Source organism: Centroberyx affinis, unplaced genomic scaffold (assembly GCF_046629955.1).
Source record: "Centroberyx affinis isolate AG114_WGS23_722 - 3 ecotype Tasmania unplaced genomic scaffold, CSIRO-AGI_Caff_v1 ptg004273l_1, whole genome shotgun sequence".
In the NCBI taxonomy this organism is placed as follows: Eukaryota; Metazoa; Chordata; class Actinopteri; order Beryciformes; family Berycidae; genus Centroberyx; species Centroberyx affinis.
Window position 1 is genome coordinate 78,925 of NW_027281996.1, and position 142,436 is coordinate 221,360.

The 142,436-nt window shown below is 41.2% G+C and overlaps 12 protein-coding genes across 18 annotated transcripts in view; 3 read left to right on the forward strand and 9 right to left on the reverse strand.

The window, feature by feature from the left end:
* Positions 1-3,476: 3,476 nt before the first annotated feature.
* sost (sclerostin) lies at positions 3,477-9,059 on the reverse strand. The gene is made up of 2 exons (XM_071543221.1): positions 8,738-9,059; positions 3,477-5,703 (listed from the first exon to the last, which is right to left on the reverse strand). Exons 1-2 carry the CDS (start codon positions 8,997-8,999, stop codon positions 5,294-5,296), a joined length of 672 nt encoding a protein of 223 aa, XP_071399322.1. The 5' UTR covers positions 9,000-9,059; the 3' UTR covers positions 3,477-5,293.
* Positions 9,060-24,203: 15,144 nt separating this feature from the next.
* dusp3a (dual specificity phosphatase 3a) lies at positions 24,204-40,617 on the reverse strand. Of its 2 annotated transcripts, none has more exons than XM_071543219.1 (3): positions 40,306-40,617; positions 31,165-31,391; positions 24,204-27,030 (listed from the first exon to the last, which is right to left on the reverse strand). In XM_071543219.1, exons 1-3 carry the CDS (start codon positions 40,488-40,490, stop codon positions 26,801-26,803), a joined length of 642 nt encoding a protein of 213 aa, XP_071399320.1. In that variant the 5' UTR covers positions 40,491-40,617; the 3' UTR covers positions 24,204-26,800. The 2 variants fall into 2 exon arrangements, with proteins under 2 accessions (XP_071399320.1, XP_071399319.1); XM_071543218.1 differs by having other exon boundaries at positions 31,159-31,391.
* A 25,195-nt stretch (positions 40,618-65,812) lies between these two features.
* arl4d (ADP-ribosylation factor-like 4D) lies at positions 65,813-67,241 on the reverse strand. The gene is given in 4 exon segments (XM_071543222.1): positions 65,813-66,435; positions 67,045-67,104; positions 67,107-67,200; positions 67,203-67,241. Coding segments are annotated over 4 exon segments (816 nt in total).
* A 1,518-nt stretch (positions 67,242-68,759) lies between these two features.
* tmem106a (transmembrane protein 106A) lies at positions 68,760-76,158 on the reverse strand. The gene is made up of 8 exons (XM_071543223.1): positions 76,031-76,158; positions 73,706-73,897; positions 73,240-73,303; positions 72,491-72,644; positions 71,542-71,682; positions 71,402-71,445; positions 71,110-71,163; positions 68,760-69,654 (listed from the first exon to the last, which is right to left on the reverse strand). Exons 2-8 carry the CDS (start codon positions 73,875-73,877, stop codon positions 69,546-69,548), a joined length of 738 nt encoding a protein of 245 aa, XP_071399324.1. The 5' UTR covers positions 73,878-73,897; positions 76,031-76,158; the 3' UTR covers positions 68,760-69,545.
* Positions 76,159-76,616: 458 nt separating this feature from the next.
* Positions 76,617-89,962, reverse strand: nbr1a (NBR1 autophagy cargo receptor a). Its single transcript, XM_071543215.1, is given in 25 exon segments — positions 76,617-78,456; positions 78,801-78,900; positions 79,292-79,379; positions 80,088-80,173; positions 80,322-80,444; positions 80,535-80,740; positions 81,507-81,667; positions 82,092-82,268; positions 82,484-82,663; positions 82,853-82,904; positions 82,906-82,964; positions 83,200-83,275; positions 83,526-83,598; positions 83,630-83,676; positions 84,313-84,561; positions 84,934-85,093; positions 85,433-85,732; positions 86,583-86,702; positions 87,186-87,409; positions 87,601-87,678; positions 88,053-88,235; positions 88,869-88,891; positions 89,121-89,139; positions 89,323-89,385; positions 89,753-89,962. Coding segments are annotated over 25 exon segments (3,138 nt in total). The 5' UTR covers positions 89,855-89,962; the 3' UTR covers positions 76,617-78,267.
* A 77-nt stretch (positions 89,963-90,039) lies between these two features.
* On the forward strand, positions 90,040-94,712 carry psme3 (proteasome activator subunit 3). Its single transcript, XM_071543220.1, has 10 exons — positions 90,040-90,189; positions 90,756-90,788; positions 90,897-90,959; positions 91,109-91,213; positions 91,320-91,368; positions 91,979-92,097; positions 92,340-92,476; positions 92,692-92,746; positions 93,689-93,775; positions 93,919-94,712. Exons 1-10 carry the CDS (start codon positions 90,148-90,150, stop codon positions 93,997-93,999), a joined length of 771 nt encoding a protein of 256 aa, XP_071399321.1. The 5' UTR covers positions 90,040-90,147; the 3' UTR covers positions 94,000-94,712.
* A 3,343-nt stretch (positions 94,713-98,055) lies between these two features.
* g6pc1a.1 (glucose-6-phosphatase catalytic subunit 1a, tandem duplicate 1) lies at positions 98,056-101,404 on the reverse strand. Its single transcript, XM_071543217.1, has 5 exons — positions 101,187-101,404; positions 100,891-101,000; positions 99,945-100,050; positions 98,957-99,072; positions 98,056-98,561 (listed from the first exon to the last, which is right to left on the reverse strand). The coding sequence occupies exons 1-5, from the start codon at positions 101,402-101,404 to the stop codon at positions 98,056-98,058; spliced, it is 1,056 nt and encodes a 351-aa protein (XP_071399318.1).
* A 1,350-nt stretch (positions 101,405-102,754) lies between these two features.
* On the forward strand, positions 102,755-109,550 carry g6pc1a.2 (glucose-6-phosphatase catalytic subunit 1a, tandem duplicate 2). 5 transcript variants are annotated; one of them, XM_071543211.1, is made up of 6 exons: positions 102,755-102,987; positions 103,245-103,354; positions 103,794-103,914; positions 104,362-104,477; positions 104,682-105,142; positions 109,521-109,550. In XM_071543211.1, exons 1-6 carry the CDS (start codon positions 102,755-102,757, stop codon positions 109,548-109,550), a joined length of 1,071 nt encoding a protein of 356 aa, XP_071399312.1. The 5 variants fall into 5 exon arrangements, with proteins under 5 accessions (XP_071399312.1, XP_071399309.1, XP_071399311.1 ...); XM_071543213.1 differs by lacking the exon at positions 109,521-109,550 and adding an exon at positions 104,249-104,265 and having other exon boundaries at positions 102,770-102,987; positions 103,794-103,864; positions 104,338-104,477; positions 104,682-105,184; XM_071543208.1 differs by lacking the exon at positions 109,521-109,550 and having other exon boundaries at positions 104,682-105,184.
* Positions 109,551-111,966: 2,416 nt separating this feature from the next.
* On the forward strand, positions 111,967-114,483 carry LOC139664400 (gastrula zinc finger protein XlCGF57.1-like). Its single transcript, XM_071543214.1, has 2 exons — positions 111,967-112,630; positions 112,730-114,483. Exons 1-2 carry the CDS (start codon positions 112,009-112,011, stop codon positions 113,479-113,481), a joined length of 1,374 nt encoding a protein of 457 aa, XP_071399315.1. The 5' UTR covers positions 111,967-112,008; the 3' UTR covers positions 113,482-114,483.
* Positions 114,484-117,124: 2,641 nt separating this feature from the next.
* LOC139664397 (zinc finger protein OZF-like) lies at positions 117,125-119,375 on the reverse strand. The gene is made up of 2 exons (XM_071543207.1): positions 119,183-119,375; positions 117,125-118,856 (listed from the first exon to the last, which is right to left on the reverse strand). The coding sequence occupies exons 1-2, from the start codon at positions 119,373-119,375 to the stop codon at positions 117,655-117,657; spliced, it is 1,395 nt and encodes a 464-aa protein (XP_071399308.1). The 3' UTR covers positions 117,125-117,654.
* Positions 119,376-122,649: 3,274 nt separating this feature from the next.
* Positions 122,650-126,591, reverse strand: LOC139664410 (zinc finger protein 239-like). 2 transcript variants are annotated; one of them, XM_071543225.1, is made up of 3 exons: positions 126,317-126,591; positions 125,708-125,893; positions 122,650-125,139 (listed from the first exon to the last, which is right to left on the reverse strand). In XM_071543225.1, the coding sequence occupies exons 1-3, from the start codon at positions 126,483-126,485 to the stop codon at positions 123,830-123,832; spliced, it is 1,665 nt and encodes a 554-aa protein (XP_071399326.1). In that variant the 5' UTR covers positions 126,486-126,591; the 3' UTR covers positions 122,650-123,829. The 2 variants fall into 2 exon arrangements, with proteins under 2 accessions (XP_071399326.1, XP_071399327.1); XM_071543226.1 differs by having other exon boundaries at positions 125,708-125,876; positions 126,317-126,508.
* A 1,558-nt stretch (positions 126,592-128,149) lies between these two features.
* The window catches only part of LOC139664402 (ankyrin-3-like), a gene marked incomplete at its 5' end in the record, with an annotated part of 25,622 nt that continues 11,335 nt past the window's right edge, over positions 128,150-142,436 (reverse strand). The window contains 8 exon segments of the mRNA XM_071543216.1: positions 128,150-129,780; positions 130,244-130,318; positions 131,635-131,919; positions 132,189-132,272; positions 134,994-135,171; positions 135,885-136,659; positions 141,461-141,604; positions 141,992-142,123. Of these exon segments, the coding sequence (XP_071399317.1) occupies positions 130,268-130,318; positions 131,635-131,919; positions 132,189-132,272; positions 134,994-135,171; positions 135,885-136,659; positions 141,461-141,604; positions 141,992-142,123 (1,649 nt within the window).

Consider the following 142,436-nt stretch of genomic DNA (forward strand, 5'->3'; position numbering starts at 1 on the left):
GATGGCAGGAGGGAATATCTCTGCTGTACATTACTTTACGGAGATTAGCTGTTTCACTGTTATACATGTGTGAAACAAGAGTTTACAGCATGTCAAGTATGTACAGACAGCTTTAATTGCTTGTGTGTGTAGAGTAATTGACCTTGCCTATTTCAACCTCTCTGAGTCCTCAAGTTCACTGACCTCAAGCAAACTGTTGAATGACATGGCAAGTTGTGAAAAGTCATGTAGCTGTGATACCACACATGCTAGGTTGGCCTTATACCTGCTCCCCTCACACACACACACACACACACACACACACACACACACACACACACATACACACACACCATAGAGTCCTTCAGTGGTTACACCAGACAAATCTCTTTCTCTTGTCTGTTAGAGTTGGACACATTGTATCTTTTGCTCTAATCGGGCGCCAAAACCAAAGCTAACACCCAGCTGATGTGGTCTTTGTATGGCAATGACTGTTACCTCAAAAATCCACACAAACAACACTCAGACTGCTCAGTACCTCTGCCATCTCTGAATGGAGTTAAGTTATTTGTTAAAACAGGCGAGCGAATTAATATTTTCATTTGATGTTTCTCCATGATGCAATGTGCATACGGTGACAATTAAGCAGAGAAAATGCATTCTACCCGCTGAACTTTTGGTTTTGCTGTGGTTGTTTAGAATTGTTTGTTGACAGTCCTGTTTCCTATCCACCGCACCTCCTGTTGTCCTGTGCACATATGGTTGGCTCCCCTCCCTACATGCCTGGCCTCGGCTGAGAGACTGAGGCTTACATGGCTCAGTGGAGGTCCTTGACCCGTATGCCGCTACCGTCCATCTCTGGAAAAGTGTCACACACTTCTAAATCTTCTTACTCACGTGGAGATTGCCTGCGCTATCATGTACCCACTTAGCCCAACGTAGCACAGTTGCTAACAACGCAAATCACTTACTAGCATGCGTTCTGGATGCTGAAGTTAACATGGGAGGACATCTTTGGTCTCGCCTCTGTCCTGACCCCGGCTTATCCTTTCCCTGTTGAGAATTACTCTCTCAGCCTGCAGGAAACACTATCCACCTCCCATTGCCTGCATCCGTGAAAAGAACACAAAATTAGTTAAACTTGTGCTTTCCACGTTCCTCATTCTTCTAGGCGGCCAGACGTCTCTTCTGGTTTCCATTTGTTTTAAGCTATTAGTGCTTATGACCTGATAAGGGAGTGGCTGGTGGAGCACAAACATCCGTCTCCGAATACATCCGTCATAGTCCATATGTGTTTGACTGGAGCAATAATATCCGCTCCTGGAAAACTTTGACTGGGGGACCGGGAGGTGAAACTACTGGGGTGTATAGCAGCATCTTGACTTTATGTAATCCTTGACCAGGGTCTGAATATTATGTGTTGCATTAACAGTCTTCTAGTGCTCAGTAAATATATTCCCTCTCAATAAATGTCTTGGATAGCCAGCAAGGTTGTTAAGCAATTGCACAGGCAGCTGACCAGAAACGTAATACATTAAAACTGTTATAGAGGTTTGTTTCTTGGCCGATTTGTTTGAGCAAAAGTGCTTCACATGCTATGACTGTCTCCTCAAGTTAATTTCCACTGGTGCATTTGTGGTCAACAGAAGAGACTTGCTTGCTTTTGTAACATGGAGATCACTGGCAGAAATGTGTATCAGTCGAGAATCTCTTTATTTGCAGATGATACACAATCTATTTTATTTGACTGTTTCATTTGCATCTGGCAAGACATCAGTTAAGTCTGTGTTGACAGTGCCTAAGCTATTCAAGTGGTTGCCTTCTAGAAAACTTTCTGGCAGGGGGGCTAGACAATAAGCCTGTGCTGCACAAAGCTGAAATGGGATATTTTGCTATTCCATTATGTGAGTTCAAAGGAAGAAACAAGACCTAAACACACATTTGTGAGCACAGTGTCTTAACATTTATGTGCATCTTCTTCAGTCAGGATTTAAAGTGAAGAAGTGGCGAGATGGAAACGGGGGTCAAGGTGATTAGCGCAGTGCGCTGAGAGCCTGAGTCAAGAGAGTACTTTGTTGGGAAACAGATTAGCTTAAGAAATTGACAGTTGAAAGATCAGCTTAATGCAGAGTCTACAGAGAACTCAGAGTCCATTCAACCAGATGAGCACAATATACATCTTTCACTACAGTGCAAACATATCGTTCTCCCACATTTGGACAAAGGAAGTCAGCCATCATTTATAGTGGTTACAAAGCCACGTCAGTTCTATAAATATTCCATATAGCGGCCATGAGTCAAGCAGGAACTGTTCGTGAACTCTCTGCATTGTGTGTACCTAATCGGAGCCTGTCTCATACACTTGTAATAGAGTGGGCACCCTCAGGGACTTCTGCACCTGGTGTTAAAAACCTCATTGATGGCACTCACATGGGAGCCAGGTTGAAGTGTCGTCGACTTGTTACATTGTTGAGAATGGATCACGTCTGACTTCTTGTGCACCTTATAGTACTCCCCGAGCCCGTGAGGGTCACCGGCAGGTCGCTGTGGAGTAATGACCTGTACGCACACAGTAACGCAGGGCAGATGCTTTGTCAGCATCAATATATTTAGGTACTGCTCATGTACTGCACTTAAGGATGTGTTCTTGAATTACTTGGGAAACTTGTTCCACGCAAGTTGCTTGAGTAAAAGCATGGCATGTCTGTTCTCTCTTGGAAAACACGGCTTGAAAATGACTTAATGATTGAACATTATGGATGATGTAGTGAAACTTAATACCAATTGTTAGCCATTGGCACAGCTAAAGACAGGCTCCCAGTCACAGGAGTGCAGTTGCCACAGGGCTTTTCTGTTTTGTGTTTACACTAAGTTTATTTAGCTCTCTGAGGAGCTCTCGTCAGTGCAGTATGCCCCAGTTGTGGTGATTAAAAATTGCGTTTGCCGATAAAACTCATCATAAACACCTCATTTAGCTGGGTACATTTTCAGTGTCTGGCTTGCATAACTCGTATTTGTCTGCAAGTCCAAAGTTTCAGTGAGTACTGGTAGTACTGTAGGCAAGTGCGCTCCAGATATAAGCACCCACAGAGCTATGAGATAAAGCGAGGAGGGATGCGTTTTGAACTCTAAAACTCTCTATAAGTATGTAGCTGAAAGCCTTGAGGGAAGAGAGGCAGATAGGAATGATGTCAAATGATGGCTGTGGCTCACATCCACCCCCGCGAACAAAGAAATGTTAGTGTTGTGACTGAGCAGAGAAGATCTCAAGAGTGAATTCCTTTGTGCAAATTCCTCTTCCTTTCCATTTGTGAAGCTATAGACAGACATTCCAAAGTGCAGCAAAAACCTCAACTTCCTAATTGCTTGTGTTTGTTTTCACAGACACATTAAGAGATTTGCCAAGTGTACAGGTACAGACGGGAAAGGCCTAAGTCAAAGCAACACATTCAAAGAAGAATGATAACAAATAAGCCAGTCCTTTCAAATATATCTGCCTTTACTTTATTCATGTACTGTACAGTATTTCATTTCCAAAGTCTCTATCATACTATATGACAATAATGGCTATCATTTACTACAAAAGGTTGCATAAATAATTTAAATGTTGAAATAAAAAATAAATATGCAGTTCATTCTTTGTAACAGTTCCTCTTTGTGTCTGTAGGAAATCCCTCTTTTTAATACCCTGTCATGAGAGGGTACCACTGCAAAAGACCACACAGGTACGATATGTACAATCAGGCTATACATGGCAACTCTCTGCTTACATGACAAAATCCCTTCCAGTTGCTATTTCAAACATACAATTGAAAAAGAAGCAAACATTGTCAGTACAGTTTAGAAAACCGAAATCAGGAAGCAATATGAGCGAAAACAACGGAATGCTGACAATATGCGGAAACGTTCTGAGTATTCTTCATGAAGCGCAGGCCCGTCTGCGGCAATGCTGAGAGAGAGGAGGCTGTGTTGTTGTCAGCACTGAAAGACTGGGTATCGCAACTACCTCTTCCAGCCTGCATCCTGCCGGATTTCAGCAGTAAATACAATGATTCAAATTTAAATAATGATTTAATTTTGTTATTTTTATTCCTATCTTTCCTGTCTGAGCTATTCCGAGAACAGGGGCAGAGAGGAGTGGAGGCGTCATCAAATACCGTAAGCTAACACAACCGATGGATTTTGGCTATGGCTAGTTGATCGCTGTTCTATTTTGCTTGTTACAAATGATTTCCAGTGTGGGTGTGCTGGAGAATGCTTTGCCCCCAGGTAACGAAGCAGCCAGGCACAATTCTCTGAAGCCTCCTACACACATGTGGACTGTTTTTTGTGTGTGATTCCAGCAAACAGGAACTGGCTATGTCGAGAGGAAATGGCTTTTTATGACTCAAATCCTAAACACAGGAATGGGCTCATTTAGCAATTAAGAGGAGTCACAGGAATGCCCAGTGCCCCCTTGGTGTTGGAGTGCTGACACAACTGTTCGCTCTCCCTTTCCCTCTCTCTTTCTCTCTCTCTCTCTCTCTCCACCTCTTTCTCTCTCCTCACTCTCTCCATCAGGCCATGGGAAAAGCCCTACTCTAACGGACAGGCCTGGTTGGGGCTGCTGCAGCTTGGAGAGCGCCGGGGGGGGGCTGTCCTGATGAGTGAGGCCTTCGCTGGGCTGTCAGAGGGCTGCCTGGACCGGGGCAGGGGCCAGGGCCTCTCAGAGCCTGTCAGCATCCCACCTCCAGAGCCCACAGAGCTGCCACCATCTCCTCTACACACAGCCGGAGGGAGATGGATTACAACCAGTTTGGAGCAAAGATACACCTTTTCACCTTTAAACAGAGCTGCGGTGTGGTGCGGTGCGCTTGTGCATCCGCCGGATGTTTGAACAGGTGGGTTTGAAGCCTTGGAGGACTTTCTTATTGTGCTCAAATGAAATCTGTTGAGACAGAGCCAAGCCCAGGGAGGTTCTGAGCTGTCGGGCGATCATATACTCACGTCATATTATCCAAGAGCTACTTCTCCTGACCAGTCACATGGCAAGCCCTGGCATAGTCGGTCCACTCATTTGGTCATGCAAATAAACAAAGTTCACAAATATGCTGACAACTGGCTGAAAAACAAACAAGGATAGTGCCTGTATGGTGATCACGACTTAAAATCAGCCCAACAATTAGCTTATGAATTCGCTCTCTTTGAAATTTCTCTTGCATCTCCTCCCCATTTGAAGGAGACATGTTGGTTGGTATGTTGTGTAACATGTGCGTGTGTATGAGCGAGTGTGCTTTGGTCTCTGTCCTTGTGTGGAGGAAACTGTCGAGTGGCCTCAGTACGAGTTGCCCATGAGCGTCGTGTTGTTCTTGTTCCGGCCCTGGGACAAGCGGCCGTGCTTCTTGTTGCGCCGCGGCCTCGGCACCTCCTTGGCCTCTGACTGGTTGTGGTGGCGGCTGTAGCGCTTGCACTTGCAGGAGGTGACCACACGGATTTTGTAAGTCCGATTGTTGCCGCTAGGACACTGCAGCTGGACCCTCTGCGTCCGGGAGTGGGCCGGGATGCAGCGGTAGTCCGAGGCGCTGCTCCTCCACCATTTGCCGCGGACGATTGAGTTTGGCAGGAGGTGCGCGGGCATGCACTGGCCCGAGCACACCAGCTCCTTGACGGGCTTGGCGCTGCGGCAGGATCCGTCGGTGATGTAACGGGTGGAACGCAGCTCCCTGCAGCTCAGCTCAGAGGCACCTGGGTTGAAGAGCAGGATATCACAGTTACACTCATGGCTTCGGCCCAAAACAAACACTTTGAAGTCCTGCAAACTGGAACGGACCATCTTCAGTTTAACTTCTTTAGAACAGCTGCATCTAATTTTGTTATCTGCTAATTTCTCTAAGTCTGTGTTCGTGTCGACACGGCCTCACGTACGCATTGTGCATGCTGTTATTCGATTAAATGATATTAGATATTCAGAGTCGGTGGAAAACATGACACAAGCCAGATTCAAAATGTACCATGACGCAGTGGCATCTTGATTCTGACACACACTATAGCATAAGCAGACTAAAATGCATTTTTATAAATTCAACATAATTTCAATATTTGTACATGCAGTTAAGTTTTAAGCCTGTGAGACCAGATCAGATTTACTGAATTTGATTCATGGTCTGATCATTAGCTGACGATGGGGCTTGACAAAGAATTCCAGCTGGCAGTAATCAGCTGATAGCAAATCCAGACCAGAGGGCCATTAAACAGCTCAATCAAACCTAATGGAGGTTTGAGTCGGAACAAAAGTTGGCATACAGAGTTGGCCCTCAGGAAATGTATGTGGCGATGGAAGAGTAAATAGCTGTCTGGTTATTTTAAGGCAGTAATGCAAGTGTACAATTTTGAACAAACTGGACATATGCCAAACTGGTTTTCGAGAGACCTTATTCAGCATGTAATCCTATATTTTAGCCACAGCTTTTTAACAGTCATATGCATGAGTTATTGTCCCATTTTTACAAGCAGTGTGTAAAAAGGGGCAAAGGAACTGTCGGTTAAGAAATGATACACTCAGAGAGGGATCTGTTTTCCTCTGTGGCTTTCTTTGCAAAAAGGGCTGAACAAAGGATTTATGTGAGATGACTTCCTTTTTTTTTCTCTCCATGAGAACCTGATCTAGTGTTATTCTGTGGCCACGGCAGAGGGGCTGGACCACAGTATACAATGTCTACAGCGCGTATTCGGCAGCGGTTTTCATCAATTACCGCAGTACCCTAAGAAGTCAGGTTGCCTTGTTCTCTGAGCCGTTAACATGAATGCCTTGGTGCGCGCTTGTGATCCTACATATAAGGCTTGAATCCAGTCACACTCTCTCTTCTCCCCTACATCGACTGTTCTTCTCTGCACTGTCAGCCTGAAAAAAAACTCTAAAAAAAAAAAAAGGATCTCACTGCACTGTAGTTCCGTGAGCTGTGCCTTCCTTCTCCCGCTGCACTGGGAGACGAGCCTTGGGAGAGGGCTGGAAGGAGGCCAGGTAGTGGTCAAAGCCTCTGCCCTGACCCCACAGGGACCATGAGAAGCCATCGCCACAACACACTTATCCAAGAAAATAATCCAGGAGATTTCTGTGTGAAACTCGGTGGATATTGCTGCTTATCCGCTATGAGAGATGAAGAGATGTGTTTTTCCAACCCCATTTTGGAGACTTAGCGCTGTTTGTGAAGACTGGAAATTGTTATGTAAAGCTTGCTCCTATTTAATGTGTAGATTTGTTGCTTTATGTATGATTTCCCACTCCCAGCACCTGCAGAGGTAACCTCCCCAATATACAGGGGGGAAAAAATCACTCACAGTAACCCATCTTGACTTGCTAACTGCCCTAGTCAACTGTTGTTATCCTAATCTAATCAATCATTTTGTTGTCTGATCTCTGATTTGAGCGGTCATGATTAAATGAAGGCTGTGAAAACTGTGGGAATATCGCACCACCCATCTTGAATTCATGAAGCAAGCAGGGGATTATTCTTCGAGCACGGGCCAATCAGAATATACTGTTCAACCTTTACTAGCCACAGGTGGGAATCATTCTCAAAGCCAGTGTTGCATTTAAAAAGCAATTTCCAAAACCCCCGAAGACATCCCCTGAAGAACAAACTGTGGGGTTTTCTATTTGGGAGACATGTTGTTGCAATCAAATAGTTATGGCGTAAGTAGAGCTTGACTAATAGTATAAAGAGAGAAGGAAATAACCTGGAAGACAATGTGAAAAAGCCCTGATCTCTCTCTAAATGCTCCACTTCAAATTGTGTAGGGAAGAAACCACAAGTATGTGCGTCTGTGCTGCTCTCATCTCAACTTTGGCGTTGCATAAAGCTACAAGAAAACACCCTTCCCACACAGTAGAGCTGTTCTTTATCTGAACATCAATGTAAGGATGAAGTGAAATGAAAACGCCTTCTCTTCTCGCTGCTGATGTGGGTGTTTTAGTCAGATCCACATACTCTTCAATCAATCTGTACAAACTAATAAAATACTTAGGCCTAAATTATGAAAACAAAAATTCTGGGCGAAAAGTAGTCAAATTAAACCAACTGAAACACACAACGAAGGCAAAGCTTGATGCATCATTTACGGTATACATTTCTCAAGTCTCACACAATTAGGCTATGAAGTATTGAATGAAAGGTTATTCTTTTTCTCAGACACACACAGTCAGTAAGACTATCTGAGCGCACGAGCCAACGCCGCAGAAATTCCTCAAACACTGTAATCAGCCTATTTAATCTAAAAAGCGAGAGAAAAAATATATAGGTAGCTACAAATTAATTAAGTTGATAATTTTCAATATTAACCAATGCGCTTATTGATAAATGTCTGTCTGGATTTTTGTCTGGATTTTACTATTATGTCCCACGCACTTGTTCTCTACGTGGTTGCTTGCGATCACGATTCACTGATAGACCGTTTGGACTAAAGTGTCTAAATAGCCTACATCACTTGTAATTAACTGTAATTGTTGGCCTACATTAATATCTACCTCCGGTGATAGTTCCTTCAATTGTGTGCATTTTTGGTTCATTGCAAATTACAAATTACAAAGCCTTCTTCAGGTAGGATTGGCCTGGACAATAATTCAATCAGAATCCATTATGTTCCAAGGGTTGAAAATTGCTCCTGATTTCTACTGTCTACCTATTTCTTTCCAAACACTTACTTAACTTTTAAAAAAATCCATATTTAAAAAGAAGATTTAGCATTTCTTTTTAACCAACTTCAAAACGTGAATACTCACTATAGGTGACTGTGTTTGCTGTTCTCCTTCCACCGTTTTTCGCCCTGTTATTCATTGTGTTGTTATGGTTGTTGTTGTTGTTGTTATTGTTGCCGTTCGACGCCTGCACTGCCTCCTGGGGTGTCCGGGTGTCTTCTGTGTACTCCGGTACGATCTCCGTAGCATCATTTTTTAGTACCTTCCATCCCTTCACAGCGGTGCAGCATCCCTGGAGCAGCAGGAGCACCGAGCTGGAGACGAGGAGCGCCAGAGACACCTGCATGCTTATCGGTCGGCGGCAAAAAAAAAAAACTCTGACAATGATGCCCGCTTGGACAAGTTGGTCAATTCCACCCTTATGCAAGAGGCGCACACTGTATTTAAGCCGACGCAAGTTTCGTCAAGGCTGACAATTAAGCGTTTACGCCAAGTGGGAGGGGTTGAACCTGAGCGCAAAATTTCATTGAGAAACTATAGGGGAAAGGTTTGGATGCGTGCGCAAGGGGGAGAGCGGAGGCGAGGAGAGGAGAGGAGAGGAGAGGAGAGGAGAGGAGAGGAGAGGAGAGCAGAGCAGAGGAGAGGAGAGGAGAGGAGAGCAGAGGAGAGCGCGCCGTGTTAGGAGTGTGTTGAGTGAGACATCGGATCCGGACATCTCACCGTGTTGTTGTTGGAATTAAGTGTGCAATTGCAACTTTCTCCCCCCTCACTGATTCCCGCAGCATTACGTGTCTCAAAAGTATCCAGGCGTTTTTGAAGTAGTTTATTTTGGACTGCTTCTCAGGGCGCAGTGAAGAGATAAAGTTGTTCCACTGCTACATGCGCGCCATACACTCCTCCTAAGAGGTTTAGTTACCCTGCGTGTTTGATATACCGCTGTACACAAGTTAATCATTCATTTCTCTTATTAATTACCCAGCTGTGTAACTCTCAACAGAAACAACGAGTTCATTCATCAAGTAATGAGATGTGCAATTCTAAAGATCCCAGGGCCTCGCTTCTCCCAAACTTAAATTCATTGCACAACCAAAAGAAATTCACTGATTTGGTAATTTCTTTTCTCCCGCAATACGTTCTACTACAGCACCATGTGGTGTGTGTATGTTATGAACCCATTTTTCTATATTCATGTTTGCCATGGGAATCCAATATTCTATATCCCTGTATCTGGTTTGAATAAAATAATTTGGACTGACTGGATGTATACTCCAAATTCTTGGCATCATTCATATCCCAGTGATTTGATGAGTGCTGAAAGATAGAGCCTCCTTCATTCAAACACTGCCCTCTTGAGGGAAAGTAAACAAGTCAAGTCTTGTGAGAGAAAAAAATAGGATTAGGATTAGGGCCCATTATGATCAAACTGCTCTCTGACTCCTTTGGTGGGCACAGACGTGCCAGAAGAATAGCTTGAAAGGTTAAAAAAAAAAAAATAAAGTCGGAGATCTAAGGGGGAATAACTCACTCATACACACACTCATATTCGTGGTCAATATCACTGTTTTGACACATTCTTGTACCCATTCATTTGAGGGGCAGAGATGCTTCCATAATCATACATGTAGGCCCTGAGGTCCATCTAGTTTTATCCAAGCCCTAAATCAGGGTTTGTAGAGCTGTGGCCAACTGGTCATTGGTCACAATTCACAATGGTGGACATAATTGGGGGTAACACCAAATTAAAATAATGATATTGTATGTTGAGTCTTAAATATAATGTTTGTCAGTCAGCAACATCAGTCTTCTGGTGTCTCTTTTTTTCCCATGGACCAGTCATTCAGCACCGACAATGCAGCCTTTCATCATGTGTGATCGAAGTCCCATTGATTTAAACATCGCTATTCAAATCTGGATTAACGGTTTAAAGTAAACCCTATTTTCTTATGTGTAGAGTCACCAAAGTAATTCTTGTCACCCACTTTGGATGCCAACCCATAGTTTAAAGGGGACACCATCCAATTTAAAAATTGCTACACTTTATTCCACAACAACTCTCTCCCAAAGCCAAACTTGTCATGTTGTCAGGTGTAAAGTCTGAAGCTGCTCCATAGACAATTAATTGAAAAAGATAAAAGAAGGAAAAAGGTAACTTGGAGAGCACACCCGGGGGAAACTTATGGGAATCCGGGTACATTATCAGAACAGGTAACATTTTTACAGGATAAAGCTCCTTTGCGATAAACATTGTGTGTCCAGAGAATGATTCACTCACTTGTTGTCCATGAAGAAACTCCAGACTTTACATATTGATGAGTTCAAGTCTTAGTTCTCTGGTTTCTGGCTTTGGGGGAGAGTTGTTCATGTTCACAAGTAATGAATGGAATAACATATGAATTTTCAAGTTCAGCATGATTCCCTTTTCATAAGCCAGGTTCTAAAGTAACCAGAGTCGACAGCTATGTCCTCCTAGTGTGTGTAACCCTACAGCTCTGAGGTTCTGCCAGAATTTTTTTTAGTGAGCGATGGACGGTCCCACTGTCTGCCACATAGCCAGCTCTGATTACAGCCTTGTCTCCGTCGCTGCGACGGATGTCAGTCACAGTCTCAATTTAGACCTCTCTGGGTTTCTTTACAGAGCCCTTGGGCCCCAGCACAGTGTTTTTTATCATGATAACAGTAGAGAGAGGCCTAAATAACAATCAGATGCTCACCAGATTGCAAGAAGGCCTGCGGCACTGAGAGAGGACGGGGGAGAGTATTTTTTATGGCATAGGAGAAAAACACAGTGTTTGAGGTCCATAAACAAAGCATTCAAATCCTCGTGGCTAGTGTTGGGAAAGTGAGTGATTCATCGGACAAGTTTGTTAACTACTTGATCACACAGGTTAGAAATAAATTTCCGGTTTCCTTTTGCAACATAATTACAGGGCTATGAAAGTAAATAAGGAGATATTGTTACTATGTTGTGTATTCAAAATTCTGCAATGTTTAACTCCTAGGGTGGAAGGGTAAATTATTCATAATATGTCCACAGCAATTATGCAAAGGAGCTTCAAGTTGCAGCTTTCTGGCTTACCAAATCAATCCCTGGGAAGATATTACGGCCAGAACCTCATGAATCTCACTTGCATTGCAGTCATGTAGAATTTTTAGAAATGTCTAGAGTCTAGAAGGAGAGTGAAAGTGCAGAGGTTTCAATTTTTTTTCTGAAGCAAAAAATGGGCGACCCTTTGCATGAAGTGAATTGTGAGCCTGCCAGCCACATTAAGTGTATTACAAGCATAAATATACTATGCTCACATTATAATAAATATTACAATACTTGTCTGCACATGCATTATGGCATGCATTGTAAAACATGATGAATTTGGTATGGTTGTATTATATTTTGTAGCCATGCAGTTGAACCATCATAATTCCTTATGAGGCCTAACACCTCAGGTTACAAATATTCTACCACAATATGTTGTTGATATTGTCAGGACAGATCAAACACATGGAGAGGTTTCTAAAATACTGCTCCAGTGCATGGTGCACATGGGGACGCCCCAGGGGAGAGCACTGTCACCTTTCTTTTTTATTCTGTTCACCTCAGGTTTCAGATTCAACTCTGCGGGAGTCTGGGGGAAAGTTTAGTCATGTGGTGCAAGGAGAACCATCTACAGCTCAGTGTCAGTAAGCTGAAGGAGCTCATAGTGGACTTCTGATGGGGAAAGAAGCTATTAACACCTGTTGCCTGTCTCCAGAGGCTGTGGAGGTGGGACGGGATTAACATGATGTATCTTCAGTATGTTATTCTGTTGTGTTATCTTGAATATGTTCTATTTGTTCTCTTGATATCTAATTTATATCCTATTATTTGCTGCTCCAATGACACAATTTCCCCACAGGAATCATTAAAGTTTCATCTTGTCTTGGGTTGTTACACTATTCCTGCTGGAGATGGGAGGAAATAGTACTAAAGCTGTCCAAGTCATCATTTCAAAGTCATAAATGGCTTACTTGGACATTGACAAAACAAAGAAAATATGTTGGATTCTGACTCGACTACAACATCGTGTTGGCCATGGCACAGCTGTATTGTCTTACCGAGCTTGAACTCATGGTATAGAACTCATTGCATAGATCTGTATGAAAAACATGAAACCTGGCGTGAGATTCACCAGCAAAGCAAGCAAGCTAGATTGTGTACTGCACGCATACAGGCAAGTAGGGTGAGGAGAACTGCATAAAACATCGCTTCTGGCTCAAGAGGTCACAAGTACAAGCCCCACAGTGAAGCAGTTGTTTTCTACAGCCAAATGTCTAATCATGAGTGGCGTTGTCTCACAGCAGCCAAATGTCTCATCATGATCCAACTTTTAACCCTAATATTGTTTTTCTCTCCTAAACCTGCACTGGTTCCAACTAAAGTGATACTTTCCCAAATCCTAACTTTGAATTTAATTTAGTTGTGGATGCTAAAGTCAAAACTGTGTTGCTGCAGTCTTGAAATTATCAGAAACAAATGCATTCTTGTCCATACATTTTAGTAGTAGTCCCTGTATGGGTGCAATCAAGATTTGTACATGTGTAAAGAATATAAAAATCGGCATTGACTACAAAGAGGGCCGTAATGTTGATCAATTGCTGTGCATAGTCCCTGGACATATTTGAAAGTTTTTCATTATTGACAGTGGCCCTGCTCTGTATCACTTTGTATATCTCACAGCTCTGAGATTTCCAGAGCTACTTTTGTCTTTGCTTTGCACCGGCTCAGACAATTGATTTATCAACTGTTCATATACACACAGTTCCTTCTAAACCATATCTGTGAATTGTCACAAAATAAAAATAATTTATCACTGTACAGTTGTGCAGCATTGCATGGACATAAAGTAACACCCTGCCTTGAACAAGGCATTCCAAATCCAGCAAAACTTTTTAATGGACTGACTTACACCCCATTGCTTCTCTATGTGTAGAGAAACCGTATATGAACAGGCTCTGATTCATAAAATGAAGCCAAAGCAAATGAGAAAGAGGGGGATGACATGCAACAATAAATGGTAAAACGGATTAAAACTCATGACGTTGTAAAGTATTTGTTATTTGTCTTAGCCTGCCGAGACTTCCTAGGTACAATCACTGTTTGCCTGTTGGCAGTTATAGCATGGATTTCTGAGTGGAAGAGGAGGTCACTGGGAGGTGAATTCTCCAGAGCATTTCTGGCTGAGGCATGATAAGCCTGGAAGTCCAAAGTGAGATTCTTCCTTAGTTCTGCTATTTCATGTGGTTTCCACACAGGAAAACAGGAGTTTGAGTCTTGGCTGTTATAAATCAGACCCTAGCCATTTCCATTGTTTGTCTTAGAGCTTTTCAGAGAGCAATCATTGAAATAGAAAGTATGCCCATTGATACAGCCTTGCAGCCAAGTAGTGGGAACTGTGGGAACTGGAGCTGTGGTTGGCTTGGACAGCCTGGCTGGACCTCACAGACCACACCAGGCGGCGTGCTGACCGCCCTGGGCCTCCCAGCACACCGCTCACCACCACCACACAGCCTGCCAGCCCGCCGCAGGTGCTATTCTTAGATGTAAGAAAAATCACCCAGCAAATTATTCACGACACAAAGTAGAGCTTTCTTTTTTCTCTCTCTCTCTCTCTCTCTCTCTCTCTCTCTCTCACTCTCTCTCTCTCTCTCTCTCACTCTCTCTCTCTCTCTCTCTCTCTCTGTCTCTCTCTCTCTCTCTCTCTCTCTCTCTCTCTCTCTCTCTCTCTCTCTCTCTCTCTCTCTCTCTCTCTCTCTCTCCCTCCCTCCCTCCCTCACATACACACACAATAACCCAGTGGATCTCAATCCTGCTCCATGGGGCCTGGACTACTGCTCATTTTCTATCCCATAAGGTAGTTCATTGCAGTTAATTGCATTCACCATGGCGTCCCAGGTGTAAATCAGTCTGTGATTAGATCACTAGAATGAAAACCAGCAGGGCTCTGGGTGCTGAGGACCAGGATTGAACCACTGCAATAGCCTAATTTACATGATACCCCACTCTCTCTAACACAGTGGCTGGTTGTGACGTAATTAAATATGACTCTAGAATTACCTGTTACCAAATACATACAGTACTGAGGCCTACACAAGATGTTTGGAGGCAAGTTTGTGTCAAGCCCAGCCAGAGCAGCCTGGTCATACTTGTCGAAATATTCTTGAGCAGGTTAGGCCTACTTAACCTGTACCTGCTCCAGGTGCCACAACCCAGCTGACCCTGCACCACAAACAGAGAACAAAAACAGAATCTCCCCTTTGGGCCATGTATAAAATATATCAAACACAATTATGAAAACCAAACTCGACTGATTTTTCAAAAAAATCAATGACATGTTTTTGGTCACTGCTTGGCTTTTGTTACAGTCCACGTTGCTACTTTGAAGTACTTTGAAGCACTTTTACCAAATGGAGGCTTTAATTGGCAACTGAGATACAACAGAACAACAGAACAACACCACGCTTTGAAATTTCCCATCTTAATTGGTTTGGCATTGTCAGTCCTTATGATCTATGTTACCATTTGATTTCACTGCCAATGTTCTTCATTAGATGGAATATGTCAGTTGTACGTTTACAAGACTGTATTATACATCAACCATAAATTATGTGCACGCAGTGTTTATTTAACCCCACTGCAGGGAGAGGGAAGCTCTGTCGCCCGTTGCATGTGCAGGCCGGCTGGGCCCCATGTGAAGTCAAATAAGGCTCTGCTGGTGGGGGTGCATCCATATGGTTTTATTAATGGATTAGCTGTACTTGACAGTCTTTCTATGGGTGTATTATAGTGGGTAGATGAGGTGCGTAGTGGTGGTGATAGTAAAGATGCAATGGCATCCTGGTGGCTCAGGATCTGACTCACTACTTATGTTGCAAATCATCCCCACTGTCCCACATCTGTCCTGTCACTGTATTCTATCTAGTCTCACTCAGAAGTGCCATAAAAATTTCTAAATAGAAGTTGGTAGCTGGAAGGAGGTAGCTTGGAAAGAGGGTAATTAAGACTGCGGCTGAGGCCAGGCAGAGGGAGGAGTCTTTGTCTCTGCTCCCTTTTTACAAGGACTGTACAGGCTTAATATAATGAAGCCTTCATAAACTCTTAGGGCCTACATGTTAGGCTACCCCTCCCAGGCCTACAATGCACTTTATATATGTACCGTATAATTATTATATACAGTATAGCTATTGTGAGCCACTGTATTTGTTTATACATAGAGTCTCACTAAGTTGGGGGACAGATTGAGACGATTTTGAGGGTTTCAAGCTGGCAGCATCCCAAAACACATTTCATAGGGTTTTCCTATATTCCTCGGGTCCTCTGTGCCTCCTATGGTTTGTGTCCAGTGTAACATCTGATCATCAGCAACAGAGCACAGAACCATGGTTTCATGATTATTTAATTAGACTTTCGCTGCACTAATTATATTAAAATATATATTGCGCATAAGATATATCACTTTATAAAAAGCCAGTCAGCTTCCTTTCACTGTTTGACTTCACTTTACACAGCCCTCAGGCCTTGTCTATGTGTAATGTATATTATGGCTTTTTCAGTGTTACAGTATCAGGTGCCAAATATTCACTGACGAGCATTTTTGCAAGGTGGAAAAAATTCTCACCAAACTTGTGAAAATATCAGAAGAAGGGTGCTGTGATATATGGAGGTGGTGAATGAAAAATCTGGTGCTGCTTCAGTGCGAGGGTTGCACACTCTTCTTGAATGTCAAAATCTCCCAGAATACTTTGCAAGGTGTGCTAATTAAGCATGAAAGTACAAACAGGCACAGATGCTGCGCCGGCAAGAATTCACACCGGCTCCCTGTGCATAGCGATGGTTATTTTCAGGCCTCGAAGAATCGCTCACAACTTTGCTTTTTTACAAGATTAATAAAACAAGATAACAAGCATGTGAAAATAATCCACAGCTTTTGTATCTAATCCAATAAAGGCTAATTATAAGCAGAGGTATTAAAAGAGGTCATGCCTCAGCTTGTCATGTAAAGGTGTTGTAGCTAGCTGTCGATTCAAAGCCCACCCACTGTGCAGCTTCCTGAGCAAGCCCAGCCTTTCTTAACCGGTGCACAAGTAGGTAGCTTGAAAACAAAATTCTTTCTTTCCATCTTTTCATGAAACGTGGCCTCTCATGGCTTAGTTGTGACAGCAGACATTGATGCATTGTAGAGATGGTCACAGTCATGGTACAGTAGAGAGCATATTGCAACAAACCCTTCATTGGTCATGCTTTTATGTTATATATGGTATTAGGACTGCTTCCTACAAAAACAGGGTGGACTGTTTCCACGCACAAAAGCCCAGTCACAATGTGCTAATCTAAGAAACCATTGCATATGCATATATTTTGAATAAATTAATTCATGTTTTTAAGACGCCTGTATGATTTATCATGAACAGGATGTACTTTCAGAAAAAATTTAGATGTTTACATTAGTTAACAAGTGCTTTCTGGATGGACTGAAAAGCCTCATTATTCAGAGATGAGCTTCTTAAAAACCTAAACTAGCCCTTCATTATTTAAATGGACGCTACTGTACAGCTTGAATAGTTACAGTGAATAGGAGCCAGTTAACTTTGAATCCAGGTGATGCTATTTGGGTGGTACTGCCTACATAGTAATGTGGAGCTGATGAGAGAAACAGTATCATGCCATACAATTCCTATTAAAGGACAGCCATAATAGCAAGGATGCATAACCCATACATAGAGTCCAGAGCCACACAAACTTTTTATGGCATTTGCAAATGTTTTGAATAAACAGATCATTTTAGGGTTAGGGGAATACTTCATATTGCTACTGATATTGAACTTGCATCCCACTGTTTCACAGTGCTGTGTTTCTGATGGCAAGAGCTATGCTCCTTCTGGTGATAAAATGGGTTGATAATGTACAGTCTTCTGCAACCACTGCGGCTGCAAAATCTGTTTTTAAGCTGAAAACAAGGCCTGTGTATCAACAATGTCACTCTGCTACTTTCACAACTACTAAATGCTCTATACAGCCACAGCGCAGGCAGTTTTCAGGATGTTTTTGTTTGTGGGAAAGTTTAGTACATCATTATTCTCCCACAATAATCAAGTGGTTCCTAAGAAGTGTTTTCCATCATTATTACTGGGTATATGTCTGCGCGTATTTCCCAACACAAATCAAGCAACACCCAAACTAAATCTGGAGGTGAACAGAGCAGAGAAATAAATATACCCATCCCTCTCTCTGTTTCAAAAGAAGCAGGGAGGTGGTCTCACAACGCTTGCTAACTATCTTGTGTCAGGTCTGTCACAGCAGCATTTTATTAAATGAGTGTGTGTGTGTGTGTGTGTGTGTATGTATGCATGTATAGACACTCAGCAAGGACCCGCAGGATCCACATACAGCACAGCAAGCGCAGTAAAACAACAGAGCAGAAGGAGATGAAACGAGCAACACCACCACGGGCGCAGGCACTTGGAAGAGGATCTGAGAACCATCCCATTCCAAAGCCCATTCTCTCTCTCTCCCTCTCCCTTGTTCTCAATATTTCCTAATAATTAGTGCTGCGCCACAGATGTGCATTTCTCCCTCTTCACCCTCCTGCCTCTCCACCCTCTCAATCCTCTGTGTTTGTGATGTGAATGTGGGATATTAGGATGAGGATTTAAAGAGAGCATCATATGCTTTCTATTTGATTAAGCCATTAAAAAGAGGACAAAGATGAAAGCTGAAAGGGCCATACACAAAAAAGCTGTAAAGAATTACATGTGAGCGTATTTAAGGACTGTAATCATATTTTTAAGCAGTTTGATGAACCCAAACATGTGGGCAAAATGAAAAATGCAACTGAGTTTTGAACTGAAAATCAACTCTCTGGTATTTTGACTGTATAAACCCCAAGGGAAAGGGGATACATGAGTCAACTAGCAATAAAAGTTTCAAAGGCAACTGATAACTTTATTTGGTGAAATTATGGGGGGAGAAATTCTGGTCCTGGGCTCACTTATCAAGGCCAAAAATATCTTCACCCTGCACAACTGATTGGATATCCTGTTTCTCACCATTGAATCATTTCCCCTATAAACAAGTATCAAACATAAGTTTCCACCCATACCATTCAAAAGTGATGAGTGACTCTGAGGTCATATGAAATCTGGTACGAACAAGACAATGATTCAGTGGACACTCTTTCATCCTTGAGCAAGCCTTCTGAAAAAAATAATTTGTGCTCTGCTTTTGCTTTCCACAATTGTAATGCAGAAGTTATTTTAATTTTCTCCTTCTTTCTATTTGAAATGTGATATTTTATACACACGTGAACTATGGCTTTGGATACACAAATCTTGAATTTATCCTTCTTTAGTGTCACAAATGAAAGTGTCACTTCACCTAAACAGGGAACAATGTGCACATTCCCTTCGCAGGAACCTGTCTGCTTTGATTCCTGCCTTTTGCTATAAACATTTCCACACAGATACACAGCAAGAACCACCGCTGCATAGCTGAAATAAATGACACTTCATCACACTGAGCCCAGCTCCGTTATTGATGAGATCGTGGAAACAAGCATCCTGGATTTCTTCAAATAAGCTGCAGAGAGGGACCCATAACCTGCTCCAACACGTAATCCTTTCATTTTACTCAAGCTACTTCCTGACCCTGGGTTCTACCTCCTGGATGCGGTCCCTGGGCTATTTCTCCATCAGACACCCTGGATATGGACTTATGGATGTAGGCTAAGGGTATCAAACAATTTGTATTAACACGTTTTTTTTTTTACACCTATGTAGCAGAGATCCTTTCATTGCTATTGTAGATAACAAAAATCTAATTCTGTCGGCCTTTTCTGTGCTTCAACAGCAATGAAATGATCACATCCATGCCACATAGGTTAAAAAATTCAACTTTGAGCTATACCGTGAATTCATCCAGAGTAGGGAGGAGGTCCCTGGTTCACCGGGGCCCCTAAGGGACCACACAGCTGGCCTGCAGTAATTGCTGTGCAAGGGGCCGTGGAGACAGAAGACCGTGTAGAAAGCAGGAAGAGTAACTCAGGCAGAATCGCGGCAATTGACTTGAGCCTTTTCAATCGCTCTGCTGGACGTCATGCTGTCTGAACGGTCCGTCAGGCCCAGGTGTGTCTGTACAGTCTTGTGAAACGTAAAATAGCATTTGCATCAAAACGTGGAGACTTGGAAAGCTTTCTCTTCCTCTCTGTCATTTCACTTTCCTTCTTGATGTCATTCCTTCTCTGACTCTCTTTCCCTTGCTCTATTTTTCTCATTTGTTCCCATCACTCATCCTCAGTTCAGCTGGAGACCTTAAACAGGAGTTTGCCTCCACCTAGTGGTCACAAGCTGCACTACTTACAGAGACAGGCCAGTACTGTACTGTGTGTTGGACTGGTTCAGTGTCTCTGGCAAGAAGTCTGACAAGTCCAAGATGACCAGCCTAACCCTAACCCTACAAAATGTTTGATGAGCACAAATGATGGTACATTTTTAAGATGAATAGGTAACCTATGTGCCTATTTATCACAATGATAACACTTTTACATACTGGATCTATTATAGAGATACTGATTAACTTTTTTCTGAACAGAATTCCTCAAATTATCATACTAATCCTTTTCCAATCTTTCCTGTGGGCGGTTTATTCAGGTCATGTTGAAGCATTTAACCACAAGGATTCTCTTTACTCATTTTTCAGCAATTATGTGTTCTGTATTTTTTTTCCCAAGTGCATTCCCCTACTTTGTAATAATCAAGGCCCATTAAGACAAATTTGAAGGGATGGCTTGCATCATATGATATAAAACTGCTTGGGAAAAAAGATTATTGTCATGCAAAGTAGACCATTGCACAAAAATGAGCCATTCTCATACTCCTGTCCAGCTGACCAGGAAATGAAAAACATATTATTGTATTTTGCAAAGATGACTATTCTCGAATCGTAATGGATGGATAGATATTAAAGAGACATCAATGATCTCCAAATATGTTCCTATTTAATTTTCATTCTTGTGGAGTAAACATGCATCATGCTCATTTCATCAAAGTAAAAAAAAATTGCCGCTCATCACATGAGGTTAATATCTTAGCCATTTATTCTTAAACATAAGAAAGAAAGGACTTCTTCAAGGTAAGAAAAATAACATTGCAATTTAAAATCAAGTGCACTTCAACAAACAGTGTCTCCATCTGCAAGGGAGCTGTCCCTTCCTACTGTGTGAAGTGAGATACACAAAATCAAAAATAGATCCAAAGAATCAATCTTCACTGTAAGGCTTTGGGTGGGATGGTGTGTCGTTACTGTTATGATGCGTTTCTTTGACCTTTTTCGCTGGCGGTGACAAATATATACTTGGAAAAAACCATAAACAGCCAATCCACAACCCGACAATATCACAACAATGTCCTCAGTGACATCTGTACATGAACATCAATGCAACTATGTGACAAGGTGAGAGGTTGACTGTGATGTGGAGTCCAAGAGGAATCAGGCAGTGGGCTCATTTGTGCTACAACTCCTGCTATAAGCCAAGTGTCTGCATGGGAACAGGATGAAGACGAAAGCTCTGGGGTCGGTACCTGACCTAGGACAAATACTATCTGTAAATAACGTGTTTGTGTGAACCTTCTTGGAATACCAGACGGGTGGGATTTACTGCATCAGTTCAGCTAAGTCCAGTCAGCCATGGAAGTTGCCATGATGTCAAATGTCAGTTGTCAGTCACAGAAGGGTCAAATAGTGCTGTTGCAAATACTTATTGTGGTTTGCCTTTGCCTACTTCAGTGCAGATGGTTGGATTTTGCCACATAGGACAGCGAATGAGTGGAAATAATCCCAGGAAATAATTTGTGGGTGAATTTAATGTACTTTTCTGTGATTAAACACGTATGTGGCACTTTCTGAATTATCAGATAATCCCCCTCCCAATCTGGTAATCCATGCAGTTTTACAAAAACACTATGAATTATTTGCTGTTACTGTTTGACCCAGCTCTGACTATCATTGTAGGTGACTCATCTAAAAACAACATGGATGATGACTTAGCTGGCTAAATGGTAAAGAGGGAGAAGTAGGTCACAGTCACACTTTCGTGGGGACACTTCAGAGTTTCCTACTTTACAAAAAAAAAAAAGACCATTCTTTAATAATATAGCAAAATAATCAACCTATAAACAAATCATACATTTTAAGTCTTTGTAACAGGACAAATCTAAATGAAAGTTAACCAAACAATACTTGGAGAAAAGAAATTAAAAGGAATGTTTCATTTGCAATTTCAACACTCTAGATCTAGCTATAGATCTGATATCAGACAATACCCTATCTATATAGTAGGCTAGTTATGACAGTAAAATGCAGCAATTCACAATAGCCTTAGTGCGTGTTACATACTCAGTATATATAACAATATACATTAATGGCAGGTCACATTTGACATTCTCGACAATACATCATGTACTGTACCATAAGCATAACCCACAAAATGATGCTTGTACCATGTTAATAAAAAAAAATAATAATAATAAATAAATAAGTAATAATTGGTTTGGTATTGACATTACAGGGTTTCACATTCTAGACAAAAGACAAAAAAAGTTCTCATGGGACCTTAATAATTAATTAATTTTAGTGGCCTTAGACAGAAAATGCAAATTTTCGGTTTCATTTTTTACTATGATGTTGTGACTTATAATCATCATAAATAATGATAATTAGCAATTAAAAAAGAGCTTGTGCAAACCACTAGAATAATTCAACAGCAGGTGGCAGTGTTTCTCTGTTACTCAATGCATAAAAGGGTGTTGAGCCAACTGATATACAGGTGTAGCCATCGCACAAGTTCACTTTTTATACTTGCTTTGCTGTACCGTTGCTCTACTCCCAAAAGGAATTGTTTGGGAAAATTTAAACTTCTTAAACAGAAGACTTCTACCATGGCTACCACTGAATGAACTAGTTTCATCTGTTTTTCAGCCCCTATCATGGGAGTAGTTATGTCAACCTTGTGGAGCATGAGCAAAGACCATCAATAATCTAATCAATAAGCAGGTTGGTGTAGGCAGTTGATGCTTTAAAGTACATACCCTCATCCTGAACCATTTTAAGGAATTCCCCCTTTGAAAAACTGTTCCTTTCAGTAGCAAATTTCATACTGAGGTGTGATTAAAGACATATCATCCAGACAAATACTGAACAGTTGTTGCTTTTTGTGTACTCAGAGGGAGGACACTCTTGCGGAGCAGACGCAAGTATTTGAATGAGAAAAACTCCAGTACATTTGTGTGACTACAAAGCCAATCATTAACATTTGTAAACGGCTTTTGTACAATAGGTCACTTGGCACAGACAATCTTGGTGAATGGTTTATTTGTGTGAGGGCACGAAGGTTTTATCGCTCTCTCTCTCTCTCTGTATCTACACTACAGTATATTCTTAGGGTTGTATATAAAGTATTTGTAGGCGCCTTGATTATACAGGAATGTTATATGGCGTTCTTGGATATACCTTTTTGTTTGTTATACAATTTATTTTATTGGGTGAACTCCATTGTTGTGCAGTTAGGTGTGGTTTTGGTTCATGATGAGGTGGTGTGAACAAACTATAGTATGATACATGAGCAAACCTATACCAAATGTGAAAATGGTCTCAAATATTTAAACTACTGCACTTGATTTATCTTGCCAAACACTTTAGCAATCCCAAAAGGGGAAGCACTGCTTGCAAGATGCATAAAATCAAGTGTGTTTTCTATATATATTTGAAACATATTCAAGTGCATGTTTTACCTACTTTCAGTTGCATGAGATGACCAAAGCACAGAGAGTGGATAAGAACAACCTGCATATAAACTAGGCCTGAGACCATCACTGGGACCCAGAATCAGCGGTATGTCACTTACACAGTGCAAGTTTGCAACGTCTCCCATGAGAGCCATCTCAACTGCACTCCTGTTCTCACTCAACAACAGTTTACGATGCATTACCCTCGATTCTAACTCCCTGTGATAATATTACCTTCTCTGACTTTTCCTCCTTGCCAATAATGAGTCAGAGGCTACAGCACCACTTGGCATTTCAATGCAATTTTTGAGATCCTATACTAAAGATCAGACTTTATGAGATCCGATTGCTGTGTTAACTCATGACCTGAAAATGGCTGTTATGCGTCTGTGGCTGTATTTACTTAAGTCTGTCCGTGTCACTTTTTCCCACTCGCCCTCTCCAACTCTTTACATTGCTTGTATGCGCGCTCCATATATGTAGAATTCCATATCTGGTGCTGAAGATCTGATAGCAATGTGAGCTTTTTTTTTTCTGCACCCAGACCTTTGACTTGGTATGTCTGGGTATGATTACATGATAAAAGTTGCATTGAAATGACAAGTGCAACTATAGCCAGAGAATCACTTCATTCTAATACAAACAAGCTGTTGATCTCAGTAGAAAAAATCTTACTCCTGTCAAGAAAGAAAGGAAGAAAGAAATGTTTTGAAGCACCAAATGAAGAGGTGATGAAGTGATTGTAACCCTGAATGTGTTGACATGCACGCAGTATTCCAGATGCTGGCTCATATCCCAGCTAAGATCATATGCAGGAAAATCTATATGCATCTTCATATGCTGTTCCTGAATCTTGCTGTATATATGAATAAATAGAATATTCTAAGTATTACAATGGAAAATGAACTTACAGACTGTAAAAACCAACAGTAAACAGGATAAGATGTTTACATGCCTCAGTATCCCAGCTAATATTGGCATATTCTTGCTATTGTAATCAGGTTTCTCATAATTGGGACATGAAATAATCCAGGCTATTGTAAACAGAACATGGCATTTTACATGCGTCTCATACTTGAGTATCACAAATAATAATAGAATATGAATGTACATGTAAATGCACTATGGAACAGAAAAGTGGAGGAGTGTGATGACATAAGAGCCTGTGAAAGTTGATTATCCTATAATGTCATATACAAATATAATATGGTTGATATATAAGGACTAAGACATGTACTAACGATACCTACACATTATAAACACATTGCTCATACATTCATATATGTCAACACTTAAATATGTATATATACATGTATATATTCATATGTATAGATATATCAAAGGAGGAATAAATAGTGCCATTAATGAGGTGAGACAACCTAGTTCAACTGTTCATTTTCTCGGCTAGTGAGACAACTATCCCCTTCTATTCATGCGAATACGCCCCAGGCCGTTTATTCGTGAGCATTATGCAATTTGACGTGTGGGACATAGTGGCTGAACTACCGACGCTCTATACTGTGTGCAGTGTGCAAATTGAAGTGATGCTGGTGGTCGTCCAGCTAAACAATTCTGACTTTCCATCTCCCTCTCTTTCTCTGTCGCTCTGTCTCCCCACTCTCTCCCGTTCTCACAGTCCATGGGAGTTTGTCTCCAGAAACAAATCTGTCTCTGTCTCTCTCTCTCTCTCTCTCTCTCTCTCTCTCTCTTGAGGAGTGACCTTGTACGGGTTTTAAAAACACTCCAACAATGCCCTCTCTGGCACTAAATATAGTATACAGTATTATGCCCAGTAATAAATACAATGTTTTTCCAGAAAGTATTGTTGATGATCTACCATTGCCTATATGTAACAACTAGAGTCTTATGGTATATTATGGGAAATACAACATTGTCATATTTAAATGTGATTACATTCTATAGGGCTGATGGGGTATTGACATATATTGCAATGTACTAATACAGACAAACAAAAAGGCTTTGTGGTTGGATCCTGTGTGTGCATTAAGCCAGGCATAGTACATTACTGTAGGACACACACTTGGGACTGTAGGACACACACTTGGGACTGAGACAAGTGGCATGTTGTGTATGGGCCTCGGACAAATTGTGTTGATGAAACAGTGGTATTGGATACTGGCTGAAAGGCTGTGTCAGGGAATTGGCAGTGGACAACTCTCTGGCATGATGACTGTACCTTTCTTTGTACTGAAAATGGGCGGCATCTATCCCTGGTGATGTATTCAGCTGCAAAAATCAGGTGTGAGTCAAGGGTGGCAATGGAAATGCTACATAGAGCTAGCTTGTATTTGGACGCAATAGAGTGTGAACAAGTCATGGCTTGTTTGTGCATATAATATCTCATCCTACAACTAGGAGATAAAGGAATCTAAGGATATGAGTGGGCTAACAAAACTCTGGGAGCCATCTTTCCTATTTTCATGGAATGTTTGACTTTTTTCTCCATCCACTCACTTTTCACAGGACCTCCTGTTATCTTTTTGCCTTCTGTTTGATGTCACTTCTGTGTGATGTCATATCCAACCTATTTTGTCCTCATGTTTGTTTCTGTGTTGCATTATATAAAGTGAGCCAAGTGGCCATATAAGTCTTTCAATATTTGGGACTTAATCATAGCATATCATGCTATTCTTGGAATTTTGGGAGACTCCTGCTGGCGGTGACATCACTGTTACCTCATGACATTTCCGGCAGTGGAAAACTATGGAATGATTGTGCTATAATCTACTATTTTGTACCACTGTTTAGGACTTGCATGCTCTGAAATTGGAGCGCAGCATTCACCTTCTCAACTTCTGGGAATTGAGGAAATGCTTTGTAAGTAGCTCATGTCAAAAACGATACTGATGGTAATTTGGAGCATTTGGGGTACTAGCAGTGTGATGTCTGTGTGGAATGGAGTTAGAAAAGGGGAGGAGGCTTTCGTTTTGAGCCATAGAGATCACGCTCTCATCTTGTCTTTGTAGTAGGAGCAGGCAGAGGGCTGACAGATGTACCCTTACAGAGCAGCAGTGAGAGAGGGGGATTGGAGATTAGAAAAAAGACGGGCAGTATGGTACATGAGCAGTGTGTGTGTATGCATGTATGCAAGCGTGTGTGTGAGATTGTGTGTGTGTGTGGGAAAGAAATACCTATGTAGATAAATGTACTGTATGTGTACGTTTGCGTTTCAGAATACCCCTGGTGTGTAGTGGTGTGTCAGATGAGTGCTGGTTTGGTCGGGGTGGGGTCAGTCTCAGAGAGCAGCTGAAACCTGTGAAAGGCATGATGGGAGGAGAAAGGGTACAGGGTCTCTTAATCTCTATGCCTCTCCTATTTTCATTTGGTCTTTAGTTTGCCCACCTCCCCATTCAGCTTGCCCTCCTTTGCCAGCTTCTCATTAAGTTGGCACAGTTGGCGAAGGAAGCCGTCGTTAGGGCCGATCTCCCTCTTATGCCTCACAGTGGCCACTGCCACTCGGGCGTCCATTTTGTGGCGCAGCATGAGGTAAGCAACAACCATGGTGGGCGAGCGGCTGTAGCCTTCTCTGCAGTGTACGTACACCTTCCCTGGGGGCCAGAAGCAAGACAATAAGATGAGTACGACCACACATGGTATTAAGTGACACATTTGCAAGCATCTCAAATCATATATTTATCTAATCTTCGGCCATGTGAGTTGTGCCTGGATAGTCAGATCTGACATTCCAGTATCAATCAGACTTTCTCCTTTTGTGTTGATGTCATGTGACCATCCATGAGTACAGATAGATTATGTAGCTATAAAAAGGATAAAAAATAACTAAATTGGTATGCATATTCTTTCTTGTATTGTGTTTCACATCATTACATACAGTAACAAATCTTGAAACTTCTCAAAAATACAGCTATTAACAATTCCTACCAGTTTAAGGCATCTCCTGAGCTCCTCTATATTCCATAGATATATAAGGAATATTAGTAATGTTAATAACTTCATTTTATTCATATGTTTAAAAGCAGAGCAAAATGTTTCACTTTTCTGAAATTACTTCCTGAATGACCTACTGGAGTTTAAGGCAATTATGATAAATCTCATGACCAGACCAGTTGTCATTCAATGTGCATGTGCGATCTTTCAACATGACTCTGATACCAGACACACAAGTCCAAGATAATAATTTGCATGTTAATTCTGTTATCATGCGTAGTTCAATTAATGATGACATTACACATTAGAGGCGTGGCTTTCTTGTTTCTAGTTATAGGAGCGGCTTGTTCACGTACACAAATCTTTAATGTCCAGAATGTTATGAAAAATAAATAGGATTTCTGCTCTATCGTGGCTTTTGCATTTTAAGGCTGTGGCTGAAGAACAAAGGCGGAGGGAAGGAAGGAGGAAAGAAACGAAGGAAGAAAGAAACAAAGAAAGAAACAAAGGAGAGAGGGAAGGGTTGGGGGGAACATCTGCTGTGACCAAATTTGCCTAGCGAAGCATCTCCTCTGCCAGGAGATGCAAATACAAGACCTGACCTCTGCCGCAGACTAGGCAAAGTCAATCATCTTCACTGCACCGAACCCACACCCTGCTCATTCCCCAGAATCTGTGCTCTTTGTGTACAGTATGTGTGTGTGTGTGTGTGTATGTACAGTATGTGTGGGTGTGTGTGTATGTACAGTATGTGTGGGTGTTAAAAAAAGAGAGACAAAGATGCATGTGTGGGATGCTTTAGCATTATGAAGAACACATTATTTTCTTTGTGTTTTCATGTCTGTGTGCTTATCTTATCAGAGTGTGTGTGTGTGTGTGTGTGTGTGTGTGTATGTGTGTGTGTGTGTGTAAATCAGAGTTTGAGTGTGTGTCTTCTCACACCTGCCTTTATCCAACTCACACTTTCATTACCGACTAGCTGAAGCCCCGGGAGGAATTCACCTTGCCAACTTCCACAGAGCAGCCGATGTGCCGGGCTCAGGTCAGATCTGCGGATTCTGCAGCACATTTGAAACCCAACGCTTGCCCCTCCCTCTCTCCTCTCCTGTCCTCCTCTCCTCTCCTCTCTTACCCTCTGCTTATGTCTCCTCACCCTCTACTCCATCCTTCTCTCCCTTCTTCTCTCCTTTTCACTCTTTCCTCTCCTTCCCTCCTCCTCATTCATCCCCCCTTCCCTCTTCTCCCTCCTCTCTTCTCTCCCCATCTATACTGTTTTTCAATACCCAATCACCCTGCCTGCCACTGATCAATGCTGATTCTACTGTATCCCCTTGTTAGATAAGCCAGATCTGTGGCTCATCACTTCACTCATTCACTCACCTCACTTGTTTGCTCTTTCCCTCATTTTCTCACTCCCTCATAATTTCACTCACTCTTTCAGTTGCTAGTTCTGTCATTCGCTTCCTTGCTCACTCACTCGCTCTCTCACTTGGTCACGCTTAGGTCCCCTCCCATCGCATGCTTGTCCACTCACTCATTCACTCACTCTTACCCACTTCTTACTTCTTACTCACACACAAAATCACTTAGACTGTCCCAATTGTGTGCAGTACCTGCTGATCTGCCAGGCTGTTTCAATATGCTGAATTCAAACGAGTTTAGTAGGAAATTACTTATTCAACATCAGTAGGCCAACACCAAAATGAAAAAAAAAATACCCATGATGCTGTGCGATGACATGATGGTAAAATTAGCCATTCGCAGAAAACAATGTGACACTAGACATGTGCCATCCTTCAGGTTTCACTATGGTAGGTGTGAAATAACCACAGAAACTGTCTACAAATTCATGCTGCATATTATTTAGAAGGTATTTGGAATATTGTAGCTTTACATAATTTGTAGTTTTATCAGGAAAAGTTATTTAAAAAATTAACCAATTACATAACAGTCAGACATAACTACAAATACTTTTTTACTTTCAATACTGTTCTTAATATCTATGTAAGATGTGTTGTCCACTTCTGTGTAAAATCTACATTTATTTGATTTGTTTAATGTGCTGATAGTTGGTTTAGATGGCAGTATGCAGTATGAGCTTGTGGACATAACCACACTTACATAACCTCCCATCTTCAATTTGATAGATTCATAGGAACAATGCAACGATGCAATTCCTCATTAAGGCCCTGACCTATGACCTTTTCAGAGCTTGGAGCTAGGGGTCACAAAATGTCACAGATAATGTTACAGATTGCACAATGTCAGGCAGGAAGACAGTGCAGCATGCAGGGGCAGCGCTGCGGCATAAGGTTTCTTATTACAAAGATCCTCCTTCTCTCTTCTTCTCTCCTCTCCTCTCCTGTCCTTTTCATGCTCTCTCCTCTTTCTTGTCCTCCCCCTCCCCCTCCTTTCCTCTCCCCCTTCCTCTCCTCTCCACTGCTCTCCTCTCCTCTCCTCTCCTCTCCTCTCCTCTCCTCTCCTCGTTACAGTAGCCCTTCACTCCTGATTTACCACTGTGTTGGGGCGCCTTTGCCAAATTGCCTGGGAATTAAGATGCTTTATAATTGCTCCTCTGTGTCAAAGCTGACAATAAATCCATGCCATAAAACACAGGGTTCAGGACACCAATTAAACGCATCCCTCAGGTGTGTCAACACATGGAGTAAATTTGGTTGCAGCTTTGGGAGAGATGGAGAAAGATTTTGGGTGGGGGGAGGGATGGAGTCGGGGTGGGCTGGGTTCTCTTTACTTTCAGTGTAAATTTACAAATGTTGCACTATGTGTGTGCACTGTTAAAATACAGTACATCTGACCTACTCAGTAAATCAAAAAGGCAATGTAAGACTTAACATCCTATTAATTTCTGCATATTGACTGTTTCTCATACATCTTGTCATTGTAGATGAGGATTATTCTTAGGGCTTTTTTTCCTCTTATTGGATAGTGGACCGTGACAGAAAAGATGGGAAACAGAGGGTACATGGTCATATAAGCCATAACCAGCTGAGTCACATGCACTACTACTACTGTTATGTTCTGTTACCTGCTGCAAACCTGATAAGTAAAAAGTGTCACAGCACCTGTTTAACGTAACTAACTTGGTGAAAACGTGGTGAATCGGGCTTTGGTGCTACAGGTGTATTATACATGGAGCGTCTTGACAGTATTGACGGCCAGGGACATGATCTGATAATGGAATGTGGAACAGGGCTCAGGAGTGTGTCAGATTTAGCCTGAGACGCCCAGGGCCCTCGTATTCAGGATTATCTCCCTGCTGTCTTGTCTTTAAGATTCACAGCAAGGAAACAATATCGAGATTGCATCATTAAATGATGCCTTGCATCCTGTGCCCTAAAGGAATCCTATAGTTTTCTTTTCATGCTGTCTTCTTAAGATGAGCAACAAGAGGAGCTTGTTTTCATGTCTCGACTGGTGGGAACAAATTACTTTGAAAGAGGGAGCTACTGAAGTGAGACAGACACCGTGTTCCCCTTTGATCTCCTCTACCTTTGAGGGGGTTTGAAAATTGTATAGACACAGATTCTTAACTCTCTTTTGGTCCTCAGGTACATTTTTACGTATGCATAATAAGATGGGATAGAATAGAATAGAATAGAATAGAATAGAATAGAATAGAATAGAATAGAATAGAATAGAATAGAATAGAATGTGGCCAGAAGACGGGAAGAAAACTCTTCAATGCAGTACAACCACATAAATCCTCCACAGTTCATATCAGCAGCACATTTCTGAACTGGATCCACAAACTGGCAAAAAAGGCTCACCTTTGCCATTATTGTGCGCCAGGGCCTTGTCGATAAAATCAGCCCCCTCCTCGAAGTAGGCACTGAGGTTGAACTGCTCGGTGTCGTTGGCCTGGATACCATGGTATGTGATGCCCGTGCCAGTGTAGAACTCTGCGTTGGTGTTGACGTGCATGAAGGAGTTGCCCTCCGCTGCATTGAGGATGTGCGTCACTCCAAGTTTCTGCAGACGCATCACATTCTGGGCTACGAACCTAGGAAGGGGAGATGAGATTCAGATCAGAGTGGAAAGAGATGAGGTGCAGGATCAGGCTGGAAACATCAACCACCACCAAATGATAAACTGGTTAGTTTTGGCAGGTGGCTGATAAATTTGTTAATTCCTTCAGCCACTTGGCAGGTTTTTGAAGTCTGTAGAAAGTCTACTGTATTGAAACACAGCATCTAGGCTAGTAAAGGCTAGCCTGGCTATAATTGTGGCAGATACAACAAAAATGTACTCTCCCACCCTGTAAAGGATGTATATAGAGCATCAGAACCTGAGACCTCTAAGACTAATAAAAGCACTAGCAGATCATTGGGGCTACAGTTTGTTATGGGGGCAGAGGCTTTTTCTGTTAACGAAGGAATGTGTCACCACAATTTATTTCACAGTGATATTTTGGCAATATCTCTATATGTTGCATCTTTCATGACAACTTCACAGTACATGCATTTTAGTGTATTAGCAAGCATTGTGCTCACAGTATCACAGCATCTCTAAATATACATCTGAATCTATTGGGATATGTAAAAACAATTCTCAAACTGAAATGTCTCTTTTCATTAAGTTTATCCTGAGTTGTTGAGTTCAGCAGTTGTTACTTGGAGTCAATGCTCACTGAAATTCTGCAATGATGAGTTCCACACTCAACTTGACTCATGTGCAATGTGTTTTCATGCATGTCAGTTATTGAATTAGCAAACCTCAAAATGCCAGCATTCCACACAGCTTATGCCAGTTGGTGGACACTACATTTATTTATACCTTAACATACATTTGTAGTATAGGTTAGCCCCAGTTGGAATCAAACCAGTCACCCAGGGAGTGTCACAGGTGCCCCTCACCTCTATAACTGCCCCTGGCTAACATAACTGTCTGGCCAACCAGGCTCATGGCTGGCAGGAACTAGATGGGAATAAATGGTGCTGTTGTCTGACCATGTGAGCGGGTTCCACAGCAGAACAACGCAGCTTTCTAAGCTGGAGCAGACACACCATGGAGAAGCTGGCTGCCGCCCAGCCACTGGACCACAGAGCCACAATGACTAGAATGGATGCTTCCTGGTGTGGCATGATAATGGGAAAGCTCATTCTACATATCCTATTTCTAAGAGCTGCGCACAAAGAACAGCATGGTGCTCTGAAACAGAGTACCAACAGTATACTCAGACAGAGGGAATGAAAACAGGAAGGGGAGTTAGGCATGGGACAAAGGAGAGGAAAGAGTAAAGTTTAAAGAGAGGCAGAGAACAAGGCAATAAAAATGTAAAAGAGAAAACAATAACATGCAACCCTGCACATAATTGATGGCATTTGAATACAACATGGAATTGTTCAGTTTTTGCATCTAACTCATTTCAAGCGGGACCAGAGAGAGAAATAGGTGGCTAAAGAGCTCCATCTTAATCTCTCGATACTCAGCCAGCTCCACTCCAGTGGCTTCACCTCCGTCTTCATCTACTCAACTTCCCAGAAACAATAAATCTCTTGCTGCTCTCCTCCTGTTCTACTGTACCCCTTTATCTCTCTCCTGCTTATTAGAGTCAAAACAAGCCCACACAGAACACAGCTGACAAACAACAACCGAGGAACATACACACGTTTGCCTTGTGTCCACTGGCCCGGGTTTAGCTGCTCTTGCCTGCCTGGCTCAATGCCAGTGTCTCCACTGTTTTCAGACTCTGGCCAAACCCGGCCCGACCCAGCCAAAGGTATCCACAAGTTCTGTTAAAGGATTCAAGGCTATTGATTCTAAATAAAAAGTTTCTTGTATATTGTAGAAAAGTTTTGCACAGCATTCAGTCACAATAATTAACTGTACTGACTTTACCTGTTTCACAATATACAAAAAAACAAAAAAACAAACCACACCATATCACTGACCATATGGCTAGACAGAGCTAATTGAGACAAGGTTTTACTCTACACCTTTTCCTATGCAGAAAAATTAACTTCAGATACATCAGAAGAAACCTATTATGGGTGCTTATGTTCTTGCAACATTTTTCAAAATGTTTTGCATGTCACCCCCCACTTCACTCCCATGTCTCATGTCTTAAATGATCAAATACGGCAAAAGATTCTTATGCACAAATTTGGAACTTACAACTAAACCTATGCCAAAGTTATGATTTATAAAATAACATGGATGCCAAAATGAGCTATTGTTTAAAATTTTATATGATATATTAAAGGCTAAAAGTATCAATATCCAAGGTATGAATGCCAAAGAGATCATTCAATCAAATTTATTTATTCTTTGAAATGGTCACATGATGGAATCTAAGATAAAGTCAAACATTTAAATGAGGCCCAAGAGCCATAAATCTTTGTGTAAAATGCTCACAGGCGCTCTGCACTCCCAGCTGTGTGTGTGTGTGTGTGTGTGTGTGTGTGTGTGTGTGTGTTTTTATTGCAATATCCGCCAGTGTGCTTACAGTCCATACGAGGCTGGTGAGGCGAGGCTAGGTGACCCTGGACAGGTCCCACACCGGGCCCGCGCTGCAAGAGCTAATAAAGATCAACTCTGCCACCATTTTGCTTTACGGCTGTAGGAGGGACGAAGCAGCCCATCTGTCTCTGTGTCAGCTGCAGGGGCACAGACTCCTTCAAAGGTGATGGAGCGATGCAGGGCTCCATGTGGACTCAGATCAGCTACACAAGACACTCATAATTATCTCCCTCTGACTCAGTATATGTGCGTCTGTTTTGACTGAGTGCAAGCATGTCGCTATAAGCTTGTGTGCATAAATGATTGAATAAGTGCTTGAGTATGCAGTATGAGCACTTACTATGCAACACGAGTGCAACATTCAGAATACTTGATTTCCAGGTGTGTGTGTGTGTGTGTGTATGTGTGAGGACAACTGTGTGTGTTATCTAGTGTGTGTATCTGCACAAGCTTGGGGAATGTGACTTTATTGAAGTGTTTGTGTGTGGAGTTGTACGCATGCGGTACTGTTCACATTTACTGTACATACACAACAGTATGCAGAGGCACACTGGGTTGAACTGAGTGCACAGCTAATGGCTCCCTTCCCATTCACCTGGCCTGTCCCAGCCTCCTCACCCTGGTATCCGCAGTCCCACGACATCCATTATTAAATACCAGCTTCACAAAGAGCCAAAGTGTTCCTCAAACCAAACAACCACAATTTAAGTCTGCCCCTAAGCCGTAGGCAGTGCTTTCACTACACTGATTGCAACTGATTTGAGGACCGATTTGAGGGTTAGGAAAATACTTTCATCTATTTGGCATATGAATGGTGTCCCACAGCAATGCTTGACAAACTTGTATATTCTGTAACTCTAACTATAAACCTGTATGTATAAATTAAGAACAGGAAATCCATACTCACTGGTCAGATCACATGAGCATACTGAGCTTCACCACTAGTTAAGAAGTAAACTGGTCTGCTTTGGTGTACCGTGAAAAACTGAAATAGCAAACCATAGGCCAACATGAAAATTTTCATCATGAAGATAATAGCAAAAATATTATTTTCTCATATTAGATCAACACGTTGTTTACAAGTCAAAATTAGGCCTAATCTTCTTCCAGCATGTTGATGGTCTGTTGCAAAGCAAAAGTTGAAACAGGACAACAGTGAACATGCCGCACCACAATAACCTACCAATCATCCTCCACTCAAATTATAGGTGCAATAAACAATTTTGTTGACCACTAGAGGGCGACAGCAACCGCAACACATTTGTAAATAACACACAACAAAACCACTGAACTACAGAGGCCTATGAAGGACAAATGGAAGGATAAATACTAATAGCTAACCTAAACGTGCCTGCTGATAAGTCTCGCCGGTTACCAGTCTCGCTTTGCCAGAACTTTCTCCCGCTGAAGGTTACATGTCCCACAATGACAAGTGAAAAGGTAGGTAGCAAGTTTACTAGTTTGAATTACACTAAGCGATTTTCCGACCACTAGAGGGTGACAGAAACCACAACACATTTTGTAAACACACACAGCAAAACTACTGGGTGATGGAAGCCCTTAAGGACAAAGGCTAATGGCTAAAATAAACGTACCTACAGAGAAATGTCGCCGGTTACCAGTCTCGCTTTGCCAGATTTTTCTCCCGCTAAAGGTTACATGTACCACAATGACAAGTGAAGAGGTAGGTAGCAAGTTTACTAGTTGAACAAGTTTACTCACTCGCTTCATTGATTCCGCCATTACCAGAATTTTTTTCAGGGATGGGAGGGGGAAAGTGCCGCTTTCAAACAGCAAGGGAGGAGACAAGCTAGTTTTAAAAAAAAGGAAAAGCTAATGAATGGGTCGGGAGGAGCTACAACTCGGGCTGAACGTGACAACAAGCTTTAGAAAAAAGGAGAAAACAGCAACACAGCTGGCCTGCGTGTGTGGCTATTTGTTTATATCATGACATCTCACGGAAATCTCCACGAAGCACACGTTAGTTTAAGGATTGGTTAAAAGGTCTGAAATGCTTATTGCAGGTTTAAATGTCCCATATCGTATAAAGCAGGATTTCCCCTCTTGATTATAAAGGTGTTGCATGTGTTATATAAACATCGTAAAAGTATCAAAACACACGGTAGCCAACTAAATCCACACAATCCATATTAGAAAACAGAGCCTCTAAATGAGCCGTTTGGACTTCTGTAACTTTGTGGCGTCACAAAGGTTCGCTCATTATCACTTTTGTAAGAAATAATAGACTAACAAAGTGATTTTTTTCAAAGCTGTTGAGCGGTTGTCATTGTTTATTACTGTTTTTTCTTACCTCTCGCTAGTGTCTGTGGTGTCTCATGTTTCACTCTGAACAGATCAGCCAACAACAGAGGGGTCATTAATATCAATGAGCCTTAAAGACACAGCAACAGAAACAGCCTGTTCTTGGCAAGGCTCAGAGAGATGCTGGAAAATTAACGTGTAAAAATGGATTGACAGTGTTTTTGGTACATGACACCAAACAAGCTGCTTTGAATGGACCTCAAGACATAAAATAAAACACTGGAAAGTGTAGAATATGGGACCTTTAATGATTCGGTTCTCTGTATACCTCATGATGCATAAAGACTGGAACAAGGTGTAAGTTCAGCATTCCTATTCTTGAAACTTATGACTACAGGCCCTGTCCGTCCAGCGCTTAGCAAAACACTCTTCTGTTTTATTTGACTGGTTGAATAAACCCTGACTAATGACTGGAGTAAGCAAATGGCACAGTAGGCAAATGGTACCATGGAAGAGCACTTGCATAAAGCCCTGAGTTAGCTCTGATAAAAGCATCTCAGTTGGTGCAGACTCACATCACGCATTTCATCAATATTCAATTGTAGGTACTGAAGGTGGTTGATTTTGCAAGGATTTTTTTTGCTTGGATCTTCAATGGAGGCTCTGTAAAGGGCAAGAATGTTTTTGTGTTCTCCATTCAGTAGATCGCAACTGGAGAAATTGTTTGTTTATCAAATGTTTCTTCACCACATATCTATACCAGTAATTGAAAATGATATTTCAGGAACCATGATGGGTTATGAGACTTTCATAGACCTTCATAGAACGAACATCAGTATAGTTTCCATGAGCCGGAGTCCCAGCTGAACAACTCTATATTTAACTGATATGAGTCCTGGACTGAAAAAGTTAAACTATCAGTGCTCTATTACTCTACATCCTGGTTAGTTAAACTATGGGTAGTGGCCCAAATTGGGTCATGGGCCCTATTCCTGTGGGACCCCCACATGACAAGAGAGGCTAATGAACATTTTCAAGGACAAGGCTACCTTCTTCTCATTTGAGTCATGAACGGTAACTGTTAAAGAGCCTGTGGTCTGCACCGTAAACATAATTATGGTATATTGAGTGAATTAACACATTTGTTTTGAATTTTGCCAGTCAGCCACAAAATGTATGTTGTAACAGCTTACGGCTGATAAGATACATCATCAGAGAGGCTGAGTGGGTCCCAGTGGTGAAGACAGTGGACAGAGCACAGGCTTTAATCAACAATCAATACTACCTCTCCCTGTATCCGCCATTTACAATATTGCATTACACTGCCCTTTCAGTTGGTTCGAATACACTATGCCATACTATGATAGTCAAATATTTTACTAACTTTTAATAACAGACCTAAGTGTAAAGAAAATGTTCCTGTCGATTACTGAGGAAATGGTGTTTAATTTTTTTAATTAGAAATCAAAATTTCTTAATCAGAAATTTTGAAAACCATGCAGACAGCACATTCTGACTCTCTTTCAAGCCTACAGCGATGTGTGTTTAGCTTCAGCTAAGGACAAGGCTGCCAACACTTTGTTTTGAGACTTGGCCAGGGAGAGTGGCATATTCAGATTGATTTTGTTGTAGCACTGAGGTAATGTGCTTGCATTCTGTCCTGCTCGCCCCCTTCCACCACTCTCTTGGCAGTGACTGGAGCCAAGTGATGGATTGGAAAGAGACACTAAATTTCTCTGGGGCATCCCTGGATTGTTTCTGTACTGTATATGGATCTATATTAGGGAGATTAAGAGCTGCTCTGTAAAAGTTTACCATCAGAGCTCAGCAAAACATATTTGACAAATTATATTTACTGCAATTATTGTTTTTCCATGCTACAACAAATTTGAAACTTCAAACGTGAAGATGATTTCTGATATTTGTGCCATTTCAGGTGTCCTTGATTTACAGCCTCTTGAGAGGTAACATAATTTTACAAGGTTAGAAAATTAAAGTGCTCCTTGTCTTTCTCCAAATGTTCAAAATGTTTTCAACTATTTCCCCATGTCTGCAGTGCAACTACTTCTGGGACACAGGACCATGTACATCACTTAGAATAAGGCAACTTTTAAGTGAATTGTGATGGGCAACACTGCCAAGCATTGTTGTGTTAGACACTTGGGAACATTTTATTGCTGGGAAACAATTGAATAGATTTTTGATCCTGTGGATCACTTGCCTATTTTTGGATATCCTTACCCAGTGTGAAAAAAACAACAACAACAACCTTGGGCTTCCACTGGGTCATATTTATCAAGAATGTCATGAGACAGAGAAGGGGTGGGGCAACACTCAATTTGCAATTGACATGATTTAAATGCTCTGCAAAAAGTAAGTACATTAACAATGCTTTCCATAAAATAAATGTTGGAAAGAATGCATTATATTGTGAATTTTTATCATGGCTGATAGATTATGATACAACACAGTCTACCATTAGTTTCACCATAAGTATAAGTGATTTCTTTTACCTCAGTTTGTGATCAAAAAGAACAATGCAACAAAAATGCAATGTCCTGAATTGTGAGTAGCAAGCAATCTAGACTCCAGGAAAGCCAGGAAAGGACTAGGGATAGCTGAGTATTTGTAAAGCATGTGTCTCTCTCTCATGCATACAGACTCTTCTTCTCATACACAATCTGTAAACAGTACAGGAAATACCAGGAACTGGCCTTACCGGAACGGTGAGCTGTAAATTCCCTAAGAGTCGGCATGTTCATTACATAGCCTGTAGCACCCAGTCGACCAACAACCATGGATTTATGGTTTGGCCTATACCATGTTAAGTGTGTGTGTGTGTGTGTGTGTGTGTGTGTGTGTGTGTGTGTGTGTGTGTGTGTGTGTGTGTGTGTTTGTGTGTGTGTGTGTGTGTGTGTGTGTGTGCACCATTTCATAATGTGACAGTGGAAATTAGAATTAAACTAGAATTAAGTGGCATAACAGGCTTAGAATCAGCTATTTATTTGTTCCCTAACATGATTAGATACACAAAGAGAACAATGTGTTGTTTATTTGGAATGAAGTTAGAGTGCTTCAGAAAAAAAATGTGTGTGTGTGTGTGTGTGTGTGTGTGTGTGTAGTAGGTAGCAAGGGTCTGCTATTTTTAGATATTATATTTTTGGCCCTACAATAAATATCAGTGATGAATTGGTAAATAAAAATGTGGGTGAACTATGACCTCTAGTTGGTGGTCATTATCAGGCAAACAACCACTAATATAAGCAAAAATCATTTATGTTTTCAGAAAAGCACTAATGTATGCTTTTGTTTATATAAGACCCTACCCTCATAAAACTTAAATCGGTTTGTTATTACTTACTATTATTATGATGATGCCTTAAAAGGTGGGTTCACTCTATTCCGCAAATGGAAGTGAGTTTAGAGCGGTTTACTCTCCACTACATCCCTCCCTACTATCAATGCAGCTTCACACTCACGACTGCGGTTTCTCGGCAAAATTCACGTGCGGACACTCATTCCTTTGTTTTGAAGGAATCCACGAAGACCGTCAGTTTTTTTTTTGTTTTTTTTTTGTTAATTCATCATATAAAAATAAATCCTCCAATAGGCTATGTTGACTGCTGATAGCCCTCAACAGAATGGTTAAAGGGCGGGGAGCTGCTGAATAAAGACGACGTGATTAGACAGCAGTGATACTGAGCTTAATGATGGAGGGTTTCATTCAGTAAAAAAAACTGGTCTTTGCATTGTCCTTCACATTGTGATACCGGGCGTTTTTCTCTCATAGGGGATGGAAACAGGTATGGACTACCGCGTCCAATGAGAATAAGTACTACGATATTATTACTATTAGGCTATTATTATTATAATGTCCATGTTAGCCAGATATTCGCACGTCAAGCTCCTACCCCGGTGATATATGTTGATAATTCGAGGAAGACCAATTATTTGTTTACAACAGGCTGTCGTCTCGTCCACGATAGGGAAGACACCAAAATAACAAGCACACCCTGCGCGTGCTGTCTGACATGCGACGCTATTGTCATTGTCGTGTCTGGGTGGATGGTACGTTGCTGGGGACGATGAAGTAGCGGGAAAATCTACCTGTCGGTGTCATCTGATTAAGACGTTTGATGGACGCGCGAGAGGGCGTTAATTGGTCTTATTTGAAGAAACAATAAATGACTCACGCGTTACCGACGTATATTCTGGGGAAAACCTCGTTGAAGTGTTGTGTCGGTAGGCTGTAAAACCCGCTGCCGTTGGACAGGAGCTCGTTGAGTTGTTGCACGGTAACCTCGTTGCCTGGCACCGGGACATCAGCCGGTGGTTGCTGCTGCTGCTGTTGCCTCGCAGGACTCTGGTGTTTCTTCATGGCTCACTCCTTCTCCCTCTCCTTCTCCCTCTGACACACAAACAGGTGTTAGATTACTGCCAGCGCCGGAGTCGTGTCAGTTTTCCGATTTTTCAGCTGCATTTTATCCTCGCGCTTGAGTCGTGCGTTGTCTCGTCTCCACGGTGTCTGATGAGCGGGCGCTCTAGCTTTTCCCACTAGTGTCAAGCTTGCGGGAGTTAGGAGTAAGACTTCCGGTAAAAACTTTCAAAATAAAGCTATTAGTGACGATTGAATGAATGATGTTTTCTGTTTAATACAAAGTACAAAAATACAAATATAGGCTATTTAAGGAGGGATCTGTAGAAAATTAAAATACAATTGTGTTTTTCCAAAATGTCCTTTTCATAGCATAGCCTAGCTATAGTTTTGTTACCTTAGACAAACTGGAATAAGCAGGGATAACATTTGCCTGTTCATGTGCAGACTAAAACAAAATGAACAGGGGACTACTGGTGAAAGTGTGGTCATCATGACAGCTGAATAGCGCTTCAGGGTAATGCACAAAACCCATAAATTAGAGATGTGTGTCTGATAGTTGCTCAGTAAATGAAGGTGTGGCAGTGTGTTTGAGTTGTGGATGGGTAGACATAGATGTTTGTCATAGAAGGAATAATGGTGGTGTGGAGAAGAGATGGAGGGGGCGCAGAGGCCCTTCCTGTGAAGAATATAAGGTCCACAATTCCTAGCAATACGCCCCCTGCCCACTGTTGCCAACTTGGTGACTTTTTGGTGAGATTTTTGTTTTAGTGTTGGTGTAGAAAATATAGGCTATTCATTTGCAAAATATCTTATGAGCACCTATGACTTTCTGAGCAGCCAATAGCTATTTTCCATGCAAGGGAGTATATGCAACACTGCCTGTACCCGGGGTCAGCCAGACAAAGACACGAAATTTATGCTTTTATTTTGACCGCAAAATCGCATAACTTCCGGTGTCGTTCTGGCGGTTTGTGGCTTTCTTGACTCAACTCCCTTTCCCCCACTATCTCTCGCAGACACACCCCAGCTAACTCGCCCACCGGCAGTCAGACACTCCGGAGACGGGAGCTGGACCGGAGGACGACAGCGACACACGCCAACAAGGGTGGCAACCGACGACGACCGACCGATAAGCAAGGCGGTGGGAGGACAACATGCTGCCTTCAGGTGCTCCTGGTAAACTCCTACTTCACAGGTTCAGAAGTCGAATTTATGACTTGGCGGGCGTTCAGTTGCCTTTTGGTCGGGCACAATAACAAAATGGATCCTGTAACAGACTATATTCTCTGTGACTGTTGTTTTATTTTAGAAATAGTAAAGCTACATAGCCTATAACTACTTTGTGCTGCAGTGACAAAATAAAGAGGAGATAATATGCATCAGGTGTGTAGGTTAATGTTTTAATTAATTTACTAAAACCAAAAAATCCTTGAAAACGAAATATAAAAATGTGAAAATACAACAATCTCATAAATAAATCACTTAACCACCAATTTGCCGTCAGATAGCTTCACTTAAATGTCACATCACCGCGATTCAATTCAAAGAAAATCTCTACCTTCCCAGTAGGCTATAGGCTATTTACCACTTTGTTGGGTCTTTCAATGGGCTCACATCACAATTACAACATTTCCCACAGCACGGGAAGGCAGCAGCAGCAGCGCCACCAGAGAGACCGCTCAATTATCTCTTAACGTCTGGCTGCACCTCGATTGACATTCCTGTTTCCACACAACATACTGTTGCTGAGAGCAGAACACAGTCACAGTAGTCTTGACTTCGATAAGATATATTTTATGTTGATGAACTCTTCTTAGTGATGCAATTATCGGAGGGCAAGCACCAGCTCTATTAGCACTTCGATTGACATTCCTGTTTGCAAGCAAATTACTGTTGATCCTGGGGCACAATCCAGCCCAGACAAGTTTATTGCAGTAACATAATGACGTAAATGTGTTTAAATAAGCAACAAGCAGCATGTGTTTCATAATATTCCGAAAAGAATAGCTTAGAATGGTTATCAGAAAGGTTTTATAGCTTAGACTGGGCATTATCATTTTAGAGATCATTTGGTTTTTGGATAGTTTGTGAAGATAAATGACTGCCGTTTTACGTCCCAGGGTCGATGGCAGGACCTACAACAAGTGGCCATGAACTAATAAATAAATAAATAACTGATTTGGAAATGTTGTTTACAAAGTCTTTACAACTTTTAGCTATAACTTTATTATTTTGTTATTATTTTACATTCGAGTCACTGAGACTTGCATTAGCCCTATTCAGTGTAGTTCTTATAAAAATTAAAAAAAAAAACACTCCACAGGTGGCATGGTGGTCAAATCGCTGTGATACATTTGGCATAACATAACTTTTTTTTTTTTTTATATATCCAGGGAAGATTTGCTAAGCAGTTCCATTTGGGGCATTTTATGGATTAAATGCCTTACTCAAAAGAACCTTGAAAATTACACACATGGGCCATGTGTAATTCCTAATGACACTATGTTGGTTATGGATGGTGATGTGATGGTGTATATTCAGTTCACAACTTCCATGCTTGTGTTACATCATTTTCCAGACAAAAGAGGCCATCCTCAGTTCAGTGAGTTCAATGCATTGTTATCCAATACAGCTGCATGGTTTCAATAGATCATGACAGAACAATGTAATGCCAGGGGACCAGTTTTAACAATGTTACCAAGAATCCAGCAAGGAGAGCTTTGTTCTAAGTGAGACCATATTTTGCTGTGATCTTAATAGTATAAGAAGGGTTCTTGTCACCAGAGAGATGCTGGTACAAACTCCTAGGCCAGATGGAAAATTTAGATGGGAGAAGTGAACAAGAAACATTCCTCCCTCTCTCAACAACTGCTGAAGTGCCCTTGATCAAGGCACTTAACCCCCACCTGCCATAGTGGAACACTTGCACTCGTCAGCTCCCAGGGCTGAGTGTGTATAACTGTGAACTAGGGCAAGGGTTCTCAAACATGTTCATGTCACGGACCCCCACAGAGACACACACATTAGACCACCAACCCCCTATTTGTCAGATGGAGCCATGTGGGAAAATTCTTGCTATTGTTGATTCATTGTCAATTCTGTATGTGAAGAGATAATAGTGGTGAGAGCGAAATCTATGAATAAAATAGTAATTTTTATGCATTCTCCAATAGGGATTATTTTAATTATGGTGAAAAATATTCCTCATTTTGCTGGGGGACCCCCTGCAATCCCCTCCAGGACAAAACTTTGAGAACCACCGAAGTAGGGCATTGGAATAATTGAACAACTGAAATAAAATGTGCATGCTGAGAAAACACTCCCTTGGTAAATAAAAGTTGGAAGATAGTATGCTTTTAGTTTCCTTTATAGTTTGTCTAAGTAGTGGCAATCAGTTTAAATGCGAACAGTGAAGGTTTTCCAGCCAAACAAGTATGTTCATGAAGTCTGAATCAAGACTCTGACAGATGTATTGGCTCTCTGCACCCCTAGGTGTCAGCGTAATCCTTTAGTATTTATTTAGCCCAGTGGTGCTGTATGCAGGTGGTAATGTGCAGCAGAGAGGCTATTTTTAGCCCTTGTTAGTCAGAGCTGATGTGTGGCCCCTCACACTGATGGGAACCCTATTAGTTTCCTCTCAAACTATCTGAAAGCAATTGATATGCATGTGATTTCAGTTATTGGGAATGAATATGTAAATATTTAATCCACAGATTGACTTTAGATATTTAGGACATAAAGGTATGATAGGCTGTAAAATCATAATTTTTAATTGATCATGCCTCAAGATTGTCTTATTTTGAGCCCCTTGTACTTTTCACAATCTTCCTAAAGGTCATATTGTAGATCTGTTTTGTTCATGGTCTCATTATGGTTCATACAGATTTGACTGTTTAATTGGACCGGTCTGCTGTGGTTCCTGCTGTTCAGTCAGTGTAGATAAACATACTACCACAAGATGGAGCCACATTACGATCACATCAACACATTTGTTCCCAAAATGAAACAAGTGAATATGGAAGTGAATATTAGGAGAAATCTAGAGAGCAGTGAGGGACTGTTAATTTAGTGTGATAAATGTGATCAAACAATAATTATAATAATACAAACAATGAAAACAATGATGATTCATGATCATATTGACCATGGTTATAATGCTTTTCAAGTAAATTTTGTATGTGGTAGAATCTTAAAATATCATCTTTCTTCTTAGAGATTAGGCTCATATTTTGGTAATGACAGTTTGTCACTATGATAAAAATGGGGAATCCTCTTAAAGAGTTTGGGCCTCTTGGAGCCCATCTCAGTTTAGGGCGCAGTGAAAAGCAGTCCTTTTCTATCCCCCATGATGAGGGGCCTGAATGAAGGGTTTATAAAGTAGGTTAATGAGTCATAACAAGTCAGTTCAATCATATCAGTGACCAGTAGCAGATTGATCTCATCCAGTTATAAGCACTTTAGTTTGCTGACCACTGCTGATTAAAAGTTTTTCATTTCTCTGTCTCTCTGTGTATGGCTGGTCTTACACATCCAATTCTCCCCTCTCTCTCTCTCTCTCTCTCTCTCTCTCTCTCTCTCTCCCTCTCTCTCTTTCAGTTTTCTTTCATCCTTCAGTAGTTTGAAAATCCAGATCATTCCATCCTTAAAGGACTTCAAATAGTTGATAGCTTAAATATCTTTTCCAAAATTAGTTTTACTTTCATGTCAGCAATCATTTTGGAAGAGTAAGTGTCACTTTTTTTTTTTTATGATGTGTAACTCTTCCTTTCCCCCCAGTCTGTGTAAGTTATGTAAGTGGATCAGCTAGACAAATAGATAACATGGTGTGCAGCACACGTGGGTCGGAGGTGAGATGGGAGTTGTGTCCATGTGCTCATCTGAACATACCGACTTACTAGAGCCAACAGCACTGGCATTTGTTGCTATTTGTGTCTCAGTTGCTGCTGATTTACATGCCAACTGAAATCTGTTTTTCCCCATCTGTATGGGACACAAACCTGAAGCTTTCACTGAGATTTGTCTCCTGTTTACACAATGTTCTATGTGAATTTTTTGTATTTGGACTGCAATGAAAATTTTAAAAGTTTATTTGTGCTGCATTGATTGAAAAGACATGAGTGACAGAGCGTGAGAGAGTAAATGTGTAGTAACCACACGCAACAATTAAAATGCAACAAGAATAATGGTAAATTAGTTCTGTATAATGTGCAAACAGTAGAGTAGTATCAACATTAGATTTGAGCTTGTGGTGTCAGCCTAAACGCACACACTGTATACATCACATTAGGATCAGTGTACAAAGAGCCAAGCTTTGAGGTTACTGCACATCTGTGGGTGCTGTAGTGAACAGGGAAAGGCTGCTCTTGACCCACATCACACTTCAAGGCCCATGCCGGTCATCATTTTTCTGTTTCCATGGCAATGTAAGGAGATGCGGAGCAATGCCATGGCAACAACAGATCTTTTGGAAAAAATTAAGCACCCTGTTGTGCACACACCTGTGTGTGTGTGTGTGTGTGTGTGTGTGTGTGTGTGTGTGTGTCCATTGAAATGAAATATCTACCCTTTTAAAACACGTGAGACCTTCTTGTACAAAAATGACAGTAGATAAATAAAACAAGTTATGGTATTTTTTAAAGGATAGATATTGAATGACAAACTGATGACACTTTTACAGACTAGGGCATCTATATTTTAGAGATATTGAATAATGAATCTCAGGTAATGAGTTTTTCCCCCAAAGTGCTATATATCCATTTTTGAGCAAAAAAACCTCATTACCTGAAGTTCATTATTCAATATCTCTACGATATTCTAATAGATCTCCATTGCACAGACAGAATGTCATGAAATGGAATTTTGACTTTTTTAACACATATATACTCAACAGTGATCAACTGTTGCCCCACCCCAAAAAACAATTGTTTTAAATATTTAAAATTTTGTTTTCTTTTCAACAGTGAAGTTTTTCGTCATATACCCAATCAGTTCTTCTTCACAGCATTTGAAAAAGAATGGACTGCAGCAGCCATTGCAGTGGTAATGCAGGATAAAGATGCAGGATAAATGAATGATGGGGGAATTCTACGCTGGGGACGACTACAGGTCCCATCTGGCTGAGAAGAGCCAAGACTTACCATTGATTTAGTAGCATCTTTATTGACAGTTTCCCTCTCCTCGTTCTCCATCATGCTGCTGCTAATTGGACTACCACCACCTGAGGCCCACCTGCAAATCAACTATCAGTGACAAGCTCTGGACTCACACTGCAGGCTCAAATCCGATTTGAAATGATCTTTGTTGTCTAAATATGGAAAACCCACATAGAGCCTGTGGCTGGACGATTAGAACAAAACCACCTGAGTCCCACCTGTAAATCTATAGATGACCATGCCTTGACAAACTCATAGGCATGGGTGGTATTTTTAAAAAAAAGTGCATTTTGAGTGAGTCGACATACAGGATGTGACAGCCAAGTATGAGTCATCCATGAATTTAGAGGCTGCACACTACATTGGTAATGTGACACTGAATTGAAAGTAGTCTGATTTATCATGGGGTTTTGAAAAGATGAGAATGCTTATTTTACCATGTGCAAGAGAAATATAACATAACATAAAATAACACCTAAAATCTATACAGCTTTATTCTGGATGGGTGGTTAGGGATTGTGGGCAGTTAAATTTCCTTTTCCTTTTCTACTTTCCCCCCCAAAAATGCATACACAAAGAGAAGCATGTATTGAGTAATTTGTGCTAACATGGTTGATGCCGAGCCCCTTCTTCTCCCTCAGCCTGCCCCAGGTCATGCCCCAGTGTCTGCCTGCTGTGACGTCAACGCTCCCCTGTCAACTCATCCCCAAGGGATTCAAAGCAGCACCCACTAGGAAAAGGATTTATTTTTGCATTTTCATCAGCTGTGCTAGTAGGACAGACTGAATAAGGCTCCACTGTCAACATATCTGAATAGAATTTTAAATAAATCACACTATTTTTGTATTTGTGATAAACTCTTGCTCACGCACATCCAGTGTGCAGATGCTGTTCTTTCTTTTGTATTCTAAACTTAATCCATGTGTCTCTAAATCCACAGAATTAAATATCCTTTTCAAAGCTTGTGTAGTTCCTCGGAGCATGTGGTTCATTTTCCCTTTCACTGTATATTTTCTCAAAAAACAATGACTGAGATCCCGCCTTAAAAATACACTCATCACTGACCAAGAAACACCAGTAGGGGTCTCCATTGCCTGTGTTTCAGTACGCACACTAACACCTCAAACTAACATTGAACAGGATCTTTTTGTTTTTGTCAGGTAAAGAACATGTATCTCCAACACTGGTGATTTTAAGGTTTCTAGTTGAATTGAAGCATTACGTGGTCCTTTATGGATTAAGACATTTTCATGACCCTTGGGTGTACGAAACCCTTTCTCAACCCAGTATCTACTTCAACTAAGCATAGTCATGAATCTCTAAAATGAGGCTGTTTTTTTTTAATTCCTGAAAAGTTGACCTTTTGGAGATACAAGCATTTCACCCGACAGCAGCCTTTTGCGACAATTACCCAGATGGTCTCTGCATGTGCTGTACTCTATCATTAGGAGCTGCCTCTCTATGTGCTCACTCTATTGTAATGCATATCTGCACGGGGTGCCTTTTAGCCCGGAGCTCTTTTCATACCAAAATCAGTGCATCTCAATCAATCTGAGATCCTTTTATCCACAGTGATCACTGTTTGGTCCAGCTTGGGCAGAAAGCTTTTGTCGCTTGCCACTAGAAGGTTATTTGTCTTACGTCAGTGTGTATTTATAACAATAGAAGTCACATATAGCACAACAACAGTTGTGAAGTGTGATTGATATAACCATCTGCCTGACTGGCCACCTTGATCAAACTTGAGAAAAGGAGGGTAAATCAGCTGTCTGAATACTGGTGCTGTAGTGCAAAAGTCACTGAAGAATAGGAAATATGAGATCACATTATTTTGCAAGGTGTCATAATAATATTGTCTATGAGTACAGCACTGTAAGTACAGTATTGATCTGTGTGGCTGTCTATCTGGCTCCTGTCTGCTCGCACTGCTGTACATGTGTATTTGTGCGTGCATGCATGTGTGTCTCTTAGTCTGTGTGTAAGCGTCAGTGTGTAAGTGTGTGTTTGGGTCTGTTAGCTGGAGCGTAGTGATGAGACTGACCTTGCTGACCGCTCTGCCTCTTTTCTGGGTGGCCGCTCTGTGCCCACATTAATCTCCAAGTTGAGAGAGGAGGTCCTGACCTCTGCTGTTTTCCTTTCAGGGGAGGTCACTTTGAGTTTGGGCAGAGAGGTCTGCTCGCCATTCTGCACTATCTGTTCCTCGACTTTTGATGTGACTTATAACTGCTGAGCTTTGCTTGGTAAAAGGGGGCAGCCATTTTGCGGGACTCGTAGTTTCCTCAACAGTAGCCTACAATAGACTGAAAAATTGGTAGAATGGTTAGGAAATCAACAGTTACAAAAGAAATGAAAATGAAGAAATACCTGAAGTTTCTTCTACAATATCTCCAAGATCTAGAGGATGTAGTCTTATTAAGTGTGTTGTCAACCAAGGACTTAAATTACCCTCAATTCTTAAAAAAATACCCTAAATTATTTCAATTTATGTAGTCAATTCAAAAGATATCACAAGAAAATTGGTTTAAGCTATGGTCACACCACATGTGTGACAGCCAATATGTGGAACAAAGACTTTGGTGTTTATCTTTCTTGTTCTACAAAAAAATAAATAAAAAAAAATAAGAGCTTGCAGGATCTGGATGGTCTCCTGAGGCCACTAAAATGAAGCCCAGATGTAGTATTTTCCTTGTCCGTAACACCCCATCCATCTCCTCTCCATTCTGGACGCGTCCTCTTATTATTATTAGACCAAAGAGGATCAGCGCATGCTTATCTTGCTGACTTTGAGCTTCTTTGAGACAGAAGACAAATTTTCATCCTTGGTGGAATAACTTCAAAAACGGTATTACTTTGTTGTTTTAATCTACATTATGCCAAGCGGTCATTTTAACTCTTTGTTTATTCTCCCATCACTTCCACTGAGACACTGGTGGAGTCACTACCTGTCCTGTACTGTCACTTTGATCTGTTCAGTGGTCCATATACTGTACCAGCCTGCATCAGATGAAAGCCTCCCAGATTCAAAGGAAGCAATCAGTGTGTGTGTGTGTGTGTGTGTGAGAGAGAGAGAGAGAGAGAGAGAGAGAGAGAGAGAGAGAGAGAGAGAGAGAGAGAGAGAGAGAGAGAGAGAGATATTTGGCTACAGTACGGGGATCATTATGTTTAGGGTAAGTCCATAGAGGGAATGTGTTTTTATGCTTTTCTAAGATGACTGAGCAACCATCTTAGCCTTCTTGCCTTATTCCCCTCCAATCGTCTAAATTATTAACATTACAAATCCAGGCACACGGATGCATTATTTAGTAAGGCCCCTTCGTATTAGGCAGATACACTATAAGACAGACTACAGGCTACAGTACCTTCTCTTAGGGCATATCCATAACCAAAACTGGATTATTCTCCCTCCATAGTTTCATAACCTTTGTTTTTCACTGTTCCATAATACGCTGAAATAAGGTTGTATCATGGTTAAACATTGCCCTTTAAGAGCTTACAATAATTAGAAGGCTCTGCTCGGTGCTTAACCCATTGACATCTGGGAAAACAGATAACATTCTCTTTAGATAACCAATACTTGTCCTCTCTTTGGACCACAAATACACCTAAACGTTATTAGCAAAGTGGCATGTTTGTGGAAAGGATTTCTCCCATTTTCTGAAATGCGATTTACAGCCAGTGTGTTTGTGTGTGGCTTACAATGGCCTCCTTGTCAAACCCTGATTAGGCTTCATGTTATTTCAACCACGGGGCGATGATGTGATAACTGCAGCCGCTCTGTGTTGTCTTAAGCCCTCTCTGTGTGGATGGAATCAAATATTGACCCCAGGAAAAGTGTGTGAGGGTATAAAGACAAGGCATTTTGTTTGCCTCTGTCACCAATCAAAGGCCGAGTCACTATCTAGTAAAGGTGTGGAGGCAAGTTAGAGTGGGTCACCATGAATCCACAATCAATGATGATTTGAGAATTCATATTTGAAATCTTATAACTGCATCTACTGTATATAATTCATGCCTGTGTCATTGTTTATGAATAATGCAGGCATACATAAATGATTTGACTGTGTGTGTATACAACATGTCTTTCAGCATCTTTGTATTTGCATGTGTGTGTGTGTGTGTCTGTTACTGATGTGGAATTTAGTGTGCTCCTCCTTTCCTCTTTTTCCACATTACATCACCTTTTGCTTTAAGAGAGGTCAATAGTGTTGATCTAACAGTTCTAGGTTATGTAAGCTTTCCATACCAAGTTATATCACAATGAATGAATTGTTTTCATGTTGAACAACAGCCATTTGATAATCCGTTTATGCAGCGTCATCTAAATCCACAACTATTCATGACCTGCTTTTAAAAACCGCCCAGGATACACATCACCTGTGTTCCTATTTGCTTGTTTTATGTCTACTTTGTCCATCTGGGTAATTATAATGGATTTATCTGTCATCCAAATTGTTTGTTGGCTTGTTTTTTCTGACTGCCACAGTAATTTCTATGATTTTCTCGTCATATATTCGACAAATCATATATTCACCAAACAAAATGACACATTTCCATTTTTCCTCAGCACACAGCTAGAGATTGCCTTTTGAATGTCACTCATTTCACTGCATGGGGTGACTTTAATTGGGCTTCAGAAAAGCCTAAAATATATTTTCTATCTGTTTTTTTTTTATGCTAGTATCCATTGTAAGAACGGTATACCTACTTACTCTCAGTTAATAAGGGTTAAACGACTGTGAATGTAGGGCATCACAACATCAGCGACCTTGAGACAAGAGTGTGTCAAAGGTCAGGTGAGGTTGATCAGCCTGTCCAAGGAATGTAAGCAGTTTATCCTATTTCTAAAGAAAACTTACCTGGCTGTGATGACATCACCACCAAGGCTACAAAACTGCTCGATTGAACTCATGGTCTCATGTCCATCAGTTCAGTTCTATCTTTAGACCCGAGCTAAGAGTGAGCCGGATGGAGTTGGCGAGACGTATTGACACATGGCCAGAGGGAAATGGATCAGTGTGTTGCTGTTGATGATGTGGTTTCTGTTTAATTTACCACCTAATGCTAAAGCTTAATATGATTGATGTGCCAAATGTGATCAATTAGCATCTGAAAAGATAGTCTCCTTATGGTGCCAGAAACTGAGGCTGGCCTTAGCATCCCACACATGAAGCCAAGTATTTCCACAACTTAAAGCAAAATCACCCTCATAAAGGAAGATTTTTGAACTCAAAAGATCTCAGGTAGAGCCAGGCGTTTGGTGACAGACATTCATTCATATGTGACGTTCTATAATCCTGAGAAATCTCACACTACTAACATGGTTGACTGAGGATCTTATGTCAAGATTAGTGTGAAGTTGTCTCATGCTTAAATTCATTGGCATTATGGCTGATAGGAATCTACATAGTCTGCCGTGTTGTTCTCCATAAATTAGATTTAGCATTAAGTATTCAGCAAGGAAGAAGGATAAAACCTACATACTTCAGCCACCTTTTTATGTGGGATATACAGTTACTGATACATGTTTTTATGACACAACTTCAAAGATATATTGTAGCAAGAAATGGTGTGTTAAATGAATATTAGATCATTACGACAAATTAAATTAAATTAATACTGTTCTGAAAATAAATTTTTTGTTGCTCTTGTTGTTTGTTTTGTTCATAGTTTAACCATTGTTTCATGACAACTCAACTCAATGGCTGACTGTGTGCCTTTTTAAACTAGCATGGATTGTGTTCCCATGGTGTGTTCTCAGAGTGAGCTAGCAATAAAGCCAACAGTGAATAACACCACAGATTTTTCATATTGAATAATATATAATGTTCTACTCTATACTAAATAGTCCTCTTGGCAAATTACCATTGGGCTGTACCAATTATGGACATTCAGACATTGCATACATTACATTTTTCCATAAATGCTCCATTTACTCTGCAGTGATTTTACTTTGGCTATTCAGAAAGCACCCTCTTAAAAACTCTGTTTGCCCAGGCACTTGCTGCTGTCCCTCTGTGTGTGTGTGTGTGTGTGTGTGTGTGTGTGTGTGTGTGTGTGTGTGTGTGTGTGTGCATGTGTGTGTGTGTGCGTGCGTGCGTGCGTGCGTGCGTGCGTGTGTGTGTGTGTGTGTGTGTGCGTGTGTGTAACCTTGACAGAGCAAGCTAGGCTTCGCTGAGTGCCTGCAAGCACAGTGCTATCTTTAGCTATGCATTTACTACTGGCCTCCTCCTCCTCCTACTCTCTCCTCCTCTGCTCCCCTCAGCCCACTCACTCACTGTTGGCTGCACATGCAAACATGCATACTTATGCATGCTTGCACACATACACGTACACTCAAACATACACACGCACACTGCATAACTGTTACTGGGCAGATTAGTGGAAGCAACCTACTTCTGGGATAAAACACGTGCCACATGTTTGTTTTTGTTGCAGAGTGAAAGACTCGACTCTTGCTCCCTGGATGGCCTTGATTCAGGCCTGGAGGCAGTTGTTAGCCCTGGGCCTCACTATAGGCCTCACATGGGCTTCACACTTGTATCCTTGTTGGCCAATAGTGTATTAAATCCAGTGTGTGGTACATTCATAGACTGGGAACTAAATATTAAAAAGAAAATAAGCTGCACAAAATAAACTCTTGCTCTTCTCTCAGGAGTGATCATACCAATGTTTTACCAGTTATTCATCAGGGTGTAATGGGCCACTATCTCTGCTATGTATACAGTACATTCATAGTTAGTGCATATGCATGGAGTCCTGTGTCACACTGGTATTGAATGGTGTGAAAGGCATTCCTAGCTGTATGAGCGCTACAAATTTATGCCTATTTTGGCTTAGAATGAACATGTTGATATTGTATTATCACTGACCAATATTTGGCTGTTTTTCGAAAGAGCTCAGCAGTTCTGATATAAAATGTGGCAAGAGCAGTGGATGAATACAATCTCACCTTACCAGTCAAACAACTAAAAAAAAAAGCTTGGTTAGTTAAATTCAGTGTTAATCATGGTCAGCGTTGCCAAATGTAGGGCAAAGTGAGGGCAGCCAAACATCAGCTTCAGGCTACATGATAGAGCTAAACCAATCAGAGAGGTTTATACTGAAGCACCAGTTCCCATGAGGCTTTGGTATTTGTAAACATGCACCACCTCCTCTTCAAGCGCCATTTAAGCCCGTTGGGAACTGGGTTGTCAAGAGAAATTGAAGTAATACAGCTTGAGAAGTTAACCAGAGGTTGCCTAAACTCCACAACTCCACAAAGCCTATTTAAAAATGGCTGCCAGTTAAGAGGTCAGGGTCAGGCTGATGTGTTAAAATAGAGACTCTGAAGTTGCTCTTGACTGCTGACAGCAATCCCCTCAGTTCTAACCTTGAACTTTTGTTGTTGTTTTTTTCTCACTTACATTGTTGAACGTTGTCTATGACTTTTACGTTTCTCATGATGCTGCTTTCTTGGCCAGGTCTTTCTAGAAATTTGTCATCTCAATGGGACCAACAGGTTAAATAAAGGTGAAAATAGGAAACAAAATAATAATTTGTCGGGGAGTTTTTAAACTAACCCCCAATCAGCACCCAAGGGCAACTTTCCCTTGCACCCAGCTGTGAGGGATTCACGCTTGTGTAAATCTTATCATTTCACATCTGACATGCAAACTCCATTTGCATTGGGTATGAATACATGAAAGGTAATGAGAGTTTGGCTCACTTTTTCACCTCAGCCTGACTTTGACTTTCCAGCCCCTTTATATCAGAGATTACTTGTCATCGTACTGAGCTGAACAAGAATATCTGTCGTCCCAACACGTGAAAACGACCTGGGAACTATTCAAGCCCTCTTAATACCCTTTCAATCATGTCAGTGTGAGATTGTCTATTAATAGTCATTGTGCAGCACGGGAATGAGTGATACTGATGTCAGCGTGCACCTGTGATTGTATTCTCCCTCTCCTTTTCGCTCTCTCTCTCTCTCTCTCTCTCTCTCTCTGCATTGCAGTGTCTGAAGCTGTCAAGAGAGCATATGTGCTGTGTGTCGTCGCTGGCCCCTGCCTGTCATCTCTGCCCTGTGCGCAGACCGCCGAGCGACACATCAGTAATACGATACACACTTCACCCGCTTCACCTTCTGAGCGGTTGTCCCATGACACACCCTGATCCGTGAGCTATCCAGGCTACAGCAGACAAGGGACAGAGAATATTGCTTTGTGCTATGCTGCTTCTTTGCTTTAATTGCCCAGGAAAGAGAAAATCTGATTTTTTTTTTTTTGCCCTATGTGACCCTGATCTTATGGTTTGCCACGTTAAACCAACAGTGAAAGTATCAGTTCTGGGTGAAAAATCCAATTTTCTTTTTGTGTAACTTCAGGCTGATTAATGTTTTGTTATGCTTTGTTCTTTCCACAATGTGCATACGGAAATATTTTATATATTACAGGAAAGTATTTTCCTGCTATAACATCATAAATCTCATAATGTGAGCTGTAACACAGATGAGACAAAAGTGGTGAATAATGAATGGAATGGTGAGTTGTGGTGTCTACTGCCTGAATAGAGCTATATGCAAGTAAAAGCAGGTGTCACGCTCTATTCTCAAATGCTCTACATTTCCCTAAAAGTGCAGTGTGCCCTTGACAGTATGACAGGGTATTTAGTTGCATTCAAGTGATGCCTGAGGCGTATTTTTACTGTCTCTCTTAGACTTTCCATTCAGGTTTAATGAGTTCCTAATGAGAAGCGGAAGGGAAAAAATTTAAAGTCAATCTCCTCCACGCAGTTACAGATCATTGGACGCTCCATTTAAGGTCATTTAAATGTGTGCCATAGGACATATTCCAAAAGCATTCACAAAATGGCTTTCCATTCACTTTCCTCCTACTCCTATCTTATTATAGTAATGGAGGGGGATGTCTCAGGCAACAGACAGAGTGAAAGCACAATGGGATGTTTTTTTTCCCCCTCCTCGGAAATGGCATATGAATGGTTTTAAACGTGCGTCCTAGTGTCATTAAAGAAGATAAAGCTGTGTACTTAGTCTAGTGAGACAAAAGGTATTGGCACCCGTACCCTGCATTTCACTACATTGCACCATGTGGAAAAAAGGATAAGCAATGGAAAAATAAAATAAAAAAGGAAGGAAATGGAACAATTTCTGAGAAAGTTTTCTGTTCTTTTTTCAGCAATCTACAGCTTTGAAAAAATACATACATCCGTTTTGTTTTTGTTTTTTTGTTGTTTTTTGTTTTCAGGATCCTCAGGTTAACAAAGTGCTACATAAATAAAGTTTATTATTATTATATTATCATTAACTCAGTGTTTGGCACAGCTCAATGCCTTTCTAAAGTGTGTCACATAAATTGTTGATAAGACAGAATGTGAAATACAAAAACCAAGTGGTAGTTGAGGTGGTAGGTATAGTACTGATGGGTTGTATACTGTGTAATATGTTCTATTTCCAATTTCTATATGTTAATTAGGCTAAGAGGTAAATAATGTACACTATATGCCCAGAGAAAGAGTTATGGATAACTGATATGCATACCCTCACTTACACCACTGCCATAGGAACAAAAGAAGCTTCTACCCTATAAACCTGTAACATTTTCTTCCCTTTGACACATAATTTCTTAATCATTTGGCACAGCATGGGTCTGCCTGGCACAGAGTTCCCAAGGGGGGTTACCAACCACTGGCTCTCCTGTCTAGACCAGAGTTAAGGCTATTTGTGACCTGGCCCCGTTCCACTAATATATGGTGATTTCTGGCAACACTCCCGGTGTTAGGCCAGTCTAATAGGATTAAAGCAGAGCAGGAGGACTTTGTGTATGTCACCGATAGACATGGGAGTCAAATAGCTGCAATTCCCTGGACGTACAGCGTTGTTACACAAGATGGATGGGGGAATGGGGTAGGGGGCATAATGGCACACAATGGTGTGACAGTAATAGTTTAATCCGAGTTCATTTGTATTCCCATATGAAATGTATGTCTCAGTAATGTATAATTTGTGTCAGTTTTACTCTGATTCACATTAGTATCATGTTAAACCACAAGACAAAAGTGTTAAATTCTTCATTCTAGGAACATTCTTATAGTATTGACTCTACATTAGAGTACAAACCTAGATAACAAGCCAATGGAGTGTCGATATTAAGAAAATTATATACAGAAAAATCTTGCAGGATGCTGAATGTCCAGCAATCTTACATAAGATGGGCGGATAAATTGGGGAATGAGGGAATAGGGGAAGCCTGTAAGTTGTATAATGACAGACAGAGTGGTACAGCTCATTTTTTGTTCATTTTAACACAATAGTATGGTATCATTACTTTAAAATCTGACAAGCAAAATCAGTTTGGATGTCAGTGGAACTAACCTGGTTAAATGAAGATAAACAAAAATTGCAAGATTTTAGAGGCAAGGGTCTGACTAACCCTGTTTCACTCTTTATTTCTTAATCATCTATCCTACAGAGTATCAGGAGTGTATAGAGAGCAGGGCACCAACCTCCCAAACATGTTGACAAAGCACAGATCCACATCAGGTTCAGGCCAAAACATGAGCGAATGGAAACCTTACAACATAGTTTTGTGGCCAGCTGTTCTCTGTGCATTAGAAACTAGTTTAATTTCCTATTTGATACAGATTCAAGTGTATGACCATATCCTTGTGGGAATGAAGTCATTATTTTGGAGCATGTTGTCTTATCAGCATTGATGGTTGGGTTGTGCTGTGTAGTTCATGGTCACTGAAGCATTGGGGGTTTGAGAGGGTGAAATCATAGTGCTGGGATTTTACTGCTGAACCCAGATTCGGATGGTTCACAGACAATGGGAGAGTGAAAAAACTGAATAGCATAGTCTTTTTCCAAGCGTGATGTCTGTTCTGAACTACCCGGGTTTGGAGAGGCGGCCTGACTGTCTGACCACCTTTGGACCCTCAAACAGTGAAATCTTTGATAGAATAACTTGAAAAAGCAACAAAAGGAATGCTGCGATGGCTCGTGAGAGACTGGAGCATGGCTGGGATGAACAAAGAGGGCACTATGGGTGCCTCCTCTGGGAGACTAGGCCCCAAATACCAGATCTGATCCGCATGGGTTCCTCTTCACAACCTTGGCCAGGATTCCTGGGTTCTCCTCTCTGAAATTCAGTTTTTGGTCCATCGTACACACACGATAAAAGAAGTGCTTAGTCACATAACTCAGATATTCTTTAACTCAATGTCCAGAAATGCCCTTGTAAAATCTAAATGTAAAGTTTGACAAATATGATTTCATCTGGGGCAAGAGTAGACCAGGGTCAAAGAGTATTTGCAAATAATTTTTTGTATTTATTTTCACCTGCTTAGAGTACCACATGGATGTTTACACTGCACAATACAATGAGTACCAGAACATTTAAAAATCAATTTAGTATGCTTTTTGTGATTGAAAACGTATCTGATACTGAATTGTCCTGGTCTGGAAAACTCCACCCATCTTATAGCCTACCTGTTTGCAAATATTACTTGACCCAAGTCTGTCTGGAATACAATTGTGGGGTTTTCCTTTATTTTAATGATGTATGATGTATATTTCTTCACATTAAAATCTTTGGAAAATAGTATATTCTCTGTTGTTGTGTTCAAGTGGATCACAAATGACAGTTTATTTTTTCACCCAGATCTGTTGGTGTCAATCCCAACAGATCTACATTTCCAGTTTTTCCATGAAAAAATCTTTCTTGATCAAATATTTCTAATATGGTTACAGCTGCTTGTTTACTTAACCACCATCGTCTTTAGATATCTGGGACATGAATGAGTCATACAGCGGTGGCGGAGGCTCTTAACTGAAGTGTTGATCGTCGCACCCTATCAAGGAGCAGGGTGACAAAGTGTTTCCTCAGAGGCCGACAGCCACTCCAGAGTCATCTGTTCCGCCACGAGCTCCGCGGATCACGTGCGATCTCACTCTCACGTGCGACTCCTATCTCAACAATGCCTGGCAAACCCCCGCCACCCGTCTTTACAGCTGGTCTGGTGTCCAGGGGAGAGGCTGGGTCACTACAGTATGCACTGCTGCCAAACCACAGCTTCCCTCAGCAACCCTTATTGAAGTGACAAGGCTCCCGGGGAGAAGAGAGAGCAGTCACATATTTTTTCATTCAGGGGTGCCGGACACAATATAGCCGCACTCGAGGGGGGGGGGGGTGTGCCGGGGTCACAAACTCACATCCTCACACACACACATACATATACACACACACGTGATGGAGTCATGATCCTGATCACTAAAGCAGGCTGTATTGTCAACAAAAACCACGTGGGGAGAGACAGTATAGCTTCAATGATGCGCTGTGTGTTTGCAGTGCACTGTGGTCTTTATTTCAGCCACAGGTGTGTTTCACTTGATTTAAATGCATTGTATCAAATGTATGTGCTGTACGTAATATGAATTATGCAAGACAGTGTCTTTATGGCGTGTCATATTGCATGGCCCGAAAGATGATTGCTAGACAAAAGTCAAATCGTGTTTGTTGAATAGAAAATAATCACCAAAACAAGAGATGCTCAGAACACTCCCTCTTGCTCGAAATGAAAGTAACAGAGAAACAAAAGGCTGTTGAAATAGGTGTACATTTATAAATTGCTCTTTTCCAAAGGGACTATTAGAATGAGCCATCATTGTGAACTCCAGATGCATCTCTAACAGTGACAATTGTCAGTCCCATGTTTAATTATCCATGACGCATTCTATCACTGAATCCCTCAAATCAAGCCTTATAATTCACGAGTCAGCATATTCGCAGCACCGCCCACTGCCTGTGTGGCAGAAAATAAACATCTCTGATCTTCATATAGCAACACAGCACATCCCCTCCAGAGCGATCAGGCTGCGTAGCTCTGAGGCCTGTCTGCTTTTAGACGTCAGTAATAGTGGGGATTAAAAAGAGCTGGTGTTTGTGTCCACTGGGTACTGCTCATCGCTCATGTACACCCCACTAGCTGGCATACGCCAGATGGGTTTCTGGGTAATCCCAATGTGGGATCAAGAGCAGACCTGGGGAGAGAGAGAGTGTGTGTGTGTGTGTGTGTGTGTGTGTGTGTGTGTGTGTAGGAGCAGGGACTTTACACTGCATTAATTGCAGCCAAATTAGGGCAAAAGAAAATATATCATAAAACCCTTGTAGGGAATAAATCTGTGCCGACCAACTCAAATGAAAAGATGATATCCAGATAAACAATACGGACTATGGAGGACAAGGTTGCTGAATTTGAGTGAATTGGAGCAACAGTAGTTTGCTACACTATAAACATTTGTATTTCCAATTGGTTGATTGGTTGTAATCCATTCTAAATTGTAATTCAAAACACAACAGAAGCATTTTTGGAGGTAATAGATATTCAAAAATGAGAACATTATGCATCACTTCAAAAGCACTGTGCATCAAGAACACAAGAAGAGATTGTTCTTGAAACGTGATTGAATCGAACCCTTGGAGACTCCATTTGGAAGGCTAAAGCGTGAAATCATCTATGAAGTCATTTTTATAGCCCCCCTGCAGCTGAACAAGTGAAATGTTTGAAAAAGTTTGGCCTGAATGTTTAAATCTCAGTAAATATGCAGCCCATAATTTCCTCAAGGCTCCCTTGAGCAATGAATCACCCCTTGCCAAGAGTCTGCAGAGAAACAAGTGTATTTATGAATATGAATAAACGCTCCCCGAGGTGATATACCTTATTCATGCAAAAATGATTACTGTCTGTAGCCGATGGCCAAGGACATATAAAAGAGACTATTAGATCCATATGTTGTGGTGTAGGGTCGCCACGGAGGTAAAGGCAATGGTTGATGCAACCCCACTCAACTTCCCTCACAGGAGCCCCACCCTGCGTGAAAGAGTCTTTTTCACAACCAAGAAATATGGCCTTGGTGTTTGTAAACCCTATGCGTGGGCTCTTTCTCTTGTCTGCACCTACAGACTCCAGGGTGAAACACGGCACTGTGTGCTGCACTGTCCTCGGTGAATAAGCTCATCAATTTTTGACCTAAGCTTTAGTTTTGCCTGTGAATCCTTTCCCATCCATTCAGTGCTATAGGCTCGGCTCTAAATGAAGGCCGAGTGGCAGCTTTATGGCCTTTTGGGAAGAAAAGCTAGAAGAACTAATCCAGCCCTCCCACAAACATCGTCCCCTTTCAACCCTCAAAAGACCTTCACTCTGCACCCTGTCTGGTGCTAACACCCGCTCTTCACTGCACAACCCCCCTTATCCTCAGCAATGTCAGCAAAGTCAATTTCCTTGAAATCCCCTATCGGTGCGAAACCTGAGATGTTTTCACACCGATTCACATCAATATTAGCCACGGTTTCAGGGAGAAAGAGAGAGTGAGAGAGAGTGAAAGAGAGAAAAAGAAATAGAAACAGTGGAGGAAGAAGGGAAAGAGGGAGGGGGAAAAAGAGAGAGAAAGAGGGAGAAAGAGAGACAGGGAGAGAGGGTGATCTCAGGATTCCAGTATTGATCTGAGCTGCTTTTCTAATCTCCCTGCCCCCTCAGTAACCTCGGCTGGATTGGACATCCAACCACAAAAGCAATCTGACCCCCACCGCTGCCCTCACAGGTCACCCTTTAGTGGCTGCTGCCTTGAGGTTGCCGTGGTGATAGAAAATCATGTCTGGGCCCAGTTGGATGTCTTCAGAAGCTTAGATTTGTGGCCAGTACACCAGGGGCTAAGAGAAGATGTAGTCTCACATCATTGTTTTGCTTTTATTTATCTGGAGGAAGTTTTCAGTCGCCCCCTTTCACGTTTTACAGTCATTGCGTTATGTGTGTGAGCAGAAGAAGTCAGCTTCTTAAACTATGGGGTCAAACCCAAAATGGGTCACATGATCAGAGTAGCAATGTATTTCCTCCACCCCAAAACAAGACTAACCAGCTTGATTGTTTAATTCTGAGCTCTTTCGACATTCATCAACTTACTGAGGGAAAGCACAGTTTTAAATTAACTCTGATTCTTGCAGCATGCATTGTTGGTGTGAAATCAGACCTGGGGACAGTACTATGTCAGGGTTACAGGGAACTGGTCTGACAGAAGTGAGAGGTGGGGGAGACTGGAGAGTGGCTGCAGCCCGGTGGTAAGCCTGTCTCTGATGCGTGTCACACGATTCCAGGGATACACCTGTCTATGTGTGATTCCCCGCCTAATCCCCGACACATAATCCCCCAGGCTTCCCTCTGCCGTGTCTTTCCTGACAGCCACCATTGCGCCGAAGAACAGAGGAGGCACATAAGAGACAGAGACAGAGAGAGGAGTGGAGAGAGGCAGACAGAGAAACAGAGAGCGACAAAGAGTGTGTGTGAAGGAAGGATGCAAAGAAGAGAAGAAGCAAATGGAGAGAGGCAAATAGAGAAAGCAGTGGGAGGGAGGACAAAAAAAGAGAATGTGCTTACAACTGCCTCGGGCGTCTTTCCTCATTAGACGGATCACGGTTACAATTTAGTAAGCCAATCAAGTGTGTGGTAGAGGCACGATAGCACCTAGATAAGCAGATAAGCCTAGCTGCAATACATTGTCTCTGGAGTCATTGTTTTACAATTCATCTCCCAGTTTTAGAACGTTTGCCTGTTGTTTGTTGGATGATTGACACTTCCACAGCCCTGCAGTGTGTCTCAGCTGTAGCAAAACTCCCATCGTGATGCTAATTTATTCAGGAACCAGCTGCTGTGTCAAGATGATTCTGCAAAAGGCATCCTGGAAAGTTTTTAATGAGCTCACCGTTGTGAATAATGTGGACAGTGAGGCCACAGGAGTCAGGATTGTACGTATGTGTGTGTGTGTGTGTGTGTGTGTGTGTATGCACATGTGTATGTGTTTGCTTGCATGTGTGCATGTGTACGTGTTTATGTCTTGCCATGTGTGTACACATACATGTACTGTGTGTGCATACATGTATCTGGATGCCTGTCTGTCAACATTCAGCATGATACCACCTTTTAAGGCTGCTTAGCAGCAGCCAACACCTCATTATCTCGTCATGTCGTGCAAGACAAATACACAGCAGGAGCACACACACATCGACAGTACGCACATCAACAATGTATGAACTGTAGATTGGACCTTGTATGTGTTGCATAATGGGCTTATAACATAGAAACTAGGACATAATCAAGTGGATTAAAAAGACCTTTATCGAGAACAGTTATAGAAGTGCTATAAATAGTAAACTGTTTTTATCAGTAATTAAATGGTCCATACAACAATACCCTGTTACATGACATAGCCTACTTCCTTTAGTGATGGTGATGTACAAACAGAAATCAGCAATCTGTGGTACTCTAAGATCCTTCAAAAGAAATTGAAGGAAGAAAAAGAAACACAGTCACAGTCTGTGTTCCATATACCAGAATGTGTTTGTCATGGCCGAATACTTTCAACAACACTATAATGGAATGTAAATATTGAGAAAGGGTTATTGTTTTATTCATCTCTTCTATTTATTCGCAAGCTCTTAGATGATTCAGAGTATGTATTTTGTGTCACACATTGCAGTCAGCAGGAGGAAACGGGAAAGTTTCAAGTTTGTTTGCATTGAGGCCCTTTTTAATTGAGCACCTCAGCAGGGAGGCTTGTGTTTTATCCTATATAAGATAACACACAATTAGCAAGTCTAAGTCCAACAAATTTTTAAGCCTCCTGCTCTGCCAATCCAACACAGATTTGTATTGAGTGTACCCTCTGGTATTTCTGTTTGAAGAGTTTGTGACAAAAATGGGTTTTATTAATGCAATAACGTTACCTAGTTCTAATCTGTTTATGCTTATGCCGTTTCTGTGGGCTACAGTGAAGCATATTCACATAGGGCTTTTCGCTAGTACCATTATTCTAGCTGAGTTTATATGATCTGATATTCTTTATCTGAAAAACAGAGTAATTTCAAGACGTTCCCTTTGTCAGAGTAAGAGTGTTCATCTAGGATCACTAGCCAGGTAACGAGTTTGAATTTCATTACAATCTTAGAGTTGGTCCTGAACAAGAAATACCTTTTTGGGTTGGAGCAACAGTGCAGCAGAGGTACAGTAAGGTTACAAAAAGCAGTACATTGCAACATCTACAGTGATGATATGTGCACGGCCTCAGGTGGTTCAACCCTGTGATCTGCAAGTTGCTGAGGCAGATCTATATAAATTCCATTCACTGACACAAGACATCCACACAGATGTGCCATGGCAACACACACACACGGGCGCACACACACACACACACACACACACACGCACACACCCATTTATCACCATCATTCCCTATAGTGTTGTGATCCCACTCACAACCACCTCACCACTAATTGATGTAATTACAATGTCAGCAGCTGGCAGACTAGAAGGTGGGAATCGAAGTAAATGGATTGTGGCCTGTGTGACGTGGGGGAGGGGCAAGGAGAGGGTGTGTGTTTCCATAGCCTCATTTGCTGACTCAGCCATGAATAGGGGGAAGGGTCAGGACATTAGAGCTTCACTCTGTTTGGATCAAACCCATCTCAAACCCAATAAATGTCCAAGCTCAACGATACTTGAGAAGTATAACTTTTTGTAAGCCCAAACCTCAGTTTCAAATGATTAATTGCTAATAACACTATTTTTCAACCACACTTTTGAACCTAAGTCTGACTCAAACTCAAGCAATTACATCAGAAATTCAGCTCAATCTGACAAAAACCTATTTTGTTCTAGGTGGGTCCCACTGGGCATACTTTTCAAACTCTATGGCATTGCATTATAGGGTTGTAATTCATACAGTAAGTGTTGGTTTTCCACAACTGGTGAAATATCATTCACAAAAGTTGTTTTTTTCTCAAATGTTGGTGGAAAAGCCTGTATTTTTTCATATTAGGCATCTCATATCCAAACTACAGCAATACTTCATTCAATATAACTTAAAATTAGACAAGGAATTTTCAGCTTAGTACAAAAACATCTGTGCTTACTACATCTGTAGTAGTAGAGCTATATTTGTGAACTTTCTTTTCAGCACTGGCTGATGTGCTGTATGCCTCTGCTGAGGCAGCAGTGGATGATTTATTGAGGCTATTTATAGTTGTAAAAGGAAAGCTAGTTGAGTTAATTTTATCACCTGAGGTTTGAATTTCTGGTATCTCTGGTATTACAGTGTTCTGTAAAGATATAAAAGGGAGACGCTTAATAGCATAGCATGAGATTTATCTGATCCTGTGACTTCAGTATATTCCCACCCAAGTATACTATATGAGATCCTGTTTTAAGTAGCAATCAAAGTGCCGATGATTCTGAGTCTGAAAGCACCATAAAGATATAACATCTTATATCATCATTATATCTCTATGGATAGCACACTCAACCATCAAGAGTATCCCTTCATTCCATTCCAGTAACTACAAAGATAGCAATGGATTTTTAATACAGTGCTTTGATTTATTAATTCTTCAATGTTACAAAAATGTACAATTTGTATAAACACTATTGTTATTCGAACTGAAACTTAACCTCTGTGGCATGAGGGGAATGCACTTAGGATTATTGTTCCATGGCTATCAAAATAAATATCACTTGGTGCTCCATCATCACTGAACGTTGTTTCTCTTCATACCACTGACAGCAAGTCCCTCTGTCAAAAACCTGACACAAAAATATGTGGAATCAATATTTCGGGGTAACATCAGTACATTGTGGGGGGAAAAACAACTATTTAGAGTGGGGCAGAATCTGTGGAAGCTAGTAAAGAATGCACTGATATTTGAATAATTATTTTTCTTCACCAAGCACTTGCCACATGGAAGGAAAAGTGTCCCTATATTGGTCCTACAGTTAGCAGGAAAATGTCTTGTTAGCACAGTTAAAATTCTTTCTTGAAACGAGTGAGAGAACGTTCTTGGTGAAGAAAAATCACTAAACAATTGAAATTCAAATTGTCAAGAAATCCTTTAAATTTATAACTTTAGTCTTTTGAGTATAAAGGGCAGCTGCACGGTTGCAGAACAAGATATTTGTCAATACTGCATCAATTATTTTGACTAAATCCATTTCTCCTGACCCTGGGGCCATGTTTAACTGGGTCTTTTGTTGGCACAAAAAGCCATCCCGTTAAAGGGGGGCGATAAGCTCAGAAGTGTCTCAACAGCGGATAAATGTCCTAAGGTAATGTCCACGGTGCGAGTCAAGGATTCATCTCCTTCTGTTTTTGCTGTGCTTCACCATTTTCTTCCTCTTCAGGATCATCTCATAGAGTTTCTCCAGGCCCGGCTGGAGCCCCTGTCCATCCACAGCGCTGCAGCTCTGGACGTGGTGCAGGGTGGACGTGCTCAGTTCGTGAACGGCCAGCAGCTTCTCCACCTCGCCGACAGACAGGGCGGAATCCAGGTCCTGCTTGTTGGCCAGGATCAGGACGGGGACGCCCTGGTTCTCCGAGGTGCGGGTGATCTTGTGGAGCTCCACCTTGGCCTCCTCCATCCGCTCCAGCTCGGTGGAGTCCACGACAAACACCATCCCGTCTGTCCGCCGGGTGTAAGACTTCCACAGAGGACGCAGCTTCTCCTGGCCGCCCACGTCCCACACCTGGAAGGTTATGGCCCGAGAAGTCCCCACGGCCACCTTGATCTTCTCTGTGTTGAAGCCCTTGGTGGGGATGGTCTTGACAAACTCCTTCAATTTGAGTCTGTAGAGCAGGGAGGTCTTGCCGGAGGAGTCGAGGCCGATGACCACCACGTGCAGTGACTGGAAGTTTGGCAGGAACGGCGTGTTAGGGGCAATATCAGTCAGCTGGTTCCCCATGGCTCCAGGAGGCAATTCTCACCAGGTGAGATGACAGATTCTTGATAAAATCCTTTTCAGCAGTTTGGCATGTGCCCCCCCCTTCTTCCGAGGCAGAAGGGGTCAGACTGGAGTGGGCCTGGAGACCTTATCAAAACACAAACACACAGTCAGTTAACATTTAATGAGAAGACAGTGGGTGTTTAAAGAATCTCTGTCTGCAATCAAAGTGCTATTTCACAGCAATGAGCAAGGAGTGTCACCTGTGAGGGGAATACAAAAGAAAAATTGACAATAGGTATGATAGGCAAACACTAGGTGGAACATTGATGATTAACATTACAAGCACATTTCAATCTATTCAGCAATTCAATTTAATCTCAACTTTCATTTCATGCAGCCTGGGGCTAGGGCCAGTGGTATTTTCTATTGTGTTCACAGCTGAGCTTTGATAACAGTCCAAAATAATACTTCACTGTAGGCCAACATAGGAATGCATACTTTGGTCACTCATAATTCCTCATCTGATTGAATAAAACAACATATAGTTGGGGTTTTCAGTGCAACATTATAGAGCTTAAGACAGTTAATTGGGTGGCTGGGGGTTACTCTAGTTGCCTATTTGCCTAGTCTAATCCTCTTAAGACTGCTAAACCCGAATGGCTTTTCTTAGGGCAGATTGATTTCAAGTTTAATGCAATGCATGGATATGTATTCACGGACACACTCCACCAACTGTCTATGGGGATTGCTGCTGCAGCACTAATCCCGTTGTTGTTGAGATCCTGATACCCATCAAACAATGAGGAAACAGCTGCCTTTGGACAGAATACAGGGATTGCATACTGGACTACATAAATTTACTGCAAACTCGAAATTGTGTGTGGTTTGGGGAAATGCACTACAAATAGAAATGACTGGCAAAAATATATTAAGGAGTACCATTCAGAGATAAATGTCTTAACAAGCAAAATGCACTGTCCTGTTTAAGAATTCTACATACCAGAAGCCCACGTGATTACTGGAATAATTTAAACAAGACAGAATACATAGTCTCACTAGATTCTGCAATACTGATATGCTTGCAATCCAAATATAAGAATTTATTTCAGTGAGTGAAAAACACCAAAATGCCAAATCGTCTCCCTGACTTGTGCATTTAAAAACGTCCATACCTTCTAAATGTTGTCCTGAGTGAGCGGCGAAAACATCATCCCAACGCAATAAACACATCCATAGTTGACTTGTCAACAAATTATGTTTATCCCACTAGTCACACCCGCTCCTGTTCGCTCCCAGCACTGACGGAGCATTGGAGTGGAATAGAGCGCACAGCACCTAAAACAAGCCCCCGTGACGTCACGGCCACCTAGACCTCTGCTCTACGCCTCCTGTCGGTAGCCTACAGTAGTGGACTGCAAGGTAAACTACATAAACTGTCTAAAGCTGAATGAGAAAACGTTATCTTATTTGATTAAGCTCTCAGTTTTATTTTATGTGCGCATTAATAATCTTTCAAGTCTAATTTTTTACACAAAATCGTCAAACACAGCGATTGTAGCAACTGTTTTTCTTTGCAAAAAAAAAATTATATATATATATATATGTATATAATATTTTCATGTTATTGAAAATCAGTCAGGGCAATAGAATTTCTTGCTAGGGTGAGATTGATGTGATATGCCACAATTCTGTCTTCCACCATAACATAGTTAGTCTTTACAGTGTTTTTACAGCGAGACATTGACTCCACCTTGTGTCCGTACTCATGAAGAACTGGGGGGAAAAAATACTTCGAAATTCCTATTATTTCTACTTTTTTCGGTTACAAATTCACATTGTAATGAGTAGAACATACTGTATATGTACCAACACAGGAATACTATTGGGAAAACGTGTATCAGTGTATCACTATTTGTTTTGTTTTTTCCATCAACTGGTTATTTTATGGTACCATGATCAATTTGTTGATGAAACATTGTTTTCCTTTATGCAAAATCTGTTCACTAGAATTTTGGATATGCTAGATGTGCTACTTCATAATTTTAAATAGAAATTCATTTTCTGTGATGTCATATCCAACATCTGTATTATGTCTAGATTACTGTAGTAGCTATATTGACTGCATAATAGAGTCATAAAGGCTCTTTTGATTGAAAAGAAACCACAATGTTAATGTAGCAACCAGACAAAAATGTTTCCTCTAACACACACAGGTAAAATGGTAAGTGTATCCAGCCTTTGATGAAAGCCTTTATGAGAAGCACACAAAGACAGTGAGGATGGAAAGTCCATTTCAATCAATGGCCTGTACAATGAGTAAAAATGGATCCCAATGGGCAAAAAAACAAGAAATCGAAAATGTATATTAGGCCACTCTTTAATAAAGTGCAAATGATAAAAGACATTATCAGAGATCCACACAGTTTAGGAAATAGGTGTTATCCTGTCAACAAATTGTTTGAGACTGTTGAGACTGAAATTTTGCAAAATGAGCACGATGTCTTAAAATGCAAATACATGCTCAGTGTACACAAAGCAAGAAAAATACATTTTTCAACTACAGAAGGATTACATCTTCACAAAAGGATTACATCTTCACTTAATTTGTGTCCACAACTCATAATCTGCTTTTCAGTTTGTGTTTATTTCACAAAATTTGATGAGCCTGTGTTGCCTGTAATAGGGACAGGCATTAACTCTAACAAACAAACAAAGTGCAGAAAGCATTTATGGTAAGCTATAAATGTAGATGACACATCTATGTCAAAATTCTTTTTTTTGTTTTTTAAATTATAATCATTTTAGTGATTGATCTCAAGGTATGCTAAAACAACATACAAAGTATGACAATATGCATTTTCACAGTAGTTATTCCGATAACCTATAAAGAATTTTACTTTCAAAATCATTCTCTCTTTACAGATTACCTTCCCTTTACAAATGCATGATGTGTACAAATGTAAATGTTTACAACAACAAAGTTAAACATAAATTACACAAAAAAAGGCTTACAGATTGGACATTTAGAAAACAAGTTACAACTAAAAAGGACATCTCTCATCTCAGAAAGCAGGGTATGATATGATGCAGTCAGAATATTCATCTTCTCATCCTACCAGTAAGATATGTTTTCATTTTGAGTTCATCACCTCACAGGATGTGGGACAGTTGAGTTGGTGCCACAGTCAATATACTCGAAGGTGTCCAGAGACAGCTGCTCAGTGTGGGACAGATAGGAAATATTCATTGTCATTCTGGGGAAGACAAAAACAATATACTGTGAGGCAGTTTGACACAGCATGACATGCACAGTCATGTTTTTATTACATGAGCAAAGTTCAACAGTTTGAGCTCCACAGTGTTATTCTTTCATCCCTGACAACAGTTTATGTAATAAAAAAGAAACAAAATCTAAATTGAACTGTAACTTTAAATGTGGAAGCATAGTTATACTGTGACTAGTTTGGTTCATAACTTTAAAGCGGGGAAGGTTATATTACATTATATTGAAAAAGAGTTTACAACATGAAGAGCTGGTACGTCACAACACTACATGGACAAAATGACAGGAACAATTGAACATGACCTACAAAGTATGTTTCAGAAAAATCTATCCTTTGTTTGAGACCTGTAATGACTTACATGGAATATATGAATAACAAAACATAAAGAACCTTTTTACTGACGCTTCATTTTGGGCAGCAGCAGCCTCTGGTTAGAGAAGCAAGCTTGTGACAGAAAATTTACCAGATTGACTAGTAAAAGCTGGCTAGAGGTAGTGAAAGTGAAGTGCTCTCCCCACCCAAGCAAATACCGACAGTGCTCTTTAAAGTTAAATGTCTTATATTACTATGTTCAGCAGACTAACTGTGCAGCTCCTAGGTTTCCTAGAGAAAATCTTGACCACATACTGTACATCAAAGCAAGAAGTGGCTGGTCAAAGATAGATTCTGATGCAATTACTTCCTCTTTGAGTGTATACAAAACAGATGTGAGAATACATACTGAGAATGAAATGAAATGAAAATGAATTTTGTTGGTAAAATCCACTTTGAACATCTCAGAAATTGAACACTCCATGTCCAAGTCTACCATTCACCCTCCTGAAAAAGCACCATTCTACACATCATGTGGAGACCAAATTTTAAAATAAGACTGATATGCAAATCAAACAGTATAGCACTGTATGCTACAGCATTGTGGCCTTGTATATTGGGATTTTTTGGGGGAGGATTTTTCCATTTCTGAGCATTCAAAGTGGATTCTAACAGCAGAATTTAACTTTTGAGTGTCTAATTTTTTTTTTTTTTATATATGCTGAGTAGGAGGTTATCTTATCAGAAACAGTCATCATAATCACCATTTCTTGGTTTTGAATGGGTCAAGTTTGGACTGAAGATGCAAGTAAATGCAAATGAATGAAAGCAATATCTTGAGGCCATTCAGGCTGCTTCTACTCTAGGTATGAGTGAGTGAAACCTTCACTCCGCCTGCATCCACTCCTCCAGGTCATTGCTGTGACTAAGTGTGTGTTCTTAGTCAGCCTGCCTGTTTGTCTAAGAGTTAGAACTAACCCCACAATATAATACCAAGTGTGTCATGTGGTTGTGGTTTAAGACCCGGCACTGAGAGGCCCTCAGCACAAAGCCATGAGAGATGCTAATGCAGCTACCACTTCCGTTGATTTTTAGATTGAGACTGACACTTACTGCAGCTCCAGAAATAAAGTGTGAATCTTGATAGTGCTTGACTTGCAGTAAGAGCTGAAACAGATCAAGTAAATCAGTCAGTTGATAAGTGGACTTAAGCACAGTGCCAACATAAAAATAGAAATTATTTTATGCTTTGAAAGTATATTTTTGCTTAATTTGCCTTTTAGAAATAGTGAAATAGGGAAAACCCAGGACCACATATCCTACACGCCCAGGTATAAATACTTTCCCTTGAAACTTCACTATTCTATCATACAATGAAGGTGCATTTCAGGTATTTCAAACTTACTTTAACCCCGTGTCGGCAAGTGACAGGTCAATTTCGATGGTATACTGCAAAGGTTCAAAATAGAGAAGTAAGAAAGTCTTTGCATGACACAATATATCAGTAGTAGTATTTCGATTTGGATGATGCTATGTGAAACTCACTGATTTCTGTGAACGGGACTGGATGCCGGTCATATTCGATATCTTGGCCTTACCCACGACTGTCTGTGAGACCAGACCTTGAACATCAAACTCAACAATTTGAACAGGGACAAAGTTCTCGTTGCTGATGTTGATGAGATTCTAGAGGAGGAAACACACAACTGGTCAGCTGGAACCAACAGACGATACTTGTTTTGCAGCTTTGTCCTTGGCATACTACAAATTTATGAAGCTCTCCAGCATCTTGGGTTCAAATCTGAATTTTTGGCGCATGTCAACCCCTTTCTGTCTCCCATCTTTGTCCCACCCTCTTATGTATTTCAGTGGTAATTCCTACACTACAGCTGCTACCATAGTTTTACGCCATGCTGCTTGAATGCACATCGATATTGAACGCTGAATGCATATACAGTATGTATAGTGATGTATAGTTTACTATTTATCCCATGTTGTATACACTAGTGGAATTTGAATGGGTTCTGTGGGTGCCAGACCATGGCTGACAGTATGGAGAATCCTGTAGAATTTAGTAACATCATTAAAAATTCCTCATTGGTTAAATTACACCACATTATACTTTACACACTACTATTTTTGTTTACTAATTCACTCTTATAAAATTGCTACATCTCTATTACTCCTATTTCCACCCCTCAGGTGGAATGTTCTGTTGCCATGGATTCATGTAATTCACTCAAATGACAATTAGCATAGAGCTCAGTGGCACAATACTGTTGTTCGACATAAAATATACACAGGCTTATTTGAGGAGTTATCTAGTCTATCATGTGTGAATTCAAATTAGACAGTTCTTTGGTCTCTGCACATCCCACTAAAACAAATTTACATCATCCACCAAGTACAAATTAGTGTGCTTGGTGGATGAAGTAAGTCTGATTCTGAGAAGAGGTGGTACAGACTCAGATGCTTAGTGTTAGCCTTTACTTACTGTGACCGCCATTTCAACTGCATTTGGGGTGAAGTAGACCATGACTGACAGCACAGACACAGGCGTCAGGGTGACACTCCGAGGGAAGAGGAAGAAGAGGATCAGACAGCAGAGGAAGAGGCATACAACCATGGAGACACACACATAGAGCTTCCTGGAAGAAAACATGAACACCATGAACATCTATGTGCATGTACGGACACATATACACAAAAATTAAATTTCTATTATGTATCATTACATTTTTTGAATGGGAAAGGTGTTTCAGATAGTATCCTAAACAATATTTTTAGCATTACGCAGCCTATAAATCTAGGCGCTTGTTGGATAAAAAATTTAATTATATTCAGCTATATTCAAACCATGCAGATCCTGAAAATTAGCATGCATTTTTGAGGTTGATAATTTTTGAGATTTTTTTTCAAGTGCTGAAAAACTAATAATTGTTTGAAAAGCCCTCTATACATGTATCACAATTCATACTGTAATTGCAATAAAAATATCATACTACATGATTGTTTTTGTCAATATTGTGCAAACGTAATGCTGACTCATATAAGCAGAGAGGCGCATGCACGCTCACATGCACACAAATATACACACACACCCTTACACACACAAAATGCATCTGTATGCGCTTCTAAACACACAAACATGGTGACACACACAAGCAGAGAGCGCAAGAGGCAAGTCTATGAACATGCATACAGGCACACACACATGCACACACTTACACACACATCCCTTACGTGCGTCTGGGTTTCAGCCTTATATCATTACATGGTATTACAGCAACCAGCTGGTCTTCGTGGCCTGCCGAGGCAAAAAAAGAGAAGGAAATAACAATCGACTCACAAGTCTGTTCTTACCACATAGAGATGTGAAAGTGGACCAAATGTGGCTTCAACAGAGCCAGATGTACATAAACATTTTGCTTTCGCTTTGGTTTAATTCACAAAAACATCATACACTTACAAAATTAAATGAAACACTTTTACAGTTATTTGGAGATGGGGAAAGTCTCAGTGGCCAACAGTACACAATTCTAGTTTTAGTGAATATCTACCCAGTGTGAGTGTGTAATCTTCTTGATCAACCTGCCTGATTAAATAAGGTTTTAAAAAAACAAAACAATGAAAGAGTAGTAAGCATAGAAAGTTTAGATAAGGAGTGTCCAGATGACATAAAAACAAATTCTGCATTTAAGAGACCAACCTCTGGGAATGCGTCCTGTTCCACGGCAGGTGGGACAGGTGTCTCCCGAGTTCCCATTGATGGCACCGTACTGTGCGGGGGAGTGGGTCAGCGTTTTCACCTTCTCCATCTCTTCTCTCAGTTCAGGACTCTCTGTGGCTTTGCTGCTGCTGCTGTGTCCTACTGTAACCATGATACCATGTCGAGTTCAGTCTAAAGTAAAAAAAAATAAAAAATAGTTTACCAGACCAAAGAAAAAAAGGCTGGAAGGTCTATCTTGAAGCTCAACAGTGCGTCAAACACTCAAGAATTCGTCCACTCTGACGAAACAAATGCATACATGAAAGTAAAGCTCACTCTTGAATATTACTTACAAAATAGTAATATGAATGAATACCTTGCTTTTTGGAATGAAATGAAAACCTACAATTCTTGACGATCACCTAACTCCTCATGTATAAAAGATTAACTATAGTCACTATGGCTAACTTTTTGCTGTAGTCCTTCTTTTGAATCCTTTGAGAGCTGAAAGAGAATTGACTTGTACCTTCTAACACCAGTTCTACCCACAAACATTTAAATGTCCAATAAAATCCCAGTCCTGCACTAAATGTGATGATCTGAGCAGAGTGCACTGTGTACAATGTGGGTGTGGCAGAAAAAGTTTGCAACAGCCCAGTTATACGGTTTTATGGGGATACTGCTGGTGAGTGTAAGAAGTCTATGGCTGTAATATGGCTACTGCTACTGGGCGTTGCATAAGAAGGATTGTGTGATGACTGCCAACTCTCACACAGGAATTAAATAACAGATTGTGTTTATTCTAGACAATCCTACCTGTCTCCAGTCTTGAGGTGTAGTTTCACTATGTAATTCAGTGTTTTTATGATTCTTTAATTCAATTTTCACAAGTTTCAAAGTGCAAAACTCTTTATGCAAAATTCGCAACTCCTAATTTTGGGCCCAAAATCACACACAGCACACAAAATAACAATCAAATGATGCAGGACATCATGAAAAAGGTTTATCCTAGCATCAGAACATTTGATTTGTTCCTTGTTGATTTTCAGACATTTTAAAATAAAACTGTCATTATCAAATCATGTCGCCAAACAAAAAATAATTCTAACGGAACATGCAATGGTAATTTCCTAATATTTATATTATCTATATAGCAATGGACAAGGACAAGAGGTTTTTAAGTTTAGTTGTGATCTTTCTGAAATTATATACAGTGAGCATTCCCTTTGGTATTCTGTATTTCTGCATTTGGAAACCAAACGTAAAATAGTACAGTAATAGTAACCAAAAATACCTACTATTTTACAGTAACTGTGATGACAACATTAGTTGTCAGTACCATCTGTTATGTCCTGCTCCATGTTGGCAGCAACAGGCATAAAGGCCTTTCATGTAGTGAAGTAACTGACAGTTGTGTTGCTACTAAATGCCACTAGAAGTAACTAGACATGATTGATAACACGTCTTGAGTTGACTTGGTGAACTGCATGTCTACATTGGATCATTCTGCTTACATGAGGAGGGTGAATTCTGGGAAGTGAGCTCGTGATTTAGTTGCGCACTTTGTATCTGAGCACAGCATTTTGGGGCTTAAGGTAAGATTTTGGCAAGTCACTTTGGATAAATTAAGAGTTTTGCACATTTAAACTCAGGAAATTGGGCCAAAGTAAGCTTGTATTTCATTTACAAGAAGTTAACACAATTAGGGAATGTAGAAGAATGACTATTTAGATTTTTTAGATTCACTGTTATCTCTCTACCTACAATACAGATAGTCATGGAATTCTGGACAAAATCATATCTAACAATATAAGTATTCTCAGATTTGGGTTCAGGAGACAAAATCTCACCAAATGGGGGTCCGTGGCCCAAATGTACTAAATTAGGGGTCCTTGATATGAAAACGTTTGAGAATCACTGCTCTAATGAACCAGTTACATAGGCATAGCCTACCTAATATAGGACTAGGAGCATCACATGTGCGATTCAACGCGATACAAAGCATCATTACTACTTGATTAAATTTGTTTCTATTCTCTGTACAGCCCTTCATACTGTGCCCAGATTACATCACCAAAGCAAACATAAACCAATGACCTATGACCACTAAATTTAAAGGCTACGTGTGAAAACTACATTGTTTTAACTTAGCCAGCAGTAGGCTACAACATAGGATCAAGGTCCAGGCTGCTGTCTGTCTAAAACAGTAAAATATGGCTTACTTGCCATACTTTTGCAATACATGTGGGAGAGAAATGACAAGGCATTAGTTTAGCTGACAGCAGGGAAACCAGATCATGGGATGCTTCCCGCCTGCGCACTTACCTTACAATCCGGACTCGATTTAATCGCCAAATATTATTAAATGTAGACACAACTTGTATTTTCTTTACTATTAGAGACGAGAAAAGCTTCCGTGAGATCACCGACAAACTACTTCATGTCTCTCCTTCTAAAACCAAGTGGGGGAATCACTTCCTTCTTCTGGGTGGCAGCTTGTTTACGCTGCCTGTTAGCGGCAAATCACATGTACTGCTTTTGACTGAGTGTTCTTCATATAGGCAATTTGCAACGTAGAATATTTTAGGACATAATACACTATTAGCGGATAAATCCACTGTAATTAAGACAAATGTAGCAGTACAGGTTAGGCTATTTTATCTCTTCACCTGAAATTCAGTTCCAGCTGAATGTGATAGCGTAGCTATTAAAAGGCTACGTGTCAAACCCATGTTCACTTGCTGTCATAAATGTACTACACTCATGTACAGTGTAACCTATTTTTGGCAAGTTCTAGTTAAGCTGGTCCAGAGTCTATAGAAGCTATTCAATAAAGTCTGCTGAATCATTTGGAATATTTACAGTCACACAGGTGGAGAGAGACAGAAACAGACAGAGAGATGTTGTGCAAAGAGTTTATTGGCGGATTGACAGTAGCAGGGTATTTAATGTATACACTCTTATGATAGGAGATCGATTTAACAAGCACAGTAGATATATTCAGCATTTGTCTCTAGAGCATGATCCTTTAAAACATGAATAAGTAACGATCATTAACATAAGATATGGTTCCAAAAACCTCAACCACTCTTTTTTTTTAAAGCAAACAAAAACACACACATACACACACACACAGGCAGAACAATCCAAAATAAAGTTAAAGGTGAATAAAGGTGTACATAGCTCATTTAAATCAATGCACTCACACAACAAATAATGTAAAATCACCAAATGTATGTCAATGAGTAAACCACTGATCATCATTCATAAAAAGAAGACAATAAAATATACTTGGTTCAGTTAAGAGATTCAGGAATGTGTCATTAGAGAGGTCTTGGTTTGGATAAGTGCTGTAAAACTGCGAAACATGACTGTTGCTAGGTGTTGGTTGGTGGGTGAGAACATGTGAAGAATGCAGGCAGGGTGTGAATGATAATGCAAAGCGGTCAGTTTCCACTGTGACTCTGCTAAGACCACAAGAACACTACTCATCTCTAAGCCTCTACCTGTCATGCAGGCGTCTTCTAAAAAGCAGTAGAAAACATCTGTGTCTAAACAGTGATCCGTTTGGACAGTTTTGTATACATTCCACATGTCAACGTCTAAAATAACAGTACTCTGATACAGAAAAGATTGCATTGTTTAGGCAGATTCACTACAATAATCAAGAAAAATCAAAGAAGTCTGAAATTTCTGTTTGTCACTCCTACCGTACGCGCTGACCCTTAACGCCCAGAAAATCCACAACAATAGCCCCAGTAGCATCACCTTAAAATAGAGTTGGCTTTTCAAAGCATTTTTTTTTGATGACATTCAACAATATTCATCTCCTCTGTTCTAATTGAGAAGAGAAACTAGCTAAGCCCTGTCAGAAGACAATGATGACTTTATTTGTCAGAGCCAGAATGAGAAGCTATATAAGCCATACAAAGACTAGGATGAAGAGGGAAACACACACTGTTGCCCAGTCAAAATCACAACCCCTGGTCCTTTAGACCAAGATGTAAAGCTCTATGGCCCAGGTAGAGAAGGCATGGCAAAGGTTTAAACTACCAACTTGATTTGACTAATCAAGTTCATTCAAATCTACAAGTGTGTGTATGGTGAATTCCATCAAACCCTTATATGTTGTTTGAAGCTAAGTTAAAGGCGAAGACAGGAGGAGGGAGTTATACATGAACACTCTTCCCTCATCAACAGTGTCCAGGAAAAAATATTGCTCCTCTTACATTTTTGTTCCAACTTTTGATACTTGATACTTGATACTTCAAGTGACATTGTCCAACATCGAACAAACTTCATTATACTTGGTCCAAACAAACCAAAGTCAATCAATTGCATGAATGATAAATAGGTGCTCTTTTTCTCTTCTTAAATTAATGAAAAGCTATTTTAAAAAAAAAATATTCTGGACACTGTCTGGAAAGGGAAAGAGATGAGGGAAATGGACCTAAGTACTCTCCTCTTGTTACATTATGTTTACAAAGGTGAAAGGTTACACAAGTCACATCATTGCCTTCCTATTTCCAGCCCTCACAGGCCTTAACGCAGCCCTCCTTCCCTCAGTGGTGAGGTTCGACAGCCTCGTTCTGGCTGTCCTCGGCCATCTGCACCAGCTCATTGACGGTGTGCAGCAGGCTGTACCCGTGTTTCCTCAGCAGCCGCTGGTTGAGCCGCTGGTCTCTGAAGCCCATCTCCAGCAGCACCGCCATCATGGAAGGGTCCTGTCTGGTGGCTGGGTCAACGCCTCGCTGTAGGGGGAGGGGGTGGTGAATTGGGAGGAGGATGAGGTGAAATGAGATGAGATGGCGAGATGAGGAGAAAGTAGAGGAGTGTGACTATGGATCGGGGCTGTGTCTGTCCATCAAAATTCATACCTTAGGTGATATCTAACTTTGCTAAGAGATGCTATATCCTCCTCTAGTTCTTAGCACTATAATATTGTCCCATGCATTTGTTTATTAGTAGGCTCTGCGCAATTATGAGAATCACCAATGCTGACTTGCTTCAATGTTGCAGTAATTGCAGTTTGCTTTGGCTAAGAGGGTCAGCTAAATGCCTAAATTGTAGATTAAAGGGTTCCAGTATGGGGTACCTGTACTGAACAGTTTGGTCCAGTGAAGAGAGCCTTATAAGCGGACGCTGCCACGGAGAGGGCCCCCTTGACTAGTCCCTCTGTGATGCCTCCTTGGCCCCTGGTACAAAAAGAGGGATGTGGTTACAATGGTTCACAGAACAGTGTCTACAAGGAACAATGTGTTCCAGTTGGCCTTATTTTCACAAGATGCGCAGAAATATCACAAAAACATGCATGTCAAGATATGCATCACACTGCTTTAGGTGTTGTAACTGGCTATATAGCCCAGTCCTGTGATGAAAGATATTGGCTCAAGTTGTTACACAATAAGGTGGTGGAGTCTTACACACAAATTCAATCAATACAAAGAGAAACCTAAGTGTAGGCACTTTTACCCCAAAGCTGTGTTCTTTGGCACTCTTAATATATGCAAAATAACTGTGAATGTCGAGTGTATGTTGACTTAATGTACAGTATATCATCTCGCTCTATTCTATGTTTTATTGCACCTTGGCTGCAGAGAATTGCTGGGTCTGGGGTTGTACGTCTCAAAGGCACTGGATGCTGAGCCTGCTGATCTGGACAGACCAGACGATACTGCAAAACAGATTGAGAAAAAAAAAGGAAAAACAGCACACACACAAACACATACAGTATTAGAGGAAGAACAGTACTTTTCTGCTGAAGCAACTGATCGTGTAAAGACTGTGTGCTAGACTATTTCCCGTCTTCCCACAAGGGGCCGAAATGTGTTTCCTCTTTGGCCAAAACAGAGCCAACAGATCCTCAAAGTACAAAACATTTACTCAGGTCAGTCGACAAAGTGACTCCTAGAGAGGAACATCGAGCGACATACAAGTTACGAATCCAGTTTTAGAGTCAGAGACATGTTCTATATACATAATGTTACACACCAGCTCACAATATACCTTCCACTTTCTCTAGCAATACTGAGTAAACACATTAAAACCGCTGGAAAATAGGAGGTAAATAAGAGATTGTGGGCTCAAGTGTGCCCACTTCCTCATATGCCCACTTCCTCAACAGTATGCGGACATTCTTGGCTGCTGAGGCCATTGTCTGCCATGCTGCTGCCAAGTGAACAGAGATACTGAATGCTAAATGTACTGTATATACTGTAGAGTTATATCTTTAGTCTACTGTTTATTGTATATTTTGCATGTGCAGTCTGTGTACCATGTATGCCAGTATGTGCTGTGAAACTTTGCACAATGTCACCAAGATTCCTCTCCATGTAATTTACTTTGCAAATACAGTAATTCTGATTCTGAGGGTTAAACTCACAATTAAGGTGGACCCCTGGTTGGCGCGGCTCATATGGTCCACAGGCTGGAGGACTGGGGTCCTCAGCCAGGTACAGTGCCTCAGACCTGAAACATGAACCAACAATAAATAAAAATGATAAAAAATGGACAATCAGACCTTAGTAAAAGTTTGTTTTATGAATGCTAATATAATATAATTCATGTTCCTGAACCACATGAGGAGCACTTAATTCAGCATTTGATCCCAGCTGACCTGGGTGAGTAGAGGGCAGGCGGGGGCAGCAGGGGGTCAGGGAGTGGCTGTGGTGGCACCACTTCAGGGATGAGGGTCACAGCGTCCAGGGTTTGGGAGGCGCACAGCATCTGGTTCACACTGCTGTGAATGGGATGGACAGGTGGCCAAGTGGTCACCAAGGAAACCACAGCGGCGACTGGCTCCGTCCCCTCCTGCGCCTCTCCCACTGACGCTTCCATGCCCAGCTCAGAGTTTGACTCTTCCACATTCTCCTCTTGTACGTCTTGATCTTGATTGGCTGGGGTTATAGCGGTGCCAGGCTGCGACATGGCGGAGCTGTACATGGACTCCCCCAGCGGCCGGCTGGTGTCGAAGCAGTCTGGGAGGACAATGATGTAATCGTCGCAGGAGGAGACTGAGGAGGCCTGGCTGCTAACCTGAGACACAGGAGGCAAAGTTGGTGACTTTTCTGGACTTCTTAGAACGTGAATGAGTGGACTGAATAGACTCTTTATAAATCATGATCTACCCTGTGTTGAATCAAGATTATATACTTTATAGCAATGTCAATAGTTTATTGGAATGTGTTCTTGTGATTTGATTGGCAGATAGCTCACTTACAATACAGAAAATGCACATAGAATGAATGGGCCAACAAGACAGATACATAGGGAGGCGAGACTGGTGATGCTTTAGCACTTACTGGAATGGAACACAGATACAGGGAAGACAACATCATGGCCAGTGACAACTGGGAGTATGACACATGCACTTTTAATTTTTTTTTAAGGTTTTAGGTTAACAAGTTGATTTAGAAAGCCACCTACAAGTCAAAGGATTGCTGGTTTGATCACTCTTGTCGACAGCAAGAAAAACTATTGATCGAAAACTAGTGATTTGTTAAAATATGTATCTATCATTGTAAAACGATACAATACATATACATGTAAAGTAATCTCCCTCCACAGCAGGTGTCATACCCCAATATTGACTAGCTGTGATGGTTTTGTCTTCTCCTGCATCTTCCCTCTAGGAATGGAAGTCTTAATTCATGATCTGCTCTGTTCTCATGGCTGGACTGATATACAGCCATTAAACAAATCTGGATCCACATGCTGAACAACTATAATGAAAGAATTTGTGGTCATAACATAAATGGATGTCTCACAACTGTCTACAAAAAGCTAAAAACTTTGTGTTCACCTCATCCCAGTCGTCATCTTCTTTGGCTCCACCCTCTTCTTTCTCTTCTTTAGTATCGTTTATCTCTTCCATCTCAGCCAAGACTATCACCTCTTCCTCCTCGTTTATATGATGTGAGTTGATATGCAGGTTTTCATTGTCTGGGACCATCAGAAGAACTTCTAATGGAAATATAAGCATCAAAATAAGCATCAGATCATGTCATATCCTGCAGATGGGGCTCCATAGATTCATTACTAAAAGATCAAAGATATGACATGGACATGTGATGTTACTATCTGTAAGTCACACTAATGCAACCTCATAAGGGGAAACAGTTTTTGAAAGATAAGCTAAACCAGGCAGTCCTCATGTGTTTTGAAATATTTGCCAATGTCTTCAACAACTTTTTTGTCCCGATTGTGCAGATAGATGTGTCTGTCAAACGGTAGCTAAAGACTGTTGTGTCCATTATGGGCATTTTCAGAACAGCAGAATGTGGGATATTGGATGTGGGAGAAGTTAAGAAAAAATGATAAGCTCTATTGGAAATGAATAGGATTCATATTTTCAAAATGGCTGAAATCCTGAAAGTTGTTCTCTAACCTGGGCCTGTCTCCTCTTCCTGGGTGATCTGGTTGAGGCCTGGGTAGGCAGGTGGGGCAAAACTCACAACTTTCACAGCAGTGACCTCCACGTTTTCTCCTGAAACGCTCTCCGCTTTCTCAACCTCGACTATTCTCTCAAAGCAAAAGCCAGCGCCCCGGGAAACAGCAGAAAATGCTTTAAGGAAGGGAAAAAAACTGTGTTGAGTACCTCATCAATAACATACCATATAACCAAGCTTATTTACAGATAATTATGAAAAGAACAGCATAGAATGGAATAATGTGATTTTCCCAGGAAGGTCTGCAGAACAATAACAACCAAACAACCAAATGGTGGTTTCACTGTTCACAACCGCTGTATAAATTGAGGAGGACACACTGGCTCCTCACCCTGTGGCTTATGGCTGCTGTGTTGGGCCCTACGTGGGGGCTTGTGGTCGGGGGCCTCCTCCAGGGTGAGGGAGCGGATGACCGTCTCACAGAGGAACTGGGCTCCGCTGATCTCCTCTTCCCTCTCCTCCTCATGGGCCGCAGGCTCCAACAGCTCCCTCTGGCACCTCAGTTTCACTCCTGAACGAAACACAATAATAATAATAATAAACTTTAAACATAAAGGGCAGAGGTGTAAATGATTGGCTCACCATTTCTATAAAAAGTTTTCCTTACTTAAATAAACTTAGTTGCATTCCCTTTTCCAGCAACGCCCTAATTCACCTAATAATTTGCCCTTATTCTACTTGACCATTCACTGCCTCTTACCAAAAAGTTTTCTGACCCCTTTGACCTCTGTGTCTTCTTTTATCTGTGAAGTGCAGGGCCTTCTCCACCGCTGGTGCATCATGGGGCAGAGGGGACATGCAGGGTGTCAAATCTAGCAATGAGGTAGAACAATATAACATAGTTTCCATGTTCAAGGTTAATGTCAAAACTAGAAAAATGTGTATGAAAACTCAAGCCCCGACATAGTAAGGATAAAGATAGGAAAGAGTGTGGCCATATTTTTTTCCTACAAAAGCTAAGAAAATTTCAAAGCCTACTGAGAAGTGGGAAAGCACACAATAAAATTGTGTCAGAGCAAAGTGTTAAAAGCATCATATATTGCTTACCAACTGGAGTATTGTTAGGAACCTTCTCCAACTCTTGCACAATGTTTATATCCAGCAACTCAAATGACAGCAGATCCTAGAAAACAGAACAGATATAGTATTTTATTAACGCTGATCCAGTGAGCACATGCATGCAACCACACATTTAATTAATGTTCTCTTGCGAGTCGTGTTGCCACAGATTATGCTACTCAAGTGTGTGTCATGTAAAACAAAACACACTTAGTAAGCTAATTCAGCCTACTTAAAGTAATACAGTAGTTGTAGTAATAGTAATTAAAAGTTTAAAACATATTTTTGAATGGCAGGGCTTCCTGGGTGTGTACCTGTGCAGTAAGCAGGTCGACTGAGGGGAAGTAGTATTCTCTGTGGCTGAGGTCTACAGACAAGCCAGTTGCCACTGTCCCTGCACCTCTCCTCCTCCTCCTCCTCCTCCTCCTCGACCTCCTTCATCTCCACTGGCTTCACCTGCTCCTTCTGAAGCACACACATGATTGCCATGGTTAGTATCATCACAGTGTTTATTCAGAAATGGCCAGGTGAGGATATGTTTTGATTAGATAAACAAAGAGTTCAAGTAGCATTTTAATGTTCAAATATTTTGAAAATAATAAATAAAAAATAATAAATAAAATAATATATTGAAAATACAGGGGTACTTGATTGTGAGAATGTTTCCACCACTGTGGGTGTTTAAGTGTTTGGCCAGTTATTCAAGCACTGATGAAGTAGATTGAAATACTACACACCACCCTGGATGTAGGGTCACATCCCTAACAGGGTTTTATTCAGGATAATCTGTTCTCTGTTTTTATGCATCTTCAAATCTCAATCACAAATACCCCTGTATACATTAATAGACACTACACATCTCAGTGTACCAGCTAATATTGGCGTATTCCTGCTATATCCTTGTCGTTTGTATTTAATTTAATTAGAATATGAGCTCATCCCTGCTTTAGTAAAAAAGGATATGGCATAAACATGCACCAACAATTAAATGGAATACTTAGCTATCCTGAATAACATCATAACCTAAATGAGCATGTAAACATGTGAACAGTCAGTGTCCATGCTGTAACTGAACAGAGTGTGATTAGATAGTAGACTTGCCAGTCTTTTGCTCTGATGACCAAATGTGTTGCGGCTGTTGCCGGGGTCAACCACGATGCTGCACCAGACGCGCGGGCCAAACTGCCCCCCGCAGTGCGCCAGCCTCCAGTGGGAGGTGTACGTGCCCTCCATCACCGGGGCCACAAAGGCCACACTGACCACGCCCACCTGTCCGGGCTGCAGCAGAGGGACTGGCACCTCCCTCTTCTCCTCTGACGCCAGGCCGAGGTTGCCCCACATGAACTTCAGCTGGGGGCACACGCACACACACACACACACACAGTAGGAATACACATGCGCAAGGGACACAGACACACACATGCAACCAAAGTCACACAACAGAAAATACACATGCTCAAGGGAGGGACACACAGACATACAAACAGTGACACAGACACAAAAACTGAAACCAAAATAATGATTCAACTGAATGCAAACAATAAACAGCTCAGACGAAAAAGGCATTAGATGTATTAGGCTGGGTAAGAAATCTTAGCTGGTGTTAGTCGATGCATTTGGGATAGGTAGGAAGTAGGCAATGAGCTGAGTAGGGACTCAAAGTGGAAGTGAAGCGAAGGGGCAGAGAGAGTGGAGTCTGTCCTCTCGGGCAGGGGGGGGTACCTTAGTCTCTGAGGTCCAGCTGATAGTGCCCGAGTTCCTCATCTTCCAGTATTTGATGAACTTGGCACCAGGCTCCAGACGGGTGCCGTCGGGCAGATTTTCATCCAGAAACAAGGCAGCCATAGTGGGCACCAAGGAGGTGTGCGAGACCCCGGGACCCCTAGTTTCAAGTGTACAGAGCATTGTTGAAAATAGCCCTGGTTTCTTATAAGACCCATCTCTTTTGTTCTCTACGAATCAAAAAAGCAGGACCCCAGATTTTTTTGCAGCTCAAAAGCATTTTTTTTCTTAGAAAATCTATGAAGCAGCAGCAGCAGTTTTCACATTGTGAGGTAGTTCCAGCATTTTCCACCACCAGAGCAGCCAGCGATACACTCATACAGACTAGATAACAAAGATGGCATATTTTGATTTTTTTCTTGAAAAAAAGACTTTTTTGCATCCATGCTGGGCTAGAAGCACCCAGCACTGTCGGACGCCCTTCCGAGGTGGCGCTTACTCTGGACTGGAGGCCTGGGGGTCAGGGACCGGGGCAGGGATGGGACCTTGGGCTGGGGCTGGACCTGAGGCTGTTTCTGAGGCAGCGGCGGGGGGCAGAGCTGGGACCTGGGTGGAGGCAGAGGCCATGTTTGTCAGGTTGGCTCTGCCTGAGGTAGAGGGCCCACTCCACTGCAGCCCCCTCTTCTCCAGTCTCAGTTTTTTCTTGATTTCCTTAACTTCGGCTCTCAGCTGCCTCCTTTCAGCTTTGAGGCGCTGTCGCTCAGCCTTGCGCACTGTCCTGTCTCCTCGCCTTGGGAACCTGGTTTGGAAGACCCATTTATTGACTAAAAGTTGATTTGCCAAAAACAGTACACATTAACAAGCACAATTATGCCGCTTTTCCACTGCATAGTACCGGCTCAACTCGCCTCGCCTCGACTCTACTCGCTTTTGGTAGTACCACTTTGGTTTTCCACTGCAGATAGTACCCCCTCAATGTGCCCCACCCCCCAAACTGGTCGTCATAGCGACGCTGCGACGCTGCATGAAACGCGACACACAACTACAATGGAGGATATCGAAGCGATGGTGTTCTTGATTCTCGGTATGTGGCTGTTAAGTCACAGCAAAGAGACAGATTTTATTTCAGAAGAGGCTGAAGGCAGCGAGACAACAGACTGCTCTCTGGTTGCTCAAGGCGACGCAAGAGGGTAAGCTAGCCTGGTAGCTAACGTTAGCATATACCTCCCGTGTCGCGATGACGATTCTCTGACCAATCAGTGGTCTGCAGTGTTTTCACGTCACCTTTTGGTATCGCCTCAGCTCGCCTCAGCTCGCTTGGAACCTCGACGGAGGTGCTACGAAAAAAAGTACCAGGTACTACGTAATATGGTACCTGGTACCTGGTACTTGGCCAGTGGAAAACCAAAAAAGGCGAGTAGAGTCGAGTCGAGCCGAGCCAGTACCATGCAGTGGAAAAGCGCCATTAATCAATTACAGTAAACTAGCTGCTTAAATATTGACTTTTTGAATCCTGCACTTAGTCATGTTTTGCTTCTGTCAGACTATTAGAAAATTCAACTGAACAATGTAAGTATTAAAAATGTCAGAATATTTTTGTGAAGTTAAAGAAGAAATGACTACTGGTGTCCATAATCTGGTGGATTTACCTTAATTCTCCAGACATTCCATGCTCAGGGATGGAGAGAGGTGTCTTGGTTCTCACGAGGTTGTGGCTGGGGTCGTGGCTGTGTCTGCACATCTCACACAGGATGCAGGATGGACATACACTGGCAGGGAAAAACACCAACATGGACAGCCGAAAAGTTATGATTATAATGTTGAAAAATATCTATATGGATACTGCTAAAACTGCTTATGGAACATGTAAGAATAAAGGGGAGACAAAGACATAGAGCAAATTCATCAAGGCACAAAGGTCCAAAAGGTCAATAAATGTGTGACATCATCAAAACAATCCCACTGTCACTCTTGACTCGGGATAGGCTTATGCAATATTTGCTCTTGTTTGTTTGATTGTGTGATGCATTTTGTAAAGTTTGGGGTATGTGCACCTCGCTTCATCAAATTTGGTCTTTTGGAAATGCAAGGAACATCTCTTTCCTTTTTTTAAAATGTAATTTTCCCAATTAAAAAAATGATCATACTACATAAGACACTTTAAGAGTGCCTCATTTAGTCAAAATACTTAGTATATTATAATATCCTCCTTGTCTCTCAACAGTATGGTGGATATTGGGGTTGAGGCCTACCTGCATTTGTAGGCCCCTTCAGAGGTGAGTTTGTTGCAGCTGCTGCAGTTTGGGGTGTAGCCAAGGGACCCGTTAGAGGTGGAGGGGCCAGGCCTGGGCCCCATGGCACCGCCACCAGCCCCGGTGGCCTCAGGGGGCCCGTCAGTGGATTTATGGGTACAGCACTGGCCGGAGAAGTCATTGCACATCCTTTCCACTACTTCTTTCACCACCTCATCCTTGAACTAGGAGAAAAGAGCTTGATTTATAACCCTAACCCACTTTACACAAAAGGAACCCTTTGTCTAATGACAACAAAAATATTATCAGTAATATTAATATTATCATCATTATAATATCATGATTATTGTTATTATTATTGATTATTGCAATTTTCTTAAAGTTGCAGAGTGTATATTTTTCAAGAAAACGTTACCTTCTCCATGTATGATCTGAACCAAACAGGAGGGGGTTCATCTTCTGGTTTGTTCCCCTTGCTGTCCTTTACAGTGACCTGTATACAATTGAAGAAACACATTATTACTGCAACACTTGGAGCACTCAACTACTGACTATAAATCAGACCTGCATCATAACTATATGGAAGAATTTCTCCCACTGCCAGATAAATATAGTCAAGGAAACTTTGTTATCTGGGCTTATTGCTCCCCCAAAACAAATTAATTGAGGGCACCCACATTTAAATTATTTCAGAAATCATGTCATAAGAGATATTAAACATGACCAGTTACTGAAACTAATCCTGGAAATATGTTTGAGACCTGGTTCAAGGTCTGAAATTTACTGCAGCCCATCACTGCTACCAAAAAATGTAGAGGAAACACTGTACACATGGAAAAAAAAAACCCTCATCCACATGTTCCTTACAGCCTCTCTCTCGGGGGTGACCTGTGTGCCCTTGTCCACAGTCTTGACCCTGGAGGGGTACGGGGGAGCAGGTCGCAGGTCCCCCTTCAGCTCCTTCACCTCTGTCTTCAGCGGGCCGCCGCAGGCCTGCCCCTTCATCTTGTAAACATTCATGTGCAATTGGTTCCCCTGCTTCTCTGCACTCTGTGTGTGGGAAAATATGCATGAGACACATACCATGAGACGTCATCATGACAATAGGCTAAATGCAAATCACATAAACTATATGTTAAGTATTCAAGAAACAGTGAATGAGGAAGTCTACAGTTTCCAGTCTACTGGAAACTGAAATAAGCTATTTAGGCTTCAATCTATCAACCTAGTTGTCTTTTGCACATCTGTCATTTATGCATCTTTGCCATTTATCGACCTTACAGCTAAACTTTGCAAATGTTGCTACACTGGAACAATTCTTTGATTCTGAATGTGTACTTGTAATGTGTTTGTTTAATCTACTGTTATGCAGTACGTCTTGTCTGCACTATATGTGAGGTCCCGTTACATTTTTTTATGCACCTAGAGTGTCAATCCTATATTGAGATGTCTTCCTTTTTTACCTCCATTCATCCAGGGAAGGTTGACTGAGCATACATAATGCCATTATAATTTTCACTAAATACAGAGTTGGATGCTGTATTTTACACTGTCTGTGTCCTTATCCCTCTGTTATGATGATAACTCATGTTGTATAGTGATAAAAATCCAACCAAGCTGGACAGTAAAGTGATATTCTTTACTATTCTAAAGACTGTGAGAACTCCAGTGATGCTTCATTACCTTGATGGCTTCTTCATATTCCTCTGAAATAAAAAAAAAAAAGTCAACAATCAGTTGTTGTTTAGATAATGAACTGGAAATCAAAATAACATTTCTATTTCATGAAATTAAGGAACCTTACAATAAATGTATTCTGTCTCACATGTTAGCCTCTATTTATTACGACTATTGTTTATATTCTATTTCAAAGGCAGATTGCTTTCATCATGCAGTAAAGACAGAAAAAACAATCGAATGAGTGGTTTTGCTTACCTTGACTGTTTATGCAAATCTGAAACAGAGACAGACAAGTTTACATAACTCTTAAAATAGTAAGTCAGTGGAAAAGCAATCATTTATGCACGCTTGACGATACAAACAACCTCTAAGAACAGATTGCTTGGCCAAATAATAAAAATAGAGCAACAACAGTATAACGTCGCAATGCAACATTATGTACAAACTTGAGCCTTACCTCTTCATTATCCTCATCAAAGTATTTAACTTGAAAGTGGTTGATCCCGAATGATGCTTTAATCTGAAATGTAATTTTAAAGACTTGACAGATCAAAAACATACCAAACATTATCTTATAAAATCATAACTTTTACTTACAAGTGTTATCAAACTGACAATGGTGGCACGTTGAGAAATACTTCTGGACCTATCTACAAATGCAACATTTCAAGCTGCGCACATTTCAGTTTTTCTCTGTTTTTAGTGCAAATGTGGCATGATAGTTGGCTTGCAAATTATCACTTCTGCACACATTTGTCCCAGCATTGCCGATTGTCCTTCAAGTGGTCCATTGTTTATGTGGCTAGGCCATGGCTGGGCCTTCTTTTTACCAAACTGCGCCAGCATTTAGCCAACTGGCTCTGCTAACGTTAACGTTAGCCGCTTACCCAGGCTTCCACCGATTCCCATTCCAATTTGTCCAAATCTTGAGCCAGGAATCTTTTCACATTCCCCCGGAAATTGACTTTAATAGTAACAGGAAGCCCCATGGCAGCCTTTTAGGACAGTGTAGTGGTTATCATTTGCGGTGACAATGGACAATTTGATCCCTCTTGCCCTCGACTGCTTTTTCTTGTTTACATCGTCAGCTGCGTCTAGAAAAATACGATGACGCGTGTGTTTTTTTTTCGTTGGCGCACGCGCACTCCGCTGTCAGTGTCGCACATTAACTTCGTCATCTTTAAGCTCACAAGTGTGGCTGACAGAAGTGAAAAAGCCACACGTTTTGAAGATAATTTAATGCTGTTGGGACAATCGTTCTTCGCCTATTTGATCACATAAGATGTCTTCACTCCTCAAGGTGGACAATGAAATCAAAACCAAGGTAAAACTTCCCTGTCGAACTCCTCGTGTAAGATTATACGACATGTTGTTGCTATTCGCTTGCTAGGACGTTAGCCACATTTTCTAGCATGCTGTGATGGCTCAGATAAGGCCAAGCTAACACCAGCTAACGGCAGCTAGCCATCTTGTTCCCGCCTGCTACAACAAACCTGTCAATCGGTCTAACAGGTGCTGTGCCACAGACCCGTTAATATTCACAAGGAATGAATTAAATCTTATCGAGCTGTGCGGATACATACCTGTGACTTGGATTGATAGACCGCTTGCACAAAACACGGCCTTGTCAAGTTAGCCAACCTTAACAGGTTTCATTTGCCACACCGGCGTTATCTAACGTTTTAACACTTTCATAAGCGAGCCAGCAACGGTCCTTGGGTCCAAGGCGATAGGTCGCATTACACTCGATTCAATTTGCATGTTACCAGTGAGCGCGTTCTGCATTCAGCAAGGAAATCATGACAAGCCATAACGCCAGTGCATATGCCCTTACTGTTTTTCAGCCGTTCTGATAATTCGTTGACCTTTTTTTGTCGTTCCTTTTGGCAGGTTGATGCTTTCAGGGAACGGATCACTGGAGAAGTGAGTGTCAATTACATATTTACATGATTATGAGCTTAATTACATATGCAGCTATCAAACCACTAGGTTTTAAAGCAAGACTTAACAAAAGGCTTACATCTCTTCCAGGCAGAGGACCTAGTTGCAAATTTTTTCCCAAAGAAGTTATTGGAACTAGATCACTTCCTTAAGGTATGTGGCACATTATCTCTCTTAATTGCAAATGGCACAGCTGTAGATGTTTGTACATCTCAGTACAGTCATTTTGTAAAGAGCCATATTTAGGATGGAGAAAAATGTGTAGAAAAAATGTCAGAGCAAGTATCCTTGTTGTATTTCAGGATCCAATCATAAACATCAGTGAACTGAAGGAGATACACTCTGAGATAAACCTGACGGTACCAGACCCTATTTTGCTCTCAAACCTGCATGACGGACTAGAAGCGGTGAGGCTCTAATTGCAAATTCAATTTAATATTTGATAATTAATGCTTAACATCATAACGATGTTGAGTGAAAATGTAGCCTAATCACATTTTCTCTTGTTCATAGCAAAATGCCAAAAAGAGAAAGCTTGAGGATGGAGGTGGGGATGACAAGGGTGAGTGTGAGACTCTTAAAGAGGTCAAATAGATTTAAGATGATGGGTCTCACTTTCACCACACAGTTATACTGGATAGCACACTGCTTCAGTACACCAGAAAGGACTACCACAGAATGTTGAAAAAGTTGTGGAAATGAGCAGTGATTCATTACCTCTGTGGTCATTGCCTGAGACTTAGAAAGGCAGAATATTCATATCAGTAACATGGCTGTCATTTGAAGGTTCAGCCAAATGATGACTTTTGTACTATAGCACAGCTCAGTGAGTCTTGTGCACCAAATACCATAGCACCCATTTGAAATCTACTGTCCAGTTCAAGAACAATCATTTGAATGGGAACGTCTGTGCTGTCAGTTCAAGTTCTGTTGGTCTCCATATGTTTGGATCTGATTAATACTATGGGCATCCACCAGCCCAAATTCAGGTAGCACTGATTTTGTTTGTCTTAGGACAGCTATGTTTAATTCAAAGGATGTTTTACTGCTTTGTCTGGACTAATGTCAAAAATTTGACATTATCCAATCCATTGTATAATAATCATTCCTGTCCTCTTGTGTTTGAAACTCAATTCTTTTACCCCTCTCTTTATCCTTCCCCTTGCATCCAGTGACTGGCACCAAGGTCTTCGTCATGCCTGGTGGGATGATGAAGAGCAACGCTAAGCTTGTTGATCTAATCGAAAAGGTCAAACCAGAGATCAGGACGCTCATAGAGAAATGTAACACAGTAAGTAATGTCTCTCAAGTCAGTGGTCTCACATGCTACTCAGGGACTGTACTCTCAACATAGTGGTTTAGTTCACTTGACAGCTTTTGTACTGTTTGTCACATGTGAGCATAAGAATGTAAAAAGTTATATGCAAGCCTCAACTTGATGGAGAATCCTTTCTCTTTTTTGGTAAGCAGCATGCGGGTCCTCTCTACCCTTATTGCATTATATTTATTAGCAGCATCTGTTTTCATCTGCAGGTCAAAATGTGGGTCCAGCTGCTTATCCCCAGGATAGAGGACGGCAACAACTTCGGAGTGTCGATCCAGGAGGAGACAGTAGCTGAACTCAGGACAGTTGAGGGGGAGGCGGCTTCTTACCTCGACCAGATATCAAGGTTTGTAGTAGGCTTCACCGCATTGTACAGAATGGGGAGAAATGCAGGAAACTAACAGTTTTTTTGTTGACTGGCTACATTGTCAAGTGGAACCCTGGCCACATCAATTTCTTAGCTGCTGAAGCATTTTTAGAATATACAAGACTGCTCTAACACAGGTTGGCAAATGTCTAGTAAAACTGACAGAACAATTTTGCCTTCTTTTTTACTTCTAGATACTACATCACAAGGGCAAAGCTGGTGTCTAAAATAGCAAAATACCCTCATGTGGTAAGTGAATGCTGAGAAAACAGAACACACCCTTTTAAATTGTCTTGTATTCATTATTGCCTTGATGCTTGAAATGAAAACTCAGGGAAGTTACCAAGAGGCCAACAGCAACCTTTAAACAAGTGCAGGACTGTATGGCCTGGTCTGGTCACTCAATGCATATAACAACCATTTCACATGTCCACAATTCTGGTCTGTGGAGTAGTGTGCTGAGACATTTCTCACTAAAAAGAGCATTGAGTCCTGTCTTAATTATGCAAGAAGGCCGTCTCCAAAAATCATGTGGAAAAATGTCCATGGTCCGATGAAATCAAGTTACCAGTTTCTGGTCTTAATTCCAAAAGACATGTTTGGCGCAGAGCCAATACAGCCCATCCCCCAAAGAATTTCATTTTTCACCGACCCAAAGCACACAGCCAAGTCAACCAAGGAAAGGCTGGAAAAACAAGGAATATCAATATCCTGGAATGGTCCACAGAGCCCAGACCCAAATCCAATAAAAAAAATCTGTGGTTTGACCTCAAGAGGAGTTTGCATTGGAGGTCCTCTTAGAATCTGAGTGAGATAGAATGGGAGGACATTTCTAAAGCCATATGTGCTTAGTTGGGAGAGACTTATCCAAACAAGGTTACGGCTGTTGTTAAAGCAAAATGTGCCTCTACTAACTTAAACGAAGGGTTTGGACACTTAGACAGCCAAGGTGGTGTAGCTTTCCATCATAGGTTTTTGGGTTTTTTTGTCTGCCGGTTACTTTATCCAAAGGAAAGTGAAAAGTCTGATTTAATGAGGTGTGAATTCAGGCCTCAATAATAAAAGCTTTGAAAGGGTGTGTGATTTTGATATCCACTGTATATACTATGGAAAGCAGTGGCTGATTGATATCTTTCAAAGAAGCTGTAGAATGGAATGCAAGACAGTGATACTCTGACTTTTTTTCAATAGGAGGACTATCGGCGCACCGTAACCGAGATCGATGAGAAGGAATACATCAGTCTGAAGATCATAGTTTCTGAGCTCAGAAATCAATACGTATGTCATGGTCTTAATTTCTGTTTTGTAATCTAGTATAACATACAGCTGTCAAGTTAACAAAATAGTTTCACTATTGTATTTGCTGCATGGTTACACTTCCAAGTGCAATATAAATTAAGTTGATGTTATTTTCTATGCAGGTAACATTACATGACATGATCCTGAAGAACATTGAAAAGATCAAGAGGCCTCGAAGCAGTAATACTGACGCGTTGTACTGATGCTCATCCAACCACCACAACCTCCACCTCCCATCCTTTGCCCCAGTCTCCCTGCCATGCTGTTGAGCTAGCCTGGCCCTGGTCCGAGGAGTAGTGCTAGACCTTCACCCACTCAAATACAATCAGTACAACCCAGTACAAAACCATAGCCTCAGTAGATGGAAACCATGCACATCATCGTCTTTTTTGTTTTAATTGTAAAATATTGTCCTTGTTTTAAACCCTTTGAAGACATAATTATTATTCTCTCAGTAAAGGGAGAGATAGGTCCTAGACAAAAAAAGCGCTATGTATTTTTTAAATTGAATTAAAAACATTTTGTCCTTGGATCTTTTGTGAAATGGCTTCATTTATAAGCTCTGTTTTGGTCAAATCCAGGTCAAGTTGTTTTATGTTTTATGCCCACTGCTTCAGTGAATGTGTTTTTTGTATTTGTTTTTTTGTTTTTTGGTCTGTTTTTAGCCTTGAGACCCATATTGCATCAGAAGTATGGTCATTCATAGGCTAAGCAACAAGAAAGCTCTTTTTAGTAATGTTATACACTTAGACATTTTATAGTAGTAATAAATGAGCATTACATTTTTATGCTGAATATTAGGCAGGTTTTAGGTCCACAGGCTTAATGGTTATCAAAGAAAGCTCATAGTTCACCAAAGTATCTTTTATGTTGCAAGGGATTGACTCTACTGAATAAAACACTTTTTGATAAGAGACTGAATTTTGTGCATGTTCATGTTTTTGCTTATTTGCTCATTGTGCAAATGTCAGACTTACACTCACCGAGCACTTTATTAGGAACACCTTACTAATACTGGGTGGGTATCAGCTTTCAGCTCAATGTCAACCAGCTACCAAAGTGACATCCGCCTCCAGGTTGGACGTGTTGTGCGCTCTGAGATGCTTTTCTGCTCACCACAGTTGTAAAGAGGTTATCTGAGTTACTGAAGCCTTTCTGTCAGCTCCAACCAGTCTGGCCTTTCTCCTCTGACCTCTCTCATTTCCGTCCGCAGAACTGCCGCTCACTGGATGTTTTTTGTTTTTCGCACCATTCTGTGTAAACTCTAGAGACTGTTGTGTGTGAAAATCCCAGGAGATCAGCAGTTTCAGAAATATTTAAACGAGCCCGTCTGGCACCAACAGCCATGCCACGGTCAAAGTCACTGAGATCACATTTTTTCCCCATTCTGATGCTTGATGTGAACATGAACTGAAGCTGCTGACCTGTATCTGCATGATCTTATGTGTTGCACTGCTGCCACATGATTGGCTGATAGGATAATTGCATGAATAAGCAGGTGTACAGGTGTTCCTAATGAAGTGCTCGGTGAGTGTATATTGTTATGTGTTTTTCATGCACTGTTTATGATGCCCATACATAGGAGCCATGAAATGTAGCTGATTTTGGACTTGACAGAATTATTGCTAATGCCTTCTCTTGACCTGTAGGTGTCACTTTGGCATGTTCTATGCATAGTGAATATTCTCTAACAAAGCTTCTTCCACATGAGTGTTAGGTTGAGAGAAAAGAAAATTGCATGTACATGAAGTAACATTTGCCCCATTTCATTGTGTCAATGTTTCTGAAACGGTGGCACAACAAATTGGTGCATAGATGCCTTTGCACGTCCCAGACATTGTTCATCTTTTGGAGGATTTGAACTGAAGTCCCAGCACCACTTTTAGGAGTTGTTAAAACATAGTGATGTGCATGTTATCTTCATGGATCAGGTTGAGATAATGGCAAAAGCAGCTTGTGCAAACTACAGTAATAGAAGAAAATGCAGAATTGATCAATTTGTGACTATAGCAATAAGTAAATTTGGTGCGGTGCTCAGTACATCACAGCTGGTGAATACACTGACATACACTTGTGAAGACTGCAGGCATAATGAGGCCAGATCAGTGTAAAGAATTAACTGCCTTGCTCAAAGGCACATGATTGAAGGAATACACTTATAGACAAACCACTCAACTAATAACAGCACTGACATAATTGCTGAGAAAAATAAGAATACTTTGAAAAGCTATAAATGTGGGTGAAAAATGGGCTGCAGCAGTCACTCCAGTACCAATGAAGGACAGATGTATCATGGGGATCTGCCGCCATATGATTTGCCATGGGAGGTGTTACATTCCTGATTATTTGAGCCATTCTGTTCCAGAAACATCATTTACATCTGCACAAAATAAATACATTTGTCTTATTCCATAAAATAGAAAGAATGCTTTATATGTTCTGAAATTAATGTTTCAATTCTATTTTTGGGATAGAGTTTAATTTTGACACAAATTTTGATTAGGCCTACCCAAGATTATATATAACATTAATTATATTTTACAGGTTGATTTTCCACTTCGATTATGAATTGTAAGTGCTCCTTACAACTCTTAGAGAGGCCAAACATCTCTCTCTCTCTCTCTCTATCTCTATCTCTCTCTCTCTCTCTCTCTCTCTCTCTCTCTCTCTCTCTCTCTCTCTCTCTCTCTTATTCACTCTCACGTACCATATAGATACGCCTCTCAGGAGATAAGCACCGGAAAAGAGTTATGAGGGCCCTGAGTGATAAGACGCTCAAAAAGGAGACTTGGGATTTGCTGGTGGGAAATATCACAAGGCTGTGACTATTATGTCATCAATCCACAACACTGTAGGCAGGGTTATAGTGGAGGGTAAACCCAGCTAGACTCAGCTTAGCCACCATATAATTTGTAGAACAAAGAGTTTACCCACCTGTTGAGCTGACATAAGACAAATATACATCATAGTGTGTAGCATAAAACTGATGAAAATATGTTTTTTTAAGGGGAAAAAACATAATTCTGAAAATGGTTGATTTTTGTTTGTGTCTGTGGTTGTTTGCCTTACGACGATCACCAGCTGGAGGTCATAGTTTTCACACTTTTTTATTTGCCACTACTTTACTGAGCACCAGTTCATCATAGACTGCCGCAATTGCAAAATACATAAATGATCTAATTAGCAAAGTGATGTCTATTACATTTTGAACGTGACCTCTCCCAACCTTGCTGATAGGTGTAATGTACAACTGATTGAAGTTCATTTGATATGTTGCCTGAAGACTGTGCTGCTTTGGTCTGAACCCTTAAAGGACACACGTGTTGTCTGCACCGCGTTCTGCCCCTTGACCCGCCATGTCTCTTTTGAAAGCTCAGTGGCTGTGGTGAAAGACAGCGTCACTCTGCGGGACTGCAGAGTGGAGGGAGCATGGTCTAGTTAATATTTAATGGTTGTCCCTGCCAGAGAATTAATCAGTATCATTCTGAGACATTCTGAGAAAACCAATGGGACAGCATGATACCTCGAAAATAAGCACACTTTAAAACAAGCAAATGTCAATAAAAACTGTCTTTATTTTAAGCATTCCCCCCCCCATCACATCATCATTATCGAGTAGAAAAAGTTAAGCACTTTTGCTTCTTTGGGCCCCAACTCTAACTTTTTTGATAAATTCATTTTTTTTGTCTTTGTCAGTTGGAAAACCTGAGCTCATTAAAACAACATTATTCTCTTTGACAACAGAATAGAATTGTAAGAATACGGCACAAACAGTAAATGTAGCATCAAACTGGTAAATCAGACATCTTACTGTCACATTACGGTATGACTGTTTTAGTTTTTAACTATACAGACAGCAAGGTTCAGGGCATGGTAGTTGCCGTTGAAGGAGCCACACCAGCAAAATGTGCAGACCATCATTTATATATGAAAGTTGTTTTTTTACTTGCCGTGCGTTAAAGCAAAAATATCAACCAAAATAGGAAAGACCTTAAAGGCCAAATACAGACAAAAAAGAACAACCTTTACTTGATATCCAGAGGGGTCATGATGGCTTGATTGGCTTCATCTAATAGGCTGTAACAGTAAACAGACTTGACCAATTTATTTGGAATTGATCAGTCCAGGCTGGTACAATAACTTCAATCACATTGTCCAAAAAAGTGCAAAAGGCCTAGTGTCCTAGTCTTGAAAAAATACAAATGCTTCAACTAAATGTAGGGAATTACATTGATAATTGCCCCAGGTCTGCCCCTAAATCACAAGTTCTTGTCTCCTGTTTTTCCCAGGCAGATCCAGCAGAGAGCCCCAGGCACCAAAGCGGTTGGGATTAAAAGTGCAACTGCATTCTTACCGAAAGACAGGCAATAGAAAACCGTGAGGTTTTCAGAAGAAAACGTCAACCTGTCCAACAGCTGAAGTAGGAATAAGGAGACAATAATACATCCCATCTTGAAAGCGGCACCTCTGCTCTTCTTGGTCTCGGTGTAGAGGGGCGAGTGCAGGCCCAGGCCCAGGCCGAACAGGGTGCCCATGTTACGCAGCAGGCTGGCGAAGGGCGTGGAGTCCAGGTGGACCCACTCGGCCCTCACACACCACTTCTGGGCTTTCTCCATGGTCCACAGCAGGTCCACACCCACAGCCTTCAGCAGCAGGTAGAAGCCGACAGCGAAGGAGGTCAGGAAGAGGGTGGTGTAGAAGTACTTCTTCATGCTGGCGCTGTAGATCCACTGCACCTTGGAGACAACCTCAGCCACTATTATACCTGTCAAAAAGATAAAACAAGAGGGTCCATCAAACAGTCACCATAGCACTGCCTGTTCCAAATCCCTTTATTTACTGTTTGCTATATTACGTTATCTGTAATTATTGGAAATTATGTGTGCAAAGCCTAACTCCAATGGGAACTATTTGCTATTAGCTGTGTAATGTTTTTTAATGCGCTCACTAGCAGGGCTGAAAAGTTTACCTGTCCACCAGCATGGGACTATTTCACAGGATAGAGCAAAATTGGCCTCCGCATACAGAATCAAAATGTTATCAAATGGAAATTGTATGGAAACGGCAGCCAAAATCACCCAGATCTGCACATACCTTCCTTTATTATTATCAAATAAATTCAGATATCATTCTATTCTCATATTATTCAAGTGGGCTAACCTGTGATGGCTCCAGCAATGACCTGGTGTGGGAAGTGTGCAGCCATGTAGACCCTGGACATGCAGACCAACAGCTCAAACAGGACCATCAGCGTCCACAGGCCTGTCTGCAAGAATCTGAGAGAGAGGCGATCGGGGATAGATTACTGAACAGTCCTGATGGGCTGTATTCCATCCTACAGGCAGCACTTCTTTGAATAACATTTCAAACTCATCATTTCATTTGCAAGAAAATTAAAATGTATTTGTATAACAAGGGTAAAGGGGGATGCATTTTGCCAGCAAAATCTAACCTATCTATCCATCTAACAAAGTGGCAGTCGGCACTTTAAACAAGGCTTTTGTAGTACTGGTGTGCTTGTCTAAAATGATGAAAATCTTCATAATAACAATCCTGCTTATAAGATGACAGTGACTTCTAAGAACAAACTGTAACCATTGTTTTAACTTTTTTTAATACATGCAACTATCTGATATTACAGTACACAAACTCAACAAACTCAGCATTTTAAAAAGAGTTTGTTAAAACCTTTTGTCAAAAACCATGCATTAAAAAGAAAAACAATGGTTACAGTCTATTCTTGGAAAGAACTGTGATCCTGCAGATGAGATTTTTAATTGTGAGCCTGCAAAAATCCTTTTAAGGGGCACAAGAAAAATATTCAGTTATAATATTAAGTTTCAAGAAACTTTGAAAATACAAGGCAAGGCAAGGCAAGTTTATTTATATAGCACATTTCAGCAATAGGGCAATTCAAAGTGCTTTACATAAAATATTATAAAATTAAAAAAAAAAAAAAAAGTTCATTAAAGAGCTAAGAGAATTAAAAAAAAACCCAAAATAGGCTAAAATAGAATAGGACAGGTGTAAAATACAAGAATAATGGTTACAGTGCAGTGTGAGAGATGAATAGTTATTTGATGTCAAGGATTATTAAACACCTAGTGCCAGTTTCAACAAATTGACAATTTTTTTGTCAAAGACCCACCTGTATAGCAAAGGGGGGCACCGTTTCTCTGTTGCCATAGAGAGCAGAGCTGTTACCATCACATACCACACTCCAGCAGCACCCATTGCATGACCTGAAGGGCTTCCTGCAAAGAACAGTACTGTTAGGCTTTATGAACCACACACACCTCATCTTCAGTTTCAGTTTCAAACTAACAAAGGTGACATAGTTTGCTATGTGGGTTTCTTGTAGTAAAAATAACCTATTTTAGTATGAAAGTTATAGAATATTTATATTAAACTACTCTAAAATCAGAACTAGCAAACAAAACAGCATGACAAAACCTGAATCTACTTGTTGGTTAGATAACAAGATGTAACAAGGATTGTGTTTCTGGGTAACCTTTTTGCACTAATAATTGATCCCATCTGTAAGTACTCAGCCAGCCACACACACACACACACACACACACACACACACACACACACACACACACACACACACACACACATACACAAAACACACACACACACACACACACACACACACACACACACACACACAGAGAAGCAAACTGGAACAGATGCAACACACTACAATCCAAATTTATTTCTTCTTATTCTTCTTCTTCTTCTTCTTCTTATTGAAGTGTTTAACACAAAAGGCCAAAGGTACTGGAGTTTATAACCCATGTATCATGAGTTTGTCATTCATATTCAATCAAAGAATGCTGTGCGCAATTGCCAAACACCATAGACATTATCTGGGATTGTGATAGTAATGATCAGTGGACCATAAACCAGACTATGTTAGTAGCTCACTGTACCAGCTCTTGGCAAATTATCACTTGAAATCCTTTTGATTACATTGAGTATTTGCCTCTGGAGGAAACCCCATTGTTCTAATGACAAAATCAATCAATTCTTAAAGAAGAGACACTGAACTCTGAAATAGTAATCCAACACTGGTCTACTATGAACAATACCTGGTCCAGTCTCACATGTGATAGGGAACTGCTGCAGAGACGGGACTGGTCCTGTTCTGTAGAACCGGGTCTCATGAACCCACCAATAGGGTCTCTCCCCAAAAAGAACCCTGCCATGGAAATACAGACATTGTTTTCTCTTGTTTTGACTCACATCACAATTTATTTGTGTTTTAAACAGTATAATAAAATGTATGTTTTGATGAGCTTCAAGTTTCCGTCAGACTAAAAAGTTGGCACTCTCCAATCCCAAAAGCACATCTGGCGAAAGAGTCGAGGAGAATAACACAGATTACCATTTCAGAACCAAGTTGAGCCAGTCTCCGATGACCGCCACCCAGATGAGCCTGAGCCCCGTGTCCCGCCGCACGTGGAACCAGATGGGGAAGAAGAAGAAGAATGTGGTGTGCAGATCGGCCACTGTGGACGCCAGGCTAAACCAGTCCTCATACCTGCTGTACTTGGTCTGCAGATGGACTGCTAACTCAACCCCCCAGCTGTGGAGAAGATCCATGCTATCAGCAGTGTAAGATCCACACCTCTCCTCAGGGATGATGCACTGAATCTGGGGTGGGAGTCTTGGCTGCGGCGGGGGTTTGTTGGTGTTTTCTGGAGTACAGGGCTGTCAACCAACTTGCTGCCAGGCTCTCTTAGGCAGTTCCCTCTGGTCTGTATGTGTGTGATCCCCACTGGACTTTACTCAAGGCTGGTTAATTTGTTTGCTCTTGGGACAGTGCAGAGAGGTTCCTTAACCTTTACATCTCTGAGACCCCTTCTGCTAAAATCCTTGATTTCAGAAATCAGTCACCACCCCTCTGACAGATTGCAGATTTCCAGGAATATTTTTTTGATCGATGAAAATTCAGTGACGTCTGTTCTGAGTCCAACTGGTTGCTTTTGAAATCCATTATTCCATCTTGGTTCACAATTTAGCCTCTGTGTCCCATGGAAAGTAGCTGCTGTACCATTTTCCCACTTGGCCTTGTGACCTGGTGTAAGAAATGATAACATTTTTATCACAGAAGTGGCCAGTTCCCTCAAAACAAGATCAAATATGGGCTCATCTGTGGGGATTGCCCTGCCAGACTTATTTGCCATTCAGATCAGTAACTTGTCCATGACCTACAACCTTCCAGTCCACTGTCTTTTATCACCAGCTATCTCTCCAGCTTCTACTCAGTCCATACCCAATCATTTAATCATTGATCCCCTTATGTAACCTACATATGTATTACTCCAGGATTCTCCAGGTGAGATGTTTTGACCAAATCATCAAAAATTGATTACATAACTGACAGATTACCTGATGACTCAGTGTTTGGTTTCAACATTTCATCAAAGCTTTAATGGGTTTCATATGAAACAAAAAAAAGTTAAAAAGAACAAAGCTGAATTAAAACATCTAACTATCTATACAGAAATTACTGCTAAATTACTGTACTTTACAGTTTAGTGAAGACACAGAGAATGCACCTGAGTGATCTTGTTATACTGCGATCTGTAGGTTTGCATGTGATTGGTTTAATTTTAGCCACAGTGGTGATTCATAGTTAATGGTCAGTTGACTTCCTCTCTCTGTGTTATTTCAGTGAGAAAGACGCCAATTGACGTTTTGCTTTCCAGCTATCTTTTCAACTTGTTTGTGTGCTCTCTGTCGGTTAGAGCACAAACCTCCCAAACTCCCCTGACTCCCAGTGTTTTATTACACATGTGCAAGGTCCAAAGATCAGCGTGAGCATGCGTTTGGGTGGTGGGTCCTTCTGGTATAAAAACAACCAGCAGTCTCACACATAGCAACAGTCTTTCTTTTCTATCTCACTGACACAACACTACACTGATAATTCCCTTTGGGTGCAGTGCTAAGATGCTTGACTCCATAATGGATGCCGTGCAGGGCTTTGGGGTGAGCACCACCCACTACCTGCAGACCAACTATGAGGACGCCCAGGGCCTGTTCCTCTGGGTCTCCTGGGCGGCAGACCTCAGGAACACCTTCTTCATCTTCTTCCCGCTTTGGTTTCACCTGCGGGCATCGGTGGGCATTAAGCTCATCTGGGTGGCTGTGATTGGAGACTGGCTGAACTTGGTATTCAAATGGTGAGTGAAAATACATTCTAGTCCTTAACAGAGTCTTAAGCCATTAATATGATATTTAAAAAAAAACACCTCAAAGAGCTTGGGCTGATGATGAAGCTTGATTTGAATTTGTAAGCTCAAGAATTGTGAGTGACAGTAGAAGCTTGAATTGAACCTGAAAGCTAGACATTTGGAAAATACACAATAAGAGAGAAATCAAGTATCCTTAACAATGTATTATTGAGACTAAAAATCAGTGCTTCTGTTGTCTTCTTAAGGATTCTGTTTGGGGAGAGGCCTTACTGGTGGGTCCATGAGGCGGCTTACTATGCCAACACTGTTGCTCCTCACATTGAACAGTACCCCATGACCTGTGAGACTGGGCCAGGTAAGAACTGCCACTGTACACTGACTTGTTTTGTCTAAACTTACCTACAGTACATAATTACATATGACACTGATAATGGATGGACATTAGCATACACCTAAGACAGTATTTAAAAAATGAGAATAATATGGATGACGGTGGAGACGATGACAATTTCAAGTTCAGTTCGGACTCTAGCAGATTTGAAATTATTTGTGAATACTTCAGCCTCAAAAATAGCAACATAATTTTCATAATGAGCTCAAATGAGTGCTCTCAATTATTTATTTATGTATTTATTTATTCATTCATTCATTTATTTGCCTATTTACATGTTTGAAACAAAAGTGAATGAATGAAACAATGTATTTTGCCAAGGTCTGCCTTACTTGTTTGAAGGTAAAGATCTACTTAAGTGAAGCAGACATTGATATCTAGCCTGTCTGTTTGTGCTGTGCAGGCAGCCCCTCTGGCCACGCTATGGGAGCTGCTGGTGTCTACTACACACTGGTGACCTCAATCCTGGCTATCGTGACCAGCAAGAAGAAGCACGGAAACAAAAAATCCACCAACAAGGGCTGGTGAGTCGTAGAATCCATGTTAGTAGTTTGAGAGAACTTACATTCTGCAATTGAAGTTTTTTTCTCTTGTCCGCCTTGATGTTAGTGTTGTTTACCATTTTCCTCTGTCCCATGCTTATCACTTTAGACACCCTATCTGTTCACTGCTGTGGTTGATTATTGACTTCTGAAAACACACCTCATGGCTGGAGAGGGGGAGGGCGAAAGATTACATGAGATGTTTTGACGTATAAGCAGCCAGAATTACATCGATAAGAGAGGAATAACCGTGTTAATTGTTATATTGCTGCAAAAGCTTGCTTGCTTGTTCTGGGGCACGGATAGCAAAGGCCAGACTGATTCAAATCAACTGTGTCCAGTGGCTCCACCCCGCCTTCAACGACAGGATGAACGCACATAAAAAAAAAAAATACTGAAGTGAAGTTCTCTGAATTTGTATTTTGACAGGTACCTGAAGGCCATTCTGTGGACACTGTTCTGGGGAGTCCAGGTGTGTGTCTGTCTCTCCAGGGTCTTCATCGCCGCTCACTTTCCCCACCAGGTCATCGCTGGTGTTATCACAGGTCAGCATGGGAATTTATAAACATGCAATTTCATTGGGTGATTGGATGCCCCATTAGGAACAGTCTGTATAATGATTCAGTCTGTCATCATGTTTTAATCTGTGCCTACAGTGAGGCTAATTTTCCAGCCTATACTATTATACTGTTTGATATGTGTTACATGATGCTGACCTGAGCTTTCCCATGTGATCTGGCTGTTCCTAGGTATGATCGTGGCCGAGGCCTTCAACAGGATTCAGTGGATCTACAGCGCCAGCATGAAGAAGTACTTCTACACCACCCTCTTCCTGACCTCCTTCGCTGTTGGTTTCTACCTGCTGCTGAAGGCTGTGGGTGTGGACCTGCTGTGGACCCTGGAGAAAGCCCAGAAGTGGTGCGTGAGGGCCGAGTGGGTCCACCTGGACTCCACGCCCTTCGCCAGCCTGCTGCGTAACATGGGCACCCTGTTCGGCCTGGGCCTGGGCCTGCACTCGCCCCTCTACACCGAGACCAAGAAGAGCAGCAGCACCTTGGTCAAGGCGGGCTGCGTCATCAGCTCTCTGCTCCTGCTGCACCTGTTTGACTCCTTCAAGCCCCCCACGCACACCGCAGCCCTTTTCTACCTGCTGTCCTTCTGTAAGAGTGCCACCGTGCCGCTGGCCACCGTCAGCATCATCCCGTACTGCGTCAACAGCGCTCTGAGCCTACAGAACAAGAAGAGCTTGTGAGCTGGCGACTCAGATTAACATAGAGACTAATGAAATGGGAGATTACAAAACTCTTCCTCTGGTGCTTCATTACATTCATATTACCAATTGACCGACAGAAAAAGCCTAAGACATCAATGGAAAATTGTCATTGGCATCATTTGGACACTGAATTCTGACAGTTCTGAACACTGTGTGACACTAAGTGAAAGCACTATCCAGCATACTCAGTGGCACTTATAAAGACCCCATGTTTTGAATTTATTAAAGTATGATAATTTATAAGTGGGGTCTAGCAAGTGAATGTTTCCTGGCAGTTGTTATGTCAAACCTCATTGTAAAGAGAACAAACTCACTCAGGACTTTGATGTGTTATTTCAGCTGTAATATTGATGTATTTTTGAATGTTATTTGTTCCTTTAGAAAATATTTTTGGAATTGTGTTGAATATTTTTTAATAAAACTCTTTAAAACATATTAAATTACTTGGTTCGTGTTTAACTCTCTGCGTCATGTAATCACATGAATGTGTCCTATGTATTGTCCTGCAATCAGCATTATTCCCTATAGATTATGTTCCCACAATTAACATAAATTCAGTAATAATTTGCTTTTGTAAGGAATTTAAAGTCACACTGAAATTAACAATTACTTTTGTAAGGAATTTAAAGTCACAATGAAAAAGTGTTTACCACCTTGTTAAACTCACTGTAACTATCACACCATACACCTGTTTGACAATTTATGCCACAAAAAAATAATATTTTCTTCTATCTTTATATCAAAATCTCATTACTTTTACTCCCTGGAAAATAGAAGAAGAGATAGTGACTTCATTGTGAGGCATACATATAAAAAATCACAGATTTTTTAACAAATAAAACAAATAAAATGAAATAAAACTGTGTTTCTCTCCCTAACTGATATCCCACTGGTTTACACTTTTGAATGATCCCTCTGCGTGTGCCTGCCCCAATATCCAGGAAATACGTCACATTAGTTTCATTGTCACTTCAAACAGAATTTAAGCACACACACACACACACACACACACACACACACACACACACACACACACACACACACACACACACACCACCCCTCCAAAAAAACATGTGCCATGTGCAGTGGTGGAAAGTAACTAAGTACATTTAGTCAAGTACTGTACTTAAGTACAATTTTGAGGTACTTGTGCTTTTCTTGAGTATTTCCATTTTATGCTACTTTGTACTTATACTCCACTACATTTTAGAGGGAAATATTGTACTTTTTACTCCATTACATTTATTTCACAGTTATAGTTACTAGTTACTTTTCAGATCAATATTTTATATTTAAAACATTTGATCATCTTTATAAAATAACTATAAAATAGCATTGTTATAGATTAGACTACCAAAAAGTATAGCTAAATTGTTAAGATTAGCTTCACGTTGACAACTTTAAAATGCTGCTTACATGTACATATATGTCAATAAATCAATATTAATATTCCAATAATTTATGAAAAATATAAGTTTGCATAATGAGTACGTTGATACTCTAAGTACATTTTGCTGCCAATACTTATGTACTTTTACTTAAGTAAGATTTTGAATGCAGGACTTTTACTTGTAATGGAGTACTACTGGAGTATTACTTTTACTTAAGTAAAAGATCTCAGTACTTCTTCCACCACTGGCCATGTGTGACTGTTGTGTAAGCCCACGTTGATGAAATAAAGATACCATTTGGGCAAACCGGAGTGAGAGTCGTCTAATGATTAACTCAGCAGCAAAGCCCTGGCCTTTAGCCTAACATAGACTGATGACATAGATCCAAACGTCACACAACTGTCTGTCGGTCACTCTGTGCGCGCAAAACTGTCAGTCCAGGCTGGACATTCAATATTTGTCTGGCTGTGTTTTGCAGTCTATGTACACGACAGCCCCGATGAAAGGCTGAGTAATGGAAAAACCTTCAGCAGCAGGTAGGTTGTGTTTCACTGTAGTGCGTTTCAACAGGGTTTTCCAGAAGGTCAAGGTCAAGACTTAATGTCCTGGGAAGATTAAAACAGGTCCTCAACAGTTCTTGACAAGCTGGTGATGAAAACATGGCCTTCCCAAATCAATGCACACTAAAGGCAACTTTTTAGGCAACTTTGATGGGCAACAGCGCACAAGGATTTCCCTCATCATTTTTGCTTTCATCACACAGGAACAGATTGTTGCTTAATGCTGTATACAGAAAGATGGATGTAATAAAATCTATATGAAGGCAGGCTGTTGGTTTTACTGTTATTCCTGTTTGTATTCCAAGGATGATGTGACATAAGACAGTTATGGGTATGCACACATGTGCTTACAGGTTATAGGAAATAATTTGACTATTCATTTGAAATCAATATTTGGGATCATTTGAAAGTTAACCAATATCTAACATCCATCATCCACCTTTCCAGTTGTGTGTCTGGGCAAGCGTGTGCATGCGCGTGTATTCATGTAGTAAAAACATTACAGGATACTCCAGGAATAAAGACATTATCCTTGTTCGCAGTCTGTGTAAATTGCTGATCCTGCATCAGTGTTTGTGTACAGTCCAGAGTAAACCGTCATACAGATGGAAGTGGGACATGTGAGTTCCACAGCACGTTGGCACCAATACCCTGAATGTCAATAGCCTCGTTTCCACGTCGGGACAAACTGCATAAGACAGACGTTAAGCATGTCACCCAGTTTTTGCCTAAAACAAGGCTTGACCCAGATTTCATTGCCCTCTTTCAACTGTTTTGTGGTTAACCTTTCATTCTTTTCTTTAAGGCTATAAATAATAATAATATAAGCTATCACTATCAAAATACAGTTGTGATCTCCCCATTTATGGGTTTCACATCAGCCAGTCTTGCAATTTTACAATTTAGAGAGAACTTCACATCTAAATCCACTATCACTGACCAGTGGATTAAGAAGGGATGGAAAGAGGGTCAGCGGACTTTGTGAGTGTGAGAAAAGAGACAGTGCAACATGCCCTGTGTGAAAGTGAGAAGTAAAAGAGGATAAGAGAGAATAAGGGAGAGAGTGACTATATTGTGGTGAACCAGATGCTGGAATAACAGTCTTTTCTCTTAAAACACTGCTGGGACCTGTAGAAAAGCAAGCATGTAGGCTATCTGAACTCGCTATAAAATATGCGAGCCAGTGTGTGTGTGTGTGTGTGTGTGTGTGTGTGTGTGTGAGAGAGAGAGAGAGAGAGAGAGAGAGACTGAGTGAGTGAGTGGGAGAGAGAGAGAGAGAGAGAGAGTGACTGAGTGATAGCAAATGTGATAGCACAAATTATAATGCCTAGAAAGAACCGAAGGTGGCAGTAATGTGCCAAAAGGCGTAAAGTCTGCCGAAAATTGAAAAGAAGAAGAAGAAGACGACAACACCGGAACCACTTTCGCTCAACTTGTCCCTTGGCAAAATGGTGTCGCGATGTTGTTTACGTTTGTTGTGCCTGTAAAAGTGTATTTGCCGATGCTGTTGTACAAAATGCACAGAGCTTAAAGAAAGTCGTTTATCGGGCAATGAGAAACGATGTCGAAAATGCAAGTACTGCGGGCGTTTGTCGCCGAGAGACTGGCAGCAGCTGCGGAGGAGATATTCAGTGTTGTCGAGAGGATGATAGCGTTAGCAGAGAAGAAGATGCTGCACACGTCAGGTTTGTAAATCGTTATGTTTTCCCGGTAATTCATTTGTTATCCACGCTAATAACGGCAGGATTTATACCCCAAATTCATTTAAAGACATCGACTTACCGAGTACAACTGCAGTATTTGCTAGCCGTTGGGCTACAGTTAACTTACTAGCCTTTAGCCACAATAGTGGAGTGCGTCTCGTGCACGATGCGTTCAGTTTGATCCCCTTTACACCTGGCAAAGATGCTACGTGCATTTTTTAAATATCAATACATCATTGTCATCGTAACTGTGTGTGTAAACTAATTAGACCATGGTCGAGACTATTGGTAGCCTCTGTCTCAACCCAGTGATATTGTTAGCGCTAGTGTTTTTCAAATTGAATTTTACAAGAGGAGCTGATGTACACGGTCTGCCAAGAGAAATCGAAAATTGATTTCACTGTGTATACTGAAGATGCATGTAGCTAAATGTCAGGTATAAATGATAACCAGCTAAAAATAAATCTCTAGACACGAGATACATTTTAATGCCAGGTGTAAAGAGTGCCCATGTGAGTCACCCACCAGAAGTACAACCCACATGATAACAGTGCTTTACTTCATTTGCAGCCTTTCATGAAAGTATATGCCAACAAGTTAGGTAAAAATAATAGTGCAAGTAGGTTTTCAGACCTATTTTAATTAATTGTAGTTTCAAAAGGTAAGCATTATAGCTTCCGTCACAAATTAAGTGAATAGTCAGACTCAAATAGGGCTCTGAAATATGAGAAAACACTGCACAAGTTGGCCTATGCTATTTCCTCGCACCATTCCAAGTACAGCCATGGAGTAGCGGTTTCAGAAAAATATGTGACTTTGAGCAATCTATTGAAACCTTCAGTTTTCAGGAACCATCCTTTGCTAGGTAAATCATTACAGCATCCATTACCTCTTGACAGCATTTGCTTTTCTTCTCATATGGAGTCTGAAATGAGTGTGAGCAGTGTCTGCTATTTTCAAGTCCTCCCTCTGCTGGGGTCAGAAGTCATAAATGACTTGGGCATTTGAGTGCTTTTGGCTGGAAATATTTTGGACCCTTTAGGAATAGTTTTTTGGTGGCTATTTTATTTTTGTATGCCGTACGTAATAAGATCATCATATCGCCCACACCTACCTCTTGATAACCCTAAACCTGCTCTTAGCCACCCCTGTTTCCTCTAACATGCAATCTAGGTTTCCTCATAGCTGCTCACCCAAATAGCACAAGGGATGGTTACACACTGTGTATTGGTATATGTCTAACATTTTAACGTTTTAACATATAAATAAAGACAGTAATCAACAACTGACAGCCTGTACTTTTGCCAAATATAGGCTACATCATACAAATGCTGGGAATCAATGACCAATAGAACTACTTTCAGCCAACTCTCCCAATACTTAAAGGATAAGGCTGGTGTTTTTTTAATGCATTGCTTACCGTCAACAGATCCTATGAAAATCAGCAATGATTTTTTTTGCCAGCAAATCTTGTCCATGTAGCCGGTGCACAATGAAGCCATGTCCCAGCAGCCATAGAACTCCACTGTATTAAAAAAACGATTAAAAACACGTCAAAGAGCCATGCTGCTGCTCTTGGCAGCATATTTCATCATCGCGATGCACCGGGCCAGCCGACTTTTTCCTCAAACAACTTAATAAGCTGGCTGTAAACACTTTGCGATCTCAGGAAAGTAGTTCTGTAGCACCGAAAATAGTCCCCAGCGTAATGAAGAATTTGTTCCCATTTGAATTTGATTTGGTAATAACTACAACAGCCTGACTTTTCGTGGTAACAGTTAGCAATTTTTAAAATTGAAACTATGTCTTTGTGAGCTGTATTTCAAGGTTTTTAGCTTACAATTGGAGCCAATGACTTCCGGGTTGACGGCTAAAAACGGTACGTGGGAAGTCAGAAAGTAACGGGAGTAGAGCAAACACATTGTTGATTTTGTTATTTTCATAGGATTTGTTGACGGTAAGCAATGCATTAAAAAACACCGACCTTATCCTTTAAGTCACTGTATGAGACACTGTGTAATGATTTTGTATTGTACTTGTGTTTCTCCAGAAATGTCACCTGAACAGCAGAGGGCAATTTTTCACAAGCGACTAACGGTGGTTGCTGAGGAGATATTTAGGATCCTAGAAATTATGCTGGGTGAATATGAGGCCGAGGTCTCCCGGTCCCACCAGGAGATCGACCGCCAACGCAAATTGCTGGACGTCACATTGAAAACTGAGACAAATTTACACAGAGCAGGTCTGTCAATTGAATAACAGATGGTTTGTGATTTGTTTTGCAAGAAATATTAATCACTTTCTGTTGACATTGATTTTGTTTGTTTCCTGCTGGCACCGTTGGCAACTCATTTGTCATTGTGTAATAAATGATTGTTTGCATGCCAAAGAAGTAAAATCGATAGTAGAAGTAGAAATTGGACTCACTGAGGGCCTTGCTATGTCATTATTTTGCTATTTTTAAATTATCATGTGGAATTTTACATTTGTTGGCAATGCTAAACAAAGCGATGTGGCATCATTAATCTCTCCGTTGTTGATTAATCTTGTTTTGTTGGTGCTTTTTTTTTATTCTATTGTTATTTTTGTGGCTAACATTTCTACTAAACATTTAAACATGTCTGAACACAGTTTGGCATCCATAACACTGTGACATGTCCAGTTCGGTGAATTTGTGCTACACATGACAACGCACCTTTAAAATAAGATGCTGGCACCTTCATAGGAATAATATTAATGTATAATGAAATGTTAGACAGGCTGCTATCTTCTCGAAAGGCTACAAACAAGTTGAATTCTCTACCTTTGCATGAAAATGCTTCAAAAGTGCTGCTTGGTGATTTAGCTAATTGCATACTGGGGCTTTTTTTCAAGCCCATACACTTGAAAACATTCACATGTCCTTGGCTGTTATTGTTATCTGTCCCCATTCTTTTTGAAGCTGAATTTTATCTTTGCTGTTCCCTTCAGACAGACTGCCTCTCTCTGGGTCTTCCTGTGAAAAGGAGGTTCCCCCTGAGCAGCAGCAGTGTGAGAAGAGGAGCCCCAATCAGGCTCAGAAAACCCCAGACATATCTGAGTTTATCCAAGTTCAACCGTCACATCTTCACCAAACCCCAAGAGCAGAAAAGGGCACCTCAACTAAAAAGATGGAAAAAGAGCCTGGAGGAGAGCGCTGTGGGGCGTCAGAGCCCCTTAGTGACCAGGAGGTCCTGTCGTCAAAAGGTTCTGAAGCAGGGAGTGAAGACCAGGATAGTGACGAAGAGCTGAATGAGAAATGCCAATTAGTAAAATCAAAGAAAAGAAAGGCATTTCAGAGACTGAGACAAAGTCAGGGTACAGATTGTTGTGAAATGTGTGGAAGGTCTTTCCGCAAAGGTCTTTTCGTGAAGAATATGCAAAAGCATAAAAAGGAAATTGGCACAACAAACACAAGCCAAAGTCCACGAAACAGTTGCTGCAGAGTATGTGGAAAGTTTTTCCGGTATAAACGCTCTTTTCTGAAACACGTGCTGAAGCATGAGCAGAATACAGATCTCTGTGGTGTTTGTGGGAAACACCTGGACTCTGATGAGAGCTTAAAGCTGCACTTACAAACCCACAATGAGGAAAACAGCTGTAAGGATCAAACAATAGATGAGAAACAATCAGAGGCAGACTGTACTGAAGCTGACAGTGAAGCGGGTGACAGTGATGAGGACTGGAAGGAAAGTGAAGGAACTGAGAGCGACGATGGTGACAGCGATAAAGATCAGACCAAAGAAGGACCTCAGTTAAGAAAGTCGAAAAAGAAAGTTGGAGTATCGAACAAACTGAGACCTCAGAACAAGGAGTGCAGTGATTTATCCCTTTTGAAATATTCCTGTAAAGTGTGCAGTAAGTCTTTCTGCTATAGAGCCTCTTTTTTGAAGCATGTACAAGAAGACGAGAAGGATACAGATCTTTGTGGTGTATGTGGGCAACATTTTGAATCTGAAGAGAGCTTGAGGCTTCACTTGCAAACTTACATTAGAACAAATGATTGCGAAGTTTGTGGCAAACACTTTGATGGCCATAGACAACTGGAGATGCACATGAGAACACACACTGGAGAGAAACCATACGTTTGCACTGTCTGTGGCAAAGCGTTCGCTCAAAATGGAAATCTAATGGGACATATGAGAGTGCACACAGGGGAGAAACCATATGTTTGCAGTGTCTGTGGTCAGGGCTTTAGCTTTAAAGAATACATGATGGCTCATATGAGAATTCACACAGGGGAGAAACCGTTCCTCTGCAGCGTCTGTGGCAAAGGGTTTAGGCAGAGGGGAACTCTGAAAACCCACATGATGATCCATACAGGAGAGTCAACACACAGCTGCAGTATCTGTGATAAAAAGTTCTATAAGAGCGGAGCATTGAAGATTCACATGAGGTCGCACACAGGAGAGAAACCGTATCTGTGCAACATTTGCGGCAAATGCTTCACTGCAAGCGGCTCCCTGACCAAACACATGGGTGTTCATGAAGGGGAACGAGCGCATTGCTGCAGCGTCTGTGGCAAGGGATTCTTGCGGAAAGAGGATCTAAAAAGACATGTTCAGATTCACAAGGACGAATCCACACAGCTGACATGTCTCTAATTGTGAGATCAGGTGCTGCTTGTAAAATTATATATGTAAAGTTTTAAGAGGTGAAAGGCCAGTCTAGTCAGAAGTAAACCAACACTAGTTTGACATGCATCTTTACTGTTTATGTCCACATGGCTTCGCATCAAGTTTTCAAAAAGCATATTTATGAAACATAAATAGTGATGATGCCATTGGCTTGCCATGTTAAAAACACATGCATGAATATTAAAAGGTTCAATTTGCCAGAACTCACTGGACCAGACAAATGCAGCTTAAACAAGCTCTTCATATGTTATGCCCTCTAGAATTATTGGCACACTTTAGGAAAAAGTTCATTTAGAATTGTGTCATAGTACTGTATGGTACTTTTAATGGCATCTTTTAGCAAAAAAATTCTGTAGAATTCCACTTAAATTAAATGATTTGCATATTCATATGAGATGCCTTGTCAAAGCCTTATTGCTGCCTTGTGGTTTTGAATTAATCTCAATGGGAGGCAAATTCAGTCAGGCATCAGACAGTTCTAACCCCAACCCTCCTCTATGGCTGTGCACTATCAAACTTTATCACAGTTTACAGCACTTAAGAAAATCATTTTCCACAACTCATGTCTGTTGTTCATTGTGCACAGTGTATTTAATCAAAGGAAGCAAATGTTTATGTTTGAAAATGAGAAAAATAAGAAAAAAACAATATATATTTAGCCAGAAACTTGGGAAAGAACCTGAAACATCTGAAATTTGATTCAAATGTAAAACAGTTACTGTGGAATGTCTGGCCGTGTAAAAGATCAATTCAGTAAAATATTGCAATGAGAGCCAACTCAGTTCAAATTCAACAAAAAGTCACTAAATGTTCAGGGATAAGGGAACTGAAACTAAGGCTCTTCATGGTATCTATCTGTAGAGAGACCTGCCACACTCTGAGACTCTTCTGCTTTCTGTTGCCTTTTTAATTTTTTAATAAAGAAAGCGTCTGTGTTATTTAATTGCTTTCATTTATTCATTTATGTGTGATTATTCTGTGTCCAGTAGATCATCTTGCTAATGGCGCTGTTATGGTTGTTCTTGCGATGGTGAAAAGCTTTTTCACTTTCATTTTTATACATGATCTTTAGCACAGTAAGTTGAGACACTTAAAAGGCAAATTCCACCCTCGGACACTCACACTAATGTCATCAATCTGCAATGTTCACTATATTCCAGAAGTTATTTTGTGATGAAGTGTTGTAATTTACCTTTTTGTTGTGCCCACTTTCCCTCAACCTGCCTCTTCTACTTCTACTTCAGTTAGTTTGCAGAATGTCTTTAGTTATTGAAGCTGGAAAAATGAATATCAACCAGATATCCAATATCAAGATAACTTGACTCTGTTTTTTACATGTAGGTGTCAATCAAAACATAACATGTCTTTTGGCAGCAGTACATTATGGACTACTGAGGCTACTGTCAGTGTAGAAATTGGTGTCTCTTCTACAATGGATTTCTCCCTGCATGATTGTAGAACATTTGTACAAAGTGGTGAGTCTAGAAAGAAGCCCTCGCTTCAAAACCTGACGTTTGCTTTAGATAGTTGGAAATGTTTCTCCTCTTAAACACGATTGTAGCTGTGCTGTAAATATCTCAACCTGACATCACATCGTCTGCATTTGGCCAATCATCCACAGGAATAAGAAAACTACACCAAACAACAAAATGGGCCCAGAAATGCAAGGTGTATCACCAATAACAGTTTTTTAATATTTTTAAATTGTTTTAGGGTGGAATTTTCTGTAAGTAATAAATCTCGAATGGCATTTAATGGAGTTTCGTTTGATGGTACCAAGTATTGTTATGTATCTCATATCAAATATTGCCATTTGTGTGTCTTTCATGTTTAAAAATGACCTTAGCCTAATAACTGGACCCAAATGTGTACACGCAGCAAAACCTTTTAAGAGATCCCCTGATGGAGAGGACTTTACATAATATGTGTAAAATAATCTCATGTATTTGTTAAGCCAATGTTCTTTTGGTCTTTTTCCCCTTTTTATTGTACAATTATTCACATACAAAGATGGACTGCAACACTGTCACGAGAAATATGAAAAACAAGAAAAACTTGCCACAGTTTATAATTCAACATATTATATTCAATTGACAACTTACAAACGTTAATTGTCTTTTTGTTTCTAACATTACATGAAATGGTGCTATATTGTTTAAAATCATGAATAAAATGCAGGAAATATGGATGTCCGCTACTCGTTCACTACTAACATTTTTTTTTTTTTGGAGAATGCAGACTGGAAGCATTTCAAGCTGTCGTCGCCTGGCCAGGATGAGAACAACACTTCTGTATTCAGATTTTACGGAGCCCCTAAGGGGACATGGGGGAGGAAAAAAATACACGGAAGAAAAAAAAAGTAGTGGGAGAAAAATAATGGAGGAGAAAAAGATAAAGAGATACTTTTGTGTTCTCTCGCTGTTGTGGAGGGTAAATCCACCACAATTTACCCCGCCTGATATTTGTGGAATAAAGTTAGCCCACAATTTTTGGGCTGGCATAAGTCTTTGATATGAAATTCATAGTAACATAGTAGCAGCATATGTGGATAAGGGAACAAAGCACAGATTAATGCTTTTCTGTCTCAGAATGGAGGATGGATGTCATATTACCAAGTAGTTTAGCAGTAGATTGGCTCCACTGATAAATGAACACAGTAAAGTCTGCTTGGGTGGCTGGGCATCTGTCCTGGAATAGAGGCCCACTCACTTACACTTGTCATTTTTTGTCCCGAGACTCGCACCATGAGCAGCCTGTTAAGCTAGTTGTTATGGGCGGTTAGCTAACCCTAACTCTTAAGAAACCCTTTCAAAACCCATTGGACAAACTCAAAATTTCATGGTGGTCAAGTTAAAAAAAAGGCTGTTTTTCTCAGTACCTGAAAAGTTGACATTCTGGAGATACATGGTTTTCACAACACAGAGACGACATTCTCAACTAAATTCAAATTTAATGAGTCTGAGAACAAGCAAAAATTTTGGCAAGTAGCCTGTAGCTGATAATGTCTTGCCTATCACTTTCTTTGTATGTTTTATAGGGTTGTTGTTACAGTATGTTTTAGGCCTATAATGTGGTGAAAAAGAAAGTATACCCCGTCTCCTCTTCTATGTTTTAGAGTCGAAACAGGTTTACAAAGGATTCCTCCACATTTGCCATTATACCATGGCTATACTGCATATTCCATCACAGTCTGGATTGTGCATACATTTTGCAAAGAACACTGTAGAGAGAAACGGAGTAACAGGCTTTGATAGTGTAGATACTCAGCTTTCCATCATTCCAATTGCACTACAGCGTTCCTACACATTTTCCATTTTAAAATTACATACTTTTACGAGATCTTAATATTTTGTCTCAAAGTATTCATTACAACAAGAAATCAATATGCAAAATGACAGTAATTAGCATATAAACTACATGCTTTTTGGCCAATTCACAAACTTTTTTAAAACCTAGACATTCATTTTCCAGAGCTGTATAGGAACTGGAGGCTTATTTGAATATTAAGACATAAATTACCTCACCAAGTCTTAACAGTACATACATCTAACCTTGTGACAAATAAGACACACAAACTTTACTTTGGCATTATTTATTAAACCAAGCCAATGTTCAGTATCAAAAAGTGTGATGACGTCTGTGATGCCGGACATTTCAAAGACACCCTTTGGAAGCAATAACTAGAATTGAATATTCTATTTGAAACTGAATCAAATCAACTGAAATTCAACTGGCTGCTTAATGGCTAAGAAATTACTTTCAATCTGAGTAAGCTGAACACTCAGCGCTTAATTTATTGCTACTTGTCTCGCGCTTCTAAATTCAACTATCTTCTGTATTTGACACTCTGTTTAATTGCTTAATTGACCTGACACTATTCACATCTCACCCACTAGGTCAAACACAGGTCATTGAGGTGAATCATTACTTCTGAATCACTAAAGACATCAGTTCAAATGAAGAAATTGTTCACAGGATACATCATTGTTTTGTTTTCTTTAGTTGTATTTCAGTTGGTGGAGTCACCTTAGCCAACCAATTATACACCTTGGTTCATTAATATGGTAATTAAGTAATTCGCTTATTCATGCCAGTATGACATAGACCCTTTTTCTCTTTGAGCAAATGTGAATGGAAGTATCATTTGTCCCTGGTGTGAGTCAGCATGTGTTGCTTTTGGTGGTGTTTTCGGGAGAACCCCTTGCCGCAGACGCTGCAGCAGTGCGGTTTCTCCCCCGTGTGCGTGCTCGCGTGTCGCAGCATCGACCCGCGCTCGCTGAAGCGCACGCCGCACACGCCGCACACGTACGGCTTCTCCCCCGTGTGCGTCCTCATGTGGACTTTCAGCGCTCCGCTCTTATAGAACTTCTTGCCGCAGACGTCGCAGCCGTGCGTCGTCTGCCCCGTGTGGATCATCATGTGCACGTTCAGAGACGACGTCTGACCGAACCCCTTGCCGCAGACGCTGCAGATGAACGGCCGCTCCCTCGTGTGAACTCTCATGTGACTGACCAAATTGCCTTTGTGACAGAATCCTTTGTGGCAGACGGTACAGACGTGCGGCTTTTCTCCCGAGTGGATCCTCATGTGCACTTTCAGGTTGGAGTTCTGGGCGAATGTTTTACTGCACACGCTGCAACGATACGGTTTCCCTGTGTGAAGTCTCATGTGAGACTTCAGAGTGTCGCTGCGGGGAAATCTTTTGCCGCAGAGAGTGCAAATGAACGGTTTTGCATTTGTGTGGGACCTCATGTGAATTTCCAATAACCTGTATCTGTCGAAATGCTTTCCGCAAACGCTGCAGGTGTTTTTTCGGGCGTAAATCTCCAAGTGAAGCCTTAAACTTTCCTCCGATTGAAAACATTCACCACACACGCCGCACGTGTCTGTGCCTGTACTGTGCTTTTGCGCATGGTTCATTAGAGTGGCAATGTAGCAGAAAGACTTTCCACACACTTTGCAGCAGTGGGGAGCAGAATGAACGCGGCGACACGAGTTCATGTGGGACAATTTAGAAGATTTCTTGGTTTTAGAGTGTTGTTTTGATCTTTGTGCAACAGATTTTTTCTGTTTCTTTTCTGATTTCAAAAGCCGAGGGCCTCTTTCCCTCCAATCTCTGTCACTATCGCTACTGTCATTCTTGCCCTCACCACTGTCTCTGCCTTCACTCTCGGATGAAGAACAGCCGGATGAAAGGGGCTGACCGTGCCCGGTTGATTTGGCCCAGATGTCTTCTCTGATCTGGGGGGGATCTGTGTCCCCCTGGCCCAAACTGAGGTTCCTCCACTCTGGCCCGGGAACAACCACCTCTTCCCTGACAGAGACTGTACACTGCAGAGTGTCTGGAGAGAAGGAGAAAGAGAAAATTCAGTTATCTACTGTTGCAAACTGCTGGTCTAAATAGACAAATTTCAGCACATTAACAAACCACAAACCCTTGAGTCATATTTAGGAATGCAGGGATAACCGGATAACTCTAAACAACTGGTCATGAAAAAAGCAACCAACTGTGGGTGGATCGTTAGTTTGGGTACAAAACATTGAGGAACAATATCCCTGTTTATTCTGACAAAACAAGAATTACAATGTGATTCTTTTTCGGTTATTTCTTTAACTGGAGAAATCCTGCTTCTTTAAATATCCAGCTGTAATCATTTGACTTACACACCTGCTCTGTGTAACTTGATCTCCGGTTTCAGAAAGATATTCAGCAGCTTGTGTTGGCGGTCGATCTCCTGCTTTGAGCGGTTAACTTCCTCCTCGTACTCCGCCAGCATTTTCTCTACAGCCAGCAGTATCTCCTCCGCAGCTGCAGCCAGCCGTCTGTCCACAGCCGCTCTCTGCAGCTGGATCTCACACATTTCTAGGAAAAACACAAACAACTCGATATGTTTGAGTAAGGATTTACCATCCTGTGTCTTTTTAACAACAAAATCAAACCTGTCAGTGTCACATATCTGTTTTGTATGTACACAAGGAGGTTAAATCTTCTGTGTTTATTAACATCCTCCATACACATGACATTACAAGTAGCACAATGGGAAGAAAAAAGCACAACCAGAGGTACATACACATTAAATTATAAACTGAATGTTAAGTTATAATAAGACAGTAAATGAAGACAGACTTTTTACATTTTGTCTGCATATTGCTGGACGTCAACTGGAACAATCTGAATCTGAAGGTTTTTTTTTGGCCCATGAATTCTGTTTTACAAAACATTTCTCCCCAGTATAAAAAGGTTCATAATATATTGATAATCAGAGTCTACATAAGAAAAATTAAACAAAGTATCGAAGTTGCTTAATTTGTGCATTCAGTTTTCCCCCCAAGGGAGACATTCATATCATTCCAAAATCTGATCTTGAAAATAGATTCACAAAAAGGATGTTGATAGTTTCTTCTTCCAGATCACAGAAACCACATACAAGGGTCAACATCCAAGATCAATTTTGCAATGAATTTATTGCAGCACTTATGTATGACCTCTCAAGATACTTCTTTAACTTTGTATCATAAGTCGACACCCATTGGACAGCAGCTGGGGTGAACCTCCTGTCCCTTATAAACATATTGTTGTTTCTCCAATTATACTAATTCAAATAATTTCTGCAAATTCAAAGATATCAGGTTGGTACCCTGTGATTAAAAATAATCAGATTTTAACACTGATGGAATGGCCTTCCTTATAATGTCACATTCTTTTCAAGAGACAGCGAATCTGTACCTGGCACATAATGATGGAAGTAAATATAAATGAACTGCAGCGACATCTAGTGGCCGTTCGGGCTCCAATCACAGCAGTCTAGTTGACATTAACTGGCTCGGCTGACATGACAGTGTACTTTTCCTCTGTCACAGTGAGAACAAGTGAACTTTTATTTCCCCATTCACTCACCTACAGTGTGGCTCTGTGTGTCTGGGTTGTTTATATTCTGCTCTGTGTTGTCAGTTTCTGAAAGAGAAGTTCCCTCTTCGCACTCTGCTAACATCGTCTTTCTTTCTACAATCTCGAAAATCTCCTCGGCAGCCGCAGCTAGTCGCTTCATGATATGCGTCCTCAATATCTTTGTTTTAGACATTTTAAGAGAAAACTAATTCGTATATTTTACAAGGTAGTTAACGCTGTTTCTATCGGCTGTGTTCCGCCAGCTATCTAGCTAGCTAGTTATGTACCTGTCAGTGTCAAGCAAGACACAATTAGAAAACATGATTTCCGGTAAAAACGTTTCAAAATAAAACCCAAGATGGATTGTTTTTCACAACACAGTACCAAACTGAGAATAAAGTATATATTTAAGAAGGCATCTATATTAAATGAAACATAAATGTAAATACATTTGGATACATTAATTAATAATGTGCTAATTAGTATTTATAAAAAGGTCCAGACTGAACTCCATCTTTGGCAATGCCTCCCATCCTCTGTATGATGAGCTGATGCAGCTACAGATAGAGTGAACCAAGGAGCAGGTTGAGCGCTCTTTAATGCCGAATGCCATCCAGATACACATTTCTTCTTGTCACAAAGTCCTTGCCTCAAGCTTGTACTTGAACTTGAACTTATAACAAAAAAGATATATGAGTGTGACGAGTGTTGTGAGCAGTGAACTCTCTCAACTCAGCTCTGTCACTGGAAAAAAAAAATATATATATATATATTTGCAAAACCTTTTATTCCCAGGATTTGAATAAAAATGGTGATCATTGATACAGTGGTTGTAAATGACTGAAAAATAATGGTTCTATGCTAACAATTAACTTTAAATATTATTACTGACACTAATGAAGCTATGTAGACTACAATGTGCAGCCAAGACCTCGTGTCACTACAATCAAGTGTGACTGCTGCTGTGCTTGCTTTTAAAAAACATTTAATATTTGTTTTTCAAATGTCCACTCAGGTATATTCAGTGTTCACAGACACACTGATAGAGCTGTATCCTGTATGTGTCCTTGTGAATATTCATGGTCCTCTTATACTTGAAAGCCTTACATTGCAACTGTTTTCTATTCTGTGTGGGTTGTCACTGTCTCACATCTCGTCTCACTGAGCACTTTGTAACAGACACTGCAACTGTACGGTTTCTCTTGTGCGTGTGAGCTCATTTGTCAGGTCAGTGTTAAGTTTAAACTGAAGGCTTTCCCACACACACATCAATTTTATGGTTTATTTGCTGTTTGGGCGCCATTTGTCCTTTTTAACTAAATGCTTTGTTGCATACGCTGCAACCATATTGTCTTAGTTCTATATGAGTAACATTGTGTTTTTTGTTTTTTAATTTGTAGAATCACTGAACTCTTTTCTACTGGTGTATAACTGACAAGCAACCACTTGACAGACACGCCCTATCAAGAGTGAGAAAGTGAGCCCAGCCCTTGGTATTCAAAGCATGTTCAAATGCATGATACTGACCCATTCCCAAGTGCACAATCCACCAAACCTGAGAGGAAAAGAAATGCTTTAAGTTTAATAGTCTGTGGCCTTGAAAACCTCTTTGGCAAATCAAAGGTAAAAGCCTTTGAAGTTAAGTCAGTAATTCTTCTCAATACACTGTAGCCTTTGTGTGCCTTATCTAACTTTGCTTATTTCTTTACATTTCGGATTCAAGTGCCAATGCTTCAACCTCTGCCCAAGCCCAGGCTGCGTCTGCTAGTAAAAATGTAAGTTGCAGAGATAAAGCATACTTTAGAAAGGTTAGAAAGTATGCATGTGATAGCTACACTCATCGAGCACTTTATTAGGAACACCTGTACACCTGCTTACTCATGCAATTATCCAATCAGACATTCATGTGGCAGCAGTGCAATGCATAAGATCATGCAGATACAGGTTTCAGTTCATGTTCACATCAAACATCAGAATGGGGAAAAAATGTGATCTCAGTGACTTTGACCGTGGCATGGTTGTTGGTGCCAGGCGGGCTGCTTTGAGTATTTCTGAAACTGCTGATCTCCTGGGATTTTCACGCACAACAGTCTCTAGAGTTTACACAGAATGGTGCGAAAAACAAAAAACATCCAGTGAGCGGCGGTTCTGCGGACGGAAATGCCTTGTTGATGAGAGAGGTCAGAGGAGAACGACCAGACTGGTTGGAGCTGACAGAAAGGCTTCAGTAACTCAGATAACCTCTTTACAACTGTGGTGAGCAGAAAAGCATCTCAGAGCGCACAACACGTCCAACCTGGAGGTGGATGTCACTTTGGTAGCTGGTTGACACTGAGCTCCAAAGCTGATACCTACCCAGTATTAGTAAGGTGTTCCTAATAAAGTGCTCAGTGAGTGTATATTGTCACAGGGCAAGGAACATGGTTGCACACAGAAATAGTTTGGTTTTTAAGACAATATCGGATTGTTATATCATTTATCACTTTTTTGTGTCCTTTAATCTTTTCTGGCAAGTACTCCATTTGTTGCTATCACCATTGTGTGTATGCAATTTTGTGTATGTCAAAGAATTCAGCAATTTCAATCTTTTAAGCTTTTATTTGTAAGACGAAAAGAAACAACTTCCCCACACTGAGATCAATGCCATTTAACTGATAATAAATAATATGAAAACGGCATTGTTCTTAGTGTGCTGAAGTTTTCTTTTCATTTGGACTACATTTTACCTCCAGCAACTTAAATAACTGGGTGAATAGTTTATCCAAAATATGCACAGGCAGCGTAATTCCAAATATTAGTCAAGTTCCAGTCAGAATAAGGCACAGAGAGTTGTTCTAAGTATCTTTAGCATCCAGTCAGATATTTGTGTTTTCAAAAGCAGGTTACCTCTAATTAGCAAGACAATTTCAAGTTGTCGTATCAAATCTCTTCCTCTCTCACTTTTAACTATATAGGCTTAACATTAAGGCTGTGAGTCAGGGTACTTGTGATCCACATGGAACTAACAGAGGCATATAGATGGGGTAGAGCAGATCTTACAGCATGGGTGGATCTAAATATGTTAAAGAAATACAGCATTTATGACTCCTGCAACTCATGAGACTGAAATTTTGAAATGGATGGAGGTACACATTCATTCTATACAATAAATAAACAATTCGCACAATTCCTAATGCAGAAAATAACATTTTTTGCTGTATTATTGAAGTGAGGCCTTTACTGTATTAGGTATGATTAACATCATAAGATATTCACATCGAATTACTGTAACACTGTGTACATTTTCCAGCTTAATAATGTGGGTTTATTATGAAATTCAATTACTTTGAGTGGTTTCAGCTTGGGGTTACACTGTGTAAGGCAAGATCAATCAAATAAAATATACATATATATAGATGTTTGCAGAAACCAGTATTTTATGATTTCTCAGGATTCCAGACCAGCTGAATCCTGTTCCACGTCTCCACTTTTCATCTCGTGTCTCTTCTCTGAATGAGTCTTAACGTGACGCCGCAGGTCGTTCTCGAGGACGAAGCCTTTAGTGCAAACCTCACATTTAAAGGGCTTCTCTCCTGTGTGGTTTGCCATGTGATACTTCAGGTGCTGATTCTGCTTGAATCCTTTCCCACACAGGCCGCAGCTGTACGGCTGCTCTCCTGTGTGGGCCATGCTGTGCCTCTTCAAGTTCCTGTTGTCGCTGAATCCTTTGCCGCAGACGGCGCAGACGTACGGCCTGTCTCCCGTGTGAATCCTCATGTGGGTTTGCAGGAGTCCGTTGCGGTGGAACGCCTTGTCGCAGAAGCTGCAGGCGTAGGGTTTTTCTCCCGTGTGCGCTCTCATGTGCGCCATCAGGTTGCCGTTCTGAGTGTAGGCTTTGCCGCACATGTTGCAGACGAACGGTTTCTCCCCGGTGTGGGTCCTCGTGTGAGTTTTCAGATGCCCGCTATGGTCGAATCCTTTCTCACACACCAGGCACTTATATGGCATGTCTCCGGTGTGAGCGCCTATGTGCTTCTCCAGAGCATTAATTGTACCGAACTGCTTTCCACAAATATGGCAGACCTCTGTTTCCTGTGCATGGGTTTGAAGGTGAGACATCAGGTTCATGTCAGGCTCCAAACATTTACCACATACACCACAAATAGTGGCATCTGCTTCATGTTTTTGTGTATGATTGATCAAAAAACCCTTATAGGAAAATGACTTTCCACACAGTTTGCAACAATAAGAAACACTGCGACTTAAGTGAACAAATTTGGGATGGGATGGCTCTGTAGATTTCTTACACTTAGAGCTGATACCAAATATTTGCTTTTTCAATATTTGTGTTGTTAGACTTAAAACGTGTTCTCCACCCTCCCTCCAACCCCCATTCCTGTTTTCATTCTCCAGTTCAGAACAGTCTGAATTGTTGTCCTGGCAGTCACTAGCTGCTTCTGATACACCGCAGCTCTCTCCATTCAGTTCACTTTCCCTCCGTTCACTTGAGCCGCCTGTTTGAAGGTCTGCCTCTCTGTTTTGTCCACCTTGGGTTCGGCAAAGACGTGAGGAATGAGCTTTGTCTCGATTGTGGACAAACTCCACCGACGTCGGAGGGACCGTGACCTTCATGATGTTGTTTTGGTTGATGTGGACTTCCTCCTGCTCCTCTTTAAGCTGCAGCGGGTCCACCTGGCTCCTGTCCTCTGCAGGGGGAAGCCTTCGTTCACAGACACACTTACTGAGCTGCTGGGGGTCTGCGGAGAGGGAGAGGGGGAAAACAGAGGTGTGATCAGGTCCACAAAAAATAATAAACCAATCAATAAATAAAAACAGGAAAAAACGGGTGGAAAAGCACTATTGGGGGAAAAACTAATGCAGCAAAGAGAGACTAGAAGTGCTAGTTTCAGCTCACACTGTTGCTGACAGTGTTGTATGACAGTGCTGAAAACTCACTTGAGGTGAAGCACTCTCCAGTACTTTTGTTCAACCATGCAAAAAGAAAAAGTGTACTGTGAAGGACAAGTGGTGGACCCAAAACCTTGCAAGCTAGTAAGCCAACATACTTCACTGATAAAATGAATGGATAGTATTCAGTTCTGGAGGTTTATGTTTATTTGAATTAAAAAATGTCAACTTTCTAGCATGATTTCCTCTTTGTAAAATTAAATTAGATCAGAGTATGATGTCTTCAGAACAGACAAACACAGAACAAACACAAACAAATAAATAATATTTAAACCCATTCCTGCCACAGAGGTACTGCATCTACATCAGTTCATGGGTTTGGGCCAACAGTACCATTGGGAGGAATGATTCACATACCCGCCCTCTTTAATGGTTCCTCCTGTTCCAGCAGTTTGTTTCTGTGTTCAGTCTCTTTCTCTTTAGCCCGGTCAGTTTCCTCCTGGTACTCTGCCACTGTTTCCTCTACAAACCCAAATATCTCCTCAGCAGCTGCAGCCAGTCGCTTGCTGACGTGTGTTCTCCGCAGCTGTACAAGGGACATTTCTACAACAATGAAAATGATAAGAACCTGTCATTTGTCCACTAAAGAGACCATGCGCCTATATGGCAATAAAAGTCACAAATGAATTCACACCTGATAAATCATCCCTTGTAATTCAAGTGCAAATCTGAGGCTCTGTTTTGATCAAGGCGCCTTTTTCCAACTTTCTCTTTCTCTTGTGGACTTGTTACTGGCAGTATGAGCGTAAACAAACCGTTGTAATACATTAAATAAGTCCTGTCTACTCTTGAAATAACACTCAAGTCAAAATGTTACTTTTTGTGTCGGAGGTAGATTGGTAACGTTTCTTTATCGTTTGTGCTAAGGCTCGTGCCGTTTGGTCACCTGTTCTCTACGAAGTTCCCGTTACAGTTAAAAGAAAGTTGATATTATACCAAAAATACCAATAAATACCACCCACATACCTGTTTCTTTTCCTGTCCTTGGCTTGAGGACGATAGACTTGTGCTCATTCAGCTTTGAACGGAAAGATTCCTCATATTCTGCTATTGTTTTTTCCACAATCCCGAAGATTTCTTCTGCAGCTGCGGTTAGCCGTTCATTTATAAACTCCCTTAAAATCTGAATCTTCATTTTTTACGTAAAACCACTGCTGTCCAATGTTCAACTGTTAACGTGATATAGCTGTCGAAATTGTAAAAAAAAAAAAAATAGTTACATTAACAAAAAAATTAAGAAGTCGCCATCTTGTATTGACGCAGACTGTTTACTGTTTACTTCCTATTTCATTCCTCTCGCTCTCTGGCGCCACCTACTGGTCTGGAGTATTATTGCAAGTTAATCTTCATACACAGGTTCAAATTCTGCTCTTTGACTTGTTTAGCTGCAATGATTCTGGATAGGGAACTTCACCTTGAAAAAAGGTTTGTTTTTATAAGTTAGTTCTCAAACGATGTAGATCCATAGGTCTCAAACTTTTCTCTGTAGACTCATTCTCAAAAGGATTTCCTCTTGTGACCCGCAAACTGATTTTACAGTCTGGTGTGAAGCTAAAAAAAAAAAAAAGAAAAAAGAAAAATCTTAATTGTAAACCTTAATTTTAAGCATTAACCCAGAACTCTCACAGAGGAACAGGAACTCTGGAGCAGTCAGGAGGGAGAGCAGCTTGAAGGGCTGAAGGGAGCAGATAAACTAACTTTTCAGATATCCAGCTTGTCCATACAGTGGAGACGAGAGAGGCAGGCCGTCTACCTCATACCTCAGTGGAAGAGATGATTGATCTGATCTCTCTTCTGTTAGCTCCGCATGTGGGACTGAGAAGAGAGAAGAGTCCACTGAAAATGATAAAACTGTATTGTAATCGGAAAGATGGTGACAGCTAAAGAGACACACAGGGCACAGAGTGTAAAAAGGAAGAGTAATTTTTTAACAGCTTGTCACTTTCATCAAATGATATGAAAAATCACAGAGGAAACTAATGATACATGTGCTCTGTCTGTGGTAAATAATTCTGTCACAATGAAAATCTGCTGCAGCACATGAAAACACACACAGTCAGAGCAGCAAATTGCAGCATCTGCGGTGAAGACTTGAGCCAAAACAGAGGTTTACATAATCATGAGCATCCACATGGGAAGCAAGCCATACCATTACAGTGTCTGTGAACTATTACTACTACTATACCAGAATAACTGTCTGATAACTCCCATTAGCTCCCATTAACTCCCATAGAGGATAATTAGTTGCAATGTCTGCGGTAAAGCAGTAATTAATTGATTTTACATGGCATTCAAGGACTTGGAAATGAAGATTGATTCAGTTTCAGGGTATGTGGTAAAGGATCAACTTGAAATACAGAGAAACACAGAAGAAAAACCATACTTCTGCAGGGACCATGGTGAAATATTTAGTGTTAATGCAACACTTCAAACTCACATGAAAATTCACTCTGGGGAAAACACTGAGTTGCATTTGAATGTTTTAAGATTGCATGTTAATGAGTTGCATTTTAACACCTCAAGATTCATGTGAAAGAATCATGTGAAATTATGTAAAATACAATATCTAACCTTTGTGACTGAGATCATATAGGATTTCCATGTTCAGCAGCATTAAAAACATCAGTTCTTTATTATTATAGCTAAATCAGCTTTTCTGTTGCTGTGTTAAGTGAGTACTGGTCATTCCTCTGTGCATTTATATTCAGCAATTATGAGATAGAGAGCAACACAAGATCAACAAGGAGAAACACAGATGGACTCAGGGAGGTTCAGTTTAAACACAATTTATTTTCTGCTTAAATAATTACTTGGATCATCCAGTGTAGGCTATGTTGGTTCTTCATACATGTTGGTACCGGATCTATCATCAACAATGGATGCTTGTTAGGGTGGCCTTATATGAAAAAAAAAACCTCAAAAATGATTTACACAGGAACAGAAAATCTGAATTTTAACCACTTATGATCAAGATTATATGTTTTATCCATGTTTAGCCATTAATAAAAAGGATTGGATCTGGATCACAGGGCTAAAAAACAGATTTTCTATTCTTGTGCAAATGCAACCAATTAAATAAAGATTAAAGTCACCAAACCCCCAAAATAAAAACAGTCCCCGTTTTAAACCACAGCAGACCTATGAGCCTAAACTTACACTTCTAGTACACATGATGGGCTTACAAATAGACAATTAGTTCTTATTTGCCGTTACACACATGGGGCTGCTAGCAGTTCGGAGCTCACACAATGTGCCAGTCTACAGGTTACATTCGGGTACATTAGCTCTCATGGGGGTTTTTCTTTGCTTGCAGGTTGCAGAGGCATAAACTGCATCTGAAAGTACCTTCCTGAAGCATAACAATGAAGCTCTGCTGTCTCGCCACTCAAGTGTGGAGTGTGCATGTGTGTGTGTTCTCATCTTTGTAAAAAAAAAAAAAAACTAAAATAAAAACAGTTATAGATGACAAATGGTCGAGTTATGAGTGCTCACACGGACAGAAGTACCATCAAACTCTCTCTAATCGTAATACAGTGTTTTGCATTAGGAGAAAAAAGGAAATCATTAAAATGAAGTGAAATCACATGCAGCAAAATATTAGTACTCTGAAGACAAAGAATGTTCCACAGACAGAGCGGATTTTAGAGAGTAGCAGTTGGCTTTAAAGAAATGTCCTTCGTTAAAATCAAGCAGATATTTTTTTTTGTTTGTTTCTCATTTACATACAGCTTTTTTTTTCTTTTTATTCATTCGGCAAGAGCATGTGAGTCACACACCCGAGAATCTCATGACAGTGGAAACAGTGTTGGCCTTTCAATCCAAATGCACTGACTCTGCAAAGCTTCTCATCAAGCTAAATCAACCAGTGCATAAACAATCTGTGAAGCTACTGATTTTTTTTTTTGTAGATTTTATACAGTGTCATTTATATACAACAAAATCATCCATTTATTATTATATTTCATTTTTTAAAAAAGAACCACATGGTACATCCCAATACTGTGGGTCCAGGAGGAAAAATATATAAGGCGTATATAAGGAGTGTCTGAGAGAGTGATTCAAAAGTCTTCCTTATCTGTCAACAATCAGCGTTTTCCTGTTTGTGCCATCTTTGGTCACAGATGCCTTCGGGGGGGCGTGGCTATCGTTGTAAACTCTCCTCTCATTTGTCAATGACCAGGAAGTCCCAGCTCACGCCCGTTGTGTGTCCGTAGGTGCTGTTAGCCGTTTCGACAGTAAGTGAGTTTGGTGACATGCTCATGCGAAATCAAATAAAAGTAATTTGTTTTGTTTGTCTTGCTGAAAACCATGCGTTTTAAGTGAAAGCATCAGACACACTTTGGCTGATTGACCAGGCTCTCCGTGTTTCAAGGGTTCCAGTCAGTTTTCCCTCCCAGGGTTTGTGATGTCGCAAATAGACGTCCGTGGACCTGGAAGGTAAGGTGAGGTTCAGCATTACAGACTTCAGTCAAAAATGTGTGGTCCTGCACATGGACTGAGAGATATTCAACACAACAAACCAGTTATGATTTACATATAATTACAGACTGAAGTGAGGGACTGTGTAGTGTCCATGCTGTATTTTACATTTCCCAGGACTAGAGTCACTTTTCCAACAAGAACGTTTTCATATAGGCCGAATCTTCAGACAAGAGGCAAGTTGGCCTGCAACAACAATCTAGTTGCAGAAGTGACACTTTTAATTGTAATTTCTCAATCTGTTCTTAACTGTAGGGTTAAAGATAATATTACATTATTAGGCAATGTGTAACATCTTAGTGCTAAACTGCGTTAGACCCATGTCACGATTTTGGCTGTACAGATTGATATTTATTGACATTGTACTTCATAAATGGATAAAAGTGCTGTCACTAGCTGCTATTAGTCACTCACCAGGTTAAGCTGAGAACTCCACTGTTACGACTGACCCTTCTTCTTCCCTTGTTTCCCCTTGGCTCCTTCTCCAGACTTGGCAGAGAGAGAGAGATGACAGAGAGAGAGAGAGCAAAGGAGAAATAGTTGAGAGAGGGAGTGAGGATGAGAAGGAGGGAGAGACAGTGTGAAAAAGAGAGAGGAAGACAGAGGGAGAGAAAGAAAAAGACAGTTAGTATAGAGCTTCGGCTAAATAACACCATTGTGTGTTTATGAGGCACAGGAACTGTTCAGCTCAGCTACATCAGCAGATTGACTGGAAGAGAGATGAGATGAAGGAGAGAAAAAGAAGTATAATACTGCTACTTCTATACATTTGCAACTAACATGAGACATGCTGGAAAAGATAAACAAGTTAAAAGTGAGAGAAATATGTTAGTGTTTCTATTTTCTATTTTTCTATTTTCTTCTATTTTTTTTAATTAGTTGGAATTGAAAACAGCACGCACACGCGCACGCGCGCACGCACGCACGCACGCACGCACGCACACACACACACACACACACACAGTACAAACACTGCAAACCTCAGAACCGTCTATAGTGCCGATCAGACCATACACTCTGAGTTGTTGGTTGTCGTGACACTGTCACTCCATGCCACAGCACTCCACACACTGTATGGCTGTATTCCATTTATCCACACTAGCATAACAGCATACAGCTCAGATGAACTCTCCTCCAGAACAGGGTTTAGCTGGATGTGCAGCTGTGAAGCAGCCTCTAGCCCAGTTAAACCTGGGTGAAACATGTTATAGACCACCAGGGATACTTTCTGGGTGAAAAGGGCTTGATTATGAACAAACTGACCCAAATAGCTGGTATTATAGATGTGTATTAACCTTATAATACAGAGACCAAACTTCTTTTAAATTTTAACTCGTGGCACAAATATTTATGGTTGTTTCAACGGGTAAAAGTCCAATTTCATATGGGTTCTCCCTCTTAAACCCTCCATGAAATGATCAAGTCTGTGGCACAAGATAAAAATGATTGTGGTTTTTGGTGCCTGTGTTCATTTACACTACACGATCTAATACATATTTATATTGTTAAAATGCATCTTTGCCTAATGCTGTATGCTAATGTGGATCTATCTGACCAGGACCTGTATTCCCAAAAGCATCTTAGCACTGTTATCCTCCCAGTTCCACTGTGCGCTACTGAACAGAAGGTGGGCTTTTAACCCTCTGCAGGCCAGAAAACCTTTATATCTGGACTGCACAGCACTAAAAATGTATTTCTATTCCTGTGTAAATCCTTGTGCCAAGATTTTGTTTTTGGGAAACAGAGTCCATGGCCCATGCTTTCAGTGGGCCAGGATAGCTCAGCTGGCTAGGTCGGGCGCCAACCTCAGTCTTCTGGCCCTTACAGCTCCCAGGCCCCTCCTTCCTCTGCTCCTCCTCAGGCCGATCTGCCCTCTGGCCCTGCCGGGAGCGCTTCCCCCTCTTCCTGCCCTTCCCCCCTCCTGCTCCTGCTGCTCCTCCTGCTGAAGAAGAAGTGTCTGCTCCACCTGCCGCTACACCACCACCAACACCACCACCACCACCTCCTTCTCCTCCTTCTGAGACTGTTTCTCCTCCTCCTTCCCTCCTCTCCTCGGAGGTGACCACGCGGCGCACCACCTTCCTGATCACCTGTCGGGGGCGTTACAGAGGCATGTCAGGGGGAGATGATGGGGGACGGAGGGGAGGAAAGGAGTGTGTGTGGAGAATCAATGGAAAGGAGAGTGAGAGCTACAGCCTGTGTGTGTATGCGTGTGTGTGTGTGACTGTGTATGTCTCACATGGTTCAGAGCACCCCACTAAAAATGTTATTTGGGTGTGTATGTGTGTGTATGTACGTGTGTGTAAGGTTATATAGAGTAAGGATGAGGCAGGTAATGGAGGAAGGTGATGAAGGTTACTTTTCTGGTGACCAGATTCCCGTCTTCATCTGTAAACTGCTCCTCTGTCACTGACTCTCCAGGAATGTTTCTGGCCTGCTCTCCCTGGGGTGCAGGGTGGATGTAAGGTTGAGGGAGTGATAGATGACAGGAGGGAGGGATGGAGAGGTAGAGGTATAGGGAGGGAAGAAGTTGGAGAAGTATATTTAATATTAATGGTTAACGGTATTATTAGTCATTTAGAAAAAAGCAACATATCCAAACAGACATCAGCCTGCTTGCCACAGCAGGAACGGGTTTCCCATTGTTAAGATCATGGATGGAGATTTGAAAAATTATGAATGCATGACTTCTTAATGTACTTTAAGCTGTAAAATATTTAACCTCATAAAAGATATTTAGATATTTTGAGTTACACCAGGTTAAGAACATTGGAAAAAGCTAATTTGTCAGTCTACATATCAAACCCCTTACAGAAGCTTTTTGCTTATATTCAAATTCCCAAACTGTCAGCTTTAGACTTTTAGATATTTTGGGAAACCCAACCAACGCTAGTGCATTAAGCAGGCCAACTCATCAAATATGTTAATATGGCTCCTCCACAAAGCTCAAAACACAAGCTTGCAGACGCAGAGAAGACACGGTGAGACCATAAGCAAGCAAAGTTTACTGTTTTACAGGCATTTATACTGTGAAAAAGAAATATAATTTATTCAAATGCAATATCCATGTCAATCTCTGGTTTAGTGCCACAGTTTCTTGGCAAGCCTCTGAAGTCAACAATTTAAAATAAAGATGGGTTCAGCGGGAAAAACAGTGATGCATGTACAACGCTTCACACTTTCAGCTTCAAACTTTCTCAAACTTCACACTGCTGGTGGGAGGATGAAGACTGAGTTATTATCTTTACCAATTCAAACCTACGCCATGCACAAGAAATAATTCAGCAATACCACACTCAGTAATACCTACCACACAAAAGCATTGGAGCAACTGATAATGCAATAACTACTGGGTAAGGTAATAACTTGCCAAATATAATACAAATGTCCCACTAAGCGACTCAAAACTGCAGTAAACAGTAAATCTGTTAATATAATAAATTGCCAGAAAATGTAATAACATCACATTATTAATGTAATAATGCAATGTTATTAGTATTAACTGGCAATATATTACAGTAACAGGCTTTACTACAATTTCTACTCCTTTAGAGAGACATTTTATTATATTTTGACAAGTTATTAAATTATTTGGCAGTTATTACATTATAAGTTGCTACAAGCTTCTATTGGGCTCCCTTTACACAGAAACAGAGAATCTGAATTTAAATCCGCATAACTCAAATCTGATGTTTTGTGAAACCAGGAATGAAAACATTACATTTACATTTTAGGCATCTAGCTGATGCTCTTATCCAGCATGACTTAGAGTGAGTGAACAGTTAGGGGTTCAGTTCTCATGTTACATGGTTGCTGACATTAGATCAAACATGTGACCTCTGAAGTTTCTCAGCTACTAACCACTAGGCCACCCTGCCACACATCAGACCTGGGTCGCATATGCCTAGTCAGATTTTCTGTTCCTGTGGGAATTCTATAGTAGCCAAACACGCGGCGTGGCCAAGTCGGCCAGCTAGCTAAACAGTCCGCTAACCGGCTAGCGATGCTGGCACACACCAAGCAGCAAGGTTGAGTGTGCCAGCTGCTGGTATAGTAGCTCACATCGACAGGCAGTGAGTGGCTGTTCATGCTAAGGCAAAACTAAACATTTACATTTACGCATAAACACAGGCAATGTCCACACACACTCTCTCAAACACATATACACACAGTCTCACACGCAAACATGTTCTCTTTGTCCCACACACTCTCTGACACACGCATGTACCTGTACACAAACACATCCCCACATGCACAAACACTCTCTTTCTCTCAGACAGACACACTTTCACACAGGAGCGCTCAATCTTACCTTATATACCTTATTGTTCACACACTATCTTTCCCTGACTCTCTTGCACACAAACACACACAGAATCGCAGAGCTTATGCTAGTACACACTCCCTAGGGTTGTCCACACACCAGGCCGGGTACCTTGAGTATGACCCGTCTGCGGTACACCTTGGTGGTGACAGTGGTCTCCTCATCAGAGCTGGACTGGTCAGCTTTACCACCCCCCTGATGAAGGCAGCCCAGTACCAGTATACCATTAATAAACCTAGTGTGTGTGTGTGTGTGTGAGTACATGTGCAGGGTGTCTGCAAGATTCATCACGTTAAATCTAAGACTTTTTAAGACCATTTTAATGCCAGCAAAAATGAAATATTAGGCCAATTTTGCCACTGGAATGAATGTGAAAATTAAAAAAATAAATAAATAAAAACTGTTATCCTATCAGAGTATAGGTCTGCATGACTGGGCTGATTTCTCACCAGACAAATGACACACTAAGAAACCTCAAACATTTTAAGACCTCTAAAACGGTATTTAAGACTTAAGACAAAAGACAAAAGCTTTAAGACAAAAGGTGCATCTAACAGTATTCAAGGATTCAGGCCTCGAATTTAGATAATCATACCTAATAATAATCAGTAATCAACCTTTTGAGACTTTTTCAGGACCTGCAGACACCATGATGTGTGTGTTTGTGCGTCTGTGCTGTTGACTACAGCTATAGGTAGCCACCTTTACGTATAAAATTTGTGTAAGTCAATAAACGGCAAAATCAATTTCAATAAGACATACCAAATAAATTCAACCAATTAAAATGTACCCTGCTGCACCCTTTTGAATCCTTGCCCCATCTGGAACAGTGACTCTCACCTGGACTTTGTGCTCATCCTCCCGGCCTCCGCTGGGTCCCGCTGTGCTGCTGTCCTCCTGAGATCCCTTCCTCTTGGCCTCCTTCTCCTTCCCTTCCCTGGCCGGGTCAGCATGGCCTCCGTTCTGCCTGTCTGTCTGAACCTCGGCCCTTTCCGCAGAATCAGCTAGACTGTCAGGGCTGGGGGAAGAAAATATACGTTGAGGAAGCGCTCCCGTAGAGTCCAACAGCTATTTTTTTGGCATAAGCTTGTAAACTTTAGCTTGTAATAAAATCGTTGCGTATGACCCACTTGTATGAGCCTTTGCATAGCGGTCTTGAAGCCCTGCTGGGGCTTATTTTGCCATAATGACTGGCTCTCTGTACATTATCCCTTAAATAATATATATTAACTGTATTATTAAACTAGTACTGCCATCTGATACTAGGGATAATGTCAGTTATATTTGAATACAGGCTGGGATTCGTCGTTATTGGAGTTGGGGGAGAGAGACATTACAAGTCAAGACATTACAAGTCCCATCACTCTGCTGCAGTGGTATCAATTCTTAAAGACCCCATGAAATGGCATTTTTACTTCCTGGCTTTGAAAACCAATGGAATATGAGTCAGGGAGAGAAAGGCAATTTTATTTGATGAGAGGGGTGCAGAGGGGCGGCACTGTTCAAAAATCTGCTGGTTTTATTGATTAGAAACGTACATTTACGCATACTAGTGCAGCATGAGGTCACCATGAAAGATACTCTGTTTTCCAGGAAGTAAAAGTAATGGTAAATGAAACAATTCCTCTTTGGGGTGATGCAAAGTGATGTAAGCAGATTAAAATAGGAGCTACCACGATGGCTAGATCTGTACAAATGATAGAGACAGACAGGTCTGTAAAGAAGTCATACCTGCCATGCTGTGGATGGAATCCCTCAGTGCCGGGGGTGTGACCGGGGGATGGAGGCTCCACCACCACGCTGGACATCTCACTGCGCCAGCCTGGAACTGAACACATTTCTTTCTCTGCCTGCCGCACTTGGTTGAGAATGGCATTCACCCTCTCCTCCGTCATCTCCTCGTCCTCTGAGCCTCCCTCCAGCTTTATATCCTCCAGCAGACTCTGTAGCCTCTCTTGGGTCATCTCCTCCTCTTCTTCTTCCTCTTCCTCCCTTCCACCGGTGTCTGAGGCCGCGTCCCCTCTAGCAGAAACTCCCTGGTTCCCTGCCTGACCCTCCGAAACAACGCCTTGCCCTGCCTTCACCTCTGTCTCTAAGGCCTCAGCTTGCTCCTCTGTCCCCAGTCTTCCTCCCGCTACTGCTCTTCTCTCGTTATCCGGCCACTCGTATGAAACCGTGCGCTCTTGGCTCAGCCCCGCGTCTTCGTCCATGGAGCCCTCACACTGACTCCCCCTGCCTCCACTGGCCAAGGACGTATCCTCTGCCACCACAGTGGGGGGCTCGGGGGCGCGGGGGCCGGGCCCTGGGGCGACCGTAGGGGGGTCGCTGCTGGACGTACTGGTGGTCTGGGTGAGGGAGAGGTCACTAGGCCTAGTGAGGGTGGTCTTGCTAGGGGAGTCTAGGCTAGCATCGCCCTCGCTAAAGAAGTTGTCTGAGCGCAGCGGGGTAGGGGGCTGGTAGTTCAGGTCTGAGGGGGTCTGCAGCTCCAGCTCTATGTTGTGGTATCCTGAGTGGATGGGGGGAGGTAAAGGATTAGGGAAAGAGGGAGGGAGGAGGGAGGGAGAGATGGAGGGAGAGAGGGACAGAGGGAGGGAGGGGGAAGAAGTAGAGTGTCGAAGGGGATGAGATGAGGTGACACTTAACTAGACACACTTGTAATAGCTAAGGTTAGCAGTCGTTCAAAAGTCACGCTGGTTTAACCTAATATCAAACACATTTTAAGGATTCTTCATCTACTTTAAGAAATGTGATGTTTTAACATATTTGTCAAACAAGCAGTGAGGACTGAAGTGTGACTTCTGAACCAGCGCTACTGAGTAGACACACATAACCATCACAAGGAGATGAGAACAAAGAAATGGAAGTACCAAAGACAAAATATAAAATGCAAGATACAAACTTCACATATACATATTAAAATGTACATACACTATACTAATGTCATCTGTAAATCTTCAGATATCAAAAAAGGTCCTGGTTATGTTTCAAACGTTGCACTTAGGCAGCCCGGTCTTTCACAAAAGCACTTACTTCAGGCCCAGCACTTAAGTTTTAGCAAGCCAAATGGCTCAGTCTCAGTTCTACTGTTTTCAGTCTGTTTTCTACTGTTGAGTATTGGGACGGTGAAATAAAGTTGGTCTTTTTTGCTACTGGCTCATCCACAGTGTAATATGAGCTAGTCATCAAAAGATGAGGGAGGCAAGAGGATGATGGGTTTTCATTAAAACATGTTAAAAGAGTGATAACAACAAAAAAAGGAGCCTGACTTCAGCTCACTGTCTCAATACCAATGTAATTGAATGTATATCAACAACATGAGCAAAGGCTTGAGTATATTCCAGGCAGGTTAGTTGTGTTGAGCTAAAAAAGGCAGAGAAGAGCAGCGCAACCAATTGGCATCTAGATATAGACCTCAGGAACTGAACGATCACGCCGGAAGTGAGCAGGGACACCGGGAGGGAGAGGAGACGACGGGGGGGAGGGGGGAGGCGAAGGGGGGGAGGGAGAGTGATAATTTAAGGGAGGAGAAGGAGGAGGGAGAGAAGGGGAAGGATGAGATGGGGGAGAGGCAGGGCAAAGGACATGAAGAGGAGAGGACGAAGGGGGGGGGGAGGGAATAGGTGAAGGCAAGGGAGAAGTGGGCGGAAGGGGAGGAGGAGAGAGAGGGGGATGAACAGGAGGGGAGAGAGGGGTATGGACAGGAGGGGAGGGAGGACAGGGGGGAGAAAGAACAGGCATATAAGAGGGAGGAGGGGGAGTAAGAGGAGGAGGAGGGGAGGGAAGAGGGGGAGAGGAAGGAGCAGACATAGGAGAGGGAGAGGGGGGAGTAAGAGGAGGAGGAGAGGGAAAAGAGGGAGAGGAAGAATCAGATGAGTCAGAACTGAGAGGAGAAGAGGGAGAAGGCAGTGGAGCAATGGAGGAAGAACGGGGGACAGGGGGAGGAGAAGGAGGAGGATCAAATGGAGGAAGAGAGAGGAATGAGGAGCAGGGAGGGAATACAGGCATTCGAGGGGAGGGGGGAAAAACAGAGGAGTAAGGCAGAGTGGTGATATGAGGGAGAACAGGAGCGACAGGCAGGAGGTAAACAGGAGTGGCAGCAGGGGGCGGAAAATGAAAGGAGGGGGAGGAGGGAAGGTCAGCAGGCGGAGAGGGAAAAGGTAAAGATGCAATATGGGAGGGATGAGGGAGGTAATGGATGGGAGGGGTGGCAGGGAGAGAGACGGCAGACTGGGACGTTCGGGGGCTCAGGGGGAACGTAGAAGACCTAAGAAGCTTTGGAGCTATTACAACCATCACAGTTCACAAGAGACACGGTAAAAACAAAACACACACACACAAAGAACAACTGTTAGACAAGACTTGATGGAAGGATAAACACAGCATGTGAATACTGGACAGACGAAGGCACAGTCAATGGAATGGAATGGTTAGTGATGGCAGTTGAATGTTTCAGAAGCTGCAGAAGCTAAGGTATAGCACATCAGAGTCACATGTAATTGTTAGTGCATCAGTATCATTATAGAGTCCTCAATAATCAATAGCCAACAGCTTGATAAGCAAGAGCAGGCTGTCTTCATCATTAGCATTGGCACCCTTTCAAATTGCTGGAACAACATCCATGAAAAATGCTGCACAGACTGACAATGAGATATGTTTTAAAATTTTCATTAGGCACAAAAAATACTGGGGGAAAAAAATCACATTGTGACATTGTCAAATTTAGTGATCCAAAAAGTCTGTCAGAGTTCTTTGTTACGCAGCAAATCCATTTTTCATGGAGGAAATGAGCCGTTGTAACAGGGAACGTGAGAGGGCCACATGGTTGGGGGTATGCTAATGCTAAAGCCCCCTAGCAGGGAGGAGAAAGGAGTTGGCCTGGTGTCCTTTGTGGGAGAAGATGCAGCTAATTAATTAGATGCAATGCGTTTGCCTGCTAGTTAGCTGTAGGGGCCAACCAGTTAGTACAGAAGTAGGCAGGAGTGATCTTGCAACTTCAGCAGAAGAAGCTTGAAATTGTTGGCTCCCTGCAAGGCTTTCAAGTAGAAGCTGAGGGAGATTGTTGCCAGTTAGCACTTAGAGCTGACAGAGGGGGTTGTTGTAGCTCTCCACTTATGCTTTAGTCAGTTAACCAGAGTTAACTATTCAGCAGAGAGGAGAAGAGAGAAAGAAGCAGGGGGTCTGCAGGTTTTAAAGCGGAAGCTATGACTACTTGGATCCAAAAGCAGTCATTTGTGATGAGCAGTTGAAGTGAGCGAAGGTTAGCCATTGGTGGAAATGAGCTGGTTAGTAGCCCTTAGAGCTGACAGGGGAAGTCGCTCTAGGAGTTAGCCACTCAGCAGCAAGGAGAGGAGAGAGGAGGGAGGCAGGGAGTCTGCTGGTCTCAAAGCAGGAGAAGCTACAGTAGAGCGTAGAGGCTGGGAGGCTCAGAGGAACCAAGTAGATGACAGGTACAGTACAGCTAACAGCAGTGACATAGAAGCAGAACTATACACTGTACACTTTTGAAGAGGGTGTGTCATTTTCAACTGATCTGTGGGTGTCATTTGGGACAGAGCACATCTGGATCAACACAACATGTGCTAAAATTGTGCAAAACACTTTTGCAAACAATGTTGCTATTTAGACCTGTTGAATTAAAAATGAACACAATTTGTTGTCCCAAACTACATTCATGGATGTGCTGAAAATGTTCCACCAATTAAAAGAGTGTTAAAAGTGTATTGTCATAAGCAAACAACATTAGAGCAGGCAGCCATTGACACAAAGCCATAGCCATGCCATCTGTCGACCCATCTATCTGTCAAAACCCCTGGATTTCACCTTAAATTATCTTTGCACAAAGATCATGTTTCCTCCATTGTAAATCAATGGAATAATAAAAATGATCCTAGTGTTAAGATGATTTTAGGAATCCAAACTGCAGTCACAATGAGGCCCATTTCAGACATTTGTCTGTAAGTATGCATGGCTATGGTTCAACTACAGATCATAGTAGACAGTTAATTTGATTTGCGTTGCCAAAAAACATCTGGGCTATGGGATGCTCTTTGTTTCCTTGATCTACAATGGAATCATTTTGGATACCATGACCATGAGATACTAAATGGGCTGCAGGTCTAGTGCCAGTGATTCTCCACATGAAAAGAGTGGAAATATATAAGATTATGAGATGAATGGGTTTAAATGTGCCTGGGTCCCAGACATTGCAAGTGAGGAATACAATAAACAGGCTAGGTCTCTTCAAAACCTGTAACCTGTATTTTATACTTAACTATCTGGAACAAATGGCACATTTTAATGCAACGTCTGAAATGGCCCTCAATGGTTGTATTATAACCAGAAAAGCCTAATAGCTACTAGTATATTACAATGCTACAGTATATTTTCATTTAAGAGAGAGACAGAGAAAGAGAGAGAGAGGGAGAGAAAGAGAGAGAAAGAGCAAGAAAGAAAGGCATTTGCCATACTGCTTAAAGCGAACATGCCATTATTGTTAATAATGGCATTGTTATAATTATGTTTTCATGTATTTTATAATAACATTAGACACAAATCGACAAATAGAGATGTGTTAGAGACCGGACAGTTGGAATTTAAAACATGTAAACTGGCATACACATAAACATAACTATTGCTGACCAAATCATGAACCAATGCCCCCACCCATCTGAAATATGAGCCTCATTCATCTCATCAAATCAACAAGATCATCAGATGGGACAGAGTCTTGATTCATTAGAGGCTTACGTTTGCTTAAGAATCATGCTTTTGAATATTTACACATATAAAAACAGTCAAACATACTTCCCCTAAATGTCTCATGCCACCAAAATGGTCTCCTACTGTTATGCATTAAAATCAATAATGTTGGATGTAATCGTAATATATCTTGGGGGCCTGTGAAATGTACTGATAATCATCAAAAAACATACTGTATACTTGCCATTTATATTCTAATGACTTTGAGTGCTACAAATTAATTGCACTGCCCCATGTTGGAAAACAAGTACGCCGACTGGGGTGAATGCTTCATGTGGGACAATAAAGATGACTCAATCTAATATTATTAATGCCTGTTGGTCCATTAACTGATACTGGTTCACTGAACCTGCTGGTCGATTAACTCATTTCGGTTCAGCAAGCCTCGTTCTTTCATTAACTTCCACTGTTTCGTCAAGCCTCATTGGCCCTGTATTTGTGTACACAGACAGGTCTGTCTATCTGGCTGAGAGAGGAGGTGAAGAAGGGTGAAGGGAAAGACTGAGAGATAGACTGAGAGAGTTCAGCTAGGGTGGGCTACACTTTACCATCGGACTGATCCAGGAATACTGCGTTATCATCGGCAAAACACCGTGTGCCTGAAATGTTACCATAGTCAAATATGGGCCCTTCCAGCAAAGTCACAATATCCGACCGATTGATCTTAGTCAGCACTGCGGTTAAGGCATCCGCTACACAGGGAGAGAGAGGGAGGGAGACAGAGAGAGAGAGAGAGAGAGAAATTACATTGACAAAAATTGTATAACGTTTCACATTGCTTTTACACATGGAACTGAACGAAGGACCATGTGTTATAATGTCACATAATATCACAAAAACATATTATTGTCAGTCATTTTTTAATAAAATGCTAATTCAAATATCTATGTTCATGTACAGTATATTATCTCTTAGTCAGTGAGGCATGGATTTGAACTAAAACAGTGCTAAATGGTCCTAGTCATTTAATGTACAAGAATTAGGGAGTGGCTACAGCAGCTGCTTAGCCACAACCGTCCCTCTCCCTCACACACAAACACAGACAGATACAGACACACACTCACACACAGACTACTTACTTGTGGCATTTTTACCATCCCTGTGCACCCATTTCTTTAGGAGCATGAAACTCTGTGCTGTCAGGGAATTGGGGTTCTCCACTCTGATGTGGTTGATCTCTTCCACAGAGAAATCCAGCTCCCTGGCCAGCTCTGCAACAGACAAACACCACAACAATTACTAGCTAAAAGGCTTAGGAGTTTCATTCCCTGTGGGGTCACCCATGCTAAAAATGTACAGTATGTACTCACAGTGAGGCACTTTGGATTAAAGTGTCCACCAAATAGCATGTTCTAAGTAAAAAATCACAGTAAAATCACTCACTTCCAACAATAAATGTGACTGTGACTGCCTGCCAAGCAATGCATAGCAAACAGAGTCTGTAGGTTACGGTGGAGCGGAGTGCTGCATGTACAGACAGGCACACTGGCTATAAATTTAAACCATGAAAGCATAATGTGCACT

What these genes read in the sequence shown, in the direction of transcription:
- sost (XM_071543221.1), bottom strand. Translation starts at nt 8,999, where the DNA reads ATGCAGGTGTCTCTGGCGCTCCTCGTCTCCAGCTCGGTGCTCCTGCTG. An exon ending in AGCAAACACAGTCACCTATA is followed by an intron (nt 5,704 to 8,737) that starts GTGAGTATTCAC and finishes TCTTCAACCCAG; the next exon opens with GTGCCTCTGAGCTGAGCTGC.
- dusp3a (XM_071543218.1), bottom strand. Translation starts at nt 40,490, where the DNA reads ATGAAGAAACACCAGAGTCCTGCGAGGCAACAGCAGCAGCAGCAACCA. An exon ending in AGAATATACGTCGGTAACGC is followed by an intron (nt 31,392 to 40,305) that starts GTGAGTCATTTA and finishes TCCCCTTCCTAG; the next exon opens with GTTCGTAGCCCAGAATGTGA. An exon ending in GGCGCACAATAATGGCAAAG is followed by an intron (nt 27,031 to 31,158) that starts GTGAGCCTTTTT and finishes TCTGGCCCCCAG; the next exon opens with GGAAGGTGTACGTACACTGC.
- tmem106a (XM_071543223.1), bottom strand. Translation starts at nt 73,877, where the DNA reads ATGGTTACAGTAGGACACAGCAGCAGCAGCAAAGCCACAGAGAGTCCT. An exon ending in CAGTTGAAATGGCGGTCACA is followed by an intron (nt 71,683 to 72,490) that starts GTAAGTAAAGGC and finishes TTCCTCCTCTAG; the next exon opens with AATCTCATCAACATCAGCAA. An exon ending in AGTCCCGTTCACAGAAATCA is followed by an intron (nt 71,446 to 71,541) that starts GTGAGTTTCACA and finishes GAACCTTTGCAG; the next exon opens with TATACCATCGAAATTGACCT.
- psme3 (XM_071543220.1), top strand. Translation starts at nt 90,148, where the DNA reads ATGTCTTCACTCCTCAAGGTGGACAATGAAATCAAAACCAAG. An exon ending in ACAATGAAATCAAAACCAAG is followed by an intron (nt 90,190 to 90,755) that starts GTAAAACTTCCC and finishes TCCTTTTGGCAG; the next exon opens with GTTGATGCTTTCAGGGAACG. An exon ending in CTGAGCTCAGAAATCAATAC is followed by an intron (nt 93,776 to 93,918) that starts GTATGTCATGGT and finishes TTTTCTATGCAG; the next exon opens with GTAACATTACATGACATGAT.
- g6pc1a.1 (XM_071543217.1), bottom strand. Translation starts at nt 101,404, where the DNA reads ATGGATCTTCTCCACAGCTGGGGGGTTGAGTTAGCAGTCCATCTGCAG. An exon ending in CACATGTGAGACTGGACCAG is followed by an intron (nt 100,051 to 100,890) that starts GTATTGTTCATA and finishes TGTTCTTTGCAG; the next exon opens with GAAGCCCTTCAGGTCATGCA. An exon ending in TGCCCCCCTTTGCTATACAG is followed by an intron (nt 99,073 to 99,944) that starts GTGGGTCTTTGA and finishes CCTCTCTCTCAG; the next exon opens with ATTCTTGCAGACAGGCCTGT.
- g6pc1a.2 (XM_071543208.1), top strand. Translation starts at nt 102,755, where the DNA reads ATGCTTGACTCCATAATGGATGCCGTGCAGGGCTTTGGGGTGAGCACC. An exon ending in AAATCCACCAACAAGGGCTG is followed by an intron (nt 103,915 to 104,361) that starts GTGAGTCGTAGA and finishes GTATTTTGACAG; the next exon opens with GTACCTGAAGGCCATTCTGT. An exon ending in CATCGCTGGTGTTATCACAG is followed by an intron (nt 104,478 to 104,681) that starts GTCAGCATGGGA and finishes GGCTGTTCCTAG; the next exon opens with GTATGATCGTGGCCGAGGCC.
- LOC139664400 (XM_071543214.1), top strand. Translation starts at nt 112,009, where the DNA reads ATGGAAAAAGAGCCTGGAGGAGAGCGCTGTGGGGCGTCAGAGCCCCTT. An exon ending in TCAGACCAAAGAAGGACCTC is followed by an intron (nt 112,631 to 112,729) that starts AGTTAAGAAAGT and finishes ATTCCTGTAAAG; the next exon opens with TGTGCAGTAAGTCTTTCTGC.
- LOC139664397 (XM_071543207.1), bottom strand. Translation starts at nt 119,375, where the DNA reads ATGTGTGAGATCCAGCTGCAGAGAGCGGCTGTGGACAGACGGCTGGCT. An exon ending in GATCAAGTTACACAGAGCAG is followed by an intron (nt 118,857 to 119,182) that starts GTGTGTAAGTCA and finishes CCTTCTCTCCAG; the next exon opens with ACACTCTGCAGTGTACAGTC.
- LOC139664410 (XM_071543225.1), bottom strand. Translation starts at nt 126,485, where the DNA reads ATGAAGATTCAGATTTTAAGGGAGTTTATAAATGAACGGCTAACCGCA. An exon ending in AAGGACAGGAAAAGAAACAG is followed by an intron (nt 125,894 to 126,316) that starts GTATGTGGGTGG and finishes TCATTGTTGTAG; the next exon opens with AAATGTCCCTTGTACAGCTG. An exon ending in GGAACCATTAAAGAGGGCGG is followed by an intron (nt 125,140 to 125,707) that starts GTATGTGAATCA and finishes CCCTCTCCGCAG; the next exon opens with ACCCCCAGCAGCTCAGTAAG.